At 58.4% G+C, this 135,350-nt stretch overlaps 6 protein-coding genes across 9 annotated transcripts; 2 read left to right on the top strand and 4 right to left on the bottom strand.

Moving 5' to 3' along the window:
- Positions 1 to 18,598: 18,598 nt before the first annotated feature.
- ITPR3 (inositol 1,4,5-trisphosphate receptor type 3) lies at positions 18,599 to 56,530 on the top strand. Of its 2 annotated transcripts, none has more exons than XM_040085450.2 (58): positions 18,599 to 19,027; positions 24,415 to 24,485; positions 27,895 to 28,016; positions 30,946 to 31,032; positions 31,135 to 31,293; positions 31,390 to 31,488; positions 31,605 to 31,688; positions 32,734 to 32,880; positions 32,970 to 33,065; positions 34,030 to 34,080; positions 34,487 to 34,629; positions 34,738 to 34,837; positions 35,094 to 35,254; positions 35,919 to 36,060; positions 36,225 to 36,386; positions 36,473 to 36,645; positions 36,732 to 36,851; positions 37,236 to 37,418; positions 37,503 to 37,754; positions 37,970 to 38,114; positions 38,257 to 38,404; positions 38,711 to 38,907; positions 39,037 to 39,166; positions 39,402 to 39,459; positions 39,620 to 39,785; positions 39,927 to 40,091; positions 40,267 to 40,335; positions 40,705 to 40,830; positions 40,963 to 41,085; positions 41,248 to 41,448; positions 41,850 to 42,101; positions 42,188 to 42,313; positions 42,568 to 42,693; positions 42,794 to 42,914; positions 43,549 to 43,733; positions 43,836 to 43,984; positions 44,149 to 44,257; positions 44,380 to 44,470; positions 44,674 to 44,843; positions 45,291 to 45,465; positions 45,552 to 45,736; positions 46,032 to 46,232; positions 46,559 to 46,669; positions 47,075 to 47,170; positions 47,348 to 47,449; positions 47,689 to 47,775; positions 48,336 to 48,446; positions 48,854 to 49,046; positions 50,277 to 50,402; positions 50,826 to 50,998; positions 51,092 to 51,256; positions 51,725 to 51,917; positions 52,263 to 52,358; positions 52,679 to 52,800; positions 52,991 to 53,156; positions 54,017 to 54,177; positions 54,620 to 54,781; positions 55,069 to 56,530. In XM_040085450.2, the coding sequence occupies exons 1-58, from the start codon at positions 18,939 to 18,941 to the stop codon at positions 55,135 to 55,137; spliced, it is 7,992 nt and encodes a 2,663-aa protein (XP_039941384.1). In that variant the 5' UTR covers positions 18,599 to 18,938; the 3' UTR covers positions 55,138 to 56,530. The 2 variants fall into 2 exon arrangements, with proteins under 2 accessions (XP_039941384.1, XP_039941383.1); XM_040085449.2 differs by having other exon boundaries at positions 52,676 to 52,800.
- Positions 56,531 to 56,920: 390 nt separating this feature from the next.
- Positions 56,921 to 60,589, bottom strand: LOC120762790 (ubiquinol-cytochrome-c reductase complex assembly factor 2). Its single transcript, XM_040085559.1, has 4 exons — positions 60,444 to 60,589; positions 58,151 to 58,225; positions 57,809 to 57,878; positions 56,921 to 57,108 (listed from the first exon to the last, which is right to left on the bottom strand). Exons 1-4 carry the CDS (start codon positions 60,579 to 60,581, stop codon positions 57,014 to 57,016), a joined length of 378 nt encoding a protein of 125 aa, XP_039941493.1. The 5' UTR covers positions 60,582 to 60,589; the 3' UTR covers positions 56,921 to 57,013.
- Positions 60,590 to 61,774: 1,185 nt separating this feature from the next.
- Positions 61,775 to 75,902, bottom strand: IP6K3 (inositol hexakisphosphate kinase 3). The gene is made up of 6 exons (XM_040085761.2): positions 75,491 to 75,902; positions 70,454 to 70,801; positions 66,376 to 66,538; positions 65,096 to 65,268; positions 64,306 to 64,481; positions 61,775 to 63,199 (listed from the first exon to the last, which is right to left on the bottom strand). The coding sequence occupies exons 1-6, from the start codon at positions 75,606 to 75,608 to the stop codon at positions 62,747 to 62,749; spliced, it is 1,431 nt and encodes a 476-aa protein (XP_039941695.1). The 5' UTR covers positions 75,609 to 75,902; the 3' UTR covers positions 61,775 to 62,746.
- Positions 75,903 to 79,152: 3,250 nt separating this feature from the next.
- LEMD2 (LEM domain nuclear envelope protein 2) lies at positions 79,153 to 92,271 on the bottom strand. Its single transcript, XM_040085717.2, has 9 exons — positions 90,850 to 92,271; positions 89,655 to 89,695; positions 88,504 to 88,579; positions 87,256 to 87,332; positions 86,532 to 86,611; positions 84,104 to 84,249; positions 83,059 to 83,160; positions 82,468 to 82,570; positions 79,153 to 81,134 (listed from the first exon to the last, which is right to left on the bottom strand). The coding sequence occupies exons 1-9, from the start codon at positions 92,261 to 92,263 to the stop codon at positions 80,984 to 80,986; spliced, it is 2,190 nt and encodes a 729-aa protein (XP_039941651.1). The 5' UTR covers positions 92,264 to 92,271; the 3' UTR covers positions 79,153 to 80,983.
- Positions 92,272 to 95,368: 3,097 nt separating this feature from the next.
- On the bottom strand, positions 95,369 to 102,550 carry LOC120762897 (promotilin-like). 3 transcript variants are annotated; one of them, XR_005703991.2, is made up of 5 exons: positions 100,586 to 100,716; positions 99,200 to 99,322; positions 97,959 to 98,061; positions 97,098 to 97,202; positions 95,369 to 95,413 (listed from the first exon to the last, which is right to left on the bottom strand). XR_005703991.2 is itself a non-coding variant. In XM_040085762.2 (5 exons), the coding sequence occupies exons 2-5, from the start codon at positions 100,700 to 100,702 to the stop codon at positions 97,195 to 97,197; spliced, it is 351 nt and encodes a 116-aa protein (XP_039941696.1). In that variant the 5' UTR covers positions 100,703 to 100,711; positions 102,511 to 102,550; the 3' UTR covers positions 97,064 to 97,194. The 3 variants fall into 3 exon arrangements, 2 of the variants coding, with proteins under 2 accessions (XP_039941696.1, XP_039941698.1); XM_040085762.2 differs by lacking the exon at positions 95,369 to 95,413 and adding an exon at positions 102,511 to 102,550 and having other exon boundaries at positions 97,064 to 97,202; positions 100,586 to 100,711; XM_040085764.1 differs by lacking the exon at positions 95,369 to 95,413 and having other exon boundaries at positions 97,064 to 97,202; positions 97,959 to 98,058.
- Positions 102,551 to 112,928: 10,378 nt separating this feature from the next.
- On the top strand, positions 112,929 to 116,183 carry LOC120762713 (green-sensitive opsin). Its single transcript, XM_040085409.2, has 5 exons — positions 112,929 to 113,289; positions 114,882 to 115,050; positions 115,312 to 115,477; positions 115,584 to 115,823; positions 115,979 to 116,183. The coding sequence occupies exons 1-5, from the start codon at positions 112,929 to 112,931 to the stop codon at positions 116,108 to 116,110; spliced, it is 1,068 nt and encodes a 355-aa protein (XP_039941343.1). The 3' UTR covers positions 116,111 to 116,183.
- Positions 116,184 to 135,350: the final 19,167 nt, after the last annotated feature.

Below are 135,350 nucleotides of genomic sequence, written 5' to 3'. Positions count from 1 at the left end.
CTTCAATTCGCCCTCTGCCTGATCCCCGGCCGAGAGCCCCGTTAAAGCGACCGTTGGAGAGTTTCTGGTTCCCGGGAGGGACCTTGTGTTGATACAGCAGGAAAAAAATAAATAAATGAAATAAAATCACCGGTGGCAGAGGCGGATGCCACCGAGCGCCTCAGGGAATTCGAAATCCGCTGAGATTTGGGGAAATCCCAGCAGCTCGAGGAGAGTTCGAGATAGATCCAGCCCTGGAGGGTTCAGCAATCTGAACCTCTCCAGCTGCTTTTCTTCTCCTCGCTCCTTGGGACGCTGCCAGGGGCCGGAAAATGCCAGATAAGCAGAGCTCTGGGGCTGGGCAGACGCCTGCCTGCTGATTATCGCATCACCTGCCTGCCCGATGGCAGGAGAGCTCTCCACGGCATCTCCTCTGCCCCGCAGCCAGGCATTCTGGAATTCTTGGCTGAGCTTTTCCAGGGAAAACCGGCCCCTGGCTGCAGAGGGTCCTGCGCTGGCTCCCTCGGAGGCGTTGGGGACACGGCCTTGGCACACCCTGCTGAGGGTGGGGCAGCACCAGCGGTGAAAAGCAGCTGCTGGAGGGCAAAAAAAAGGATTCGCAGAGTGGCTGTGAGGACTGGGACCGGGGAGAGGTGCCGCAGTCAGAGCTGGCCTTCAGGGCAGGGAGATGATCGTGGAGAAAGGAATCAGCTCCGGGGGGCTGTGCCCACCTGGCTGGCAGCAGTGGGGCTGTCTTCCTCCCAGGTGTGCCCTCAGAGAAGGTCCTGAGTGCGGGTCGAGGTCCCACCACCGATTTTAATCCTTGGGGTGAATTTTGGGGGTGAATGTGGCTGCTTGGGCCTGATGTCCCTGACTCTGGGGGACGCCACTGACCCCACTGCAGGTGGCTGCCCTTGTGCACAGCCAGGGTGAGCGGTGGCCAGGTTTAAGCTGTCCTGACTCCTCCTCCTGTGCCGTTGCCCACCCCCTCACATCACTCTGGGCTGCTCCTGGCTGTTTTTCCTCACCAGTTCAGATTTAGCATCCCCAGGGTCACCTGGGAGAACTTCTGCAATCACAAAACCCATTTCAACCCTTGCTCCCTCCAAACCCCTTCCCTTCCACCTCGAGTGTTTGGCACAGCACCTCTGTGCTCTGGCTGCAGAAAACCAGCCGGGAAAGTGGCACTGAGCAGCCGATTCCCAAACAATTCCTCGGAGTGAACCACCTCTGCCACAGGCAGCTCTTTCTGTGGTGCATCGATGCAGGAGTTTCCAGAAAGCAGAATTCCTCCAATAACGACTCCGACTGGGCTCCTGCCGCTCCCATTGAGCAGCAAAAGGTGTGGGAAATGAATTGTGTGGGATTTGTGGGGGCAGAGTTCGTGGGGTCTGTGGGTGGTGGGGACTGCCAAAAGCTGCTGGAGAGGGTTGGACGTCCCAGGGATGGTGGGAAACCGGTTGGAAAAGAGCAGCTCTGTATGGGAACGGCCAGCGTGGACACCAGGGAATGACGGTGGGAAGGAAGCGCGCAGGAGACGGCAGGAGGAGCGCTGTAAATCCTGCGTGCAGCTCCGCCGAGCAGCCAGCCCGTGCTGCTGCAGAGCCCCGGGGATGTGGAACCAACAATCCCCAGCTGGCTCTGCCGCCCCGGCTTGGTGGGAAACGTTCCCAGCTTCCAGCAGCTCCTCCGTGCCGCTGCTCCTTTGGCTGGTGGGCAAACAGGAGATCTGTTTGCCGCTGGAAATGTGCGGCAGCTGCGGGATTTGGGATCCTCGGGGCGCTTTAGAACGCACTTGGTGGTGTCTGAATCCACGCTGGGATGGGAAAAGGGTTGGGAAAAGGGTTGGGAAAAGGGCTGGGAAAAGGGCTGGGAAAAGGGCTGGGAAAAGGGAGCCGTGCTGAGCTGTGCATCCCCAGCCCTCCTGAGGTGCCAGGAGGTGAGAACGCCCTTCCGTGGGCAGGGTGATGTGGCACTTTGAGACGAGGGGTTTGAGGGTAAAGAAGCCGTTCTGCACCCGAGCAGCTCCCGAGTGAGGCTGAGCCAGGGGGAAGCCCCGGAGCAGAGCAGAGCTGAGCGCCAGCAGCGGGACCCCAGAGCGGCTTTGTGCCGCGTCACTGCGGCCACAGGGACACCGTGGGGACATCCTGCCCTGCCCAGGCTGCACTCCTGGGAAAACACCCCTGGGAACGTGCCTGAGGGGCCGAGGGAGGAGCAGCTCCCCGTGTTTGCCCTGGCAGGGTGACACGGTGGTGACACAAGTGGCAGGAACCCGCTGCTGGGACGGATGAGATTTTATCTCCTCCCTTGGCTGCCGGAGGAGTTTCCCTGGGCCTTCCCCTTGCTCCTACCTGGGGGGAATCTCAGGGCTCGGCCCTGGCAGAGATGAGAAGGTGACAAGCATTGAGCCGCTGTTGGTTTTGGGGAGGCTTCACCTCTGTTCTCCCCTGGCTCCCAGCTGTGCCTGTGTCCCGCTGTCCCAGCCCCTGTCACTGTCCCAGGGCCAAGGCTCGGGGCAGTTTGTGTCCCTTGTGTCTGTTTGAGCCGCACACTGGCACCAATGACCACCCCAATGGCCACCCCAATGGCCACCCCAATGACCACCCCAATGGCCACCCCAGTGGCCACCCCAATGGCCACCCCAGTGGCCACCCCAATGACCACCCCAATGGCCACCTCAATGACCACCCCAATGGCCACCTCAATGACCACCCCAATGGCCACCTCAATGACCACCCCAATGACCACCCCAATGACCCCCCAATGGCCACCCCAATGACCACCCCAATGGCCACCTCAATGACCACCCCAATGGCCACCTCAATGACCACCCCAATGGCCACCTCAATGACCACCCCAATGGCCACCCCAGTGACCACCCCAATGGCCACCCCAATGGCCACCCCAATGGCCAGCCCAATGACCACCTCAATGACCACCCCAATGACCACCCCAGTGACCACCCCAATGACCACCCCAATGACCACCCCAGTGACCACCCCAATGGCCACCCCAGTGACCACCCCAATGGCCACCCCAATGGCCACCCCAGTGACCACCCCAATGACCACCCCAATGGCCACCCCAATGACCACCTCAATGGCCACCCCAATGGCCACCCCAATGGCCAGCCCAATGACCACCTCAATGACCACCCCAATGGCCACCCCAATGGCCACCTCAATGACCACCCCAATGGCCACCTCAATGACCACCTCAATGACCCCCCCAATGGCCACCCAGGCTCCCAGCCAGCTCTCCCTGCTCCAGCTCCTCAGGGGGCTCTTGAGGGTCCCATGGTGGGCACAGAAGCCCCGAGAGGAGGAGCTGGGGGCAGCTGAGGGGTGCAGCAGCCCAGGGCAGCGCTGGGATGGTGCCAGCGAGGAGAGCGTGGAGGAGCTCAGCGCCAGAGGCTCCTGTGCTCAGCCCCAGTGACCCGCCGGGGACCAGGGACGTGCCAGGGGACGGTCACACAGCCCCGCGGGGAGCCGGGGGCACAGCCAGGAGGGCACGGCCGCGCCCGGGATGTTCCAGAGGAAAAGCTCCGCGGATGTAAGAGCTGGGGAGGGGTGACACGGGGCACGGCTGGCTGCAGCGTCCCCGTGCAGGAGCGGTGTCCCCTCCCCCGGCTCGGGAGGGACAGGGAGGAGCCTGCTGAGCTGCGGCGGATCCCAAGCCGTTGGGGTTTGCAGGAGGCTGCTCGGCTGGATGTTATAAAATCCGGTTTTCCCCTGGTTTCCTTAACACTTTGAGCTGAGCCCAGTGTTTCCATCCTGTCCCCACAGCTGCCAGCTGCACTCCCACCTCTGCCTGTGCAGTCCCCACCTCTCCAAAGGTGCCTGGGAGAGGTTCCTGGGGGCTGTGGAATCTTCCAGAGCCCCCATTCCTGGCCCTTGGCAGCCTGTGGCCTCTGCAGGCAGGGGGTGGCACGGTGCCCAGCAGTGCCAGCGCTGCTGGAGGGGCAGGATGGACGCCCGGGTGCTGTGCTCTCAGCCAGACCGCCCTGGCTGGGCTGTGCCCGCAGGATGAGCTCCCAGCACCTCCGGGTGCCCGTGGGGAAGGTGCTGCCAGCCCCGAGCCAACGCTCTCCGGGGACTCCGGTGCTGAAAGGGAGAAGCAGCAGCTCCTGGAGGGTGAGGGGAGGGCTCAGAGGGAAGGGAAGGAAAATCCTCCCTCACCCTTGAGGACTCTGACATGGAAAACACGCCGGGGCTGTGGGAGCCTGAGGCACCCTCCAAAGTCAGCGTGCCTGGAATGGGTCCTTTGGCTCTGCAATGGCATCAGCCACTGCTGAGAGCAGCTGAATTCCCACACGAGGGAGGGGAGGTGACAGCTCAGGGGGGATCCTGGGGGTTTTTTAGGGCTTGTTTTGCTGAGCAGGTGAAGGTGCAGGGCCCCCAAAAGCAGAGGTGCTCCCGGGGAAGAGGCTCTGGAACGCGAGCAGACAGCGAAGGGCTTCAGATGAGGTTGGTGAGAGGATGTGGAGAGCGGGGGATGCTGCTGGGGAGGGTTCCAGGGCCCCCAGGCCACGGAAAAAATGTGAGCACGGAGAACCACGAGCAAAACTGAGCCTGGCTCTGCCCTGGCAGAGGCTCCCAGGGGTGTCCTGGAGGTTCTTCCAGCGCTCCAGGGCACTCCCCAGCTGAGGAGGGACCCCCCCGTCTCAGGGGTCAGCACTGGGCAGCACTCGGCTTTTGGGGCTGCTTGCCCCAGTTTGCCACCGCCGCCAGGGGACATCTGCTCGGTGCCACGGAGCATTCCAGGAGCTCTGGGTGACAAAATGGCACAGCAGGGGCGGGGGCAGAGGGAAGGGATTTTTTTCCCAGCTCAGCTGCTGGTATCAGTTACATCAGAACCGAGCTGTTGTACAGACACACTTTGTCAGCACTGACATCATCTCTTCCCCATTTATTTATTTTTTCCCACTGCAGGCTCCTGCCCTGGGAAATGTGATGGGAAGAGGAGAGGAGTCACTTCTGAGAGGGGCTGCTGATGCCCTGGCATGTGCTGCCGCTCAGGAGGTGAGCCAGGAGAGGAATAAACTGGCTTTAGACAGGATTTTAGTAGAAATTCCTCCCTGTGAGGACGGGCAGGCCCTGGCACAGGGTGCCCAGAGCAGCTGCGGCTGCCCCTGGATCCCTGGCAGTGCCCAGGGCCAGGCTGGAGCAGCCCGGGCCGGTGGAAGGTGTCCCTGCCCATGGAGGGGTGGCGCTGGCTGAGCTTTGAGGTCCATTCCAAGCCACCCGAGGGTTCTGTGGCTCTGAATCTCCTCGGAGCACCAGGTGGCACTCTCCGACTTCCCACCGAGCCGAGCTGAGCCGGGCTAACCCGGCCGGGAGATGCAGACACCGCTGGCTCCGGGGACCAGGGGACAGCGGGGACAGCGCGATGGGACAGCGAGAGGCCGGCTCTGCACGGGTCAAAGCGATTCTCCAGGGGGTTTTTGGGTGGGTGGATTCATTTCCTGCACCTTCAGCAAATCCCAGAATCGTGAAAAACCCCACCCAGCAAAGCCCTGTTTTTCACCAGGTTTATCCCAGAGGTTCCTCCCGGTTTTCTCTGGGTGTTCCCAGGGGGACAGGGCACCTTTCCCCCGGTGCCACCTGTGTCCCCACCCTGTGCTGGCTCCGGGCTCTGCAGGAGCGCAGAACGTGAGGCTTTGGGCCAAGCAAAGCTCTTCTCACGCGCAGCAGATTTATCAAATTGATTAAAAACCCCCCAGCAGGTCCAGGCCTGGTTCCTCTAACAGCTCCTGGAGCGTGTTGGGCGTTAATCACGCTGTGTTTGGGAGTCCAGAGCAGCCAGCTCGCGTTTCCCAGGCGCTGGAAGAGCTGCCAGGCTGTTTAGGACAAAATTCCTTACAAATCCACCTTTGATAATCTGCTGCACAAACACGGCGAGGAGGGGGAGGGCTCAAAAATCCGCTCAGGTAGGAAATCCGAGGAGCCCTGAGGCTCGGCAGCCTGGGAACGCTCCCAGATCCTTGGGATCCAGCACGGGGAGCGCAGAGGAAGAGCCCTGGAAGGTCCTGCAGGTCTGTGGTGATGTGGCCGAGCAGCCCCTCCGTGCCTGGGTGGATTCCAGCTGGGAATGCCGCTCCAGGGCGCTTCTCCTCACCCTGCCTGCCTCTGATGGGTGTCCCTCTCTCTCCTGAGGTTTCCTGAGGGAGGATGGAGCAGCAGAAGCTTTTGGCTGCTTTGGGAGAAGCTTGGGAGCAGGTGGAGCCTCTGGAAAGGGCTGAGGTGAGGCTGGGAGGGGAAAACGCCCCTGGAGCTGTGACCTGGGACGTTCTCTGGGCGCTGTGTTGTCACCGTGGTGTGCCCTGCTCACAGCTGCGTTTCTGCCTCTTCCACCAACTCACTTCTGCCTCTTCCTCGTGGCACCACCCAGGTCCAGTGCGTTTAAAATCGCAGTGTCAGGCCCACGAATCCCTTTCAGAAAAGCTGGGGCCTCCTGCAGACAAACCCAGCACGTTTCAGTCGGGGTTTTTTTGTTGGTTTTTTTTTTATTAAATGAGCCCGGTTTGGAGTCTCCCCTGTGAGGAGGTGGGTTCGGCACTCCCTGCCTCAGTTTCCCCAGCAGATCCTCCCCTCCAAAGCACCTCATGGGTCAGCGCCGGACTTGTAAAGGACTCGAAATTTCGGGCTGACGGGGGTTTGGGGCAGGATCAGCTCGCTGGCTACGGAAACCCCCGGTGCCCGTGGGGAATTCCCGAGCCTGGCTGCCCTCAGCCACCAGCACGCTCCTCCCGCAGGCAGGGACAGCCCGGGAGAGAGGAAAAAAGCGATTTTCTTCCCTCCGAGCACAGCAAGAGCCCGCCTGGAGGTGCGGAGGGGGCTCCGTGCCCTGGCTGGGCGCCTCAGCTCCCGGCTTCTCCCTCCTGCACGCACCCGCCGCCTTCTCGTGTCCTCACTCGCTGCATCCAGGGCTGGGGAGCTCCCCAAAAAAACCATCGGAAGCGGAGCTCGGGGTCTCCGGGAGTTTCACCGAGTGATTTTTCCCCGCTCCGCAGCCTCCTGGCTCGGCAGCGCCTGGGCAGGGCAGGCTCGGAGAGCTCTGGAAATCGCCCGGAGTTCCGGAGCGGCTTCTGCTCGTGATGTCTCCATCCCCGAGCCGCACAGAGGCTCCTTTCAGCCGCGGGGGTGTCTGTGGGGAACGGATCCCCACTCACGGATGAAAGCGGGGACGCTCCTGGCGCGGCTCCCGGAGCCGCAGCGGCTGGGAATCGCCGGTGCCCGGCTGGTCCCGGGCACCCAAAGGGGCTGGAGGCCGGCGGGGTGCCAGCAGCTGGGCATCCCTGGCGTGCCCGGGGCGCTCCGTGCCCGCTGCGGCTCCGGTCTGGGGCGCAGGGGAACCCCGGGGTGTGGCAGCGGGTGGCAGGGCTGGGGACGCGGCGCCACTCGGTGCCACTCGGTGCCACTCGGTGTCATTGGAGCGTGTCCTTCCCTCCCTCCCTCCCTCCATCCAGCCCCGGGAGAGGCGGGGGGGCCGCTCCCGGCGTTTTCAGCCCCCCCGAGCCGGGATCGCCGCTGCTGCCTCGCTCCTCACCCCGGCACCGGCCGGACCTCGGCTCCGGCTCTGGCCTCTCCTTTTCCCTTGGCTTGAGGAAAATAGCAGCTTTTCCTTTTTTGCTCTCCCCTTTCCCGTTCCTGGGGAAGGATCCTTGAATCTCCTCCAGCCTTGACTGCCACAGCCTGGCTTTGGTTGGAATTTTTTATTTTATATATATATATATATATTATTTTTTTTTTAGATGAAGCATTTAGTGTGACTAAACCATCCTCACTTCTCCCTCTTGATTATTCCCTTTTCTTTATTAAACAGCTCTGTGTTGAATTATATTTCCTCCTTTCCCAACCCTTCCTCCCTGCAGCTTTTTTATTATTTATCCTCTGTGGCTTCTAAGGGTTTTATTCATTAATTTCGCGGTGAGAAGAGGCCTCTGTCCCTCCCACACTGCAGAAGGGATCGGTTTGGCTGGGGGTGATCTCCATCCCATGGGGTTAAAGCCTTACAGAGCTTTGTCAGAGGGCTCTGTTCCTGTCCCTGTGGGCTGCAGAAGCTGTGGCTGCCCCGTCCCAAGGCCAGGCTGGACTGAGTTTGGAGCAACCTGGGATAGTGGAAGGTGTCCCTGCCCATGGCAGAGGGCAGAACAAACCAGAAACTTTTGGTCTCCCTGCCAATCCAAACCTTTGTGAGACGCCCTTTCGCTTTCCCAGGGGTGCGGGAGGAGCGTCCCATCCCCACACCCCGACCCCAGCCGTGCCCTGCCCCGGCCGGGCAGCGCCGGGCGCTGGAAGCGGTGACCTCAGAGCATTCCCAGCCGCGCTCACGGGCCGGAGGAGCTGCTGGCAGCGCGGCTCCTGCTAATCTGGGAATTGTATGCCAGGAAGCGCACACCCAGCCGACCTGCCGGGACAAAGCCTGCGCTCAACGCTCCAGCGCTCCCCGGGCTTCCCCCGGAGCGCCCCAGGGCTGCTTCGGAGCCGTCCCTGCGCCTCGCCTGGTCACTCCCCGCACCTGCCCGGGGGTTGGGCACCTGCTCCAGGTGTGGGGACAGGGTTTGGTGACGCCGTGAGCTGCTGGATGCTTTCCCAGCCGCCTGGGGAACGTCACGGGAATGGGGGCGCAGCGCCCAAACCAGGGCTGTGAGAGAGATGCGCTCCCGGCTCACCCCCAGGGTGTTTAATCCGGGCTCTGACAGCGGCAAATCCACGCGGCCATCGTTGTTTTCCTGCCCGTGTGGTTCGGCAGAGCTGTCCTGGCAACAGCCCCTTCCCGTGATGCCTTCCCGGGTACCAAAACCGCCCGTCCTTGACACATCCCGAGGAGCCTTGAGCTCCAAATAGACTCCGGCTCTGGTGCAAAACCGCCCGAGATTTCCCGAAGCCGAGGGCTGGAGCAAATGTGGGGGTTATTATTAGCGCTCGGCCTCGGCCAGGGCGAGCGTCAAACGCCGCGGAGGTGTCGGGAGGAAGGGTTTGACCCGGCTGGGTCCCTGCAGGGCAGCTCCTGGCAGGGCTCTGGGCACCTCCGAGGGAAGTTGTCATCGGCTGAGAGGAGCCCGGCAGGGGCAGCCAAGCCTTTCCACGGTGTCACCGAGCTCCTTGTCCCGGGGGGGCTGTGCCCTCCGAGGTCACTTGTCACCGTGGCGCGGCTGCACGTGACGCTGCCACATCCTGCCGGCGGTATTTTGAGGCGGCTGTTTACAAACGGCGCCGCGGGAGCTGCTCACGGACCGTGCTCCGCGAAAAGCCTCCGCCAGCCTCGCCGGCTTCCCCTGGAAAAGCAGGATCCAGCCGCGGAGGTGGATGGGCTGGATCCTGCTTTCATCCATCACCCTGCTCCTCGCCTTGCCCTGAGCCACACACGGCCTTGTCCCGCTCCTGCTGCTCCTCCTCGAAGCCCCGCTCGTGGCCTGATCCGTGCAGGACGCTGCAGCAACGCGGAGGGAAGGGAAGGCCTGGGATAATGTCAGGGCTGAGATTCGCAGGGCTCGTGAAGCTGCTGTGAAGCTGCATTACAAACGTGAGCCGCTCAGATGTTCCAGTGATCCGAGCCGGCAGAGGAGAATATTTTAAATGAAATATTCATGGGGATCCTCAGCCTGTGAAAGCGATAGAGCTCTGCTGCCTTCTGTGGACTCACAGTAATTTATTTTTTATTATGACCCATTTGTAGGATGATGGGGCCGGCAGGCTCCAGGCGGTCGCCTCCAGCTTCAGATCCCGTTTTCTTTCTTCTTTTTTTTTTTTCAGGTGCTCTAAAAGCATGGAACAGCTCCACAATCCATGGCCCAAATTCCAAACCGCTAAGGATGTAGCCTGGTATTTCTGACACACCAAACCTGGGCTCTGACACAGGCAGCAGCTCCTCCCTGCCCTGGCAGCGCACACAGGCCACAGGGTCCCTTCTGTGCTGCTGGCACTGCCCTGGGGTCACACTGTCCCCTCTGTGCCACCAGCACTGACCTGGGGTCTCACTGTCCCCTCTGTGCCACCGGCACTGCCCTGGGGTCACACTGTCCCCTCTGTGCCACCAGCACTGCCCTGGGGTCACACTGTCCCCTCTGTGCCACCGGCACTGCCCTGGGGTCACACTGTCCCCTCTGTGCCACCGGCACTGCCCTGGGGTCACACTGTCCCCTCTGTGCCGCTGGCACTGCCCTGGGGTCACACTGTCCCCTCTGTGCCGCTGGCACTGCCCTGGGGTCACACTGTCCCCTCTGTGCCATTGGCACTGCCCTGGGGTCACACTGTCCCCTCTGTGCTGCCGGCACTGCCCTGGGGTCACACTGTCCCCTCTGTGCCATTGGCACTGCCCTGGGGTCACACTGTCCCCTCTGTGCCATTGGCACTGCCCTGGGGTCACACTGTCCCCTCTGTGCCACCGGCACTGCCCTGGCTGAGGAAGGCACCATCATCAAACCAACAAAGGGCGCTCACAGCCCCCGAGCAGATGGGAGAAATATTTGCCAAACAAAGGCTCTATTTTCAAGGAAATCCTCTGACTTTCTGCCTCGAAGACAGAAATGATTCAAGCTCTGGCGCAGGCGGCCGAGGAGCCGTGGGTAGGAAATTCTCCTGTCACGGGCTGAGCGGTTCTGCCGCGGCTGCAGTGGGAGCTGGGGCTGCTTTTCCAGGCAGATCCCATTCCTGCTTTAGATTTGGGAATAACCCGAATCCCTTTGTAGACTCCAGATGCGCCTATTTCATCCCGGGGAGTGTTCCAGGGGAGGCTGGACAGGGCTTGGAGCAAGCTGGGCTGGTGGAAGGTGTCCCTGCCCATGGGATCTTTAAGGTCTGTCCAACCTGTCCTGGAATATTTCCAGGGATGGGCCATCCCCAGCTGCTGCATCCACACGTGCAGCGCTGCTGGGCACAGCAAACAGCTCTGGGCTCTGCCGGTGGGGTGTGAAATACGCTGCAACACCACCTATAACTCCTAAAGCCCCGCAAAATAAAGCACTCCCTCTCTTCCCTTCTTTTTTTTTCCTTCTTTCCCGGCTGTAAATTCTGCCCAGCTCTGGCTCTTCCCCCTCCTCCTGCGCCCGTCCTGGTTTATGGCACGGTCACAAAGCGATTGATTTACATGAGAAGTCAATAAAGAGTCGCTCCCAGCCCGCGCTGTCCCTCGGTCCCTTGTCCGGGCTGCCGTGACTCAGATGAACATGACTAACTCTTCCCTCTCCAGCAAACAGCGACTCGGGGATTTGCTCAGCGCCTCGCTGGGAGCTGCCCAAGAGCCGCCCTGGCACTGACTCATCCCGAGGTGATGTCCGGCTGCTCCGGCGCTGCTTCCCCCGGCAGCGGGGCTGGAGCGGGGCACGGCCGAGCTCCTCCTGCGCTGCCCCATGATGGGGTCACGAAATCAGAGAGCCCAGGCTGGATGTTGTTCTTCCTCCCCGGGCTGCTGGCGTTGTTTCCTCCCCGGCGGGGTTTGGACACTCTGGGAGGGTTTATTCACCTCTGCTGGGGCCTGTCCTTGTCTTCCTGCACCGTGGGGTGAGCTTGGGAGTCAGGATTCCTCTCACCTGGGCATGGGAATCAGGATTCTCCTCATCTGGGTTTGGGAGTGAGGATTTCACTTACCCGGGTTTGGGAGTCAGGATTCCCCTCATCTGGGCTTGGGAGTGAGGATTTTCCTCTCCAGGGTTTAGGAGTGAGGATTTTCCTCACCTGGGTTTAGGAGTGAGAATTTTCCTCTCCAGGGTTTGGGAATGAAGGTTTTCCTCGCCTGGGTTTGGGAGTGAGGATTTTCCTCTCCAGGGTTTGGGAGTGAGGATTTCACTCACCTGGGTTTGGGAGTGAGTGTTTTCCTCCCCTGGTCGGGACAGCCACCCCCCTGAGGGTGGAAATGTATCTCATGAGGCTTTGTTACTCCACACCCAGTCCCGGTCTGAGGTGATGGGATATGTACACAGAAGGAATGATACGGAAGGAATTCCTCCCTGGAGCGTGGGCAGGCCCTGGCACAGGGTGCCCAGAGCAGCTGTGGCTGTCCCTGGATCCCTGGCAGTGCCCAAGGCCAGGCTGGAGCACCCTGGGGCAGTGGAAGTTGTCCCTGCCCATGGAGGGGTGGCACTGGATGGGCTCCGGTGACATCCAAGCAGGATGCTCCATCCTGCCACCCCCTTTCCTGGCGTTGTCACCTGGAGGAGCCCAGGCAGGGTGTGTGCACCCTGTGCCAACCCCTGCCTGTCCCCCACGCCTCGGGGACATGCCCAGTGTGGCAGGGAGGCAGCAGCCCCTGGGCCACTCGGTTCCCAGCCTGTCACTCAGCAGGAAGGAAGGCGTGTGGTTTGCTCAGCGAGGGCTGTAATTAGGTTGATTGGCACTAACTTGCCTCAAAACGCCGGGGAGGAGGGGAGAAAGCACAGCTCAGCCATTTTCAGTGGGATTTCACCGGGAGAAATGGAGCCAGGACAGGGCTGGCTCTGTCCCTTCTCTCTGTGACATCCCCGTGAGCCCTTTCAGAGCAGACCATCCCCAAGACGAGCTCAAGACGAGCTTCACTGCTGTGAAAAAAACCCCAAAATCCGGCTGGCACAGCATCCCCAAAGCCCAGCTCCGGCTGGGATGGAGCTGAGCCTGCCCTGGAGCTGGCAGGGCAGCGCAGGCTGCGTGCCCGGGCTGGAGCTGGAGCGCATTTCCTGCCAGGCTCTGATAAGCTGTGCCTTCATTCACGGCTGTGTGCTGACCACAGGCCACACGAGAGGGCCGGCGTGGCCCACTTGGGAGCAGAGGAAACGCGGCTTGGCCTGAAATCCATCTGCAGGGAGCTGCTGGAGGAGAGGCCGTGCCTGGCTGCTGGGAGCTGGGGCTGTGGTGGAGCCCTTTGGGTTTTTTCAGGGGCCAGGCATGCTGTGGGATCTGATTCCAGCACTGCTCGGAAAAATCTGCCCGTTTGTCACACGTTGAAACCCCAGAAACTTTGATTTTTAAGGGTATATAGTTATATATACGGGGCAAGATGGAGGATTTGGGGAGCTGTTTGAGTCCTTCGTGGTTTTGGGTGGTTTTTTTCTAATCGGGTGGAAAAGGTCCGCGTTGCAGACCTTGTGTGGTCGGTTATTGGGTTAAAAGTATAAATAATACAGGTGCCATCTCGTTATTGGAAAGTTTATGCTCAAAAAGACCTTGGGAAGAGTTAGAGGCACCTCCATTTCTACCTTGTTAGTTAGAGCTCACGACTCGTGAGGCTGCACTGTAGATAAGAGCTAATAAACACTGAGTCCGAACACAAAACTGTGACTCCTGAGCATTAATCCTGGCTCTAACATGAAGAAAAGGAGATAAGAACCCCACAATCATAGAATCCCGGACTGGTTTGGGTTGGGAGGGACCTCAAAGCTCATCCCATTCCCACCACAGGACACCTCCCGCTGGTCCAGGCTGCTCCCAGCCCTGTCCAGCGCTGATGGGACCAGTCTGGGCTGGGCGCTGCCCTGGCGTGCAGGAGAAGGCAGTGGGTGGATAAAGGAGGATTTTCCTGGGATGTAAATTGTGCAGGGTTGTGTCAATGAGGCCGGCAGCGCTGCTCCCACACGGGCACAGCTGTAAGGGGCGAAAAAGCAGCAGCTTTGGGGCACAGCTGCGGGGGATTTTGAAGGCGGCTGCACACGGGTGACGCCCGAGGCGCAGGGCAGGGCTGGCAGGAGGGCAGGGCAGCGCAGAACCTCTGGGGCAGCTCACGGAAGGGATGGGGAATGAGGAACAAAGCTCTCCCCTCACCCATCCCGACCCGGGGCCGAGGGTACAGCTGGCAACCCCATCCCCTGCTCCACCCCCCAATTAACCCGTGTTTGCTCATTAGGGAAGTTACAAGCCTGTGCAAACACTTCCATTCGCTTTCGATAAAGCCAAAAGAGAAAAAAAAAAACAAAACTAAACAACAAAAATCCCTGCCCGTGAGGTGTGGCCGGGCCCCGCAGGCTCCTCCCAGGGGTCTGGGGCGAGCGGGGGCTCCCGGGGGCCACCAGCCGAGGCCCGAGCATCCCTCCTGCCGCAGCCGAGCCCCGTGTCACCCGCTGGCTGTCCCCGACCCCGCTGCTCCCGCGGCGTTTGTCCCCAGCTTGGCCCGGTGTCGCTAACGGCAACTGCTAATTGTTCTCGCTCTCTGTACTATATTTAATCCCCCACTATTATTTTTTCCCCTTTTAATCATAAAAAGCCTAAATTTCCCTCGGGGAAGGTTATTGGCTCGAGCGTGGAAATATACCTGCGCCTTGCACGGCGCTGGGCCACCGGGGCTTTGGCTGTATTTTTAAATCCAAGTACAAAGTGTCTTCCACGCCGGCGTCGTTTAACCCTTCCCAGGAGGGAGAGTGGGAGGAAAGGAGCGTGTCGGGGGCGTGCTTCCCTTTTCCTCGGCTCCTGCTTGGCGCAGGATGGGTTTGGATGCATGGTGAGCGTGGGATTTGAGGAATTCGCCCTGTTTTCCTCCAGTTTTCCTTTCCCCCGGCGAGCTCGCCCCGGGCATCTCCTCCTCCCCAAACCTCCTCCTGGCCCCGCCGTGGGTGTGCGTGGGGAGGGCTGGGGTGCCCCGAGGTAACCCGGAGCCTCAACACCTTTGAGGATGTGGGCCAAAGTCATCCAGTCTGAGAGCTATTTCGGGGGAGCGCGGCTGCTCCCGCGGGAGCCCTGGCACAGCCGCCGCCGGAGCCGGCCGGGGCACAGATGGGACGGGCAGGAGGGAGCTGCTCCCGTCTCCTCCGTTAATGAAGTCACCCGAGGGGGCTCAGCCCTTCCCCCGCAGACCTTGGGGCGCCTTTCAAGCGGCTGCTGCAGGGGGAGGTTTGGGTTTTTGCAGCTCAGAGCAGGTTTGGGGTCTCGCCCTCATCCCTCTGCGCCAAAGGAGTGATTTCCATCAGTGGTGGCTGCTCTGGGCTCTGAAATCCTCACTCAGAAGGAGGAATGGGATGGAAACAAACCTTTTATTTTATTTTTTTTGTTTGTTTTTGGCCTGTGGTCAGTCCTGGTTTCATCCATCCCAGCCCCGACGCTGCTTCTCTCTGGGGCGGGAGGATGAGACAGCAGCGTGAACGGCTCCGCTCAGGCTTTGTGCCGGGTCTGGGGGCAGCGGCGGGGTCAGGGAGCACCCAGAGCCAGCGGGATGAGGGGACAAATTCCCCTCCTGGCCCCAGAACCCCCCTCCTCTGCGAGCAGCCCTCGCTCCCTGCTCTGCCCCGCACAAGGGACTGAGTGTCTCCCTCCCTGCTCCTCGAACAAAGGCAGCCACAGATATTTGTCTCCTTTTTCCAAGCGGTTTCACCCTTGAGTTGCCGGCCTCGATTTGGGATTCCCGAGGGGACCAGCAGCCAGAGGGGGCCCTGGCAGGATTCTGGGACGCTGCTTGGGCACCACCCGCCCTCCCCAGCACCACCTCCATCCCCTCCGTGATTTGCTCCCAAAGTGTCTGGACAAAACTCGAGCTCCGAGCGGGCTCCTGTGGAGCTTTTGGGGCGAGGATTCGACCCCGGGTGATCTGCTCCGGGAGCCCAACCCCGTCCCGCGGCAGGGAACGCTCCCTGCCGGGCTCCCCGCGCCAAGGGTGGGCAGGTGAGGAGGGGAGCTTTGCCAAGGGAGCATCCCGCGGGCAGGGCGGGGGCCTGGGGCAGGGAGGGGACCCTGCAGCTCTTTCGAAGGAGCAATTTCAGCATGAGAAAGGAATGCGGCTGCCGAGCCTGCCAGGGATGGGATGGAGGCCGTGCCTCAGGAGCAGGGATGATTTCTGCTGGCCTGACTCGCTGGCAGCCTCCTCGCAGCCGCTTCCTCTCCGGGAGGCAGAAACTCCCAGTTTTTATTTATCACACGGCTTAAAGTAGGGGCGAAGGAAGGAAATGTTCTTATTTTTAACTGCCCTCGTCTCCCCGGGGCCCGGGCCAGTGCTGGCACGGCGAGGTGGCCACAAGGAGCAACCCTGTGGCCACCAAGAGCATCCCCTGGCCAAGGCTCCTCCTCACCTGAGCACTGCAGGCTGTTGGCAGCTCCCCGCGGGCTCTGAGCCCATGCACGGAGTGTCCCCGAAGGGACAGCATCCGAGGGACCCTGCGCAGAGCGGGGACACGCAGGGTGGGCAGGGGGGCGGCTCGGTGTGGGCACAGCCACCCTGAGGGCAGCTGAGAGCCACTGAGCCCCAGGGAAAATTCAAAATTCAAAATTCACCCACCCCTGCAGCTGCTGGTGTGGGGGACAGACCTTGGTGACCTGCTGGGGGTCCCTGTTTGTGTCCCCACAAGGACAGAGCTGTCACCAATCCCATTGTGCTGGGGGTCCCTGTTTGTGTCCCCACAAGGACAGAGCTGTCACCAATCCCATTGTGCTGGGGGTCCCTGTTTGTGTCCCCACAAGGACAGAGCTGTCACCAATCCCATTGTGCTGGGGGTCTCTGTGTCCCCCAAAAAGACAGAGCTGTCACCAATCCCGTTGTGTTGGAGGTCCCTGTTTGTGCCCCCACAAGGACAGAGCTGTCACCAATCCCATTGTGCTGGGGGTCTTTGTGCCCCCACAAGGACAGAGCTGTCACCAATCCCATTGTGCTGGGGGTCCCTGTTTGTGCCCCCACAAGGACAGAGCTGTCACCAGTCCCATTGTGCTGGGGGTCCCTGTTTGTGCCCCCACAAGGACAGAGCTGTCACCAATCCCGTTGTGCTGGGGGTCCCTGTTTGTGCCCCCACAAGGACAGAGCTGTCACCAATCCCCTTGTGCTGGGGGTCTCTGTGTCCCCACAAGGACAGAGCTGTCACCAATCCCATTGTGCTGGGGGTCCCTGTTTGTGCCCCCACAAGGACAGAGCTGTCCTGTCCTGGGCTGGAGGCTGGGGAGGTTTTCATCCAGCCCAGCTCCATCCAGGCAGGATTTGTTGTGTCACCGTTTCCAGGGTTCAGAGTGGGCAGGGCGACACCCCTGGAATATTTTGGGTTCCCCACCCTCAGCTGGGTGCTGTCACCACCCCGCCGGTGCCAGGGGTGGGATGGAGGTCTCCAGGGGCTCCACCCCGCTGTTCCCAGTCCTCCTGAGTGGCAGGAACCAGGCCCGGTGCCCGTTTGTTTAGTGCCACGGGGTTTTGCACTTCCAGAGGGTTTTCCTTGCCCAGCCCTGCCCAGTGAGGCCGGTGGCCCTGGCTCGTGTCTGTGCTCAGAGCAGTTGATCCAGGCATGAAGTTTTGCTCTTTGGTTTTCCTTGGGGTTTTCCTTGAGCTCCTGTTGTGAAACCTTCATTTGCTTCTAAAAGCAGTGAGCTTCTTTCTCTTTTTTTTTTTTCTCATGATCTTCTCTTTCCCCCCTCTGTTGCCCTGAGATAAAGGCTTCTAAATTTGTCCTGTGCTGAAAATGCAGCTAATCCTGATGGACCTGAATTCGCATGTCCCCCCCAGAGGAATTGCACTAATTTATTTTTTTTTTTTCCCCTTTGTTCTGCCAGGGGACCTGTCCGTTTCCTAGTGGAAAGAAAAAAAAAAAATTTAAAAAATCACTATTTAGGGCAAGGTTTATATTCCCGAAACCTGTGTTTGTTTGCGAGAAAAGAGGACAGGAGGGAAATAAATGAGAAAAGCATCATGCTGCTTTTTTTTTTTTTTTTTTTCCGATATTGTTTTTACAGCAGGCAAGTTTTAATTAAAGTGAAGAACTGGGTCGCTTGTGCTGTCCAGAAGATGCTCTGAGGACGTGGTCCTTTCCCACCGGTGTTAATTTGGGAGCCCGGAGCAGCTGGCCCAGCCTGGAGGTGTCGGGAAGGAGTGCGGGGACAGGCTGGGCTCTGGAGGAGGGGATGCAGGGGGGGTCTCTCCATCCTGCCCGCGGCTCCTGGCGGCCATGGAGGGGTGGGATGCGGAATTTTGGCTGCCGGGTGAGCCCTGTGCCACCCATGCAGGGGCCGGGCAGGGTTTGGCAGCGCTGCGGGGACACGAGGGGACGGCGCCGGTGAGAGGCGAAGCAGGTGCGAGCTGGCCCTGCTGGGAGCGAGCCTGGCAGGAGCCGCCCGGGCTTCGGGAAGCCGCAAGTGCTCGCCCGGGGCAGAAAAACCCACCGAGAGCCGCCTCGGCCTCACCGGGGGCTCCCCGTGCTGCGGGCGGTGCGGGACCCGGGAATGCTCCGGCCGCGGGACAGGGACGGGGACAGGAACGGGGATGGGGACAGGGACGGGGACAGGGATGGGGACAGCGACAGCGGACCTGCGGCTCCCGCGGTGTCACCTGAGGAGGGGGCAGCAGCCAAGGAGGGACAGGGAAGGAGCTGCGGCAGTGACCGCTCTCTTTCCCCGATGGCTGCGGGCGGTGGGTGAGTGGGGGGGCTCCCCGCGACCCCCCGAGCGCTCCGAGCGGGGGAGCCGCGGGCAGGACCCCCGGGATGAGCGCTCCGTGCCGGGCTGCAGCGGCCGGGCGGCCCGAGGGGCGGCTGGGGGGGTTCGTGCCGGGGGTCTCGGAGCCGGGGCTGCCCCGGGGCTCGCAGCTCCCGCACCCCCGGCCCCCCCCGACGGGAGGCGGGTGCCGGGGGTGGGGCCTCTCGTCGCCCCCCCCGTCCCGGGCGGCCCCGGGTCCCCTCCCCGCACGCTGCTGCCGGCGGGACTTCCTGATCCCGCTGCATTGGCCGCAGGTAGCGCAGCTGTGCGGGACGGGGCACGGACAGACGGACGGAGCCCATGCGGACCTTTAGCTGAGCTTCATCCCCCGCCCCCTCCTCCTCCTCCTTCTCCTCCTCCTCCTCGTCTTCCTCCTCCCTCCCTGCCCGGCTCCCTTCCTGCCCGGCACATGTAAAACTTGTGCGTGGGGCTCCGCTCCCGTCCCGCTCCCGGTGCTGCTGGCGGCAGGAGCCGGGCTGGGATCGTCCCCCGGCGGAGCAGAGACCCCTCCGCACCCCCCCCGGAGCAGGGAGCCCCCGGCTCCGCTCGCCCATGCTGGATTTCGGCCCGGGAAGGTGACTGCGGGAGGAAGCGGCGCCGCGCCGGGTCAGAGTAACCATGAATGAGATGTCGAGTTTCCTGCACATCGGGGACATCGTCTCCCTGTACGCCGAGGGCTCCGTCAATGGCTTCATCAGCACCTTGGGGTGAGCCAGGGGCTCCCGGGGCCGCCCGACGGCGATTCCGGGATGGGACGGGGCTGCTGAGCCGGAGCGCGGTGGGAAAAGGGAGCGGGGAAACTCCGGGAGCTGCGGCGGGGCCGGGGGGCAGCGCCGGGCACGGGGACAGGGTGACCCCGGGCTCGTCCCCGGGCTGGTCCCCGGCTCCAGCCGCTGTCAGGGGTGGGATGTGACCCTGGAGGGACCCTCGGCCCCCCTTCCCCCGGCCAGAAGCTGCTTCCCCCCGCTCAGGGGCTGTGGGGATGAAATGGGTTTGAGCAGCGGGAGGGGTCGGTGGGGTGAGGACGGGGACATGTGAGGGTGACAGCTCGGGCAGGCGGGGCCCCTCCTGGGCACGGGGGCATTCTGCGCTCCCCGCCGCGTCCAGCGTGGCTGGAGGCTGCCAGGGGGACGGGCAGCGGCGGCTCCCAGTGTCCCCCTCAGTGTCCCACGCTGGTCAGCGGGGATCGCTGCAGGGTCACCGAGCCGGGCTGCCCGTGGCTACCGAGGGCTACCGAGGGCTACCAAGGGCTGGGGGGGACGGGGCAGTGCCAGCCCCGCGCTGAGGCGGCTCCCTGGCGGTGGCAGGACAGGCCAGGGGATCTCTGCCCCACCTGGGGACAGGAGTGGAGACCGTGGGGACCCGTCCCGTGTCACCCCCGTGTCCGTGCGGCTGCAGCGGCCCCCGGGCACTGCCAGGCCGGCGATGCCCCTGTGCGGACACCCGCCTGCTCCCACCGGGAATGTTTTCCCGGTGGCACCGGGACAGGGTGGGGGACAGGGAAAGCTCCGACAGGGCCGCGCCGGGGCACGGGTGGGGTTTTCCTTACCCTGAAAAGGTAAGAGGGAGCGGGGGAGATGTGGGGCCGTGCCAGCGCTCCTGCCCCGCGCTGCTGCGTGTAGGAGAGGCTGAGCTCAGGCAGGAATGCTGACTTGGATGGGATTCCTGGGGCAGGAGCTGCCCGGCTCTGTAATCTGCGCTGAATGCGCTTGCTGCCACACGCCTGTGCCGGAGCGGAGCTGCGCCCACACGCCTTCCCTCGCCCACCGCCGGCCACGCGCGGCCTCTGGGCTGCTGCCCAAAAATCGGGGGGCACCGGGGTGCAGAAGCGCCCAGGGTGCCCGTGTGTGCAGCAGGTCCTGCGGGTGCAGCCCGCCCGTGCCAGCCCCTCCTGCATCCCCACGGGCGGTTTTGGAGAGGTCTCCTCGGAGCTGGCCCCAGGCAGGGGATGCGGAGCACTCCTCCAGCCTCTCGGAAATGGGCTCTGCAGGGTCCCAGAACTGGCTGCTGTCCCCAGAACACGTCCCAGCGGCTCAGTTAGGAACGTGTAGATTTTTCAGAGCTCTGATCCCTTTGCAGCCCCGGCCCTCACATCCCCCTTTGTGCCAGGTGTTTCTCCAGACTTCCTCAGAAGCACCTGAAGAGCAGGGATTGCTTAGGGACCCTCTTCTCCCCGACCCCAGCACATCCTCCGTGGGCAGCGCCGCTTTCCCAGGCTTCTCCTTCCTGCAGGTTCTTTCCCTCCTCCCTCCTAAAATTGTTTTCCCTGGTGCCCTGAGACCTGGGAGACCCAACCACACCTTAAATCACTCCTGCGATAAGGGACCAGGTGACTCACCGAGAGTGCTCCTCCTGCCGCGGGGACCTCACACAGCTCATTTGCAAGGCAAACAGCTCTGCCAGCCCACGCGGGCGCCCTGCGGAAGCGTTCCTGACATCCTTCCTTGTGCAGGAGCTGGCTCTGGGATCGCCTGGCCTCTGCGGTGGGGTCACCTCTCTTTGTGGGGTGACACGGAGCGTCCCCAGCGATCAGCAGTGTCACGTTAAGGGTGGCTGCTGTGACATCCCTGTGGGGCAGCCCCGGGGGTCTCCGGGGTGTGGGGAGCCCTGCAGCCCCACCTGAGGCTCCTCTGCTCCCCGAATCTCTGTCGCGACCCCTGGGCACGAGCCCTCTCTTTCAGCCCCTCTCTGCAGCGGGCGTTTGCTCGTGAGCAGGAAAAACATCCCGGGCTGGGCTGGGTGGGAACGGAGAGCCAAGACACCCAAAGCAGCCGGAATGTTCCAGCCAGTGCCCTGGGAAGGGAGAACTGCGCTCAGGGCCCGGGAGTGACCCTTGGCGCTCTGGGCCACGGGATGGGCAGATTGGAGTGGCCACCAGTGGTTTTGGGGACACGGGAGGTTGCCCAGGAGGATTTTGTGCTGCCCCATCCCTGCCGGGCTCCCAGAGCCCTTCAGCGGCTCAGAACGGGCACCGGCAGAGGGGAATGGTCGGTGACAAACCCGGCCGGGTGCCCGGCGGCTGTTGCAGGTGAAATAACACCTGTACCTGCGCTTGCAGGTGGATTTTGGGGTGGAGCAGCTCGGGGAGATGCAGTTGGTTAAAGCGTAACTCCAGCTCCGCCGGGTCAGGATGAACCCGTCCCGGCCGGGGGGAGGAGGAGGAGGAGTCCGAGCCCTCCTGGCACCAGGACAGCACCAAAATCTGCATTTTTGTGGCCGCCCCGCTCACTTTACCCCCTCCTCCCTGAGGCAGCGCCCACCCTGCGGGTGCCAGAGGGGCTGACCTGGCTCCACGGCCAGCAACGAGCTCTCCTCACCCTCCTCTTCCTCACCTCGGGGACTGCTGGGCTTTGCATTGGGGTTCTCTTGGCTCTGTTGGGATTTCCCTTCTCCCCTGGACCCCGGTGTGCCCGAGCTCCCCTTGGCATGGTCCATGCCACTTCTGGGGAAGGTTTCAGCCCGGCCCAGGGGGCTCCAGCTCGGGCCATGCCCGGGGAGGGGTCGGGAGGATCTGACCGCCGTGGGTTTCGCAGCGCTGCTCGAGCTCCTTCTCCCCGACCTCGGGGAAGGCTCTGCCTCGCACGAGGCCAAGCGCGCCGGCCCCGGCCAGGGAATCACTTTGTGCTCGGGGTTTGGAAGCACCAGGAAGCCCCGACGGGAGCACCGAGAGGACTCCGGGGCTAGGAGCCAGCCAAGATGCTCGCCCGCGCCTTGAGCAGCTCATGGCTGCTGGATCCCGCCCCTCCCACTCCCGGGGGGGGATTTGGAACGGCAAAATGACATTCCCTGGGTGCATCTCGCCTCCTGCCTCGCTCAGGATCCTCCTCCCGCTGCTTGGACACCGCTCTCCCATGGAAAGGTGCCCTCGCACATCCCCGCTGCTCTCCAGGGAGCTTCCCCGGCCCATCCCACCGCGGGAATGCCGGTTATGAGCAGCCCCAGCAGCCTCCCAGGTGGCTCATGTCCACTCTGGCAGAATCCCCCCTTTTTTTTTTTTTTAAATTTTCAGCAATATTTTAACCGAGGAATGTTCGCCCAGAGCATCGGTTTAATAAAAAAGAACACTTCGCGTTCCTGCCGAGAGCGTAATCCTGGGATTAAAGGTGCTGAAAGTGCCCAGAGATCGTTAACTAATTAAGACTTCCAGGCTGGCAGGTCACTGTCTCTAATCCCGTCCCTTGGGTGCCGGGCACGGGGCAGCGCTGCAGCAGGGCCGAGCGGAGGGAGAGGCTCCCAGGCTCTTTTCTTCGGTGCTGAAAATAAACCCGGCAGGTCGGGCACATCCTCAGAGCCCTCCAGCGATGAGAGTGGAGGATTTGGGGGTTTAAAGTGCCCAGATGGATCGAACCTTTCTGCCTCCACGGGCACTGAGGGGCTGGGGATGTGCCGAGGGTCTGGGCTTCACTCCCTGAGCCCCCCACCGTGTCCTCAGCCCCGGGTGGGTTTTGCTCCCAGGCCCATCCCGAGGGTTTGTTCTGCCCTGTCCCCCACCAGAATAACAGAACAGAAACCAAAACTGCCCCCGAGTGACACCGGCGCTGGGCTGGGGCTTCGCACATCCCCCTGGTTTCCCCCTTTCCCTCTTTCCCTGCCCTCCCAAAGCTCTGTGCCCTGCAGGGATCCGGGAATGTCCCTGGCTGCTTCACCGCTGTCACCACCCGTGGAAAAGGTTTTTGGACAGCCCCAACCCCCCCGTGCTGCTGCCCACGGGTGTTTGCAGAGCCAGGGCAGCCCTGTCTGGCCGCGGCTCGTAGCAGGTCTGGGGTTTTTCCAACCCCTTCCAGGTCTTCGCTAATCGTTTTGAAGCGTCTGCTGCCACCAGGCAGATTGCTCTTGTCTCTTTCTGTGAAATCTGAGGCTGCTCTCCCCGGGGAGCACGGGGGTGTCAGAGCCCGGTGCCAGCCCACGCCTCCTCACCAAGGACACGGCAGCACCGGGGTCCCCGGGGTCCCCATCCATCAGCGCCGAGGCCAAATTCCTCTCTGCCGAGCGAAAGGAATCCTCCCCTCGTCCAGAGAGCGGCTGGGCTGAGGGGAGGAGGCCGGATCTGCCCAGGTTTTCACCCTTTGTGGAGCAGCGCGGCCATCTCCAGCCATTTTCGGATCGTTTGGATCGTTGGGGACACCGAGGGTCCCCCGAGGCGGGGTGGCGGGGACAGCGCAGGCTCCGCTTTGCCTCGCTGCTCCAGGCTGTGCCTGCCCTGCTATCCCACGACAGAGCTGTCCCGGCACGGGTTGTCCCTCCGGGAGAGCGCTGCAGGAACACTCCCGCATCCTCCCGCACGCTCCGCAGGTGGGGACGCGCTTCCCCTGGCTCCCCGGGGCAGGAGCGGCGCTTCTCCCGCTGCTCCGGCTTCCCGAGGCTGGGGAAAGCGGGCGAGCGGGTGCAGCCAGTCCTGCTGGAGCGCCCAGTTCCCGCGGGAGCCTCGCACGCACTGGGAGCCCCTCGGGCGGTGCTCGCCCCTCTGTGCTCTGGGCAGATCCTCCTGTTCCCGGTGACTCTGAAAAGCGACGTCCCGTCCATCCCCAAAACAGCCCCCGGCAGCCAAGGCCAAGGCCGTGGGATTTTGCTCAACGCTGGGAAAACAGAGGTGGGCAGGGAGGAGACACAGAGCCTTGATCTGATGGGCAGAGGCTGCAGCTGCGATCAGATAATAATTAATAACTGGGTTTGGGGGGGGGCCCGCACCCTCCATGTCCCAGTGGGAAGAGTTCCCAGGCAGGGAAAGAGAACCGGTGAACGGAATCCCGGTTTTGCTGGATGGAGGGTGCAATAACAGCTCTGTGTGCCGGGCAGGGCACGCGGGTCACCGAGCAAAGGGCCCGCAGTGGCTGCCACCAACCTTCCCTGGTCCCTCAGTGCCGTACCAGCCCCGTGGGCAGCATGGAAAACACCCAGGGAAGCAGTGGGAAGCCAGGGAAGGGGCGTTCAGCTCCTGAAAAACATTTACGGGCGGGAAACAGGCGGGAAACAGGAGGTGCAGCTCTGGGTTTGTCTCGTGGGGCCGGGTGACGGTGGCACAACGGCGGTGCACGCTCAGCCCCGCTGCCACCGCGCCGCTCCTGACCCCGCTGCCGCTTTTTGTCCCCCTCAGGCTGGTGGACGATCGGTGCGTGGTGGAGCCGGCGGCTGGGGACCTGGACAACCCCCCCAAGAAGTTCCGAGGTGAGGCTGGGGCAGCCCCGATCCTGGCCCTGAGCATCCACAGCTAATTGTCAACTGTTAATTGTCCCTGGGATGGGACGGGGGGGCGAAGCTGTGCCCTGTGCTGCGCCCACCTGGGAGGTGCTGGCGTGTCCCAGGTGCTCGGGATGCTCCACACTCAGGGAAGGGCCCTATCCCAGTAGGATTTGGGTGCCTGGATCACAACCAGCAGGGAGCAGAAAGCTGGGAAACCTCCCCAAATCTGTGGCTGTGCTGTTGGGTTTGGGGCTGGTTTAGGGCAGCTGCTCCTTTCTTCCCCTCTGCTGTCGTTTCACGTCTTCTTTTAAATATGATTTTTGTAAATACCGCTTCCCCACTCTGCCTTGTGCCTCCACCTTTTTTCTCGGGGTGGCTTTAACAGCACCCACACCCCCGGCCACCCTCCTTTCCCCCCACACCCCCAAAACATCTCAAAACACCCACTCTTCACTCTCTCCCATCCCACCAATCTGGCTCTCCATGGGAGTCACCACCAATAATTTACTCAGGAGTCTAATTAACGACCCATCCAGCATCTCCAGCATCCCCCAGCCCCTTCCAGCTCCATTCCCAGCCTGGGGCTGGATGCCCAGCAGCCTCCAGCTCCATTCCCAGCCTGGGGCTGGATGCTCAGCAGCCTCCAGCTCCATTCCCCGCCTGGGGCTGGATGCCCAGCAGCCTCCAGCTCCATTCCCCGCCTGGGGCTGGATGCTCAGCAGCCTCCAGCTCCATTCCCAGCCTGGGGCTGGATGCTCAGCAGCCTCCAGCTCCATTCCCAGCCTGGGGCTGGATGCTCAGCAGCCTCCAGCTCCATTCCCAGCCTGGGGCTGGATGCCCAGCAGCCTCCAGCTCCATTCCCAGCCTGGGGCTGGATGCACAGCAACCTCCAGCTCCATTCCCAGCCTGGGGCTGGATGCACAGCAGCCTCCAGCTCCATTCCCCGCCTGGGGCTGGATGCCCAGCAGCCTCCAGCTCCATTCCCCGCCTGGGGCTGGATGCCCAGCAGCCTCCAGCTCCATTCCCAGCCTGGGGCTGGATGCCCAGCAGCCTCCAGCTCCATTCCCAGCCTGGGGCTGGATGCCCAGCAGCCTCCAGCTCCATTCCCAGCCTGGGGCTGGATGCCCAGCAGCCTCCAGCTCCATTCCCAGCCTGGGGCTGGATGCTCAGCAGCCTCCAGCTCCATTCCCAGCCTGGGCCTGGATGCCCAGCAGCCTCCAGCTCCATTCCCAGCCTGGGGCTGGATGCTCAGCAGCCTCCAGCTCCATTCCCAGCCTGGGGCTGGATGCCCAGCAGCCTCCAGCTCCATTCCCAGCCTGGGGCTGGATGCTCAGCAGCCTCCCCGGCCGCATTCCCGGGTTGAATCTCTTTTCCAGGCTCAGGTTTTTCGGCCGGGCCCCGCACTCCCTATCAGGATATCCAGCTGTTTGTTTTAATGGCCGGAAAGGTAGAGCTCTCGCTGCTCGATAGCCATCGCCCGCAGCGAGGTGGAAACAACGGCCCGGGGCTGTTCCCTGCGGCCCCGGCCGGAGCCTGCGGGGGATTTTCATGCGCTGTCGCCGTCCCCACATCCTGTGGCCGGACCCTGCCCTATCCTGAGCCGCACACGGGTCGTGCCGGCGCTTCCCGCTGGGAAAACAGGACCCTCCTGCCGAGGTCAGCCCGGAGCGGCTCTTTGGAAACGCCAGCACCCACCTGGGAGCTGCTCCAGCCCGCGGCTCCTCGCAGAGACGCTGACACCTCTCAGTTATTTGCTTTTTTTAAAATTTTTGCGGTTTCTCCTCCCGCTCTTCCCAGCCCAGCTCAGGCACGTCGGGAAAAGCTTCCACCCTCCCAGGCAAGGGGGCAGCAGGACTCTCAGCTGTGCCACTGCTGTCCCTACTTCCCCCAAGGGGTCACCTGGAGATTTTGCCCCCCAGGCCTCTCTGGATGGGAGGTTTTGCCCCCAAAGCCACAATGGGTGGGAAAATTTGCCCCCAGAGCTACTCTGGCTCAGCCCCACATCACCTCCGGGCTGCTCACTCTTGGCAGCGCTGGTGCAGGAGCTTCCTTCACCTTCCCTCTTCTCCACCCCAACGCATCTTTCAGAGATCTGGCGGCGCTTTGGTGCCAAAATCTCCGGCTCCCAGCCGAGCCGTGCTGGAGATCTTCTGCGCGCACCCCCTGCCGTGCCTCAGTTTCCCTCCTTGCAAAACCGGGCTGAGCGCTGAGCCCAGGGGCAGGGCAGGCTCGGAGCCCGGCCCTGAATTCGCAGCCATTTCAGAGTCGCTCTGCTGGGTTGGTTTTTTTTGGTTTATTTTTTTTTCTTTACCTCCCCCTGGCCTCTCCTTCCCACCAGCGCCTTTCGCAGCAGCTCCCCCCCTAATTAACAATTTAATGGAGCTCGCTCCGGCCGCTCGGGGCGGGGGCTCGGGGCCGCTCCGCCGCTCGGGTTTGCTCCGGCACGGGATGTGCCATCGGCAAACAGGTAAAACGAAACGCGAAACCTGGCGCTGCCCCAGCGGCCCCGGCCGGTGAGAACCGCGCTCGGCGCTGCCCCGGCGGCACTCCCAGGTAAATAAACACGGGCTCGCCAGCGCCTCGGGCCCGCCGCCAGGCAGGGAAGGAACTTTATTATTTTCTTTTTTTAAATTTTTTTTTAAATTTTTTTTTTTTTTTTTTTTTTTTTAACGCCTGAACTTTCTGCGCTGCTATTTCAAGCGTAATTAGGCCGATTGAGGCTGCAGAGCCCTTCCTGCCCTCCTGCGCAGCTTCCAGCCCGGGGAGGAGGGGTGGGGAGGCTGTCTCCAGGACATCTGCTCCCCTGCCCCAGCTCCCGGAGCCCGGCCCTGCTCGTCCGCGCCTCCCGCCCACCGTCCCGGGGGGAGCAGGAGAATGGGGGCAACGAGCGGCGCGGGGAGAGCTCCGAGGAGCTGGGATGCATCCCGTGCATCCTTTAGGATCCTGAACCAGAGCCGCTGGCACAGGGATTTCGGGAGCCGGTGATGCGGGTCCCGATGGCGCAGCCGCTCCCAGGCTCAGGGTGTCCCGTGGGTGACAGGGGACGCGGAGGTGGCTCCCGGTGTCCCAGGCTCCCTCCTGCAGGGATCCTCTCCTCCTCTGGCGCAGCTGGGCTCCGTCAGAGCTCCTTCTCCCCCCTGAAGCTTTCCTTCCCGAGCGGCGCGGCCGTTTCCGATGGGAACGCTTGGGATCGCGAGTCCGAGGAGCGCAGTAATTCCCGGACTCATTATTTATCCTGATTTCAGGGCCGTGCGGCAGCCAGCGCGCCGTGACGTGACCTCCGCCGTGTCTCCCCGGTGCACGGGGGGACCAGGAGCGTCCCTGCCCCTCGGTGACACTGCTGGGGACGCCCTGGTGGCTGCTGCAGCCTCAGCAGGCTCTGCTCTGTCCCCAGATTGCCTCTTCAAGGTGTGTCCCATGAACCGCTACTCTGCCCAGAAGCAGTACTGGAAGGCCAAGCAGACCAAGCAGGACAAGGACAAGATCGCGGACGTGGTGCTGCTGCAGAAGCTCCAGGTGAGCAGGAGCCGGGGGCTCGGAGCTGGCAGCGCCCACGAGCCGGGCGGGCGATGCCACCCGCACCTCTGGCGGTGCTGGATTGGGGTGAGAAGGGATCTCCAGCTGTTTTCCCCCTTGTCCCTTGCCCAGCCATTGCTGTGTCACCCTCCTGATGCTTCTTGTGCCGAGGTGCTGTGGCAGAGGAGCTCTGTGAGCACAGCCCTGCACCCTGGGGCGCCCCAGGGCACCCCTCAGCACCCCAGGACACCCTACAGCATTCCAGGGCACCGCAGGGCACCCCAGGACACCTTTCATCTCCCCAGGACACAACACCCTTGAGCATTTCAGGACACCCCAGGACACCCCAGGACACCTTTCATCACCCCAGGACACAACACCCTTGAGCATTTCAGGACACCCCCGGGCACTCTTGAGCATTTCAGGACACCCCAGGACACCCCTCAGCACCCCAGGACACCCCTGCAGGAGGGAGCCCTGCTTCCAGGCTGTGCTCCAAAGGGCTGGGGAAGGGAAAGGCTCCCGTTGGCTTCCCCGAGCTTTGGCCAGGGCCCACATCAAACATTGCACAACGGCCTCAGGCAGCTGGCGAGGCCCCGCCGATGATTCATAAAACCAAAGCCGGGGAGAGATTTCACTAAATCATCTCATCGGGGCCTCCAGCCCGGCCCCGGCCCCGCCATCCCCGGCTCTGCCTGGGGCACGGGGGGCTGGGCAGTGCCAGGACAGCGTGTCCTGCCCTGGAGGTGCCCGTTGCCGTGGCCAGCCCTGGCACACACGGAGCCCCATCCTCCTGCTCCCGTTAGCCGGGCTTGGAACGTCACAGCTGTCCTGGCCACGAGCTGTCCTGGCCCACGAGAGGCTCATTTCTGAGCCTGATTGATTGCACCTTGGTCAGGGCTGCTCTTAAAGAGGTTCTGCCGTTTCCTCGCTCCTTCCTGCCGCTCCCGGTGTCCCTGCGGCCGGAGCCACCCTGCCAAGCTCTGCGGGCGCCGGGCTCCAGCCTGCCCCTGGTCAGGGAGGTGATAAACAGGCTGAGAACATCTCCCAGCCCACGGAGGTGATTTCCTGAGGCAGCAGCAGCCGGGTGTGGAGTGGAGAAGCCTCTCCTGCTGTGCCCATGGGTGCCTTTCCGAGCTCGTGCCCCTCGCTGCTGTGTTTCCCTGGGTTTAAGCGCCGTGTTCATGGCCCAAAGCAGCTCAGGCTCTCTGCTGATGTCCCCCAGAGCTCCCCGATCCCCTGCGGGCAGCCCTGGCCTTGGGGACAGTCCCCAGCCCATCCAAGGGACAGCGTGGGAACGCCAGCTCCGGGAACTGGCTCGGGGCGGGCAGCTCCCAGTGCCAGCCCCGCTGGCTGGGGGCGAGGGAGGTGCTCAGATCCCGAGGGAGATTGAGGTGCTGGATCTCCCATCAGGGCCGTGCTGGCTGCTCCCTGGGGTTGTTGTTAAACTCCCAGAGCGGCGTCAGTGCGGGATTTCTTGGCAGAGGGTTTGTCCTGATGGCAGCAGCCACCTCTGCAGGGTGGTGAGGGCGGCTCCTGGTGACACCCAGAGCTCTGTGGGGATGGAAGGATCACCCCAAGGGGCACCCGGAGCTCTGTGGGGATGGAAATATCACCCCAGGTGACACTCAGAGCTCTGTGGGGATGGAGGGCAGCTCCTGGTGACACTCAGAGCTCTGTGGGGATGGAGGGCAGCTCCTGGTGACACCCAGAGCTCTGTGGGGATGGAAGAATCACTCCAAGGGGCACCCAGAGCTCTGTGGGGATGGAAGGATCACCCCAAGGGGCACCAGGAGCTCTGTGGGGATGGAAATATCACCCCAGGTGACACCCAGAGCTCTGTGGGGATGGAAATATCACCCCAGGTGACACTCAGAGCTCTGTGGGGATGGAAGGGTGACCCCAGGTGACACCCAGAGCTCTGTGGGGATGGAGGGTCACCCCAAGGGGCACCCAGAGCTCTGTGGGGATGGAAATATCACCCCAGGTGACACTCAGAGCTCTGTGGGGATGGAGGGTGGCTCCTGGTGACACCCAGAGCTCTGTGAGGATGGAAATATCACCCCAGGTGACACCCAGAGCTCTGTGGGGACAGGCACCAGGCACATCCAGAGCCCTCACCTGCTCGGGCGCTCAGGACCCGCTGCCCCATCCTCCCTCTCAGTGCCAAGCCGTGATTCCAGATGTTCCCAATTCCTCTGCCCTCAGGTGAAAGGGCTGAGAGCAGGGTGGGAAGGGGCAGAGGCTCTCCCAGCTCCATCCCTCGCTGTTTCCCATCACTGTTTTGGGGGAGCCCTGTGCTGGAGCTGCCCGGGCTGTGCCCAGCCTGGCGCCGCTGCTGTCGGCGCTCCTCTGCCATTGCCAGATTTGCCGTGGGAGCAAATTCCTGCCTCGCTCCACGTGTGTCAACATCCCATCGCTGCTCCGAGCGCCTGAGCCCATGGAAAATCTCTGTGGTTTTGGAGAGGGGCTGCTGAGCCTCCACTCGCGGGGACCCAGCAGGTCCAGGCCTGCTCCATCTCTGGGCACGGCGCCGCTGGCACAGAGCCTTTGGCTCCTTGGTTTTGGTGCTGCCCACAGCTCTGATTTGGGGTGTTTTACCCCATCCCGAGCTCAGCATCCTCGTTGGGTGTTACCCCAAAACCCGCTGTCCTGGGGGAATTTTGGCGCCCTTTTGTCCCTGTCCTAATCTGTAAAGTCCTCAGTTTAAAGCCCTGGTGGACTCCCAAGGGCTGGTCAGAGCCACGCCGTGGCCCTGGGCTGAGCTCTCGGGTGCTCCAGGCTGTGGCCCTGGGGGACAGAGGAACGCTGACCCTGACCCCAGCCCGATCCTTCCCAAAGCCAAGGCTGTGAGTGACCCTGCTGGGATTTGCTCCTGGGGAGGGAGGAGGGTGCTGCTCCTCACTCAGCTCTTCTCCTTTGGGAGCAGCACGCCGCCCAGATGGAGCAGAAGCAGAACGAGACGGAGAACAAGAAGGTGCACGGGGACGTGGTGAAGTACGGGAGCGTCATCCAGGTACGGATCCATCATGGATCCAGTGTGTCTGGGAAGGTGCTGGTGGTGTCTGGGGAGCCTTGGGAGCTGCACTTCTCATCCCTCCTCCCTCGGCTCCTCCAGCTGCTGCACATGAAGAGCAACAAGTACCTGACGGTGAACAAGCGGCTGCCGGCGCTGCTGGAGAAAAACGCCATGCGCGTCACCCTGGACGCCACCGGCAACGAGGGCTCCTGGCTCTTCATCCAGCCCTTCTGGAAGCTCCGGAGCAACGGGGATAACGTGAGCACGGGGCCCAGCAGCCCCTGAAGGGGCGTGCAGGGGGCTCCGTGCCCCCGGTCTCATCCTCGCCCCCCTTGTCCCCGTTTTGCTCCCCAGGTAGTCGTGGGAGACAAAGTCATCCTGAACCCCGTGAACGCCGGGCAGCCGCTGCACGCCAGCAACTACGAGCTGGCAGACAACGCTGGCTGCAAGGAGGTACAAAAAAAAAAAAAAACCAACCTGGAGGGGTTTTTTTCCTTCTTTTTCCTTTTTTTTTTTTTTTTTTTTTCCCCTTTGTCCTGAGGTGGTGACGGCGCTCTCTTGCTCTGCAGGTGAACTCGGTCAATTGTAACACCAGCTGGAAAATCAACCTGTTCATGCAGTTCTGCGACCACATGGAGGAAGTGCTGAAGGGGGTAAGGAAGGAGGTTTGGGGGGGACAGGACGTGTGAGCGGCCACCTGGCTCCGTGACAAGGGCAGAGGAGAGGTCCTGCCTTGAGGGCCGTAATTCCTGGGAGAATTCATCACCCGGAGAGCGGCGCAGCCAGGCGGAGTGGGGTATTTTAGGATCTGCTGGCAGCAGGGAGCTGAGGGCACGAATTACCGACCTCAGGGTGTTAAAATGACTTTTGGGGACAACCCCAGGCCCACGCAGTGCCAGCAGTGGCTTCTTGTGCGGGGACATTTCCAGCCCAGCCCTGCAGCAGGGTGGTTGCTGCCTGGGAAAGGAACTTTCCCTGCCGAGCTATTGTTCGAGGTCCTCCAGGAAGCAGCTGGGTGGATGTGGATTGTTAGGATCTTACAGCCCTTCATCCCCAGGTGCTCTGCTTACCCCAGCTCCCCACACCCTCCTTCCCGGGGTGTTAATGCCTTAAACACGTGAGCCTCTGCCTGCTCTGGGGGTGGAAAGGGATGGATTCACATCCGTCCATCCCCTGGGGGTGGAAGCAGAGGGGGGATGGATTCACATCCGTCCAGCCCCTGGGGGTGGAAGCAGAGGGGTCACTGCAGGGATAGTGGGAGTGATGGCAGTGCAGGGTGTCCGCCCCTGGGCTCAGAGGAGCGTTTGTGCTGCCTGGGGCAGGTTTTAGCAGAGCTCAGGGAGGTTGGATGGGAAGAGGTGACAGTGCCCAGAGGTCCCCAGGGTCCCACAGTCCTGCCTTGCAGTTGGGAGCTGTGTCCAGGAGGAATCCCGTCCCCTTTGCAGCATACACAAGAGGAGGTGCATTGCAGGAGAGCCATGGAGAAATTTCTCCACTGACTGAGTGGTTAAACACGAGAGCAGGCTCCCCAGGACAGTCACCATCCCTGGAAGTGTCCAAAACCGAGGACACGCTCCAGGATGTGGTTTAGTGGGCACGGTGGTGAAAGATTGGACTTAACGACCTTGGAGCTCTTTTCCAACCTGAAAGACTCCAGGATTCTTTGACCCTGACCCTCGCCCCCGTGTCCCGGCGCAGGGGGACGTGGTGAGGCTGTTCCACGCCGAGCAGGAGAAGTTCCTCACCTGTGACGAGTACAAGGGCAAGCTGCACGTCTTCCTCCGCACCACCCTGCGCCAGTCGGCCACCTCGGCCACCAGCTCCAACGCCCTGTGGGAGGTGGAGGTGAGCGGGGAGGGAGGGGAGGGGGTGTCTGGGGACCTCCCCAGCCCTCCTGTGCCGTGGCTGAGCTCTCCGCTGCCTCCCTCTCCCAGGTGGTTCACCACGACCCGTGCCGAGGGGGAGCCGGCCACTGGAACGGCTTGTACCGCTTCAAGCACCTCGCCACGGGCAACTACCTGGCAGCGGAGGTGAGGGGGTGGCAGAGGGGTTCAGGGGTGCCCTGGGGCTGTGGCACCCCTTGCAAAGGCAGTGCCCACCTCGGGCAGGGAGCGACGCCCAGCGTTTCCTCTCCGGTTTGCTCCCTGCGACTCCTCCTCGCTGGCAGATGTCGACCTGACCGCCGTCATCATTTCCCCGGTTTAGGGCCAAACCTTCCCCCCTGAAATCCCCCAGGGAAGGGGTTCACCTGCTCAGATTCTGGGTTCGGCTCCTTTTCAGGCCCAGGGGGACAGGAGGGGGTGGCTGGGGCGTTTCTGTGCTCACCCCACGCCAGGGGACCGAGTGGAGCGTTGGAAGTGGGACGTGCCCCACCCTGCTGTCCTCGCCTGGCAGAGGGTGGGGGCAAAACCCGGGTCTGGAAGCGTCATCTGCCGGGTTCTTCTGCCCCCATTAAAGGCGACCTCAAGGCCTCCTGATAGAGGCACAAAGGAGTTGCTGCCCTTGGGCTCTGGGGTGTGATTGGCACTGCCAGGGCAGCAGGGACGTCCTGGGGATGCTCCCCAGCTGGAGAAGACACCCAAGGGCAGCCCCCAGTGCCCTTCCACCACCGCAGGGTGGAAAACAGCAAACGCTGGGGCTCTGAGACGGGTGCTTTGAGCCCAAAAACACTCTGTTAACACCCGAAGAGGAAAGATCTCAGACTGAGCCCATCCTGGGCTGGTGCTGCTCACTGGGAGCTCAGCCTGGAGCCTCCAGGGAGTTCTTGCTGCCACACAGAGCCCAGCTCTGCTCCCCTGGGCTCCGCCACCCCAGGGCTGGGACACCGTGCACTGGGCACAGGTCACATCCTCCAGCCCCACCCGGGCAGGTTTCCCCTCCGTGCTGTGTTCAGGGAAGGCAGGAATAGGGATCGCACACCGTCCCCAGGGGTTTGGAGGGACCGAGCGGGAGCACTGACAGAGCTGCTTTTCATCTCCCTCTTTAACTTTTCAGGAAAACCCAAGTTATAAAGGAGACGTGGCTGAGCCCAAAGCAGCGCCCACGGTGAGCAGAACCGCTGCTGCCGCTGCCCCAAGCACGCCAGCTCCCAGGCAGGGCCCGAAAGCAGGGAAACGCCCCAAAACAGAGCCTCCGAGGGGGCTGCAGCCGAGTTTGTCCCGCTTAGAGCAGCGTCCCTGTGTCCCAGCCGTGAGAGGCCCCTGCCAAAACCTCTCAGAGGTGTCCCAGTGCATGTTGGCTCTCCAGGCCACGGGGAAATGAGAGAGTTCAGGGGGGTTTTTCTGTGCCGTTGGTGAGGTTTGCATCGCGGGGGTAGCTCAGGTGCATCCACGCCGCTTGCGCTCCGCTCGTGCCAGGCTCGGCCCCGGCAAAGCTCGTGCTGCGTCCCCCCCGATGCCGTGGGCGCCGGGGACCCCCGAGCCGGGCTCAGAGACCCCTCCCCACTGTGCAGGGGGGCAGCAGCCGCGCCAGCCGCCGGAACACCGGGGAGAAGATCAAGTACCGGCTGGTGGCCGTGCCCCACGGCAACGACATCGCCTCACTCTTCGAGCTGGACCCCACCACGCTGCAGAAGACGGATTCCTTCGTCCCGCGGTAGGGCGGCGGGGCGGGGAGGAGGAGGGGGGGCTGAGCGCTGGGGAAGGGCAGCGCTGTGTCCCCGGGCGGGGGTCACTCAGCAGGACGCTGTGCTGCTGTCGGCAGGAACTCCTACGTGAGGCTGCGCCACCTCTGCACCAACACCTGGATCCAGAGCACCAACGTGCCCATCGACATCGACGAGGAGAGGCCCATCCGCCTCATGGTACGGCCCCGCTCCCTCCTCTCTCCCAGGGCTTATTCCCTGTTCCCTGGGAGATCTTAGGGTGCTCCTTCCCTCCCAACACCCTGGATGATCCAAAGGGGTGGGTGAACACCAGCTTGGAGCCCGCCCCAGTCACCCAGAGCCCCTCTGATGGGGACAAACCGCATCACTGATGCCACCAGGGGTGGTGGCACCTGGTGGGGACATGCCTGGCATGGCCCTGTCTGTGTGACGCTGCTTCTCCGCTGCTTCCCAGCTGGGCACGTGCCCCACCAAAGAGGACAAAGAAGCTTTTGCCATCGTCTCCGTGCCCGTGTCCGAAATCCGGGACCTGGACTTTGCCAATGACGCCAGCTCCATGCTGGCCAACGTGGTGGAGAAGATGAACGAGGGTTTCCTCAGCCAGAACGACCGGAGGTAAAAGACCCTGGTGGAAGGGAGCTGGGGCCATTCCGGGCTCCTCCACGGGCCCCCCAGCAGGATGAGGCCCCTGCCTGGTGCTGGTGCCAGCACTGCCCTTGCTTCCCTGCCCACAACCCCAATCCGCGCCTGCTTCTCCCAGGAGCCTGGCGAGGAAACCAGATAACGGCACAGCCCTGCTGTGGCCCCTCCTAGAAAAATATCCTAGAAAAATATCCCAGAAAAATATCCCAGGAAAATATCTGAGGGGCTGGGAGATGGCCCCACGATAGGGGCAGCCGCCTTAGTCACTGTATTATTTCTAGGTGGGTGGGTTCTTGGTGCTTCCTGAGCAAACACAGATCCCTGTGGGACAGAGCGAGCGGCTTCCGCCCTGCCAGCCTGGCCCGCGGGGGTGACCACGGGGGCAGAGGCGTTAAATGCAGAATCCCTGGTGTAAGCCACAAGCAAAGCCCCCCAGACATTCGCCCTGGCACGTACAGGAACCACAGGGCTGCAGGTCCAGCCGTTGACCTCCAGCAAGGAGTGCAGCATCGGCCAGCTGCTCCCCTGGCAGGTTTCTGCGGCTCTTTGGTCCCCAAAACCCACCAGCACCACTGCAGGGACCTGAGTCTGGGCAGGTGAGCAGCCCCCAGCCCGCTCACGCCGTGTCCCTTGGCAGGTTCGTGATCCAGCTGCTGGAGGATTTGGTGTTTTTCGTCAGTGATGTGCCCAACAATGGCCAGAACGTGCTGGACATCGTGGTGACCAAGCCCAACCGGGAGCGGCAGAAGCTGATGCGGGAGCAGAACATCCTGAAGCAGGTGGGCGGCCCTGGGGCGCTGCATCCCAGCAAGGCTGGGACATGTCCTCTGGAGATGTCCTGTCCTGGGGGCCCGAGGGATGGAAAACCCCACGGAGGAGGGTCTGGCCTCCAGCCACGGCTGGTGCGGAGCAGGACGCAGCCCTGATCTCTGCTTTTGGGCAGATCTTTGGGATCCTGAAGGCGCCTTTCAAGGACAAGGGCGGGGAAGGGCCGCTGGTGAGGCTGGAAGAGCTGTCGGACCAGAAGAACGCTCCCTACCAATACATGTTCCGCCTGTGCTACCGCGTGCTCCGGCATTCCCAGGAGGATTACCGCAAGAACCAGGTGCCGGGGCAGGGAGGTGACACCGTGGAGCCTCGGAGAGGGGGGACAGGGGGACATCTCTCACGGCCCCTCCGTGCCCTCTGCAGGAGCACATCGCCAAGCAGTTCGGGATGATGCAGTCCCAGATCGGCTACGACATCCTGGCCGAGGACACCATCACGGCCCTGCTGCACAACAACCGCAAGCTGCTGGAGAAGCACATCACCAAGACCGAGGTGGAGACCTTCGTCAGCCTGGTGCGCAAGAACCGCGAGCCACGGTGCGTGCGGGGTCCCGGCGGGGCGTGAGGGGAAGGGGAGCAGCGGGGAGCCCCCCTCTCATGGCAGAGCTGCCTGTGCCCGGCAGGTTCCTGGATTATCTCTCGGATCTCTGCGTGTCCAACCACATCGCCATCCCCGTCACCCAGGAGCTGATCTGCAAGTGCGTGCTGGACTCGAAGAACAGCGACATCCTCATCAAAACCGAGTGAGTGGCTGAGGGAGAGGATTTCCATGTGGGTTGTCGTGGGTTGGATGTCAGGCGCCCACCGAAGCCGCTCACTCTGCAGCTGGGCAGAGGGAGGAGAGGAAATTTATCGAAGGGTTCGTGGGTTGGGATAAGAACCAGCAGAAATTGCTCATCAAATACTGTCATAGGCAAAACGGACTCTAGTTAGGGATATGAATTAAGTTCATTCTTAATTAAATCAGAGCAGGATAATGAGAAGTTAAACCCTTAAAAACACCTTCTCCCCACCCTACGCGGAGCCCACTACAGGGTGGGCCTGGTCTCGCTGAAGCTCCCTCACCCCTTGAGGTGCAGCCCCTCCACCCATGGGGGCACCTCCGGATTTCCCCTTTCCTGTCCCAGGCTGAGGCCAGTGAAGGAGATGTCCCAGACCCACGAGTACCTGAGCATCGAGTACTCGGAGGAGGAGGTCTGGCTCACCTGGACGGACAAGAACAACGACCACCACGAGAAAAGCATCCGGCAGCTGGCGCAGGAGGCCCGGGCTGGCAACGCCCATGACGAGAACGTCCTCAGCTACTACAGGTGACGCTCCTGTGGCCCCTCCTCTCCGGGCCAGGCTGTGAGTGTTGCACGGCCTCACTCCCTCTCGCCCTCACCCCTGGGCAGGTACCAGCTGAAGCTCTTTGCCCGCATGTGCCTGGACCGCCAGTACCTGGCCATCAAGGAGATCTCCCAGCAGCTGGGGGTGGACCTGATCTTCCTGTGCATGGCAGATGAGATGCTGCCCTTCGACCTGCGCGCCTCCTTCTGCCACCTCATGCTGCACGTGCACGTGGACAGGGACCCCCAGGAGCTGGTGATGCCCGTGAAGTTTGCACGGCTCTGGACGGAGATCCCCACAGCCATCACCATCAAAGAGTGAGACGCGCCGGGGCTCGGGGCGGCTCTGAGGGACAGGGCAGGACAGGGGGTGGCAGGGGAGCGTCTGTGGAGTGACCTGGGTAGGTCTGAGCCCTCAGAAGGAAGCGGGGTGCATCTGTCACAGCATCGCTGCCGCCTGGGGACAGCGCTCCTGCCAGCTGGGTGTGAGGACACCCGCTGCCCCCAGCTCACCCCGACGTGTCCCCCTGCAGCTACGACTCCAACCTCAACGTCTCGCGTGATGACAAGAAGAACAAGTTTGCCAGCACCATGGAGTTCGTGGAGGACTATCTCAACAACGTGGTGAGCGAGGCCGTGCCCTTCGCCAACGAGGAGAAGAACAAGCTCACCTTCGAGGTGCGGGCGCTGCCGGCGTCACTGGTGGGGCGCGACGCGGTCTGGCTGCCGCTGCCCCTGCCACGTCCCTGTCCCCCCACCGCGGATTCTCCTGCTCAGCCCCCGCCACGGCGAGGTCTGGAGCTGCCTTGTCCTTCCCCAGGTCGTCAGCCTTGCCCACAACCTCATCTACTTCGGCTTCTACAGCTTCAGCGAGCTGCTGCGCCTGACGCGGACCCTGCTGGGCATCATCGACTGCGTCCAGAACCCTCAGCTGATGATGCAGGCGGTCTACAATGATGAGGTGACAGGTGAGTCCCTCTTCATGGCCAGGGAGGTGTTTTCCATGCCCTGCCCAGTGTTTTCCATGCCCTGCCCAGTGTTTTCCATGCCCTGCCCAGTGCTCTCCCGTTTTGGAGGCAAGAAAACCAGACACCGGCTCGCTGGGTGTGCGGCAGGGCATGGGGTGGTGAGCCCTTGCCCGCGCCAAAATAAATATTCGGTTCCTTCTGCTCGTTCTCTGATTAAGTCTAGAGCATTTTCCAGTCGGAGTGGGTCCTTCCTTGGTCCTCTGCCACCTCCCTCTCCTCCCACGCTAACTGTGGCTGCCTCCGCAGGGAAGAACGTGCGCAGGTCGATCCAGGGCGTGGGGCAGATGATGTCCACCATGGTGCTGAGCAGGAAGCAGTCCATCTTCAGCACCCCCAGCCTCAGCGCCGGCGCTGCCCCGGAGCAAGTGGACAGAGGGAGGAGCATTGAGAACGAGAACATCGTGGTGATGGAGACCAAGCTGAAGATCCTGGAGATCTTGCAGGTTGGAGCCGATGAGGTGGTGGGACCTGTGGGATGGGGGGGTGCAATGCGATTTTTCTCAAGCAGGGGCACAGCTGGCATGAAGAGGGCACTCAGTCACTTCTGGTTTCTCCTTCCCTGCTGCTTGCAGTTCATCCTGAACGTGCGGCTGGACTACAGGATCTCCTACCTGCTCTCCGTCTTCAAGAAGGAGTTTGTGGAGGTTTACCCCATGCAGGACAGCGCGGCCGACGGGACAGCTCCAGCCTTTGACTCCTCAAGTAATTCTCCCACCTTGCTCCTGGCACACCCCCAGCTCAGCAGAGCCCAGGGGCTGGGAGGACACGGGTGGCAGAGGTGACACCTCCAGCAGCTGCTGCTGGCAGGGGACAGGGAGGGATGGAGTTTGTGTTTTGGTGGGAAGAGGATCAAGGAGCTGGGCTGGTTCCTGTGGGTCCCTGCCAAGGCACAGGGCTGGCGTCGTGCACCCTCGTCACTCCTTTCCTCTCCCTGCAGCCGCGGCCATGAACCTGGACCGGATCGGGGAACACGCCGAGGCCATGTTCGGTGTGGGGTGAGTCCCTGCTCATTGCTCCCCCGGCCGTGGGGCCCTTCCCCTTCTGTCCACCCCACCTGGGCTGGGAGCTGCGGGGGATGAGGAGGATGAGGCTCTAAAGGCTCTAAAGCTGCCCCTGAGCTCCGCGTTAACGCCCAGCGCCTCCATCCCGCTCCAGGAAGTCGAGCAGCATGTTGGAGGTGGATGACGAGGGAGGGAGGATGTTCCTGCGGGTGCTGATCCACCTGACCATGCACGACTACCCCCCGCTCATCTCGGGCTCCCTGCAGCTCCTCTTCAAGCACTTCAGCCAGAGGCAGGAGGTCCTGCACACCTTCAAACAGGTGACGCTGAGGGGACCTGGAGCGCCCCACGCCTGGCCGTGGGTGGGGGACGTGGGGTGGATCCCGGCCCTTTCCTTGGGAGGGAAATCTGGGAGTGGGATCTGTGCCCCGAACTGGAAACCCCTGGGAATGTCGCTGCAGGTCCAGCTCCTGATCTCGGCCCAGGATGTGGAGAACTACAAGGTGATCAAGTCGGAGCTGGACAAACTCCGCACCATGGTGGAGAAATCGGAGCTCTGGGTGGACAAGAAGGGCAGCACCAAAGGGGACAGCGCAGGGGAGGGGAACAAGAAGGAGAAGAAGGAGGTGAGAGCCCTGAGCAAGACGCTGGGATCCAGGGTGGGAAAGGCGTGGGAGGCAGGGGGGCAGCTCACCTTGATCCAACGCCTGATGCCTCTGGTGGGCTCGATGGGGAGGCTCAGGAGGGTCCTGTGGGCTGGAGGGGCACGCTGTGACCCCAGCGCTGCTGTGTCCCCTGCAGCACGGCGCCGACGAGGAGGTCATTGCTCCAGGAGAGAAGAGCAGCGAGAACTACCAGATAGTGAAGGGGGTGAGTGAGACCGAACCCCGGTGCACCGGCAGGGAGGAGAGCGGTGAAATCCTGGGGGATTTCCAAGCTCTCCTGTGCTTCAGTGGAAACAAGTCCGAGCCTGGCTTGCTCCTGCCAGCTCGGCACAGGGAAAAGCTGTCCCATCCCTGCGCTGGGGGGACTGCAGGGCGCTGGGTGGGTGACAGCTACGAGGGCTCTGCGTGGCACCGCAGGGAGGATCCCTGAGGGGCTGCCGAGGTTTGTGAGCAGAGCAGGGAACACCCGGGGTCATGGAGGGGACATCTGGAATGCAAACCAGCCCCAGGGCTGGTGCCCATCCCGGGTGGCTCCATGCTCAGCCCCTGCCCTCCGTGGTCCCTCTGCCCCCAGATCCTGGAGCGGCTCAACAAGATGTGCGGGGTGGGGGAGCAGGTGCGCAAGAAGCAGCAGCGCCTGCTGAAGAACATGGACGCCCACAAGGTGATGCTGGACCTGCTGCAGATCCCCTATGAGAAGGTGGGTGGACAGAAACCGACTGGTCCTGAGGCCTTGCCCAGGGCCAAGGGGGCACACGGGGACCCCCTGAGTGGCCTCCTGCCGCTCCCGTCGCTCTCAGCTCGGCGTGTTTCTCCTCTGTCCCCTCCTCAGGGGGATGCCAAGATGATGGAGATCCTCAAGTTCACCCACCAGTTCCTGCAGAAGTTTTGTGCTGGCAACCAGGAGAACCAGGCCCTGCTGCACAAACACCTCAACCTGTTCCTGACGCCGGGGGTAAGGAGCGGACACAGAGGGGCAGCAGCGCAGGGAGGGGATTCGGCACCGCTCCTGGGGCTGAGAGCACGGGATGGAAAAGCCAGGAGGGGACGCCAGGCAGGGCAGGAGTTGGGGACAGTTCCTGCAGCTCCCTGAGCTCACTCTGCCCCTTGTCCCCAGCTGCTGGAGGCAGAGACGATGCAGCACATCTTCCTCAACAACTACCAGCTGTGCTCGGAGATCAACGAGACGGTGCCGCAGCACTTCATCCACTGCGTGGCCACCCACGGCCGCCACGTCCAGTACCTCGACTTCCTGCACACCATCATCAAGGCCGAGGGAAAGTACGTCAAGAAGTGCCAGGACATGATCATGACTGAGGTGAGGACCTCTCCTGTGGGGCAGGAGTTGGGGGGAAGCAGGGCAGGGCTCTTGGAACCTGAACTGTTGAGCTTCTTCCTTGAGAAGAGCCCTCCAGCCATGCTGGATCCTCCCTGGAACCAGCCAGCCCCAGGGCTGGTGACCATCTTGAGTGGCCATCAGACATCCCCAGGGGCTCAGTGCAAGGTCCAAGAGCCAGTTTGGGTGTCCCACAACCTTTGATTGTGCTGCAAATGCTTGGTTTTCCCTGCAAACACAAATCCCTGTCCCCATTCCTGCCCACTGCTGCTCACCCCCACCACTGCAGAGGGGACACCATTGGCCTTGGAGGTTCCTGGCCTTCCTTTTTCAGAGTGGTGACCTCTGAGCACTGAGCACTGAGCACCGACCCTTCCCTGCAGCTCACCAACGCCGGGGACGACGTGGTGGTTTTCTACAACGACAAGGCTTCTCTGGCCACCCTGCTGGAGATGATGACGGCGGCCAGGGACGGGGTGGAGGAGAACAGCCCCCTGATGTACCACATCTCCCTGGTGGACCTGCTGGCTGCCTGCGCCGAGGGCAAGAACGTCTACACCGAGATCAAGTGCACGTCCCTGCTGCCCCTGGAGGACGTGGTGCGGGTGGTGACACACGAGGACTGCATCACGGAGGTACGGGGCGGCGGCCGGGAGGACGCTGGGGCTCTGTGCGGGTGGTCCCCTGACCGTGTCCCTGCTCCTTTCCCCCTCGCTGGCAGGTGAAGATGGCCTACGTGAACTTTGTCAACCACTGCTACGTGGACACGGAGGTGGAGATGAAGGAGATCTACACCAGCAACCACATCTGGACCCTCTTCGAGAACTTCACCCTGGACATGGCCCAGGTGCGTGGGGAGGGACACGGCAGTGGTGGCTGGGATGGGGACGGGGTGGTGTCGCCAGGGCTCCCGTGCGGCCTCCTGCAGGGCGTGGATACGCGTGTGGGACCGCGTACGGCTGCCGCACCTGGGGCTGGGGAGCGGCCAGGGCTCTCTGGTGTGAGCACAGGAGCTGTGTCACCGGCCGCGTCCCTCCCCGAGTGCCTCTGGGCGGACGCGGGCTCGCCCCGGTGCCATCAGCGCCCTCGCTGTCCTCACAGATGTGCAAGAAGCGGGAGAAGCGCCTGCCGGACGCCACGCTGGAGAAGTACGTGCTGACGGTGGTGCTGGACACCATCAACGCCTTCTTCAGCTCGCCCTTCTCCGAGAACAGCACCTCGCTGCAGGTGACAGGGGCTGGGCAGGGTGGCAGGGGGAGGACAGCGCCTCAGCCAGCCCCACAGGACACGGTTTGGACGCGTGTGCTGACGCTCCCGTGTCCTCCAGACCCACCAGACCATCGTGGTGCAGCTTCTCCAGTCCACCACGAGGCTGCTGGAGTGTCCGTGGCTGCAGCAGCAGCACAAGAGCTCGGTGGAGTCCTGCATCCGCACGCTGGCCATGGTCGGTAAGGAGCCGCTGCCGCGCCCAGGGGACAGGGGACAGGGGACAGAGGCTGGCTGAGCAGCTCACCCTGTCCCTCCTGTGGGGGTGGCAGCACACCACGGTGAGGGGCTGCCAGCTGGGGATGGGGACATTCAGCTCCGGGATGTGCTCTTTTTCTTTTGATGTGGGGATAACCGCAGGCTGGGCTTGGCTGGGAGCTCCCTGGTGTGTCCGTGCCCGGACACAAAGCCAACATTGACCGTGGTTTTCCCTGGCCAGGACTTTGCCCTCCATGTGCAGCTGCCTGACTCAGGCTGAGGGCTGCTAGCACTGAGTCACCGTGGAAAGGATTGCTGGTGGCTGGGCTCTGGGTGGGGATTTCCCTCTGGAATTCCAGGCAGGGTGCTTGCAGCCTCCCGACATTGGGCTTTCCCAACCGAAAACTGGGGCCGGGGCCTTTTTCCACGCTGTGTGGGCCTGTGGGTGTTGGGATGCGTGGGAACGCTCCAGCCCATACTCTCCTGGAGGAGTTTCTTTGTGCTTTTACCCCAAATCTCTGCTGCAAATGAGGCGAGCGCTGGTGCCAGGGTGCGCAGACGGGGCGGCGGGACCCAGCCGGGTGGTGGCTGTCCCAACGCCGTCCCCGTGTCCCGCAGCCAAGAGCCGCTCCATCGCGCTGCCCATGGACCTGGACGCGCACGTGAGCTCCCTGCTCAACAGCAGCTCCACCAGCACGGTGCCGAGGAACACCTCCAGCTACAAGGCGGCCACACGCACCTTCCCCCGCGTGTCCGCCACCCCCAACCAGTGGGACTACAAGAACATCATCGAGAAGCTGCAGGTACGGGGCAGGGCCTGGCGGGGCTCAGGTGGCGGGAGGGCGCTGGCATTGCGGGGTCCCCCGCGTCCCCCCGGCTCTGAAGGGCGGCGCTGCGGCTTGCAGGACATCATCAACGCCCTGGAGGATCGCCTGAAGCCGCTGGTGGAGGCCGAGCTGTCCGTGCTGGTGGACGTCCTGCACCGGCCAGAGCTGCTCTTCATGGAGGGGACGGAGGCGTTCCAGCGATGCGAGAGCGGGGGGTTCCTGTCCAAGTGAGGCTGGTTTGGGGCTGGGGGTGCTGGGGAGGGTTTGGGACCCTCGTGCTGGCTGGGCTGTGCGCCCCTGTGCTCCCACAGCCTGCAGGGGTGGTGGGGCTGGCTCCCGCAGGGACCCCCGGGCCCCTCCCGGCTGTGTGACAGTGGCTTTGCCGCGCCAGGCTGGTGCAGCACACCAAGGACCTCATGGAGACGGAGGAGAAGCTCTGCATCAAGGTGCTGAGGACGCTGCAGCAGATGCTGGTGAAGAGGAACAAGTACGGAGAGAGGGTGAGCACCGTGATCCGTGTCCGTGCCAGGCCGGCAGAGGGGCACCCAGGGGTGCTCAGCTGGTTCTGCCCTGGCCCCAGCCTTGGCAAGGGGACGCCGGTGACGTTTGTTTGCCTTGGCAGGGCAACCTGCTGCGGAAAATGCTCATGAACAACTACCTGCAGAACAAGAGGTCCAGCTCCAAGGGGGAGATGGGGGATGCTGCTGGGGGAGGTGAGTGCCCCTCTCCTGCCCCTTCCCCTCAAATTCCCGGCTCCCACGCAGTGATGGGACCAGGTCTGTGGCTGGTTTGCCCTGTCCCCACCTCCACGGGAGCAGGGGATTTGGGGAGGTGACGGGATGGCCCTGAGCTGCCCCGGCAGTGGTGGAGCTGTGCTGGCTCTGAGCTATCACAGCCCTCGCGTTCTCCCGCTCAGGCCAGGACCAGGACTGGTCGGCCATCGCCGCTGTCCAGTGCCGGCTGGACCGCGAAGGGGCCACCAAGCTGGTGGCTGACCTCATCATGAACACCAAGAACGAGAAGATCTTCCAGGAGAGCATCCTGCTGGCCATCCGCCTGCTGGACGGCGGCAACACCGAGATCCAGGTGCGGAGGGGGATCCAGCAGCCAGGGGTTGGTGTGGGTAGTGTGAGGGGCCAGTGCTCAGCCCTGGGCAGTGGGTTTGGCCAAAATAGCTCTTGTTTGTGCTGAGATGTGGTGATTTGAGTTTGCCAGCTCCATGGCTGGGTGAAGGGCAGGAGGCTGCGGGAGGGGCAGGTGGTTCCAGGTTGTTTCTGGAGTTCTGCTGATGCCCTCTGCCGGGAATTCCTAAAATGACTCAGGGCTGCAGCTCCTGTGGGGGACCTCCAGGGTCATCCCAAACCCTTTGTCACAGGGAAGCTGAAAAATGCTGTGTGCAAAACCCAGCGGGGCTCCAGGCAAAGGCCAGGTTATCCCGGGCAGTGTCCGGAGCGCTGAGGCTGCCGCTCAGAGGGACAGGCAGGGACACTCTGGACCCCGTGGCGGGAACCTGAACGAGTGTCCTTTCGCCAGAAATCCTTTTACAACCTCATGACGAGCGACAAGAAGTCCGAGAAGTTCTTCAAGGTTCTGCACGACCGGATGAAGAAGGCGCAGCAGGAGACCAAGTCCACGGTGTCGGTGAACATGAGCGACATCGGGAACAAGCCCCGCGAGGACAAGGACGAGCCAGACCCCGGCACCAAAGGTGCGGGGCAGCGTCCCCTCGTCCCCTCGGGAAGGCAGCACTGGCTGGGTGACAGCCTGAGCTGACGAGGGGACAATTCCCTCCAGGACGAGGAGACACCTTCCTGATGCCCGGCACCCCCACGCGGTACCCGATGGCCGTGGGCTTCCGGAAGGGCCACGAGCCCGGGGAGCAGGGCCAGAACAACGAGATGGGGGTGACGGTGCTGATCATGGAACCCATCCTGCGCTTCCTGCAGCTGCTCTGCGAGAACCACAACCGCGACCTGCAGGTTGGTGCTGGGGCTCCGGGGCTCAGCTGAGGGGTTGGGATGGGGGAAGGCTGGGATCTGCCCCGGTTTGGCCCCAAAATGCTGCGGCACCGGCAGCTCTGTGCCTCAGTTTCCCCGTGTGCAGCGCACCTTGTGGCTACCTTGGGGCTGTGGGAGGAGTTCATGGCAGGACTGGCTGTGGGGCCGATGTCTGTAGGTTACAGGGGCAGTCCCAGCCCGAATGTCCCTCAAACTGCAGCTGGAGGGGTGTGGGGAGAGCGGGATCGGGATTTCATTCCTGGGCTGTGCTCCGCAGAACTTCCTGCGGTGCCAGAACAACAAAACCAACTACAACCTGGTGTGTGAGACGCTGCAGTTCCTGGACATCATGTGCGGCAGCACCACGGGCGGGCTGGGGCTGCTCGGCCTCTACATCAACGAGTACAACGTGGCCCTCATCACCCAGACCCTGGAGACGCTGACCGAGTACTGCCAGGGGCCCTGCCACGAGAACCAGGTCCGGGCTCATTCCCCAAACCTCAGCGCAGACCAGGGGAGGTTTTGGGGGAAGCAGGGACAGGTTTTGGGTTCGGAGCATGAACAGGAGCAGAGGGTGGGCAGCAGAGGTCACGGGGCTCCTGCACAGGTCACCAGCTGCTGCGTGGCTGCCAAACGTGGTGACGCAGGTGGGGGTCAATAATTCAGCGGTGTGAACGGGGCCCTTGGCAGGGAGAGCAGAGGTCTGGGGCCCGGGGCTGGAGGCAGGGCAGCGTTCCGGAGCGGGAGGGTGGAGCTGGGAGGACTGGCAGGATCTGTGGGGTAACGCGCTGCCGACTCCCCCAGAGCTGCATCGTGACCCACGAGTCCAACGGGATCGACATCATCACAGCCCTGATCCTAAACGACATCAGCCCCCTCTGCAAGTACCGCATGGACCTGGTCCTGCAGCTGAAGGTGCACAGAGGCCTGGGCTGGGGTGGTGGGGACGTGTCCGTGTGTCACTGCGAGTGTCACTGAGTGTGTCACTGCGTGTGTCACTGCGCGTGTCACTGCGCGTGTCACTGTGAGTGTCACTGTGAGTGTCACTGAGTGTGTCACTGCGAGTGTCACTGCGCTTGTCACTGCAAGGACTCCCTGGCAGGCTCACGGGTGTGCTCTGGGGTGAGGTGGTCACTGGAGAGGACCCTGCCTGTGTCAGGGAGCAGATGGGCTCGGTGGGGCAGGGCTGGGGCGGCACCACCACGCTCTGATGCCTCTGGCACCGGGGATTTGGCGGGAGCACAGGATAATTCTGCCCGCCCCAAAGCCCTGGGCGGTGGCGGGGCACAGCTCCCCTCACCAAGGGCTGCTCCTCACCAGGACAACGCCTCCAAGCTCCTCCTGGCCCTCATGGAGAGCAGGCACGACAGCGAAAACGCCGAGCGGATCCTCATCAGCCTCCGTCCCCAGGAGCTGGTGAGGGAACTGGGAATGTCCCACCGAGCCCCCAGCCCGTGGCTGCACGTCCTCTGCCCTGCTGCGCTTTCTGCTTTGCACCTCCCCTGCCCCACCGCTGCTCCTCCTGCCCAAATCCTGGCTGGAGGAGGAAACGCGGGGTGCGGAGGAGCTCAGTGCCCCTGTGCTGCCTTGCAGGTGGATGTGATCAAGAAGGCCTATCTGCAGGAGGAGGAGTGTGAGAACGCCGAGGTTTCCCCCCGGGAAGTTGGACACAACATTTACATCCTGGCGCTGCAGGTAGGGAGCTGTGAAAGCGTCCCGCCGGGCTGTGCTCGCAAGGTTGCGCATTTTCCCCCCCGTGTTTACGCGCGTTTTCCTCCGTAATTGTGCACGTTTCCTCCAGCCGGATTCGCCTCCCCGGGGAGCCAAACGTGCTTTTGGCTGTGGGGAGCAGCCCTGGCTTTCTGGCCGCCCTGCAGCCCCTGTGCCCCTGTCCCCCTCCCGTGCCCACTGTCACCAATCCTGTCCCCTCCCAGCTCTCCCGACACAACAAGTCCCTGCAGCAGCTCCTGAAGCCGGTGAAGCGGATCCAGGAGGAGGAGGAGGAGGGAATCTCATCCATGGTATGGAGAGGCCTTGGGGATGGGGGCACAGCCCTGACCCAAGGCTGCAACAACCCCTGTTGTTCGGGGTTTGATGGATTTTGGTGTTCCCGGGGGATTAAAGAGGGAGAGACGCCTAAAACACCCTTTTGGCCAGAGGTAGAAGCCCAAAAGGGGTGCGTGCCCCATTGTGGGGTGACACAGGCTGGTGGCCTTGGGGGGTCCTGCCCTTACCCACTTCCCCCTTTCCCTTCAGAAAGGAAGGGCCGAGTCCTTTGCTGCTGTTCCTTGCCAGGGTTCCTCAGATCCCGACAAGATTCAGCAGGAATGTGATTTCCCTGGGGGTTTTGTGAGCGCCGGTTTGTAATTTGTGGATTAGCAGCACTTGGATGTAATTATTGCAGGGAATCGATTGTCTGTCACCGCGGGGAGCACTCGCACCCCTTTATGGAAGCTTTAATTCATTTGCTTTTCCCTGAAAACCTCATCAGCTGTGGGAGATGTTGAGGCACGTTGTGGGAGCAGTCGGATCCAGCTTCTGGCTGGATCCTCATCCTCTCCCTTTCCCTCTCCCCATCCAGCTCAGCCTTAACAACAAGCAGCTGTCGCAGATGCTGAAGTCCACGGCCCCGGTGCAGGAGGAAGAGGAGGATCCGCTGGCTTATTACGAGAAGCACACGTCCCAAATCGAGGCAAGACCTCTTGGCTGTTTGCTCTCCAGCCTGCCCACGGTCCAGGAATCCCACCTGGCTCCGGATGCCTCATGTCCGGTTATTTTGCACCAGGAGCTGCGCCCCCTGCCCACCCCCAAGCTGGCAGCTCCAGGAACTGAGGCATGAGCAGCCCCCCGGACCCTTCCCTTCTCTCCCAGCAGCAGTGGGATGCAGCTGATCCAGCAGTGGATCCCCCATTCCCACACTCCCACTCACCACAGCCAGGCTGCCTCTGCTCACTCGGGGCACTTTGGAAGCTTTAAAATGAGCGGCTGACAACATTTGGATCCTGCGGGGCGGGAGGGAGGAGGGGAAGGCGCAGCTGGATCTGGGAAGGAGGAAAAAACCCACAGCAGGGCAGGGTGCGAGGGCTCCGCTTCCCGCAGATCGTGCGGCTGGACCGGAGCATGGAGCAGATCATCTTCCCCGTGCCCGGGATCTGCGAGTTCCTCACCAAGGAGACCAAGTACCGGCTCTTCACCACCACGGAGCAGGACGAGCAGGGCAGCAAAGTCAGCGACTTCTTCGACCAGTCCTCCTTCCTGCACAACGAGATGGAGTGGCAGAAGAAGCTGCGCAGTAAGAGCGAGGCAGAGCCTCCGCCGGGGTGCTGGGGCACATTCCTGCTGGGAAAGGGCTGCACACCTGGGAATGGCAGGGCTGAGCCGCCCCTGCCCCGCAGAGCACCGCGCCCCTGGCAGAGTGCAGGGAGTGGGGGTTGGAATCCCAGATCCTCTGTGCCGTCGGGGCGGCTTCTCCACGCTCCGAGGTGCGCCTTGCTCACGTTCCCTGGGATTCCAGCCGAGCTGTTTTCCATGGAAAGCCCTTTCAGCTGCCTTTTCCTTAGCCAAGGCCTTGTAGCTGCACATGGGAAATCAAACCTGTTTCTCTGCCCCCTGCAGACATGCTCGGAGGCTTCCAGGGTGGAAATCCTGGCTGGAAATCCTGGGAACTGAGTAGAGGATCACACTGGGGATACTGGGATGCAGCTGAGCTGTAGTGGAGGGGCTGTGAGGGAGGACAGAGCCAACCCAATTCCAGCGTGTCAGGGTGGGTTTCCAGAGGGCTGAGAAACCAAGGAATGTGAGCAGAGCCACTTAGAAGGTGCGCTCTTGTAGTGGTTTCACGTTCACTAAATTTTGGTCTTGGTACTTACTCCTTTTGTGAGAGAGAGACTAGGAGAAAAACAAAGCAGGCTCAACCTTAAAATTAACAAATAGTTTATTAACATACACTAAAAGAATAGAAAAACAGAAAGTTGGAAAAAACCTAAAATGGAATGAAACTTCAAAAAACACTTTTCCCTCCCCTTACAAACTGTTCACTTCCTTACAAAACAACGTAAAGAGACAAAACTTGTAATTTTCAGTCAGTTTCACTACCTTCCAGCAGATGAGCAGGAAATGTTTGCAAAACACTTCATGAGTGGTTCGAAGGAGGTGGGAGGCTGGGTCAGTCTGGGGCCAGCAGCTGCAGAGCCCACGGGGGTCTGGGAGGTGACACAGCAGATCCAGGGGGACAGGGGGGACGCAGGGATCACACAGAGGGTCTGGGATGACACAGGGGGTCAGGGGGGACTCAGGGATGACACAGGGGGTCAGGGGGGACACAGGGATCACACAGAGGGTCTGGGATGACACAGGGGGTCAGGAAGGACTCAGGGATCACACAGAGGGTCTGGGATGACACAGGGGGGTCAGGAAGGACTCAGGGATGACACAGGAGCTCCAGGAGGGCACAAGGGGCTCCAGGAGGACCCGGTTGGCACGAGGCTGGCTGAGGTTTGTGTGTTGCCTCCTCTCCCCCCAGGCATGCCGCTGATGTACTGGTTCTCCCGCAGAATGACGCTCTGGGGAAGCATTTCCTTCAACCTGGCCGTCTTCATCAACATCATCATTGCTTTCTTCTACCCCTACGTGGAAGCCACTTCCATGGGTGAGTGCCCTGGCACCTGCTGCTCCTCGGGGTGGAAGGGAAAGGGATTTTCACATGCAGGAAAACTGGCACTGCTCTCATCCTTGGGCTCCTATAACCCCAGGTCCTTTCTGCTGGATAAAGGATTAGTCAGGGTTTCAGTTTCCAGCCCTTCCTTCTCTTTTCTCCTGGGCTGCCCTTGCCCTGTTTGTACGACGTGGGAAGCAGTGGTGGGATGCATTCCTGCTGTCAGGCACAGCCTCCATCACCTACAGTGGCTCTGAGCTCTCGGATAAAAGCGTTAGAAAATGTATCAGTAAAAACCTCCCGAACCAACACAAACCTCGGCAGCGCAGCATCGCCGTTTCTGATAAATCAGGGTGTCTGGAGAGCCTGGCAGCAGCAGTGCCCCTGCCTTTGACATCCGTGTGTTCCTCTTGCCAGGAGTGCTGGATTCCCCGCTGATCTCCCTGCTCTTCTGGATCCTGATCTGCTTCTCCATCATGGCCCTGTTCACCAAGCGCTACGGGGTGAGGCCGCTGCTGGTGGCCCTCATCCTGCGCTCCATCTACTACCTGGGCATCGGGCTCACCCTCAACATCCTGGGAGCTCTCAATGTGAGTTTTTCCACGTGCTGGGGGATCAGGAAGCTGCCCTGTGTTCCCAGAGGGCAGCAAACCCCACTCCCTCCCGTTTCTGGCCGTCCCCAGCTGACCAACAAGATCGTGTTCGTGGTGAGCTTCGTGGGCAACCGAGGCACCTTCATCCGTGGCTACAAGGCCATGATCATGGACGTGGAATTCCTCTACCACGTCGGCTACATCGTGACCAGCGTCCTGGGGCTCTTCGTGCACGAGCTCTTCTACAGCATCCTGGTATGATGAATTCAGCTGGCTGGGGGGGCACAGGCGGCCTGGCTGCTGCTTTAGGGGCTGGAAGGTTCCTGTGACACTGATTGATGGCGGAGAGAACAATTCCCCGTGCTCTAATCTTTGCTTTCTGCCTCCCGACAGTATCTATTGCTGTCTCTCTCCTGGTCCTGGGCTCTATCTCTGCTTCTAATCTGCTGTGTGCTTTATCTGGGTCAGCTGGGAGGCAACGTGAGCTGGCGAGGGCAGAGCCAAGGGTGCATGTGGCCTATTCTTGGCTCTCCTGCTGTGCATAAGTCACCCCATTCTTCTCTGCTTCCCTTCAGTTAGCTGGGAAACTTAGAGGCTTTGTGAGAAAAGTTAGTCAAGGTCTGCTGAGCGATCCAAGATCTCAGGATAAAAGGGGATATAGATAGGCCAGGCATTATCAAGAGAAGCACCCCGCAGCATTTCTTTGCTCCTGGGTCCTTTCAGCTGTTTGACTTGATCTACCGTGAGGAGACCTTGTTTAATGTCATCAAAAGCGTGACGCGGAACGGGCGCTCCATCCTGCTGACAGCGCTGCTGGCCCTCATCCTCGTCTACCTCTTCTCCATCGTGGGCTTCCTCTTCCTGAAGGATGACTTCATCCTCGAGGTGGACCGGCTGCCGGACAGCAAAGCCAAAGGTTGGGCGGCGCTCAGGGCGCTGCGGGACCCTCCAGACACGTCTCAGGGGGTGCTGTGTGGGGTTTTACCCTGGGAGCGCTGGTTTTGGGGCCACAGAGAGGACAGCTTCGTGCTCGTGCTGCAGCGTTCGGGGTTAGTGGTGGCAGAGAAGGGGGCACAGAGCTACAAATGATGGGTCAGCACTGCGAGGTCTCAACTCCGAGAAAAAGCTTCAGGGCCTGGAGAAAGTAGGAGAATGTGTGGCAGGTTTTTCCCAAGAAGGTTGGCATCTTCCTGGGAGCCCGCGGCAGGGGTTTGCTGGGGAGAGGTGCTGCTCTCACGGGGCTGGGGTCTCTTCCTTGCAGATGATCCCTTGGGGATGCAAAGGAACGTGGAGACCTTCGTGGAGTCGTGCAGCAGCGATAAAATCAGCTGCTCTGCTGCACCCACTGCCTTGGAAGGTAAGAGAGCCCTGTGGAAACGCCAGCTCTGGATTTGCCAGCCAGCTGAGGAAAATCCCAGCTTTCCCAAGGTGGAAACTCAATCCGCTTCCTGGGACATACTGAGCAAGAGGCCTGTGAATTTTGCACTGACCCTGGCACAAAAAATATTGTGGTGGATCCAGAAGGGAGGTGGGAGCTGCAGGAGCGTTTGGCTGCTGGAGGAGCTGCTGGGATGGTGCTGGCTGGGACATCACAAGAGGCAGCTGCTCCTGTGTCACTGCCAGGGTCTGGTGCTCTGGCTGTGCTCTGAGCCCTCGCCCTGCTCTCCTCCCCAGCAGCCGACCCGGAGCAGTGGGAACGTGCCTGTGACACGCTGCTCATGTGCATTGTCACCGTCCTCAACCACGGCCTGCGCAACGGCGGCGGCGTGGGGGACATCCTGAGGAAACCCTCCAAGGATGTGAGTGGGGACGGCCCCTGGGACCTCTTTCTCCTGCTAAACCCTGCCGCAGCCACTGCTGGCCGCCCTTGCTGGGAGCTGCGACACCTCCAGCTCCATCCCTCATGTTCTCCTCCTCCCCTGGTGCCCCAGCTGTGTCACAGGGGCAGAGCTGTGCAAGGCACCCAATTCTCCCTCTCACCCATTACAGGAGTCCCTGTTCCCTGCTCGAGTCGTCTACGACCTCCTCTTCTTCTTCATTGTCATTATCATCGTCCTCAACCTCATCTTCGGGGTCATTATCGACACCTTTGCTGATCTGAGGAGCGAGAAACAGAAGAAGGAGGAGATCCTGAAGACCACCTGTTTTATTTGTGGTGAGCGCTGGGAATACGGGAATTGCCCCAAAGCCCTTCCTCTCCTCCCAGGCTGGGGGAAGGAAGAGAATTTCAGCTGGATTCTGGTTTTTGTTTATCACTGCAAAACTCGAATCTGTTCAGCCAGGAGTCACTGCGCTAGGAGAGGTTTTAACAAGGACACAACTGGAGGGAAATTCTCCGTGTTGGTGCTCGCCCTGCTAATGAGGTGTTAAACCACATTGTGGGGCTCTTGTCGCTGTGCCTCTCACTGCTGAGACCTTCCCTTGGCCAGTGGTGAAAAATAGCAGCATATTACTGGAGAAATATAATAGAGAAAACGCTCTGGAATCCTTTCAGCCAGCAGTAGGCATAAAAAAAGAAAAAAAAAAAAAAAAGAAAAGCCCAGTAAATCTCCCTGCTTTTTTCCTTTAAAAATCCTCTGGGTTTATTTTACTGGGCAGAGGCAGAGCCAGCAGGACATGGGAAGAAATTGTTCCCTGTGAGGGTGGGGAGGCCCTGGCACAGAGCAGCTGTGGCTGCCCCATCCCTGGAAGGGTCCAGGGCCAGGTTGGATGGGGCTTGGAGAAACCTGGACTAGTGGAAGGTGTCCCTGCCCATGGCAGCGGGTGGAAGATCCCTTCCAACCCAAACCATTCCATGATTCTCTGAGTCTGTGATTTCAAAGAGAAGACTCTGAACCCCCAGCTGGCTTGTTGCCCCCTGGTTTGGCTGTTTATGTGTTAAATGCCAAAACTAATTATTAAAAGCACTTGAATGTGGCATTTGGGAGGGGATGCACTGGGCTGAATTCCCTTCCACGTGTTTGCTGCTCACTCACCTCCTCCCTGTCCTCCTCCACCCTTCCCTGCCTTTCCCAGGGCTGGAAAGGGACAAGTTTGACAACAAGACCGTGTCCTTTGAGGAGCACATCAAATACGAGCACAACATGTGGAACTACCTGTACTTCATCGTGCTGGTGCGGGTGAAGAACAAGACCGACTACACCGGCCCCGAGAGCTACGTGGCACAGATGATCAAGGTACAGGTGCCCTCGGGGCAGCTCCTCGGCTATCCCAGCCTGCCTGCCCCGGGGATATCGGGAACGAGGGGCTGGCCAAGGAAAAACAGCTCTGGGAAGTCCTTTTGGAAAATACTGGCTAACGGCGCAGTGCCTGGCTTTGTCCTTTGCTGGTTTTTTCCACGAGGTCTGTTTGAGGGTTTGTCCCATGAGTTGAAGGGTTGAAACAAGCAGGGAGCAGGGCTTCAAGGGGGTCTTGAGGCAAGGGAGGGAAAGGAAAGCAAGGAAAGAGAAACTTCTGCGTTTTGGCCCATGAACAACCTGGAAATGGAAAGATTGCAGGTTTTTGCAAAGAGAATTTCTTTAATCCCTAAGCACAGGGAGGCTGCCTGTTAAACCTTATCTTCCCTCCTCCTGTCTGACCCCTCACCCCATCTCCCCTCGTGTGTGGTCACGTTCCCAGAACAAGAACCTGGACTGGTTCCCCCGGATGCGAGCCATGTCTCTGGTCAGCAATGAAGGGGAAGGGGAGCAGAACGAGATCCGCAACCTGCAGGACAAACTCAACACCACCATGAAGCTCGTGTCCCACCTCACCTCCCAGCTGAACGAGCTGAAGGAACAGGTATGGGAGATGGGAAATCCCCCGGAGGAACTCTCTGTCCTTCCCCAAAATAGCCACTGAGGGCAGGGAGTGGGAGGCAGGACCTGCCCAAGGCAGCACCACAGCACAAGCACAGGGCTCCTGCAGCTCTTTTTTGGGGGGAACTGGGGACACGTGGCTTTGGGTAGTGCCTCATCAGCTCAGAGTTTGCTGGCAGAGGCTCAAAGCAGGCAATCAGGCACTTGGGAAGCACACCCAAGAGCGGGAGGGCCGGGAATCGCCTGAGCGTGTCCTCGTTGGAATTGCAGATGACGGAGCAGCGGAAGCGCAGGCAGAGGATGGGGTTTGTGGATGTCCAGAACACCATGAACCACTGAGACAGCTCCAGCCAGCGAGGGACTGCGCCCGTGTCAGAGGAGGAGGCTGCTCCTCCCTGGGCTCCAGGCATGGATTGTCACTGTCTGGGGACAATGGACCATGTGGAATCCCAGGCAGCATCTCCCCTAGAGCGCTTGTAAGCAATCCCAGGAGCAGGGACGGGCCGGGGTCCTCCCCACACCTGGGCCCAGGTGTTTTTCTAACACCCTCGTAGGAAGATAAACCATACAGGACTTTCATTCCTCATTGCAATAACTTTATTTTGCATCTGTGGAGGGTTGTATCTTTATCTCCATGTGCTCCAGCCCCTCGGCTGTGGGGTAAGTAGCTGTAGGGCCGCACTATTTAACTTATTCCAAGTGCCACTTGTCCCTGTGGATATTTGCCAGGCAGCCCTCGTTATCTGCTGTGCCTGCTCCACGCTGACCCCTCTCCATTTACAGAATTCCCTTCATGCCGTGGTGCAGTAAAGAGAAGCTGAACTCAAGGAGGTGGATTTAATTTAATTAACTCTCCTAATGAGGAGCTGAGCTTGTCCTAGTGGGAGCTAAGTCTTTTGCCTTCTGTGGACCGAGGATCTTTGGGTAGCAGTAGTAGGAGCCTGCAGGTTTACAGGAGTTCACTGTGAAGGGGTGTCCTGTGTTTTAGTTTCATAGTTTCATCTCTGGTGTCAAGTTTTCCCTTTTTTTTTTTTCCTTTTTTTTTTTTTTTTTTTTGAGTTGTTATCGTTGTTACTTAAGAACTGAAGTGTAAATTGCCTTAACTAAATTAAATACAGAATCGTGTTATAATAAAAACTCCAACGTGGTGAAGAAAGTCCCCTTCCTGTGCCCTCTGGTGTGTGATGGGGCTGTCGAACAGAAGCACAGAAAAGCCCAGGAGCAGAACCCAAAGCAGGGCTGGCACCAAGGCGCTCCCAGCTCCAGGTGTTGCACATCCCCTGCCAAACGCTGCCATGAAGAGCCACCACCAGTACCAGCCTTGGTTCCTGGAGCTCTGGACCAGAGCCTGCTGCAGTTTCAAATTTTTTCACTGCCTGCCAGGAAATCACTGCTGAAACCCGTAAAAAGGAGCAGCTGTTGGTGCTGTGGAGCCCTGGCACAGCTCTGCTCCAGACACTCATCCTTCCCAAGCCAGCCCCAGCTCCAAGCCCAAGAACAGACACTGATGAAAGCAGTAAAGCTCTAAAAAGGAATAAAAAAGCCCATAACAGTGAAGTTGCAGAGCACTTGAAATGTGTTTATGGCCCCATCTAGCAGCATGTCATTTAATCCTGCCTTCACCCTCAGCTCGGCACTAACCCACACATCCCTCTCCTCGGGCTGGGGGGGCTCTGCACGGAGCTGGCTCCTCCAGCAGCAGCAGCTCTGCAGCAGCTGATTAAAATCTCAATTAAACTCGTGCCGTGCTCCACTGTCACCATGGCAAAGTCACCCTCCGTCCTCTCTGTCTTCTCGGAAGGGAAATAAATGTGATGATTAAAGTCCTCCCTCCCTCCACTGCCCTGGTCCCTGGGCTCACAGACAAACACAAGCACAGAGAGGTTTGCACATCCTCTCTGTTCTCTTCACAAGAACATTTAAAGCTGCACCTCCTCCCTCTGGACAGCTCCTGCTTGTTCCATTTTTTTGAGATACAAAAAGGCCAGGTTTGACACCACAAAGTTCCCTTCCCTACATTGCTCCAGCACAGATGTGTTAAGCTCTGCCCCAGATTCTCAGCAGACAAAAAAAAAATGAGGCACTAAATATGAAGAATGTACAGAGTAGAGCTGAACAAAAATGCTGTTGCTAAGAGGAATAAGTGGTTTTATTCATCGTGGCAACACACAGAGCTTCAGGGATATGTACAGTGGAGAAGCTGAGAGCTGGGCCCTCAGTTCGAGTCCTCCTCGTGTTTCCTGGCAGAGAACTTTTCCCGCAGTCTTTTCCACGTCCCCATTTTCATGTCTTCCATCTGTTTCAGAATGTCTGCAAAAGGAGAAAGGAGACAGAGATGAGGCCTGAGGAAGATAAGCAGGAAAGCAGGGGAATGAAACCCTCTTAAAACAGCTTCGCCTTCCATCTAATTTCCCTTCCCTGACTCTTCATCTTAATGAATTTTCATTCCAGGCCCGAGGCGAGGTTGGTTTCTCTTCCAATCAATGCAGGGAGTCTCTTATCACTAACAACTGACACTCAGTTTCCACGCACTGCAATCAAAGTTAGGAACTGGAGCAGAACAAAACTGTTCTGGCTCCCAGCTCTGTCCCTCATAAAGGATGTGCTGAGAGCATTTCTGCGTGGGGCACCCAGCTCCTCCCCAGGGTCTGGCACAGAAGGAACACGAAGGGAATTGGAAGATGGTGAAAGAGAAGCTGAGCTCGGGGTGACGTAGCAAATGTGTTCCTTCCACACAGATCCTGCTGTCTGACCCCACAGAGCCTTTGCAAACCCTCTGCTGTTCTTGACAGTGCAAATTCCAACTGATTCTCCAGCCCAGTGTACTGAGTTACACTTCAACTGAATTATTCCTGAATGTACTCCTCATCCAACACCTTCACAGAACTGCAGGCAGCCCCTCGGTGCCCTCCAGCCCCAGGGGCTGAGGAGGGATGCAAGCGAGCACCCCAAAGACCAGAATGTCCCTTTGCCCTGCCCTGCCCCCTCAGACCAAGCCCAGCAGCAGTACCTGTGGCCAGGATCATCCTGCAATCCTCCAGTGTCACCCCGGTGAAGGTGGTGTCTTTCAGCCGCGGGTACTTCCCAGGAGAGCAGGAAAAGGAGGGAGAGAGACAAAGAAGTCACTTGTAGTGCATGGAAAAGGTACAAGTGTCACCAGCTGGCACAGTCTGAGTGCGTTTTCAGCCGGGATTCTGCTCATCCACACCGAGAACCAGGCCTGCCCTGCTCCCCCAGCAGCTGCTCTGGGTGAGCACAGGCACTGCTGCATTCCCAGGAACGCTGCCATTCCCAGGAACGCTGCAGCAGGTGGGGGCTCCTCTCCAAAGAGAGGGGCAGCCACAGCTCTCACCTTGTTTTTGTAGAAGTTGGTGTGGATCCTGACTAAGCTCTCGTACATTTGGTCACAGGCCTTGGGGTCAGAGATCTGCAGGGGACACAAGTGGCACACAAGTCTGGTTTTACATCTCCACAGCAAAACCCCTCCTGGTTCCAAGGGGGCTGTGAAGGAGCAGCTCAGAATTCCCAGTGCACTGCTGGACATTGCCCATCTGCTGCCCTGCTCCAGGTTTTTCCCCTTCATCTCCCACCAGCTTGGCCTGCAGGAATAACAACAGTTGGGATTTGCAGAATGGATCTGAAACTCTGCCTCAGCAAGATCTGACAGTGAATACACGGCCACAGAGAGCATTATTGGCTGGTGCTGTGAGATCTGTGGCCCTTCCTGCTGCGAGGCCACTTCTGTCACCTGCCTCATTGTGGGGAATCACACAGGACGAGGTGCCAAGTCTGGGCCTTAGAAACTCCCTGTAGGGGGCTAAAAATAGCCTGTAATTGATTAGGGAAATCAGCACAAATGACAGGGAACAGCTTGAAGGGTAACTGGATTTCTATTTCAGTTGGAAGATCCAGCTCATCCCCAACCTGTGCCAGGTGTCTGTGCCTGGCACAGCCCCTGCTCAGCTGCTTTTTCAGTCTACAATGTTTTTCCTGGGTTTTTTTTGTGGTACAATGAGCCCAGCTCACCGGAGAACTCAATGCTGCTGCTCCATGAATAGTTAGAACGGGTCAAAAGTAAAAATAACACCAACAGAAAGGTGTCAGGATGAAGCAGGAAGAGCAAGGAAAAGCTCTCCTCGTTCAGCGGGGCTGCAGGGGAGAGGATACAGGGACAGCCCTGCAGGTGATCCCCACCTGTGCCCCACAGCCCCATCCCAAACACCCCCGGCCAAGGCTCCAGCAGATCCATCAAAAGGATGGCACAAACAGCATCCCAGCCCTGGAAACCCACCAAATCTCCTTCTATTAGATGGCTAAAGAGGCCTTGTGGCTCTAGCTCCGCTCTCAGAAGCTCCTCCTGCCAGCACATTCAGCTTCTCTACACACAAATCACCACCACTGCTGCAGGCATCAATTCAGATTTCCAGTTTCAGTGGCAGCTCTGGGATCTTGGAACCAACTGGTGCAACACATTAAGCTGTCCTGAGCATATGGAAAAGCAATAAAACCCTTCCCAAAATGCCTGCTGCAGACTATTCTGGTCACCAGAATAAAAAAGGAGGCCCCTTGAGGTGGAAAACGCATCTCTGGAACAATGTTTTTATGCTAAGAAAGGGCACATTTGCATTCTGCAGCAACACCTCCGCGCCTGGGAAGGTCTGCAGCCAAGTCAGGCATCAGATTCCCTAATTTATTTCAGCAGCAAAGCCTAAACTCCAGCGGAATTACATCTGGAGGCGGAATTCAATTGTACAACCACTGCATTCCATCAGTGTCAGGCAGTGCAGCAGCATCCCATCATCCCACCCCCGAGGTAAGGAGATCACAGGAATTAACCGGATTCCAGCACGGCTGACAGATTCCCAAAGCTCCGTACCCCACTCCCATAACACAGGAACGGGGTTCTCCAAAGTACACAGTGTAAAGAGTGCAAGAACTGGGTATAAACCAGTTGTCCTGAGGGTAAAACAGCTGTCCTGGGTACAGACCAGGTGTCCTGGGTACAAACTGTCCTGGGCACAAACCCCATTGTCCTGGCCATAAAACATTTATCCTGGGTACAAAACCCGGTGTCCTGGGCACAAATCCCATTTTCCTGGGCACAAAACCATTTATCCTGGGTACAAACCATTCATCCTGGTCACAAGCCCGGTGTCCTGGGCACAATCCAGGTGGTGCTGGGTACCAATCCTTTGTCCCAGGTACAGCCCAGGTGTCCCGGGCACAAACCACTGACATGGGCACAACCTGCAGTTTTGCCCCGTGGAGATACAAGCCCGTGGCCGGTATTCCAAAAGCTTCCCGGGATGTGGGATGTGTGTTCCAAAGGCTGCCGAGTGCTCACACTCCTGCCCTACCCGGGAGAAGCCGGGAGCAGCAGGACTCCATCACCCCTGGTGTTCCCGCTCCCTCCCAGCTCAGCATGCCCTAATATTCCATGAAGCCCCAGGGAGCCCCGAGCACAGCCTCCTGCGGGCATACAGCCCAGCGAGCCCCGAGGCGGAGCCGCGTGTGAGCCCCAAACCCCGCGCTCCGCCCGCGACCCCTCAGAGCCCCCCTCAGAGCCACGGCCGGGCCGCTCCCCGCGCCCTCCCGGGCCGGCGCCGCGGGCGCGCCGCCCTCCCAGCCGCCCTCCCGCCCCTCACCGGCGTGTTCTCGCCCTCGCGGAAGGCCTGTGCCACCCGCTGCCGCAGGAACGCGCCCAGGTCCCGCTGCCGCTTGCTGTCCTCCGCCGGCCACTCCTCGCAGAGCCGCAGGAAGCGCCGGTACCGGCTGGCGGCCATGGCGCCGCCTCACGTGCGCCGCGTCACGTGGCGCCGCCGCCGCGTCACGTGCGCGGGCGGCAGGGCGGGAACGCCTGAGGGGGAGATGCCGTGAGGGGCGGCGGGCGCCGAGCTGCCCCCGATCCCCGCGCCGTCCCCAGCCCGGAGCGCCGAGTGCCGCGCCCCCAGGGATGGGCACTCCAGCACCGCCCTGGGCAGCCCCTTCCAAAGCCTGGCCGCCCTTTCCGTGAGGAAGTTCCAATCTGAACCTCCTCTGGCTCAGCTTGAGGTCGTTTTCTCTTGTTCTGTCCCTTGGGAGCAGAGCCCGACCCCCTGCTCGGCTGTCCCCTCCTGTCAGGGAGTTGTACAGAGCCAGAAATTCCCCCCGAGCCTCCTTTTCTCCCAGGCTGAGCCCCTTTCCCAGCTCACTCAGCCACTCCTGGTGCTCCAGACCCTTCCCAGCTCCCTCAGCCGCTCCTCACGGGACTTAGGATGGTTTGAGTTGAAGGAACCTTAAATCCCATCTCATCCCATCCCCTGCCATGGGCAGGGACACCTCTCACTATCCCAGGTTGCTCCAAGCCCCGTCCAACCTGGCTTTGGACACTTCCAGGGATGGGGCAGCCACACTGCGCAGGTGTATGAGGGGTAAAAAGGGAGGGCACATCGAGCTTTTTCTAATTATTCAGCCAGCAGGTTGTTTTCTGTGCAGCAATGAAGAGTGAGGTGCTGCCCAACGAGGCGCTGTGGCTGTGGTGTCACATCCAGACCCTTCTCATCCATCCCTCGTCCCACCCGTGTCCTGCTGTGCGCCCTGAGAACGCTCCGTTTGCTCTGTACAAACTCATCCACAAAGCCACAAAGTCACATCACAGACTTCCAGGACAATCCGTGGCTCGATCCCTGCTGAATTTGGGTGTTTGTGGCTTTTTTTTTTTTTTTTTTTTTTTTACAGTTTGTGGTCAAGCACTGAACAAGGGGCCAAGCCAAATACACAACTGGGCCAGATGTCTTAAGTTTTCCAGCTATAAATTGTAGCAGCTCCCCAGCTTTCTGCTGTAAATCCAAGTGCAGCGTCTCCCTTGGGATCTGGTGTTTAAACCTGTGGTGATAACAACTCTCTTAAAAAATGATGGGCTTAAACAAAGGATAATGTACCCCAAGGATGCTGCGGGAGGGAAAAAGACACGGACAACGGTGGGAGTTACTTCCACAATTTTATTTATATCCCCACTCTCCGATAGTGGAGTTCTGTAGCACTGTTCCTTGTGCAAGGACTTCTTCAGATTTCCCACACCATGCAGGAAGGAATTATATTTGTTCCGTCATAATAATAAAATCTGTCCACAAAAGCTGTAAACATTATTTTTAGAGTCTTTTGTTACTGTCTCCTTCAAACACACGCACATGCGCGCACACACACAAACACACGCAGTTTTTGGATCAAAGAATTTCTGGGTGACCTTTGACATCCAGTCTCTGACTCAATCTCACGCCTTTTTTTTTGCTTTTTTTTTTTCCTTGTTTTTTGGGGTTTTTTTTTTAAGCAAAAATCCCTTGATGTGAATGTTTTTTTGTGACTGATACCTGACAGAGTCGTCGCATTCCCACGCTTCCAGCCCCAATGGAGCCTCTTTCCTAGAAAATCCATGGAAAACTCCCTGTTATAACCCCACAGGGATGTTGAATCTCGGTGAGGTGCAGCTCTTGGTCTGAACAGGTGCACAGAGAATCCCGACCAGGGGCACTGGGAATGTTGGAGGGTGTTTTTCTCTCCCACCTGAGCAGGAAGAGGAAGGGAAGCTCCAAAAATAAAAAGCTCAAACTGTTCATTCCTGCCCCAAACCCCCTCCTCCCGCTCAGCTGCGGGGCGAGCAGCTCCGGCTTTATCATTAAGACTCTTCCCAAGCAATGCTTTCTTTGGCTCACAAATAAATCAAGGACAGCAGTAAAACCAGAAAGGAAAATAAATCTTCTGACGGAGGGCAGAGAGAGCAGATTCTTCCAGCTCTCTGCTTTCCACGCCTCAGTTCAGTGACGGCGCACGGAGAGTTTTCAGCACTTCCCGATTCATCCGTGCTCGTTCCACGCCACATCCAGCGGCCGCAGGGTCCCACACGGCCGAGCCCAGGCGGGATTTTCAGGGCTGTCAGTCACTAGGAAATCCAGGAAATTCACAGGATTTCTCACTTCCCTTCTGACAGGCTCTGAAGGATCTTGATTAGGTTCTCCAGGCCGAAAATGTAGCCGTGGTCCGGCCCGTCGTGCGGGGTGGGGTTGGGGTTGCTCTTGGAGCCTTTGAAGGTGGTGTGGGCAAAGTCTATCATCCTCACGTCCACCCTGGAGGGGTTCGTGCCGTGCGTTTTCGGGAAGGGCGGGTGACGATCCGCACTCTCCTTGTGCTCCTGCCCTTCGTAGATGATGAGGAGGGAGCTGGAGTAGAACCTGTAGGAGCTTTGCTTCCTGATCACGGCCAGCAGGGCCTTGAGGCGCAGGATGATGGGCTCCAGCAGGTCCGTCCGCAGCTGGTTCCCGTTGGACAGGAACTGCCGCAGGGTCTGCTGGAATCCCTCCGGAGACAGCTTCCTCCCGTAGTATTTGTCCTTGCACAGGAAATGGCCGCTGTCTGCCTGGTAAACCTGGAAGGGAAGAGAGGAATAATCCATTAAATCATAGAATTGCGAGGGATTCGTGAATGATGCCTTAAGGGTTTTAGCCTTTATTATTTTTCAAATCCTGCGCTGCATTAACGCATTATCTCTAAACTTCATATAAAATGTTGGCTGCTTTGGTAGTTAACACTTGACACTGGACACTGACACGCTTTAATCAGGAAAAACAATTGCTCTGGGCCTGGAACCCAAGAACACCCTACAGGCTCAGGCCCTTGAAAAGTATAAACAAAAGTAAATTGGGGAGGGGCAAACTGGGGGCAAATTACTTCATTACCTGAAGCTGTAATTGGAGAATTAACCCCTGATATGCAATTAGACCAAACTTATTTTTGTCTGAAGAACTTGTGACTGTTGCCCAACTTGGGTGTAGCCTCTGGGAGGCTTTTGACTGCCCAAGGTGTATCTGTTGAAGTCCTTTAATAAATACCCAGTTTATTTTCTGTCTAATCTCTGTTCCAGGTAGTCACTCCAAGACATCACTATGACCACTGAAGTTCAACTCTGCCCACAGGAAGATGCCAGAGATCAGAAAAGGACATGAGTTTTGACTTTATATATTTTGCTTTATATTCTATTCTCATTACTCTCAAATTATCCTTCAGGCAGGGTTTTGAAACCTGTTTGAGAGTAGTGAGCGAGGGAAACGCGTGGTTTGGGATTCCAGGAGGAAGGATGGGGATTTCCAGCAGGAGAAATTCAGTCCAAAATGAACCCCTGGCTCTCACAGCTCCAAGATGGGGCAGCTCAGTGAAAGCACAGGTGGGGCAATGTGGTGCCTTGGGGTGTTTTTCATGCAGCAGCCGAGAGCAGGAATCTGTGTGTAAAAGCAGCTTCTCAGATGTGGTGAAGGGTTCCAGCTGCTCACACTGGTGGCAGTGGCACAGAGGAAGCGTCACTCTAAATGTGCCATATTTGGCACCCACTCTGACAGCACGCAGAGCCGAGTGGCCACCTTTTACAGCCCGTGTCTTCTGGGGGGAAAAGAGAATAAAACCGCTCCAATTCACACCAGCCAAGAGCCCCTGGAGATTCCAGCTAGGGGGGAAACACCGAGGGGATGGAGGCTTTACCTGCATCCCACAGACGCGCACGCCCAGCGATGCCGAGGTGCTCTGCTCACACTTCTTGATGTGCCGGGCTTTCTTCTCCTCCGAGGCGTCATCCCCGTGCTGCCGAGTGCCCATCTTCAGGTCCAGGATGCAGGGATAGCTGTACTTGGACACCACGTTTTCCAGCAGGAGGAACTCTGAGCGTGACTTAAGGGAAACCCAACACTTTTAAATTCTAATTGAAAGAGGCCTTAAATCAAAGCAACCGCTGACACCCTCCATAACAGCTCACAACTGTAATGAGACTTTCTGAGCCAATTTCTCCGACGTGTCATTGCTATGGGCCTCTCGCTGCCAATTCCAGTTAATTTACTGTACTACAGCCCTACCAATTAAAGCCCCAACAGCTCCATTCTCCAGTGACACCGTAGCCCTGGGCTGTCACTCCGACACCTTCCCTCGGTGCCGAGCTCGCTCCGGTGGGTGGGGGAAGTTGTTAAACTCTATTACTCACATGACTGGTGGGTAATGAAGTGTAATAGGAAAATAAAAGGCGAGGCAGCTGCTAATTCCTGAAGAGTTGTGTTTTTAAATGTGTGCCAAGGGGATCTTTGATTTCCGCTGAGAATTCTTTATGGGAAATGGCATTATTTTTCCCTTTTTTTTTTTTTTTTTTAACAGTGACAGAAGGTAACAGAGAATATTCCTGTGCAGAGGAGGGGATGCGTCCCCCTGCAATAAACCCTACACTGATTTCCAGCCGTTATCTGTAGCCAGGACCGTGCTGGAGTGGAGAGAGGAGAAAGGATACGATGAAGTTTGTTCTCGTTGTGCTTGGAGGATATGCGGTTCAGGTGCTGCCGGTGACAGTGCAGTCCCCAGGGGTTGTAGCTCCTCTTTTCTGGCTGCTTTCCGTTTGCATCTTCCAAAAGGGAATCTGTGTGGTACTGAAGGTCTGTCCTCAAAAGCATCTTCCCAGGGCAGCTAGACAAAGCACACAAAAGGGACATGTCAGGTTTATAAGCTCCAGAGGAGAATATTCCCTTCATTCTTCTTCTTTTTTTTTTTTTTTTTTTTTTTTCCTGTAGAGCCTCAAACTTGATAAGGTGGATTTTCAGGGACTCTCAAAGGAACCATATTGATCATGTCCAACCTGCAGAGATCCTTTGTTACTCCATTGCAGTAGTTTTCAGAAAGCCAGCTATTGCTGCCTGCCAATATTTTTTTTTTTCATTATAATTTAAAGTGTGCTGGCTCCCTTGAAAAGCCATTCACAGCCCCAGCTGCCAGGAATCTCTATTTATCCACCTAATGGGCACAGCACAGGCAAAAAGTCCAACAATGGGAATGCTTCCCAATTTGGAGGGGCAGCTCCAAGGAGGGGAGGAAGGGAAGGAAAGAGATCTGTTCTCCTTGGGGGGTCATTCCTTGGTCTCATTCATCCCAACTCCACCACTGCCATCACTCCAAAGGCAGCAGTTCCACAGCAGGGACATTCCAGCTTCAGTCCCACGTGGGCCAGGGCTGCTCTGAACCAGTTCAGGATGAAGAATTTCCTGCAGAAAACCTCTGGGAACCAGAAAACCTCTGGGAGCACCGGGTGTCTTCCTGGGAGAGCTCTTCCCTGGGATGGGATGGGATGGGATGGGATGGGATGGGATGGGATGGGATGGGATGGGATGGGATGGGATGGGATGGGATGGGATGGAAGCCCCTCTGTTGTCACCAAAGGGACATTCCATGCTTGGTGGCTGTTCTCCCGTGGCCTCTCCTCTCTTGGAGCACGCTGTGCTCCAAGGAATGGGGTTTAGAGCAGAATTAGAAGCACATTTTTAAGAACAACATCCCAGATCCATCCCACTCCATCCCCACGCCAGGGAAGAGCAGAACCACACACACAGGGCTTGGCTTTGCTGTTCTTCACCTTGGCTGGGCCCTGCTTTTGCCCTAAACCCACAGCTGGGCCACCAAACCCACCCCAAACCCATCCCAAACCCATCCCAAACCATCCCAAACCATCCCAAACCATCCCAACCCCACCCAAGCAGCAGATGCCAGCCAGGCTGACTGCAGGGAGTGACAGCCCCTCACCTGTCTTTGAAGGTCTTGGTGACCTGGGTGTGGCTCCACTTGCATTTGTGCCACAAGCTGGCCGCGGGGTCACCGCCGGCGCCGTCCGGCTGGCCCAGGCTGGGGCTCGCAATCAGGGTCAGGTTGCCCAGGCTGTCCTTCTTGAGGTGCACGGACACGGTACCTGGACAGAGGGGAAAACAAACCGGACAGAGATGAGCCCGTGGGGCATCACAGAGGCCTGGCCACCTCATCACCACCTCGTGGTTTGGTGGCCTTCTACTGATGCCACTCTGATTTCAAGCCTAATAAAACATCACTGGGTTGAGACCCTGGAAAATAGTCAGGAATTTCAAGTGTTTCCCCTCCCAAGGCTCACTTTGAAACCTGACTCCTCTGAACCCCACGTTCCTTTGTCCCCCACCCCTCCGAGCTCTGCTGTGACCCAGAAAAGCCCCCCGCTCCAGATCAGCTTCCACATTCTTTACCACAAGGGATTCAAGTGCTTTTTAAAGACAGCACAAGGCTGGAAACACTTTTCATTGGCAGGAAGCAAAGGGAGGGTTGGGGACGGGGCATTTTCCAAGGACACCCAGCGTGCCAACTTCTTCTTTTAATTGGAGAGCTCCAGGAGCAGGGCAGGGACGTGGCCATGGGCTGGCAGCGCTGCCCACACATTGTCACGGTCGTGTCCTTCCCCCAGCGCCAAGGACCAGCACCCAGACAGCCCACGGGGGGCCGGAGTGTCACACGTCCGGTGCGTGCGCCCGACAAGGACCGGGACCGTGACCGGAGGTTATTTTTTTCCCCACCCCGAGTGCTTAAAACGCCATTCTGCATTTGAACATCGCAATTTTCCCTGACTCTGACAGGAATCACAGGGCTCAAATGCCAGCCAGTCCACCACGGATTTAGCCCAGCGCGAGCCCATCGGCGGCACGGGGCCGGCTGTCTGCGCGTCTCAGGTGACAGCGCAGGAATGGCCACGGATCACACTGCCGCCGGCTCTGACCTTTCTGGGAAAGGCTGATAACGCCATCCCGCTCCCCAAGCTCCGGGGGCCTTCTCAGAGCACAGCCTGCAGCTGCGCCGGGGGAAGTTTAGGTTAAACATCGGGAAAAAAACCCAAAATCTTCACTGAAACAGTGATTGGGTGCTGGAATCGTGTGCCCGGGGAGGTGGTGGAGTCACCGTGTTTGAGAAAAGCCTGGACGAGGCACTCGGCGCCAAGGTTTAGTTGGTGAGGAGGTGTTAGGTCAGAGGTTGGATTTGGTGATCTCAAAAGTGTTTTCCAACCTGGTTCATTCTGTGATTTGGAGCTCGGGGGGCTGCCAGCTCCCAGAAAGGACAGGAACCAGGGACAGGGCAGTGGCACCAGCAAAAGCAGCACTGGGAAGAGCAGACGGGGAGCTGGGATGGATCCAGCTGTGCCCAGGAGGTCTGTAGGACATTTGGGGAGCTGGGATGGATCCAGCTGTGCCCAGGAGGTCTGTAGGACATTTGGGGAGCTGGGATGGATCCAGCTGTGCCCAGGGTCTATAGGACATTTGGGGAGCTGGGATGGATCCAGCTGTGCCCAGGAGGTCTGTAGGACATTTGGGGAGCTGGGATGGATCCAGCTGTGCCCAGGGTGTCCTCACCAGCTCTGCTGGGCGTGTGGGGAGATGATCTCAGCAGCTTGACAAACAGTTTTGCTCTCCCAAGCAAAGGTGCCAAGGCAAATAAACGTGCAAAGCCCCTTCTCCATTTCAAGTGCGATTCCAGTGAGCAAACACCGACCAGAGGCTTTGCCTCCTGTGCCTGCCAGGCTCTGCTGCCTCGAGGGGGTTTCCCCACCTGAATTATCCCTGCAGCCACCCCTGTTGGACTGGGTGCCCGTCTCTCTCCGGGTCCTGCACCCCAAAACCTTGCGTTTGGATGCTTTTCCTTCACCACATTTTCTGGTCCCCTCTGCTGTTCAATCAGCATTATTGTGAGCAGTTAAACCGGCTGACTTTGCACAGAAATGGGGGGGAAATCTACCCAGATTCTCTGCCGAGAGAGCTGAGGGGCTGCAAACCTTCATTAGGGGGAGAAGGAATATTTTTAGCCCTCCCAGCCCTCTGTGGTGAGCTCAGGGAGCTCCATCTTCCTCTGGTTCCAGCATTACCTTTTCCCTGAGTCCCATTCTTAAAAAATCCATATTTCTGAGAGCAAACAAATCTCCTCTCAGCCTGCATGAGTGTTTCACATTTTCAAGGGATGTAGGCATGGGGAAAAAAAAAAAAAGAAAAAAAAAAAGAAAAAGGCCAGCATGTCTTTTGCCTAAATCAAAGCCTTTTTCATTTTAAAAAGTCACTGGGAGGCAACTGGAGCCCTCGACTGCAAACACCATAACCTTAAAAACTGTCCCAGTTCCTGCCTGCAGTCAGCAGGGCTGTGCTCATTTGCATAGTGCTGACGGGCTGGCCCCAAAAAAAACTTAGATATAGCGTGAAAGTAAGAGTTGTTAAATATCAGCCATTAATATGAAAATTAATGGGGAGATTTTCAAAGGCGAGAACCGAGCGTTAAATTGGAAGGGAATGTGATCCTCTCCCTCCTCCCAGCTGGAAATTCAGTCTTCACAAAACCTCCAGCTCAGCCTGAAGAGTGTTTTTTGTTTCCTGGAGGGGGGATTCCACGGGGGTTTGCAGGTGTCCTGCCGTGACCTGTGTGTGACAGACAACCCCCAGAGCTCCTCCTGTGCTGCGGGGGGCAAACATCTCCCCAAAGCCTTTGGGTGCCCGCCTGTGCTGGCCTTTGGTGTCACTGACACCCCAGACCCCCTCCTGCCGCCACCAGCGAGGAGCCAGAGGGTATTTCTGGGTGCTGTCACCACGCTGGTGGCATCCCAGAGGCTCTCAGGTGGTTTCACTCTGTAACTCTGCCCTCGTGGGTTTATTTCTGTGTTTACAAGAGCATTCATCTACTGCCGAGGGCGCTGGGAACCCGAGCAGAGCTGGGCTGGAAAACAAGCCCAGCATCCCCCTGCGAGCTCAACTGGGACAAGGCAGGGCCTTCAAAGGGGACAAAAGTCGGTCCCAAGGTCACCAAACTGCCTGATATGCGTGAGGTGAGCAGGAAAAGCCACGGGCTGGGGGTGAGGCTCGCATGATATTTGATCCCCATTGTAGAGAATGTCAGCGTTACACAGAATGTCACCGCTGCGCAGAATGTCACCATTGCACAGAATGTCACCATTACATAATGGTCTCAGGGCTGTTCCCACAGCCCAGAAATAGAGATGAGGCACACGGATACGTGTGAATGGGGGATGGAGCCCCCAGGATCATCCCCCTGGACGCTCATCCCCCTCATCCTGCTCACAGGAAAGCGATTCACCTCTTTAATTGCCTGGCAGCAGGGCTGGCATAGCCAGGAGAGGAATAAACCTGTGAACCCGATGCCAGACCGGAGGATTGCTTTTTAATTACCCCTCATCTTAAAACTCTCTGGGATTGGAAACAGGAGAGGGAAGGACAAAAAGGTTTGAATAACCAGAGCAGCCCTGGACTGGTTAAACTGGGACTGTTTAACAGCTTTATCAGCGAGGGCCCGGTGCTGCAGCACCAAACGCCAGCTCCTGCCAGAGGAAACCGCTCAGAGGAAACTTTTCTCCCTTAAGCATCTTTTTAATATTGTCCCATAAATCTGCAGAGGCCCCTGACTTTCTGGGAAAGGGAGAGATTGGGGCTGGAAGCGCATTGGAGCCGTGGCTGACTGAGCTCTTTGCTGTAACGCCGAAGGACCAAGAGATATTTTAAGTTTTTACGTGACAACCGAGCTTCTCGCCTCCCCCAAAAGCCAGGGTCAGGAGCTTTATGAGCAGCACAAGCCTGGCAGTAAAAGCAGAAAATACTGAAGGAATAAGAAAGAGAAGGGAGGGAGGATGTCTTAAAAAAATACCACTGCTGCTGCTCTCCCGGTGCTGCTTTCCAGGGGCTGGGCTGAGAAATTCAGCTGGGAACGGGGGTCAGGGATGGGGCAGCAAGCAGAGGGACGGGCAGGAGAGCCCTCTGTGCCTGGAATGGCTCACCGGCGCCAGCTGGGGACGCTTTTTGGGAAGGTGACAACTCACCTTTGTACTGAGGCGTGAACTGCCTCATGGCCAGGGGCAGGGACTCGTAGAAGCTCAGCTCCTGCGACACCAGGGGCTTGCAGACGGTGTGCTCGTCGTAGGTCAGCATGCTGGTGTGGCCGCCCACCTGGTGCACGAAGGGCTGCAGGAGCACGGCCGCCCTGCCCTCGGCAGGGCTCTGACCCACCATGGCGCCAGGCACGGCCCGGGGGGCTGGAACCCCTTCGGCGGCAGCGCACGGAGCTGGGAAACACGGCCTGGGGTGGGCAGTGCCCGGCCTGAGCGCACCCGCTCTGCTGTGCCCCCCGCGCTGGGGTGTCCTCCACGCCGCCTTTTCACCGATGAAGCCTGCAAAACAGAGGGAATTAAGGAATTAGAGGAGAAGGGTCACCCAGCAGCCAGGTGGGATGGGATCTGTCAGTGCCCAGGCGGGGAGCCCCAGCCTGACAGCCAGAGTCCAGGAAAGCCCAGTTTCAGTGTGCTGGGGACAAGAGACAGCGATCGGAAGAGCTGTGAATTAAAGCGGTGACATCAAGGCAGCAGGATCAGGGAATCCTTGGACAGATTATTAACACACTGCGTTGATGATGTGAATTAGCCCCAGTTTGTCCCACAGGCTGTGTTAGGATGGTCCCAGGCCTTCCCTCGGACATTCCCTGCACAGCAGCATTGTTATCAAGCCTCTGCAAGCCCCCAGGCATTCCCTTGCCCCACAGCACCTGGGGTGGGGTGAGCAACAATTTCTGCACCTTCCAAAGAAACCTCACTTTGGGATTTTCCCTGTCATTTAACACCGGAGCAGCAGCAGGAACATTTCCCTCCCACACTGACAGACACACACGGGGGGCTGTGGATGTGTCACTGGGGTCACACCCAGCTTCCCACCCTGCACCCAGCAGTGGATCCATGCCTCATTCCAGAAATTCCTCCTCGATCCTGACAGCAGCAAGTCTCGTCTCTAGAGCAGCAATGTGGAAAAATCACGGAGCTCATCCGTGCTGCAGCACGCACCAACACCCGCTCCTTCCCCCATCCCTCACGGGAAACCCACGGGTGGCTCTTGGACATCAGGAATCGAATCCCACAGGCACCAAGGATGACAAAAAGGAGCTGACGTTGGTGCTGGAACAGCCTGGCCTCACACCACAGATGGACATTCCCCATCCCAGACTCACAGGGATGAGAAAAAATTACTAAAATCATCATCTGAGGATGGGTCCGTGGCTGAACAGACCCGTTCTCCTGATTGCTCCAGGTTCAGCACAACCCTCGATGATCCTTCTGGGTCCAACTCAGGATATTCTGTGATGCTCAGATCTCCCCTGCCCCTCCTGCTGGGATGAACCCCCAAGGGAAAAGCGCCTGGCGCGGGTGCCTGTTTTGTTTCCCACCTGGAGCAGTGGGATGGAGTGGGCTGAAGGCAGGAAAAAGCCACTCCCACCTCCGAACGCACCGGCAGCTCCTTTTTCTCCCCCAGGGTGGGGTTTTTCCCTTCCCGTTATTCCTCTTTGGAGAGGAATTCCTGCTCTACAATTACCTTCCCCGCAGGAACAAAGCCAGGCCCCCGAGCCCTGCGCGTTTTCCAGCCGGGAACAAAGCTGCTCCTTGGAGCTTTCCTGGGCGTTAATAAAAGCATTCGGCATTTTGTTAAGTCCTGGCAATTTTTAAAGAGGATTTTCTGCCTCGGGAGCCGCAGGTTGTTGTGGTTTGTTTTGTGTGGCTTCCCCCCCCGCCCTTTCCTCCCATCCTTAAAAAGAAGGAGAAAAGCCAAAAGCAAGCGGATTTGTCATAACACCTCTTTGGAGCAGGGAACAACACGACTTAAATCCTTTCTTGCTTCTGAGACCGTCCAAGGCTGAGACTCAGCCGACACAACCCCCCGACAGCTCTGGCAACCTTAGCATTGCGGAAAGGATTGGGGAAAAACATCCACAATTTGATAAAGCTCCCGAATATTTTCTCCCAAGCAAAACTCGGAGCAGGATTTGCAGCAGGGGAAGGAGGTTCTTTTCTAGGAGTTTCTGCTGGGAAGCAGCTCATCCATTCGGAGCAGATAAATGTTCCCGCAAACACTGAGCTCCCCTGAAACAAGACACTGGAAATAAATCACTTCCACTGGCTCAAGGTATCGCAAATGCCAGGAGATATTTACATCACTAAAAATACACGGAATTACAGATAAATCCAGACCCTCCAAGCAAAACCAGAATCCGTCAGTGTTTTTCCCCCAGCTAAAGGAAAAGCAGCTCAGGTGCTGCAGGTGGAGGCGAGCCAGGAAATGTCGGGGAAGGAGAATATGGAGAATATTCCTCTGCATACAAGAGAAATATTCCATTCTCCAGGGAAGGGATGGGGCTTTGGAGAAACCGTGGAAGGTGTTGGGGACAGCGCTGCTGCCCTGGCACTGTCACCTCCCACCCTGCTCCCAGGCAGCGACAAATGTCAAAGGAGTCTCAGCTCAACAGGTTATTTATCCCCAACTCCAAACCGAGCCAAAAGGAACCGGGCAGATTGAATTCTCTCATCATTGAGTGGCACCCACTCAATCCCATCCCATCCATCCCATCCCATCCCATCCCATCCCATCCCATCCCATCCCATCCCATCCCATCCCATCCCATCCCATCCATCCCATCCCATCCCATCCCATCCCATCCCATCCCATCCCATCCCATCCCATCCCATCCCATCCCATCCCATCCCATCCCAAACAGGACTCGTGTGGCCCGGAGGGAAATGCACAGCCAGGCTGAGCTGGGTCCTTGCAGCAGAAACACCCGGGAACATTAAAATGCAAAATCCCTCTAAAAACAAGAGCTCTGTGCACGGGCCTGTGCTCTCAGTGTCACCCCTCCTGGCCACCTCCCTGCTCCCGGAGCATCCCAGAGCTCCACAGCGGGGTTCCAAGCACTGCAGCAGCTGCGGATTCTTCGCTTCATTAAAAGGCAAGAAAAGAGCGTGGCTGAGATTTGAGTGTGCAGGTCTGGGTGTACAAATCTGAGTGTGCAGATCTGAGTGTGCAGATCTGGGTGTGCAGATCTGAGTGTGCAGATCTGAGGGTGCAGATCTGGGTGTGCAGATCTGAGTGTGCAGATCTGGGTGTGCAAATCTGAGTGTGCAGATCTGAGTGTGCAGATCTGAGTGTGCAGATCAGAGTGTGCAGATCTGGGTGTGCAGATCTGAGTGCAGATCTGAGTGTGCAGATCTGTGTGTGCAGATCTGTGTGTGCAGATCAGGGTGTGCAGATCTGAGTGTGCAGATCTGAGGGTGCAGATCTGGGTGTGCAGATCTGAGTGTGCAGATCTGGGTGTGCAAATCTGAGTGTGCAGATCTGAGTGTGCAGATCAGAGTGTGCAGATCTGAGTGTGCAGATCTGAGTGTGCAGATCTGAGTGTGCAGATCAGAGTGTGCAGATCTGGGTGTGCAGATCTGAGTGCAGATCTGAGTGTGCAGATCTGTGTGTGCAGATCTGTGTGTGCAGATCAGGGTGTGCAGATCTGAGTGTGCAGGTCTGAGTGTGCAGGTCTGAGTGTGCAGATCTGGGTGTGCAGATCTGAGTGTGCAGATCTGGGTGTGCAAATCTGGGTGTGCAGATCTGAGTGTGCAGATCTGGGTGTGCAGATCTGAGTGTGCAGATCTGGGTGTGCAAATCTGGGTGTGCAGATCTGGGTGTGCAGATCTGGGTGTACAAATCTGAGTGTGCAGATCTGAGTGTGCAGGTCTGAGTGTGCAGATCTGGGTGTGCAGATCTGGGTGTGCAGATCTGTGTGCAGATCTGAGTGTGCAGATCTGAGTGTGCAGATCTGGGTGTGCAGATCAGGGTGTGCAGATCAGGGTGTGCAGATCTGGGTGTGCAGGTCTGAGTGTACAAATCTGAGTGTGCAGATCTGGGTGTGCAGATCTGTGTGCACGGCTCCCGGTGCTGGAGCTCACCTGGACCCCCAGTCAGCCCTGCCTGGAACCCCAGAGCTGGGACCTGGTGCCACCATGGACTCAGTCCCACCACGGACATGGTGCCACCCCAGGCATGGTACCACCACAGAACCCACTGCCACCATGACACGGTGTCACCATGAACCCCGTGCCATGAAAGACCCAGTGCCACCACAGACCCTGTGCCACGACAGACCCAGTGCCACCACGAACATGGTACCACCATGGACACGGTGCCACCACAGAACCCAGTGCCACCATGGACACAGTGCCACCACAGAACCCAGCGCCACCATGGACACAGTGCCACCATGGACACAGTGCCACCACGGACACGGTGCCACCACGGACACGGTGCCACCACGGACACAGTGCCACCACGGACACAGTGCCACCACAGAACCCAGCACCACCATGGACACAGTGCCACCATGGACACAGTGCCACCATGGACACGGTGCCACCACGGACACAGTGCCACCATGGACACGGTGCCACCATGGATCCAGTGCCACCATGGATCCAGTGCCACCACTGACCCAATGCCACCACAGAACCCAGCACCACCACGGACACAGTGCCACCATGGACATGGTGCCGTCACGGACATGGTGCCACCACGGACACAGTGCCACCATGGACCCAGTGCCACCACAGACCCAGTGCCACCACAGAACCCAGCACCACCAAGGACACAGTGCCACCACGGACACAGTGCCACCAGAGAACCCAGCACCACCATGGACACAGTGCCACCAAGGACTTGGTGCCACCACAGAACCCAGCGCCACCATGGACACAGTGCCACCATGGACTCGGTGCCACCACAGGACCCAGTGCCACCACACTGCAGAAAAGGGCACAGGTTCCCTCACCCCCCTGCCCACCCTCTGCCCCCCACAGCACCCCCCTCCCCTCCACGTCCCAGCCCAACGCTTTCCGGCCGTTCCACGAGCACGATGGAGATCCGAGAGCCGCCAGCTCCAGGGTCGCTCCAGAACTTCCCAGCAGCCCCAAGCGCTGTCCCTGCTGCTCCCACCCAGCTCCAGAGCCGTGTCCATCCCTCCCCATCCATCCCGGCCTGGAATCCAGCCCAGCCCTCACCTGTGGGTGCGGGTGCGCGCCGGCGGCTGCGGCTGAGCCTCGGGGCGCTGCCTGTGCCGCGCTTCTCGCTGCTTCTCGCTGCGGCTGCGGAGGGAGGAATGAGGGAACGCTTGGGCATGGCCCGACTGCGTCGGCGTTGGCAGGAGCCCGGAATGTCCAGCTGACATTCCAGCGGGGCTGTGCCAGGGAGAACCACCCTGGGTGGGACAGGCGAAGGGCCGCGTGCGAGGGCTCGGAACAGGACGAGAGGAGCCGGCCGTGCGCTCCGGCTCTCTTGGGAAATCGGCTCTCCAGGAAAACAACCGCGGATTTGTCCATCTGCTTTTCACGGAACTCCCCCTCAGCTCGGCCCCCGCCGGGTTTGTCACCTCCCTGCAGAGTGGGCTGACACCGGGAGAGGGACGGAGCTTCCCGGAGCTCCCAAACCACCGGGAAATGCGGGAGAGGGACACAGGGTGGGGACGGGGGCTGAGGGACGCCAAATTCCACTTTGTGGCAAAGAAAAACCGTGGGCAAAGCGGGGAAAGGCCGGGGTTTGCCCAAAGCTGGGCAGGAGATGGGTGGATCCAGAGCTCCGGCCCTGGCAACGGGAAAAGAGACGTCAGAGCTCGTGTAGGGAATGGAAAAGTCCCAGGGAGCTTCCTGCCAGGGCCACAGTGTCCCCTGCAGCCACTCAAGGACAGCGTGTGACCCCCAGGCCTGACTGTCCTGTCCAGCGTGTGCCAAGGGCTCCTGACAGCCCCTGCACCCCCAAAAAATGGGATCCATGTGTTTTTCAGGGAATCACAAGGAGCACCCAGCCCGGGCAGTGCCCAGCACAGGGAGGGGATGGTGCCCACCCTCACCCCCTGTCCCCAGCAGGAGCTTGAGGACATCAGCACAGCCATGGCCAGGCCTGGAGCCCCCCAGGGATGCCATGGGGGAAATCCTGGGGAAGAAACCAGGTTAGGGACGAGCAGAGGGATCAAACTGATGGTGGGGGTAGAGGCTGAGATTAAAAACAAGGATGAAAGAACGACACAGATTCCCAAGGCCTGGCCTCACGCTGCTTCATGCTGGAATCTGAGCTCAAGAAAGCACTTTTTAAAATTTGTTTCTTTTTTTTTAATAAGTTTGTTTCCTGAAAGGGAAATGCTGATGTGAGTACTCTGCACAGCCAGACATGGCGTTTCTGCTTCCCTCTTCTCCTGAGCCTGAGTCCAGCTGGGTCTTCTCCTCCTTCTCCAGGGCAGGGCTCCAGACCAGCTGCTCTCCCCGTGCCCAGCAGGTCCTGACATCTCTGCTCTTGCTCTGTCCCTCAACAGCCCCCGAAGAGCAGCCAGGCCAGGCTGCAAACCTCAGACGTGCCAGGCTTCAAATCCAACCCAGAGCTGGTAGGAAGGGACCAGGCCCGTGCTGGGAGTCCCTGGGGCTCAGTGAGAGACAGGACTGAGCGCCCAGGTGGGCACTGGGGAGCCCAGCACAGCCCCTCTGGCAGAGCCCGCCCGGCAGTGCCCACCTTTCCCCATGGCAGAGCTCAATTTCCATCCTGGCAAAGCCCACCTTCCATCCCGGGAGTGCCCAATTTCCATCCTGGCAGTGCCCACCTGGCCGTGCCCACCTTTCCCCCTGGCACTGCCATCCTCGGGGAGTCTCCCATGTTTCATTCCCGTGCCGGGAACGCCGGGCTGGCACTCGGAGCATTCCCGGTTGGAGCGGGAGCACCGCGGGGTCCCGGGGCTGGGCAGAGGTAATTGTGGAGCTCTGAGGGAAGGGAGCGTTGCCTCGGATTAACGCTCTGCTAATTAGGAGCTAATTACGGGCACAGCGATGTTCCCACCTTGGCCACCCCCGCTCCAAGGCTGTCCCAGCCCGGCTCGGGTTGGGGACAGCGGCAGTGCAGGGAGCCAGGGCTGCCCCTGAGTGACCTCGGCACGCCGGGACCCATCCCGATATTCCCTGTGCGGGGCCTCGGGCGTTCTCCTCTGTCACTGGAGGCTCCGGTGTCCTCCTGCCCCCAAGAACACATTCCAGGGGGCAGGGGAATGTGGGGTCACAGAGCCCACACCCTGCCCTGGGCGAGACGAGCTCAAATCTTTCAGGGGGTGGGGTCTCCTTGGGTTTCCATGGGCTCTCCTTGCGTTGGAGAGCCTCTTCAGATCCCCGTGGGCTTTGCATCCGATCCCAGCGACCCCACAGAGGTGTTCCTCAAAAGGTGCCGCTGGACAGGCCTGGGAGCCTGGAGGTGGGGACAGGGCTGGCCTCGGGGTGGTGACACAGCGAGGGTCAGTCACTGACACCCACAAACCCTCCTGCAACGCCTCCCGATCCTTAAAGCTGGGGGGAATCCCGGATAAATCATGGATGGATGGATCCATGGATCCATGGATGGATGGAGGGATGGATGGATCCATGGACAGATGGAAGGATGGAGGGATGGATGGATGGATAGATGCATGGATGATGGATGGACAGATGGATGGATGGATGATGGATGGATAGATGGATCCATGGAGGGATGGAGCGATGGATAGATGCATGGATGATGGATGGATGGATGATGGATGGATGGATGGATGGATGGATGATGGGTGGATGGATGGATGGATGATGGGTGGATGGATGGATGGATGGATGGATGATGGATGGAGGGATGGATGCATGATAGATGGACGGATCCATGGAGGGATGGAGGGAAGGATAGATGCATGGATGATGGATGGATGGAGGGATCCATGGATGGGGCAGTGCTGGGGGGAGCAGCGCCGGGCAGGAATCGCTCCCTGGCTGTTCCCATCCCTCCCCAGCTCCCCTGGATCTTTCCAAGAGAACTGGCCCCATGCCCTGACTCTGTTCCCATCAATAAGGTGCAGCATCAGCTGTCGTGTCAGCAGCAGGAAAAACATTCCATGGGAAGGGCTTCAAATGGAAGCAGGAAAGGAAAAGATAAAGAGCTGGTTTTGTTTCAGAGCCCTCGCTGGGCCACGTTGGGCCTGACAGGGAGGGGATGCAGCAGCTCCCTCAGAGAGGTTATTTATAGAAATGTGGCTAATTATAGAAATTTACTACGCAGTAAGTGGGAAAGGGCCCTCAGCAGCTGTGGCTGGCAGTGGGGGCTGGGAGGGGAGCAGAAAACTGCTGGCACTGCCAGAATTCCCAGTCCGGACTGGCACGGAATGGGCCCTGGAGAGAGGAGATGGAACAGGGGACAGGGTGGGGTGACAAATCACAGCCACCACCAGACAGCAGCACCCCCTGGCACATGGAATGGCTCCACACAGCACCATGCCCTAACCAGGACCGGATTCCAGCCGTGATGTAGCAACCTCACCCAGGTAAAAGCATCCCAGCAGGAATGTGGGGCCTGAGGAGAATCTGCCTTGCACCGACTCCCCCGCTTTTGTTCCCAAATCTCAGCAACAACTGCAGCCAGAGAGGAGGCAGCTCCTGCTGCCCACGGAGCCCCTCCCTTCCTGCGCCACTGGAAATCCCCTTTGTCACCCAGAGGCACAGGATGAGATGAATTCATCCCAACCTGAGTCACCCCTTCCCACAGAAGTCACACAGTGCAGGGGAAACAGCTCCTGCCACACCCCAGAGCTCGGGAGAGGCTGGAACTCGACCTGATCCAAGCAAAAAAGCACTTGGGACCGTCTGTGATATCTCAGCACAAATCAAAGTAGTAAGTTATTGGTAATAAATTTATTTTTGATATTGATTTTTTTACAGAGCTAAATGGAACATAGAAACAGCACCAAGCCATTGAAGTTTGTTCTACAAAACCAGGTTTAATACAAAAGGATGACAGCAATGCCTGACTCTGAGCTTCTGGACAGTTAAAAAAAAGCTCACCCAAACCCCACAAAGAATTTAAAAAGGTTTAAGAACAGAGGCACCGGTGTTTGAGAGAATTTCTCTGGCAGCAGTGATGATCTCGATACATTTTGGAAGAATCAAGGTTGCCGTTATTCCCTGTTCATTACAGTGCAAGGGGCTGGTCCTTGCCTGAGGAGCTGTTGAGTCTCCTGCCCAAACACCCACACCCAAAAATCTGGGGTCAGAGCCACCCCCACGCAGGACATTCCCCATTTAATGGGAAAGATCTCCTGGTTTTGCTCCTGGGGAGCTCTGCTCCATCCACAGGAGCCCCAGGGGTGCCAGGGGAATTCCCCACGTGGGGAGAGGGGCAGACTCAGCCAGGGGAGCAGGCACAAGGAGCACACCGGGAGTGGCATCACCTGCCTGGGGCTGTGCCCTCAGCCAGCCCAGAGCCCGGGACAGGAGCAACCCGAGCATCCAGCCCCAGGATGTCCTCGAGGAGAGCAACACCCAGGGGTTACAGGGCCCAAATCACTGCTGGCTCCACTCTGCAACTTCTCCAGCCCGAGGCCAGCAGAGGATTTGGGTCCTGCAGCCCCAGGAGCTGCTGCAGAGCCCTGGGAAGAGCAGAGCAGCAGCTCCTCTGCCGAGCTCAACTGCCACACACTGGTGCCATTTCCTGGGAAACAAAGGTTCCTTCGCTGGACAGAAACAGAAGCTGAAGTGATTACAGACACGAGATACGATGCAGCAGGGCTGGGACAGACCCAGGCTGCTCCTGGGACCCGCAGGGAGCTGCAGAACAGCGACAGCCCCAGAGCTGCCACATCCCTGCTCTGACACCAACACAGACACTGCAGCTGCCCAGCTCAAACACGAGCACTGAGCCCTCAGAGCCCTCCCCAAGCCGCTCTGTAACAGCCACGGAGCAATCCTGGGCTGCAGCCACAGGAAAACGCCTTTAGAAGCTCCCTACATCCTTTATTTTCCACCCAAATTCCACCCCCCCCCCCGCGCCCCCGAAGAAATAATAAAGCACACAGACTGCAGACTTAGTGTAACAGGGTCACAAACTCTCCTCCACCACCCCCAGCCCAGCCCAAACCACCAAGGCACGTCAGGCTCCCCCCTCTCTCCGGGCCCACCTTCACCCAACTCCCCCCTCTCCCCAATTTTGGATGGATGAAGCCAACACAAAACATTTTCCTCGCTGGGAAGCAGCAGAGCGCTTCCTCGCTGTCTTTGCACTGATGAAAACAAACGCAAACAAAGACACGCCTGCACTGCCACCCTAATGTTTCCATGGGAAATGTCACCTGTCAGCACATTCCCTGACGGACTCTGCCACCAGTTGGCCTTTGCAGAACTGAGGTGAAATTTTGCACCCCCAGGCTCTGGCAGAGCCCTCGAGAGGAGTGTTTGATTTTTCTTTCTGGGTTGTTGTTTGCTTGCCACGGGAGCCGGGTCTCTGTGGAAGGCTCGCTTTGGTACAATTCCAGCTTCCAAACCAGCTCAAGCCCATCTTCTTTTCCAAGCCAGTATCGCCCCGGACGTGCGTGTTTGGAGAGTTTTCAGCAGTGAGAGCGAACAGAGCCGTGGGGCCAGGCCCTGCTCCTCCCACCGCCTGCGAGGGGCCTGAGCCCTGCACAGGGGCCACGTCCCCAGCCAGAGCCACGGCTGCTCCCCCTGCTGCCCTCAGTGCTCCGAGTCCGACAGGTACGAGGGCTGAGTCCATCTCCACACCAGCATGTCCTCCCCTGCCACCCGGTGCGATTCCGTCTGGATCCGGGACTCGTTGGAGGCCAGGAAATCCACGGCTCTCTCCCACACCCGCTTCATCTTTTTTCTGCAAGCAACAGCGAGAAAAGAAATGAGAATCCCAAGCTGGTTGTGCTTCCCTGCTCGCAGCGATTGTGCCCGTGGGTCTGGCTGCCTCCTGTCGCCTGTGCGGGCAGAAAAAGGCATCAAACAAAGGCTGGTTTAGAGATTTCAGACCGGGGCACGGCCACACAAATCCTGCCTGGGGGGAAGATGAGAGGCTCTGTCAGTGCCCTGGATTTCTGCCTCAATTTGTGCTGCGAAGGGGCTCGATGAGCAAATCGCCCTCCTCCATCCTGCACGCAGAGATCTCAGCCAGGGGGACGCCCTGACGTTCACCCCGGCTTTGGATCCAGCAGTTCTGAGCATCTCACACCCAGGGATGGCTCCAACAGCTGCAGCCGCCCCTCGAAGGAAAAGGAACGGTGTGTCTGATACAGAGGGAGGACGTTTAACACCTCACAGGAGGACAAGGCAGCTCCATTTAACCAAGGCATAAGAAATAAACCTGCAGAAATGGAGCAGAGCCCCAGGATCCAGCCCTGCAGCCCCAGCACCCACAGAACAACGACCTCAGCCACAATTCCTGTCTGAGAAAGCCCCAAACCCAACCTGAGAAAGCCCCAAACCAAATCATCTCACTCCAGCTCCCTTCCCAGCTGCACAACTCCACCTGGCCCCTTTCCAGGCACACAATCACTGCAGAAGAGCCCCAAAATCCTGTTCAGCTCATGGGAATGGTTCAGTTCTGGTCTGGAGAGCCAGGGATGGCTGGGAAAGGGAACAGCACCAGACACCCAGACGAAGCAGAGGACACCTGGTACTCCAGGCCCAGGCAAACCAAACCCAGGGACTGCTGGACAGAACAAGTGACAACAACACAACACCTGTGACACTGCACTAGTGACACCTGTGACACTGCACCAGTGACAATGCAGCAGTGACAACACCTGTGACATGGCAGCAGTGACAACAACACCTGTGACACTGCACCTGACAATGCAGCAGTGACAACAACACCTGTGACACGGCAGCAGTGACAACACCTGTGACATGGCAGCAGTGACAACAACACCTGTGACACGGCAACAGTGACAACACCTGTGGCACTGCAGCAGTGACAACACCACCTGTGGCACTGCAGCAGTGACAACAACACCTGTGGCACTGCAGCAGTGACAACACCTGTAGCACTGCACCAAGTTCCAGCCCCAGGGCTGCACGCTGATGTGCACCAGGTGCAGGCACAGCCTGAGCTGTGTCCAAGCCCTTCCCAAGCCAAAGCCTGTCCCATTCTGGAGCTGTGCTGAACCCCATCCTGCTGCTCCCAGCCCTCCTGAGTGCCCAGAGCCAGCTCTCACCTGCTCTGAGGAGGGATCAGGCTGTCCCGGACGTGGAAGATGCCAACGTAGGGGTAACGCTCCAAATTCCTCTCCCATTCCTTGTAGTGGTCCTGGACAACAGCTGGAGGACAGGAGGACACAGGAGTGAGGGCTCAGCCCTGCAGGGAGCAGAGCAGGGCTCCCTGAGCCCCCATATGTCACCCTGGTTTTTTTGAGTTTTTTAAAGCCTTTTGATTGTTCATAAAATGGAGTCAGACCTTTTAGCTACTGTACAATATTAGGAGCAGTTTTCACTTTTTCTCACACATGTAACATAAACAAATCCTTTGTTTTTCATTCTCTGTCCTTTGTTTGCATATTTCTAACCTGAAAACAATTGTAACTGACGGTTGGTCTGGCCATTGGGCTAAGGGGTGAAAACTCCAGAAGCCAATCTTCAGCCAGACCCACAAATGTATAAAAAGTAAGAAATAAACAGGCAGAGGGCTCTCTGCCTTGTTCTCCGCCTTGGCTCAGCCCTGAGCTCTCTCAGAGGAACTCTCTGCCCTGTGACATTTCTCGTCTACGTGTGATTGCTTTGCGTATCCCAATCACACCCACAGCTCCTACCTATGATCTTCTTCACCATTTCATACATGGCTTGTTCCTCCTCCTCCATCTTCCGCCAGCGATACCGGAGGTAGATCAGGAACCCCCACAGGGTGATCAGACCTAGGAGAGTAAAACCAGAGGGAATTCAGGAACTGACAGCTGGGTACTTGCTGGATGAAGCTTTAGTTCTGACACTGAGCCAGGCCTGCTTGGAACTGAATGCCAGGGATTCCTTTTGCTCCCCAAAGCAGCTGAACCCCAAAACCCCTCGGTGCTGCGCCCCGTGCAGCACAGGAGCAGCTGTGGATGTGGGATGAGGTGGTGGGAATGGCCCAGCACGGAGCTGCCCTCACAGAAGAACCCTCAGCACAAGCACAGGGCCCCAGTTCTGCAAATCCCAGAGGAGGCTTTGCCAGAGGCTTCCCCAACAAGGATCACTCTGGAAAACTGTCAGGTTTCACTGCTCCACGGAGAGCTGCTGGACAGGGAAATAAAGCCCAAAATGCAGGAGGTGCGTATGGAAGGTTTAGCACCGACAGTGCCCCCAGAAGAACTTCAGTGCCTGCAATAAACAGGACTGTCCCTTGTCACCCCCTCCCTGTCAGGCTGGATTAGAAACTCCTGCAGTCACACTGCTCTCGTTATCACCTCTCTGGGTAAAACCCCTGTCTCAGCTGAGGCGTGACAGACTATTCCAATAAAACCTCCAATCCTGAAGTGCTACAAGTCATTATTAAAGAGGCTGGAGGACTTGGGAGCTTAGAACAAGAAAAAAAAAGAAAAACTGACTCCTTAAGGTAAGTTAACACACTTATTCTGCAGCCCATAATAATGGGCACTTGAGGAATACCCAGAGAGCTCATCAGCTGCCTGATTTAAAGCAACTTTTAAGCACTCACAGCACAAGAGGAGGGCTGTGGGTCTCCTGTGCTGCCAGAACAAAGGTTAATTAGACATTAACTCATCAGCAGATTTATTTCACCTCTGCTAGGCGTTTCCTATGGCTGAGCAATGTGTGATCACAGGGCTCCATCCCTGCAGCTGAGCCCCGAGAGCCACTTACTCCAGAAGAACAGGAACAGGTTCGTGATGGCCGTGACCACGGCCCGGCGGAAGCGGCAGCCCAGCCCCATCTGGGGGTGGGCAGACTCCAGGCAGAACACTTCCTCCACGCTGGAAACCGGCTCCAACAGGTCCCTGCCTTTCAACCTGATGGGAAGAGGCAGAAAAATCTCACTGAAGAGCGGAGGCTGCGACTGCAGTCTTTAATCAAGGCGGGGAGAACAAGCAGACTGCGGATGCAGCAGCGCGCAGGAAATGCCCCCACAGCCAGGCAGAGCCTCCTGCCAGAACATTTTGGGGCCTGGCTGCTTAGCCAGGGATGGATGTGGCTTTGGGAAGGCAGCGGGGCTGCAGCTCCCACGGGCACGCTGAGAATCCCTGCACCGCCTCTCTGACAGCCCCTCTCAGCGTGCACAAGATTAAACTCGGGATTGGATTCCCACCTCCCAGCACGGAGATGGAAAGGTTCCCCGAGTCAGTCGGTGGGAGCTGGGGGAGCCAGGCTGGGAGCAGGAGCAGCTCAGGGAGTGACAGAGCAGCAGCACAGAGCCCTCAGCCCCCTCTGCAGCACTGCTGCTCCCAGGCTCACTCCACACTGAGCTCACAGGCATCGAGGGCTCCGAGGGACAGCCAGCAGAGCCAGGGGAGCTGGACCAAAGGGGATTGTATTTTTTAAGCTCCTAATTATGAACAGCACATCAAACAAAGGAGTTTGCTCAATTTGCTCAGCTCACAAACTGCAGAGAGCCCGGCCGGTTCTGGGTTCTGCAGGAGCTGCAAACACACAGTTGTTTCCAACCCCCTTGTCTTATTTACAACCCAAATTCCACAGAAATATTTCAAACACGCAGCAGAATCACCCAGTGCAAAGCTCATTGTCAGTCCTGCCTCTCAGACTAGCAACTAGAAAATAATCTCATGTAGCTAAAAATGCCAGGGGCAGGGTTTTGGGGATGCTGCCACGCCGGCTCCGGGGAAGCGGAGCTGTTTGGGGACCAGCCAGCAGAGCTGCTAATTAACAAAATAAAAAGTGGGAGGATGTTGTATCCCACGGCTTCTGACTGGAAATGTGCTGGAGTATAAAAATACAAAATTTGAAAACTCTACATCCCAGCCCACCTACAAATCCAGCCCTGCCCCTCAGGAAGCCGTGCCCCGTCCTGGGAATTTGCACACCCCAGGAATCAAAGCAGCAGATGCTGTCTGATCCGTGGATCACAGCAGCAGCTGCAGGAATATTTAAGAGCAAATGGAGCAGTGGGAATTCCAACAAGCCTTGCCCACCAACCCCAGCACCACGACTGCTGCAATTCACATAATCAGAGACACATTTAGCAATGTGAAAATGCAAACAACTGTTAAGGCTTCAGAGTCAGAGCAGACTGGAGGCAGCCCACGCTTCCCAGAGGAAGGTGAGGATGGCTGCTCACTCTGGATAACACTTTTTCCGTAGGTTATGGACTGGATATCGTGGTTTTTCCCTGAAAACTCAGTATTCCTGTTCTTTCTCATGGATGGAGCCTGTTGGTTGAGAAATGCCCCCTCAGTGACCCAGCAGCACCGAGTCAGTCAGACCATCCATCCAGGAGGAATTTCTCCATGGAAGGGGGGTCAGGCACTGGCAGGGGCTGCCCAGGGAAGTGCTGGAATTCCCATCCCTGGAAGTGTTCACTGGATGTGACACTCAGTGCTCTGGTTGGGTTGTCCAGGAGGGGATCAGTCACAGGCTGGACTTGGTGATCCCAGAAGGATTTTCCAGCCTCAGTAATTCTGGGATTCACTGTGCACTGGGTGCTCCGCCAGAGACACAACTGACACTGAGGGTATCATCCAACATCCCTTTCCCTCTGCTGATCCCAAAGTGTGGGTGACACCACCCACTGAACAGAGGGCTCTGCTGGCCAATGAATCCTCTGATCCAAGGATGCAGCTCCACAAATGCACAAATGTTCTGGAGAGAGGTTATCCTGGGAAAAGTGAGCACGTGGGCAAGTTAAGGAAGAGCTGTAGGCACAGGACCGTGGGCAGGACACCAGGACCCCTCCACAGGAGGCACAACACAACCACTGATGGCCACAAGCAGCCCGGACCTCCCACTTCCATCCCACCTGCAACACATCCCTGGACACGGTGTCCCACAGCCTGGGCTGGGAATGAGACTCCTGGAGGGAGCTCGGCTCCCATCCTGCTGCAGGGCTGTACTTTTCCTTTGGAGGTTTGCCCAGCAAGCTGTGCCACAGCCAATCCCAGCCTGTCTGCTGAAGCCTAACGAGCTCTGAGGGCACCACTGACCCTGTCAAATTCCACCCCAGCCAACACCCAGATCCCCAACTTTGACACAGTGGGCTCCTGCCCACCCAATTCCCAAATCCCCGCCGCTGTTCAGTATCAGCTGATCCTTAATTTTGACACAGGGGGTTTCTGCTCACCGAATTCCCAAATCCTTGTTGCTGTTCAGTATCCAGTGCAGGGCAGCTTCAAACTTCTGTGAGGAACTGCCAGTTACATTCTGTGCAAAGGAAGCCATAAGAAGATCAGCCCTCCGTTCTTTTAAAACACTGACCAACGTGATTTCATTACAGCAGCGGGAGAATTCATTCCACAGGGGCTGTCCCCAGGTTAATTCTTATCGGGATTCTGCAAACTGGAGGGAGGAGAACTAAGCCTGAAGGTCTGCCTGCCCTAAAGTCTTCTGACTGGGGAGATGATGCATGAAGCACTCTGTGAAATAACACCATCCCAGACCGTTAGGGCTAACCACGAAATACAACATAATCTTACTGACAGGTTACCAGGAAAGAAATGGAATGCTGGATCAGAGCAGTCTGTCTCCTGACACGCTGCAGTAGAGAAAAATCCTTCTTCTGCCCAGCCCTCAATCCAGGGAAATTTCTGGTTTCACAAGACTGATGGCTCCAGTGAAACAACAAACCATTAAGATTTACAGGGGGTGAATCAGAGATGGAGGAGAAAATTATTTTCGAAAGAACTGCTGAGAACAGGACTGGCCAAAGGGGAAGTGAAAGATATGGGAGAGAATCAAAGCAGGATGAGGAAGCAAAATGGATGGTGAATTGTTTTAGTGTCTATTATTTATTGCTTTATAAGAGACTAAGCACTGAGTTGTAACAAAGCTGCTTAAAGCCCACTCACCAGCACGTGATCCTTCACCTCACTAACCCAAATGCATTTGCTTTTCAGGTTCTCAGGGTTTCCACATTCAAAATTACCTGGTAAGAAAAGTCAAACAGAAAAATCATGTTTGTAAAAAAGCTCTTGAACAGCTCAGAACCAGGCTCTGAGTGTACACCAAGAAATGCTCTCCTTTCCAATCAGCCCCAGCCCCTGAGCAAAATGATTCCAGGGTGAGATTTATATTGCAGGCAGATCAGATTATGACTATTAATAAAATGCTCAGCCACCGCACGGAGGTTGGATAAGGGCAATCAAACCTCTCACTTCAGAGCTGCTGCTGGATAAGGGCAATCAAAGCTGACACTTCAGAGCTGCTGAACACACAATGAGGGGGAAAAGTATTGCTCCTGCCCCTTGCAGAGCACAGAACCACTGCTGCCACCAGGTATCAGGTGTGCAGCTAATGATCAGTGTTCAAAATGCCTCCGAGGAGCTGAAATCACAGCTCTGCCTCTAACCCAGGCAGAGGAATGCTGCCAAGGCACTAAATTCTCTAAATCTTGCCTCACCAAGTTGACTAAACAAACGTGCTAAGTAAATCTGGTGGAAATCCGAAGTCAGATTTGAAAAGATTTAGGAATTCTGTGCAGCTTCAGTATCCAAAGGCTTCATCCTTGAGGTCTGAAATGCAGAAAATGGAACTGAAACCCTTTTACTGATAACCACTGCTGCGAATCTTGCTGAACAAGTCCCTGCTCATACAGTGGATTTCCAGCAGCCTACTCCATCCCAAAATACCAGTGATGGGCTGGATTTACTCCTGGAGCAGGGACTGTGCTGGGTCAGCTCCTCATCTCAGAGAGCCTGTCCCACTCTGTGGTGAGGAAAAGGAGAGGCACTCACGCATTTCAGCAGAAATGACAATTTCTTAGGTCACTTCATGTGTAAGAACACATCAGTTTACACTCCTGGCTCTATCTCGAAGACAATTTCAAGCTGTTGCTAGAAAAGAATAACAAACCCAACCAATCCTACCTGAAAGTCCCAACACTCCAAGTACAAACAAGGCTCACTCACCCCAGCAGGGTGACGGGAGTGCATCAGCCAAGCATCACTCAGAATAAAAATAAACACACCTTCCCCTGTTTTCCTATTCCCTGCCTGCCTCAGAACTCCTCGAGGGAACTGCCTGTTCCACAAACCCCTCCAGAGTGGGAGAGGCAGCTCCTGCAGGCTCAGCAGGGGTGGGGATGCGCTGGCACTCACCTGCCTGCACCGACAGGTAACCGTAGAGCTCGTGCAGCACGGCCATGGTCACGTCCTTGTGCTTGGCCTGGCAGAACTGCAGGGCACAGACAGGGACAGGGACACACATCAGCAGTGGCATAGGGACAGCGGGAGTGCAGCTGCAGGCACCAGACAGAACCACAGCACTGGGGCCTGGCTCAGTCCCGCACCACCAGCTCCAACCAAATCCCCCGAGCAGAGGAACAATCCAGGCACAAGTGACCCTGAGCGTCTTCTGGAAGACCCTGCTCAGAGGAACTGGAACTGGCTGAGTTTAAAGGTCCCTTCCAGCCCAAACCAGTCTGGGATTCTGTAAAGCGCCACCAACCCGCAGCCCAGCCTGCAGCACCAGCCTCAGAGCCACCAGAGATGGATGCATCACCTCCAGAACGTCCCAGCACACCAGAACTCAGAATCCAACACAAAACCTTCTCCCTCCTAATCGTGGAATAGAGTTGGAAGGGATCTTTAAAGCTCACCCAGTTCCACCTTCCCCTATCCCAGGTTGCTCCAAATCCTGTCCAACATGGCCTTGGGCACTTCCAGGGATAGGGCAGCCAAAGCTTCTCTGAGAATTCCAGCCCTTCCCCACACGCAAAGGGAAGGATTTATTCTCATTATCCCATCCAAACCAGCACATGGAATCCTGGAATGGTTTGAGTTGGAAGGGATCATCCAATGCCACCTCTCACTGTCCCAGGCTGCCATTTTATCCACTATCCAACCTGGCCTTGGGCACTTCCAGGGATAGGGCAGCCTCAGCTTTTCCAAAAATCCATCCTGACAGAGGGAGCAGGGCTCCGTGGCAGAGCTCAGGGAATTAGCTGGATTAAATCTTGTACTGTTAAAGCTGAAAACAGCTTCATTGTAAACCAATACCACTGCCGGTACAACTGTTAAAAAGAAATTGATTCACGTAATTGGGAATTTAAATTTTTATCTTTCAGAGTCTCATATACACTCCTAACTTAATCTGACTCATTAATTCCAACTCATCAAGTCCCAATTTTTCTGTAAAACGATAGAACTAATCATTTACAGTGATACTGTTATGGGTGGAATAGAATACCTGGAATAATCACTGTTCTGTGAGAGCTCACAAGACTGAGGATAAATAAATAAATGCTTACATCATCCGTTCTTTTGTCACAATCCACAGGCAAAAGATTAACTAGGAGAGAGAAGAGGGTGAGTTAGCTGGCTGCAAACAAGAGCTTTTGATCAAGAAAATAATTATCTTTGTAAAAGCAGGCTCAACTTAAAGCATGGTTCTGCAATTATTCATCCCCACTGGCAGCACCTCGAGATGCAAACAGCCCCTCCAGGAGCTGCTTTGGGAGCAGCCCTGAGGAAAAACACACCAGTGATGGAGCTGCTGAATGTGTTCAGCCGGGGAGTGAAAACCAGGCTGGATGTTTTAACAGCTCCTGTTGGAGGAGAAGCTTCACACCGATCTTTACACTCCAGTGCTGCCTCTTGCCGCCCACCAGGGTCACCTGAAATATCCCAGCACAGGCAGGGAGGGAATGAACCCTCCTGGAGGGCTGATTGCAGCTCTGGGCTCTGCAGGGCTCGAACAGCTCCCGGCACCTGCGGCACAATTCAAACCTGGGCAGCGTTCCTGCCCCCAGAACGCCTGTCACAGCTGAAACAGGACAACCCAGTGACAATGGGCAGCTTGATCCCAGCTTTGGGAATGCAGCAGCTTTCCCAGCCCACACAGTGTGCCCAGGTTCAGAACCAGCACCTCCCCAAAACAGCCCCCAAACCCATCTTTGTTCAGCTCAAAGCTCGAAATATCCGCATTTACAACTGTTCCGGCTGGGAGCTCAGCTTTAAAAACCAGCTGCTGGGGAAGCCCATTTTTCATTTCTCACACTCTGCCACACCTGAAGTGCTGAATTGATCTGCTGCACTTCCCCCTTGGACAGAATAAGGGCTGGGAAGGGCCGTGCTGGCAGAAGGAACATCAAAAACACACCCCAGGTACTACACAGACATCGTGTCACACCGTAAAATCCATCCTTGGCCCAGCAGGCATCCATAAAACCCATCCTTGGCCCAGCAGGAATGGCACTCCACATAAACCCCACGGTTCTGAGGGACTGAAGGCCAAACTCGTTTGGAAAATGCAAACTTCTGATTTGCTTCCCATGACTAACAAGGTTTCCCACAGGAAGGGGGAGATGGGAAGAGGGACAGAAACAGAGATGTCAGGTTATGGCAATGAGGATGACAAATGTGATGGGGATGGAAGCAATAAAGGGAAAGCAGGAAGACAGGTGAGGAATAAAGTTTAAATGAGAATTAAACCAGTGCACGTACAGCTGTCCTCTCTCCCGTCCAGCCAGCCTGACCCGACCATCTTCACCACGAGGATGCCCAGAAATATCAGGAGCAGCACCAAGCTGGCGAGGCAGAGGAACTGGGACAGGTAATACTCCAGGCCTTTCCCCTTTCCCTCCGGCTGCTGCCTCGGCGCTGAGCGCAGCAGGGCCGTGCGCGGGGTCACTCCGTGCCCCCCATCGCTGGCTGCTCGCCACGGGAAGCGCCGGATCAGACCCCCAGCCCGGCTGCCCGCATCCCGCTCCGCCTCCTTGCCTACGCTGGAAGCCGGGTCCTCCTTCCCTCTCCTGAACAGGCTGCTGAACCTCCCGGGGGCCGCCGAGGAGCCCCACTGGGTGCTGGGGGTCACCTCGCTCTCCCGTCTCCACCAGATGTTGGAGGAGAGCCCCTTCCTCTCCCCCGCCGTGTCCCAGGCGGCCCGGGAGCTCTGCGCCCCAATTCCCCCTGCCGATGTCCCCCAGTGGCTCCTGGACTTCTCCTCGCTGGGAAGGGGTTTGGAGCCTGCCGAGGAGCCCCAGTAGGGTGTGGAGCTCAGCCCCCCAACCCCATCCAACCCCGAGCCAGCGCGGCTGCCGAGCCCCCCGCTCCTCTCTGCTGAGGGGCTCCAGTGGGATGCGGAGTTTGACCCCCGAAACCTGTCCAGGGTCGGTCTCAGGCCGCTGCTGAGCCCCCCGCTCCTCTCTGAGGCGCCCCACTGCAGTGAGGAGCCCCGAAACCCATCCAGGGTCGCCCCCAGCCCCTGGCCGAGCCCCCGGCCATGCTCTGTGACATCTCTGGATGTTTCCCAATGGGACACAGAGCTCAGCTCCCCGGCCCTGTCCACCCCAAGGCCCCCAAGGCCCCCGCTCCTCTCTATGGACGTGTCCCACTGCGAGGGGGAACTGAACCCCCCGTGCCCAGCCAGGGATGCCCCCAGCCCACCGCCACCTCTCTCCACAGTCGTCCCCCACTGCTCCGAAGGGCTCAGCCTGCCGAGGCTGTCCCGGGACAGGCCGCCCTCAGCCCCGAATCCTCCGCCCCGACCCGGCGGGGACCCCCGAGGGTCCCCCCAGGCCTGCCCGCCGCTCTCCCCCGACGTCCCCCAGCGGGACGCGGGCGCCCGCCCCACTTCCTCCTCCTCTTCCTCCTCCTCGTCCTCCTCCTCACTCTCACGGGCGGCCCCGCTGGTGAAGCCGGAGCGCTGCCGCGAAGGCGAGGCCTGCGGCGGCCCTGCGGAGGAGCGGCCCGGGCTGGGCGGCGCGGTGCGGCCGCTGCGCCGGGCCGCTGCCACCTCGGCCCGTAGGCAGCCCAGCTTCTTGATGTAGACCTTGCGGGTGGTGGCGGTGATGGGCCCCGGGCGGTAGCCGAGAGCCAGCAGCTCCTTGCGGAGCTCCGCGTCCGTCAGCTCCGCCATGGCCGCGCCAGGCCCCGCCGGAAGCGCCCCGCGGGCGGGAAGCGACGCCGCCATCTTGGGAGGGGCCCCGCGCCCCCCTGGCGCCGCCATGTTGGGAAGGGCACAGGGCGTGTGGGGAAAGGGCGCTGGGGCGGGCGCCATGTTGAGAAGGTCACGGGAGGTGCGGGCTCCCCGTCCCGCCGAGTCCTGAGGGAGCAGCAGCCCCCGCTCCGCCCCGCTCCCTCAGGGCCGGGGGAAAGGGAGAGAAATGGGGAAAGCAAAAGGCGAAAGCTGCCTCGTCTGCGGGACGAGCCGGGTTGTCCCCCATCGCTCTGTGGGGCTGCTGCTGGAGCAGCTCCCACCTCACTCACCCCCATGTTTTGACATTTTTAGGGCCATTCTCCCAAAAAAAGTCCCTTTCCCAGCCACCTGCCACCCCCACACGCATTTCCATCACTGCTGTCCGGTTGCTGAGCTCTGCCAGAACCTCAGGCAGGACCAGGATCCAGATCCATGAAATATTTCCCGGGAAGGGGGGGGTCCTTCCACACCCCACACCTAAAACAGCAAACCCAAGCGTTGACTTGTAAATTTATTTTGGCACAGCTGTGATGAACAGTAATTGCTTTTTTCCTGCCGCCGCCGCTAAAGAAAGCAATGAAAGCGGCTGAAATACGGTGGCGTAATGTCGGAATTTAATTAAAGGTAATGGAACAGCGGTGCTGGAGGTGCTGGGGGCTGGCTGCGTGCCACGGGTTTGGTGATGGATGTGTGACACTGGGGTGGGGGACACGCCGTGGTCCCTCGGGAATGGCACCTGTGGGGAGAGGGAGGCTCTGGAGGAGCACAAGGCTGAAAGAGCTGAGCTGTGCCTTCCCCGCAAAAATCACAGAATCCCGGAGTCAGTGAGGCTGGAAAATCCCTGCAGCACCATTGAGTCCAATCTGTCACTGGTCCCCACCTGAGTGCCATGTCCAGTCTCCCTTGGACACCTCAGGGGTGGGGACTCCAAACTTCTCTGAGCAGCCCCTTGCAATGTTTAACAACCGTTTTCATGGAGAAATTCCTGCTGATGCCCAACCTGACCCTCCCCTGGCACAGCCTGAGGATATATCCTTGTCCTGTCACTAATCCTTCTTTCAAGAACTTTCTTCCTTAGCAGGTCCCCAAAGCTCACCTCACTCTTCCCAATTTACCCAAGAAAGCAGCAACAAGATGATGAGATTTGTTTGTCAGGTTGGCAACAGCAAATGCATCCTCAGCAGAGGCCAGGGAGCCCATTAAAAGAGCAAACTCAGCTGTGCTGGGAAGTGTGAACGTGCTAAGCTGAGCCTCCTCTCTGCTCCACTGCCAGCTCATGATGTGGAGAGGGGTCTAATGTAAATAAAAAATTCCAATTTGCTCCTATCACACGGATCCTGTGAGCTCACAGCTCTCACTGCAGAAGCTCTGCCTGGACAAGCAGATGCGTGCTGGCTGAGCTGATGCAAACCTGAGAATTACATGAGCTCACCTTGTTCTGGAGAAAAGAGAAAAATCTGCCCAAACCCATCCTTTCAACTTGTGATTCGGTCCATCAGGGGAATTACACCAGGCCCAGCAGCCTCATTGCACAATCTTTGGAGGGGGAGACGTGGGATTGGTGTTGGACAACTGGAGAATGGGAGAAAAACTGTGATTCCTCCTCAGAAGGAGGTTGGCAGCATCAAAGCTCAGCAGGATCAGGAGCCTATTCTTTGTGGAGAAAAATCCACGACCCCTTTCCCTTCCTCCCCGTGGGAGAATCCCTGCCTTCCCTGGAAGGCATTTGGACCCCACGGGGAAAGCAGCAGGAGCAGACGTGTCAGACCCTGTGTCGCCATGGGCAATCTTTGTTCCCATCCCCTGCCCACAGTGCCAATGCTGAATTTGACAGTGGATTTTCTATTTTTGCGGCCCTTTCGTCATCCCCGTGGCTCTGGGAGCACCAAGCGGTGCCGAGGCTGCAGATGGGCTCGGCAAAAAGCGTTTCTTGGCTGGAAACAGCCGGAGCTGGCTGTGGGAAGCTGGGACAGCACGGAGGGCCAGCCTCCACCTTCCCTGCGAGCCCAGAAGCTGCCTCAGAGCTGCTGGCAGCGGCTCCGATGCCAGAGGAGCAGACGCGACGCGCCGGCTGCTCTGCTTCTGGCAGCCCGGGGACAGGGCTGGTGTGAGCAGAGCCCTGGGAATGGATCCGTGCCGGAGCAGGGAATGGCTGCACCCCAAACCCCGCAGCTGAACCCTTCCACCGCTGACTGATGGGCTGCTGAAACCCCACGTCCCCACCCGCCTCCTCGTCCGTGGCTTTGGGTGACAGCCCTGCACATGGCACCCGAGAAGTGTCAGGGCTTTCTTGGGAGCCGACTGTGCCCATTTGTCACCCTGTCACTCACAGCCACGGCACAGGTGTGACCCAAGAGCCCTCACCCGCCTGCCCATCCTGGGCCTGCTCAGTACCTTAGGAAGTCAGAGGTGACTCCATTCCCTTCCCTTCTCTTTCCCTGCCTCTTTCCCTCAGCTGTTGGGCTGCTCATCCCACCATGAGATTTTTCTTTGGTTTCTGGAGCAGCAGATTCTTCCTGCCTGCCTGCAGGTGTGGCCTGGGTGCTGCTGGCTGCTAAAGCACCTTCCAGGGCAGGAGAAGCTGTCCTGAAACCTAGAGACCGCTTCTTTCTTACCCAGAGCCAGAGCTCTGCCAGCCTGGAGGGGGCTGATTGGGGTCCCTCCATCTCTTTCCAGTGGAAACATTTCTGCTTCTCCTGCTCAGGCCCCTGAGAATGGAAGGAATTTACTCCCAAAAGTTGAAGGTGTACTTTGGTGCCTGTTTTGACACCACAGTTGCTGCTGCAGGACAGGACAGGGGTTTCTGTGGTCTCTGTCACAACCAACCATTTCATCCTGAGCTCATTTTTAATGGGGACAACTGGGAAGAGCCGCTGGCAGAATCCATGGCCGGGGTCAAAGCTGGCCCTTGCTGATGCAGCTTGTCTGGGTCCAAGGCTGAGAGCAGGGTCCCACTGGTGGATCTCCCTCTGGAATTTTCCACAACGTCAGCCCCACCATCACCCCAGTGGGAAAGGGTCCAGGAAGCAAATCCAAGAGGCTCATCTTCACTTTTCTTTCTCTCTTTCCATCACTGGAAAACTTTCCTTCCTACATGGCAGAGGGGAGGTGTTAGCCTGGAAAACGATGGGAGTGGAGGAGCTGGGAAAAGGGCACAGTAGAGGGACAGCTCTGACCCGCAGTGGAGCTTATGGAGGGGGTTTGGGAGCAATTTGCCCCTCGAGGGGAATTCTCCTTGGTTTTCATGCAGCAAAATCAAACCTGGAGTAAAGGTTTGTGTGTCTGTGATGTAAAAGACAAGAGGTGCCCTCTGAAGCGAACAAGGCTCTGACCTTGCTGCACACTGGTGTAAATGTGGCACAGCTCCTCCTGTGATTCCCATGCCAGCTCTTCCATGGATATCACCCCTCTGCAGATGGAGCTCCTGCAGCCCAGACTGCTCTCACTCCCAGCCTAATGGAATGTGTTATTTCCCATCTCTCTCCCACTCAGAGTCATTACAGAGCTTCCACAGCTCACACTGCCTCAGCAATACTGGGAGCTTCCTGGAGCTGATCAGTCCCTGGACAAGGAGTGTGCCTTTGGATCAAACATTAGAGCTGTAATCCACTGCACGCTGCCTGTTCCATTATCCCTTGGGAGCTTTCTCCTCTCCCGAAGGCTGCTTACGGCAGAGTGCTCTGAGGGGTGTTGTTCCAGCACAAACAGAGCTCTTGGAATGAGCTCAGTGAGAACAGAACTCCTGTTAGGTTGGGAGGATAAAATTGGATTGAAATTGGATATATTCACGTACATGCCATTGATCTCATCCATCCGTACTTTACATATGTTGGATTTCCTGCTGCCAGCAGAGAGGAGTAGCTCTCAGATAAGCCAAAGGTATGGAAATGGAAAGCAGGATGTTCAAGTGGAATTAGGATTTCACCTTGGGGTGTGTTTGAGAGGCAGGAGAAAGGGCAGAGCTCGGTGCCGTTCCCTCACACCGTGCCTGGCACAGCTGTTCCTCACCAGGCTGATAGGAGGGGTTTGGGCACAGGGGCTGCCCATCAGTGCTCCTGTGCTCTCCAGCAGCATGGGAATGTGCCAGAGCACCCTCCTGGAGCAGGGACATGGGTTAGGGACACCCAGGTCCCCCCTCATGTCACCAATTTGCCTCAGTTTCCCTCATTGCCAAAAGGGAGGGCTAAGACTCAATACTCCTCAAAGATTGATTCTTCGGACTTTGCCACGCACTTTCACAGAATGCCAGAATCCTTGAGGTTGGAAAACCCCTCTGGGATCATCAAGTCCAACCTGTGCCCAATCCCCACCTTGCCAGCAGCCCGGAGCACCGAGTGCCACATCCAGGCCTTCCCTGGACACTTCCAGGCTTGGACACTCCAAATCTCCCTGGGCTCTTCCAAGGCCTGAGCGCCCTTTTCATGAGGAAATTCCTGCTGATGCACAGCCTGAGGCCGTTCCCTCTCCTCCTGTCCCTGTTCCCTGGGAGGAGATCCCAAATCCCACCCCCAGCTGTCCCCTCCTGTCAGGAGTTGTAAAGAGCCAGAAATTCCCCCTGAGCCTCCTTTTCTCCAGGCTGAGCCCCTTCCCAGCTCCCTCAGCTCCTCACAGGACTCTCCAGAGCAGTGCTCAGGGAAACAGGGATGTTCTCCAGAATCTGGAGCCTTCCCTCTCTCTTCTTTCCCACATTGTGCACCCCCCATCTGTTTGAGAAGCTCACAGGACAGAAGACAAAAATCCTCCTTTTAATTGTGCTGCACATTTATTATCTCACCTCAGATTTTGTTAATCTCTCTCACAGATTTCATTTACATAAGTGGAGTCTTTCAGCTTGAGCAGCTCCAACGCTTTCTCTTCTGATCCCGCAGATATCAGTCAGCTAAACAGAAAAGAGAGAAAACCACAACTGTCCTTAAATCTGGCATTCAGTCTTTCCAGAGCTTTGTGTGTTGTTTCCTCCTCCTCAGCTCCCCAGCTGAAAGCTCAGAGGCAAACTGGGATCAGCCCAGGCGGATCAGAGCAATCCCACAGGGAGAGGGACGCCCTTTCCTGGGCTTAAACATCCCAGAAAAAGCAAAGGCACAGGGACAGCTCCACCCCGCCATCCCTCAACCTGCAGGCAGGAAGAGCTGCACAACAGCCTGCCCCTGGATATCTGCTGCTGCAATTCCCCCACACGATTTCCCAAAGGAAAAGGGGGATTTGCAGCAAATTGGAGTGTAATTAAGTGTCAGTGTTAAGCCCCCGTGCAGGCAGCGAGGTGTTCCAAGCTGGCTGCACGTGCTGAGCTGCCTCGAAGGTACAGCTGCTGTTACAAGCTCTGCTGGAAATTGTTCCCTGGAGACTGAGGACTTTTTGGGAGGAGGAGGAGCAGGGAAGTGGCAAACAGAGCTGCTGGGAAGGGTTTTGCTGCTGCTGCCAGTCAATATCAGCTCTGGGGCGCAGGCAGCACCTTATGAAGGAATAACGTTCCCAGAAGGTGCACATGGGAGTGGTTGGGACCTGAGGGCTCCACAAAGTGAGCAAACATGACACAAAAACCCTTCTGGGGAGTATAAATATATCTGTGCTGATGAGCTAGTGAGAAGAAGGAAAGGCAGAATTCCCAAGGCAGAAATCAACCCTCTGACAGTACCGTCTGGGGTGTCCTGTAACAGCTCTGCCAGCAGTTTCTCCAGGACATCTTGGTATTTTTCCAGCTGCCTTGGGGTGAGCCAAGCTCTGACAGGAAGGGCCTGCTGTGAAGGAAGCCAGAGAGATCAGAACAAAAAGCTGAGGGGAGCACAGGGAGGGAGGCTGGGGTGCTTTGACCCCACTTTGGTTGAGTTGGAGGGTTTATGTCAGTTTTGGAGAGAAGAGGGAGATCCTCATATAGGGAAAAGCAACATTTTGAAGGCAACACACTCTCGAGTTGTTCAGAGTGCTGTTGCATAACCCATGGGCTGAAAATCCAGATAAAGGCATCTCCTGGCAGCAGGGACTACAAAGAAAATAATTTCCAAACCTTCTAATCCTCCACTGTGTGGCACATCGACCCTTCCAGCCTGAGCCTGCAGAGCTCCTGCCCAGCAACAGCTGAGGACGAGCTGTGGTCCTGCTCCAGCCTGCTGGACTTGGAGCCAGCTGTGCCCGAAGCAAAGAGCTCTGTTCTGGTGCTGGCCAGCCGTGGGGATGTGCTGGGCATTTCACACTTTGAACTGCGCCTTTTTGCTGTTTAAATCCTGTTACCGAATGTTGGTGCATCACCGGTGCGGGAGGAGTTGCACATTAAGCTGCGCCTTGGTCAAATTCCAGCCTGGCTGGTCCTGCTGCCTGTCCCATTGGGTCTGTCCCTGTTTGGGGGGACCTGAACCCTCCTTTTGCTGGCAGAGAACAGCTGAGCTCCCTGCAGGAGCAGCTGCCCACACAGGGAAAAAATTCCATGTGCTCAAGTGGAAAAGCACAATTTTCAGACTTGTCTCGCCAGGTAAATCTGCCTTTGAGGGCTTAGCCTGGCACTTCAATCCCTAAAATTGCCCATTTTCCGCTCTGTATACAGAGTTTGGGCCCAAGTTTTTAAATAGGGCCTCGCCAGTGCAGAAAACTGTGGGGTCAGAGGTGACACCGAGCAGGAGCTGGAGCAGAACTGGGAGTTCCTGCCTTGCACCTGGCTGGGCTTCACCGCCTGGCAAAGAGACCTGGAGCTGTCCCCATCTTCCTCAGGGAGAAGCAGTTGGGTCTCAGAGTGACCTGGCTGCTGAACGACCAAGCTCATTTGTGGGGTGGAGCTAAAAGTTCTCTCTGATGTAAGCAGGCAGGCTGGCAGAGGACATCCCTTGGACTCCTTGTCCCCTGCACGTCCTTGTGGGCTTCTCAGAGTCAAATGGCTCCACATACCTGGAGGGTCTTGGCTGTGCTGACATCCACACCGGATTGCTCAGAGAAACCTTCCTCCTCCAGCTGCTGCAGCGAGCTCAGGGATTTCTTCTGCCCTGCCTTGTTCCTCTCCTTTTCCTGCAGCTTCGGGGCAGAGAGCAGAGGGAGCAGTTGGTGATGCTGAGATCAGCAGCGAACCCACTCTGCGCTGTCCCGACAGCCAGGAATCCTCAGTGCTGGGCACAGAACCAGCGGGATGGGGGAATCCTCCTGGGAAGGGCCCTTCAGCTGTGGCCTGAGTGGCCTTTGGGGACTGGGGGCAAGGTCAGGTTACTACGGGGTAGGGTGTGAAGGTCTGCAGTAAACAAGACCCACGTGTGGTGGAGGAACCCTGTCAGCAGGACATGGGAGCTGACAGCTCTGGGACCTCACCCAGCTGTCCCGGAGAGCCTGGCCTGGGTCTGTTCTGGGTCACTGCAAGGAAATTGAACCGAGCCCTGCGCCTGCAGAGCCCTCTGCAAAGCCCCGTGCGGAGCTCACGTTTTCCCAGCCTTTCTGCAGCTCTGCCATGTCAGCCCCCTCCCATTTATGGAGCTGAAGTTGCCTTCAGGACCCTCTGGGAAAAGCCAGAGGTGCTTTGGAATATGACAGACACAGAGAACACGTCAAACGTGGCACGGGCTGTGCTCAGTGTCCAGCGTGTGAGCACAGGAGGAGCAGGGACAGCCCTTGGGGGACAGATTTCCCCTTTGTTCATCCAGAAAACCCCCAGTCCCTGACAGACACGGAGCTACGAGGGCTGGGGGGTACAAACACAGCCCATGTGGGTCCCCATCCTCCTCTAGGACACTGAAGGATGCCTGTGCTCCCCACAAAAAACAATTGCTATCCAGGGATAGGTGTTGGAAATGGGATTTCTCCCGGTATCCAGGGGCTCGGCAGTGCGGGGGAAGCTCACTGGGGCTGTGTTTCAGAAGCTGCCGTCTCTGAGCCTGCCTGACACCTTTCAACGGTATTTGTTTCACTTCAAAAGGAAAAACGTTCTCTCGGCACGTCCCAGAGGTGACAACCAGCCGGGGGATGGTTAATTATTTGTTACAACAAAAGAGCCATCACTGAGCTGATGGGGGGCTGCAGCTGCTCTGGAAGAATTCCAGCACCGAGGGAAGGGAAAGGACCCGCAGGGGCTGCAGGTGACACCCCCAGAGGTGTGGCAGAGCTTTGGCAGAGGGGTCCAGGCCCTTCCTTTCTATCCCACACCTTAAAAATTCCCTCTGCTTTCCCCCCAAAGCCGTGGATTTTGGGAGAAGGGTATCACGGTGTCTCCTGTTGATGGTGTGCACTGACAGTTTGGGGGATGAGGGTTGGAGAAACCTTTTAAAGGTTTATTCATTCCGGAGGGGTTACCTGCATTTTCTGGAAGTCGCTCTGGGTGAAAAAGGGCATGAAGGCTTGGGTCTGCTCAGCCAGCACGGACAGCAGGGACACCAGCAGCAAACCGGCCACCACCTTCCTCGAAACCATCCTGAGAGCCTGGACAACACGGGAAAGGAGACACCAGGGGCAGGAGTGGAGAGGGGTGTTTGTCAAGAAACACCTTTGGCTCTGCACCAGCTGCAGCCCAGCTCAGCCTCAGCCCATCCGAGGGATATTTACTCTCCCAGTTGCTCCTGAGCTGAGAATAGAAGTGCCTTGACTGACAATTCTCTTCTCAAAGCTGTTTGTGTAAACAGATTTGTTTTTGAGCAACACCTCCAGAGATTTCAAGCCCAGCCCTTCAGGATTGCTCAAGCCTCCCTGAGTTCCCGAGCCTCAGCCCTGCAGCTGTGTTGGTTTAATACCTGAACACATCCAGAGCAAACCCATCAATCCCAGTGCCAACACAGGCGACAGAGATGCTGCAAAGAGAGAAACCTTCACACAGCTGTTCTGTTAATTTTTGTTTTGATTTTCCTCACCACTGGAAACCTTCCTGGGTGGACTGGATCTTTTAAGAAGCCTCGTTGAGTCCAAGGGAGATGGGAAAGGCATTTTCCAGCCTGGCTTTGTCTGAGCCTGGATAAAGGGCTTTAAAAACCACCTCTGAAGTGATCTAACTGTGACTTCACGTCAGGAAAGGACTTATGTAAACATTGAATGTTCTCTTTAAATATTAAAATATTCTCTCTGGACAGACTTAATGAAGTCAGGTCCTACAGCTTAACTTCACTACCTGATTGGAGCCTGATCCTTAATTAGTTTCAGCAACCTCTTGGTTTGGACTTTATTGAGAAGACATTGTTAGGTCAGATTTGACTCCTGAATTAGATTTCCCATAAATATCAGCTGGTATTGAACGGAGGGCCGGTGGAAGTTAATAAATATTCCCTTTCCATAGCACCTGTCAGTCACATCCTCTCCTCTCCTCTCCCTCTCCTGGGCACCGCTCGGGGCAGCACCGGTGCCACCCCCCCTGCCCACCCAGACTGGGCCACCAGAGCCACCTCCAGCCCTGGGACATCCCAGGGTGTCCCTGCCCTGTTTCCTGCAGTGTTCCAGGCAGGAATTCGCAGCCTCTCTCCTTGCAATGCAACCTCAGCAGCATCAATCTTTGGCGCTTTTTCATTTGTTCTATCACTGCAGTAAATATATAAATAAAGGAAATACTGCTGAATACAAAGAAAATAAACCCAGTTGCCTCCTTCGTCTCTTCTTGGCTAATCCCTTTGGGAATTGATTCTCTCCCTCTTCTCCCAGAATAACACCCACACGAACTTCGCTCAGAAATATCCCTGCTGAAAGCCCTCCCCTGCTTGGCAGGCAGGGCCCGTATGCCAGCCCTGAGATCTCCAGCTCAGCACCTGTCCAGGCAGACAGGACTTGGATTTGCTCCTTTGGGAAAAGAAAAAAGCAGGAGAGTCCCGAGTTCCGCATCGGCACTGCGGGCACACGGGGCTGGGACAGCGGTGCCAGCTCTGCTCAACCCCAAAACCAGCCAGGGGCCAGTGTGGGGACAGCAGGGGTGGGCAGCTGGCACAGGGACAGGACAGCACGTTCACCTGCCGAGCTGTCTCCTGAAAAATCCAAGCATTCCTGTCACTAGGACCTGTCTGAGGGTCCTTTCCTGCCTGCTCAGAGCAGCTCCCCGAGCACAGAGGGCACCAGGGCTCCCCACAGCTCTGCGGCAGTGCCCGGTGTCTGCCGGGTGCCCACGGGAGGCAGGAGCTGCTGGGATCAGTGTTCCCGAGATGGGGATGAAGGAAAAGCACCTTCCTCCTTGCTTCAGCATCGATTTTGTTCCCTCCTCCTCCTCTGAGCTGGCTCCGCTGTGGCCAAGAGGTGCCAGGACCTACCTGGGAGTGCAGCCACGGGACCCTGGAGATCGGAGCTCTTCTCCCTGCTGTCCCACCTGGATGCTCCTGCTGGTTCCTCTCCCTTTATAAACCCATCCAGGCACTGCAGTCACTCACCTGTGACCCTGTCCAGCTGCCTGGCCTGCATGGAAACAGCTTTCCCAGGCAGGGAATGTTGATATTTGCGCTGGAGTTTTCCGAGTTTCTCGTTTCCAGGCAGATCTGCTTTGCTCCCTCCCCAGGCTCTTTGGCTGTTCCCAACTGCTGCTGCCTCAGTTTCCCCATCTCTGAGACAGAAAATTCCCCTCCCTCCCCTAAAATAGAGAAATTCCTCTCTCTTGGCTTGTGTTTTTACATCCTGAGCCTGCCGGACAAGGTTTTTATGATGTGAATGTCCCAGCACTGAAATGACACCTGTGTCAATTCCATTTCTACGGTAATTGCAGATCACAATAATATCAAAATTGCCACTCTGAGTCTTCAGGTGGCCTCTTCTCCCATCCTCAGTGAGCCTGGCACGCTGATCCCACTTGGGAACACAAACCCTGCACTGTCATCCCTCTCCAGACAAACGAGGTGCTGAGAGAGGGAGGGAATTGTGCAAGAACTCATCCGTGCTCTCCCGGGACCATCAGCCGGGAGCTGATGCCAGAGGGTTTGGGATCAGGCCAGGCACATCCCGGTGCTGCTCCTGAGGGAGTCTGGGAGCAGCCAGGCGAGGGGCAGGAGGGAAAAACGAGTTGGGAAGCCAAGAAATCCTCCTGCATCCAACGGGATCCACGGGCTGGGAGAGCAGGGAGCAGCAGCATTCCTGCCTGGCTGGGGTGGGATATCGGGAACAGCGATTGCCCAGCCCAGGAATGCCATTTGTCACCTGGGAATGCCATTTGTCACCTGGCCCCATCGCAGCCAGTCAATAGGACACGGGCACACCAGGTGTCAGCAGGGACCTGCTGCTGTCACAGCCGTCAATAACGCTCGATTTGGGACAGAGCCTGAAAAACCTCGGGTGCTTCCCGGATCCCTGGGCATTCGCTCCAGCTTATCACCCCCTGGGCAGTGGGAAGCTCCCAGAAGCTCCAGCACGGCTTTGCTCCCTGGAAACCTCCCTGGGAGTGTGGCTGGGGGTGATGGAAAGGATGTCACTCACACGGTGTGGGGTTCTCCCCTCCCTTCCTTAAACAATTTGCACAAACCCCATCCGATTCCCATTTTAATTGACTTTTCCAGTCCTTTTCGTCACATGGTTGTGATGGATGCAGCTGACGAGTCAGCAGATGGTGCTGGGAAGTGACAAATGAGTTACTAAGAAAGGTCACTTTTCCAAAGCACAAAACTTTCCCGTGTCTTGTCCCGCTGTCCCTCCAAGACGTGTCTGGCTGGCAGCTTTCCATCCATTTGGGATGGAGCCTTCTGCCTCGGAAGGACAACCTTCCAAATCAAACAGGGGGATGAAAATTAATCAGATCTGTATTAGCTGCCTGCAGCCTGCCAGCTTCACCTCTTAATTATGCAAGAGTGCTTCGACAGGAAGGAATCGTGGAGATGAAAATAAAGGATCTGACTCCAGGTCTGGAAGCGCCAGGGCAGGTGGGAGCAACAGGCTCCTCCTGGCTCTGCCTTGGCCCAGTCCATAAACGCAGCTTTTGGCACATCCTGGCTGCAAAGCAAGGATAAATGAAAATAAAAAACCCCAGCTGGAGGTCTCCCTGCCAGCCCTGTAATTCCAAAATTCCATCCTGCTGCATCCCTGGCACGGTTTGCAACCTGCAGCCCCCGAAACTCCCCTTTGGGCTCCGGTGCCAAATGGCAGCAGAGGCTCAACAAAAACATGATGTGCAGGATGGGCTTGGGTGCAGTTCTGCTTGTTCCAAAAGTTAAACGTTTGGCATAACTGGGAGTCGTTTTCCCAGGGAACTGGCAGTGGAAGTGCAGTCCATTGGGCCTGGTAGCAGTGTCAAGGAACAAGGGGCAGAACGAGCTGCCCGTGCCAGCAGCACGGAGCTTTCCTCTGCGTGTCTGTGCTCCCCCCTCCACGCTGCTCCAGGCTCGGGGTGTTTGGCAAAGGGATGCAGGAGGGCGGGAGAGCAGAGCCTGATGTGGAATTTGAGCCTGGGGAAAGCGCGTGGGGCAGTGGGGAGGACGGAAATCCCAGCAGGGCAGGCACTGGAGGCTCCCAGCAAAGCTTCCAGTTCAGGGCTGAGCATCAGAGCTCCAAGAGCCGCCAAGAGCCACATCCCCTTTCCCCCATATCCAACAATTGCTTGGATGGAGCTGGGAATGGGGGACAGGACTTTGTGCAGGACCTGTCACTTCCACAGCCCTGCCACCATTAGCCTTGGAAAAATCCCATCCCCTACCCCCAGTTCCCTTCCTGGAGCCCACAGGAATCCATTCTCACCCCACTCCCACGGAATTCTTTTTGCTTGGGATTGAAGGGCTGCAGTCACACAGCGAGGTCAGCGGGGGAAGGAGCTCGTTTTGTGCTCCCTGCTCGGGAAGCAGGAGCTGAAATCTCCTTTTCCCAGCCCAGGCAGATCCTCCAGCTGCTGCCCCTGCATGGATGTGCCACGGATTTCGGGGGCTCCTGAGGAATAAAGCACCAGTGGCAGATTTTAATGCAGTCTCCCAAATATTAATGCCAGATACAGGTTTGCAGAATCACAGGCTTAAAGCGCCTGTTCATTTGCAGCGTGAATATTTTAAGGGTCTGGATTTCCCCCTTCCTGTTCCCATCCCACTCAGATTCCTCCCAGCTCTGGTGTAATTCCAGATAATTCCTGGCAATTCCTGGCTGGGCAAGGACCAGTAGGAAGGATTCACCTCCTGCTGACTCCTGGTTCTGACAGCGAAGGGCGGTCTCAGATTAACGGGGAATTTGTCACAGGGAGTTTCTCCCTCTCCCATTCCAGAGGCTCCAGGGGCTGCGGGCACAGGGCAGGGCGGGTGTGGGGAAGGAGGGGAAGGTTTGGGGGAGCAGCAGAGGCTCAGGAGCCTGTCAGGGGCAGTGATCTCCCTTTGACCTCCTCTTGTGGCCCCTCTGCACCTGCAGCTCCCTGAGGAGCAGCTCCATGCAGCAGCTGCAGGATTGGGATTTACAGCCCGAAATTCACACCAAAGCCTCTCTGGAAACCAGCCCCGAGGTGACCTGGGCACCCCAAAACTGAGGAAACTCTGCCTGCTGCCTCAGTTTCTCCTTGAAAGTATAAAAGAGAGGGGAAATGGTTTTCTGGACAGAGCCTGGGTGGATTTGGCTTCTCTGCAAGGGCTGGAGGGGAGAGGCACTGACCAAAACATCCTATCCTATAACAATCCTCTTTCACTGGGATTAAAAAAGAACCAAAACTTTTTTTTAAAAAAAGAAATCCCATTTTCTAATAAAATAAATGTCTGTGCTCATAAAAACGTTATCTTCTCTCAAATAAGGAAAGAAATAAACAGGAGAAAAAAAAATGTTTCCTTGCCTCGTTTCTCTACATTTTTGGTCACTCCTTTGCCACCCTCTCCCCGATCTGGAAGAAGTGAAGAGAGAACGGAGAGGAGGTGAGAAAACACGATGGGATGCAGCTCAGCTGTTCCCATTTTGGTTTTCAAATCTGAGCCACCCAGTTTTCACTTGAGGGATGAGGAATATTTTTAGGAATGGTACAAAATGCAGGCTCACACCCAGGGAGGGGCTGTGACTGGTTTGTGCCATGGGGCTGGGTGATGTCCCTGGGCACCCCACTGTCCTTTTGGGGTGCCGTGACCCCGGGCAGGTGATGGGAGAGCCCAAGCACGGCCTGGGCTGAGCTCAGAGGTGGGGAAATCGCTCAGATTTCAGCCAAAGAGAGGGACAGAATGAAGAGAGGGAAAGGACATCAGGAAAAACAACTGGGGGGAAGAAAAGGAGGGAAAGAAAGAAAGAAAGGGAGTGGGGAAAGGAGAACAGGGAAAACAGCTGGGGGGAAGGAGAGGTGGGGGAAAAAAAGGGAAAGAAGGGCAGGAAAAATGGTTGGGGGAAAGAAGAAGAAGGAGGGAAAGAAGGGCAGGAAAAATTGTTGGGGGAAAGAAGAGGAAGGAAAGAAACAAGACAGGGAAAGAAGGGCTGGGAAAACAATTGGGGGAAGAAGAGAAGGGGAAAAAAAGAGGGAAAGAAGGGCAGGGAGAACAAGCAAGGGGAGGATAAAAGGAGGGAAAGAAACAAAGAAGAGGGGGGAGAAGAGTGGGGAAAACAAGGAGAAGGGAGAAGAGGAGGAAAAGAAAGAAAAGAGGAGGGAAAGAAGGGCAGGGAGAATAAAGAGAAAGGAGGGAAAAAAGAAGAAAGGGAAAAGAAGGGCAGGGAGCACAAGCATGGGGAGAATAAAAGGAGGGAAAGAAAGAAGAGAGGGGACAGAAGGGGCCCAGGCATCCTTGCGCCAGCATTTCCCAAGACTGGATGCTGCCAGATTCCCAGGATTTATTGGTGCTCTCACTGGAATCTCCCTGTTCATCCCAGCACCCTCAGCAATCAGGGGCCATTTATCTGCCACAGAGGAGAAGGGCTCTGCCTCTCAAGGCACCAGCTCATCCTGGGAGGAACAAGGAGGCAGAGCTGGATGGCTTCGGGGCGACAAAAAGAGACTCACGCGTGGCAGGTCAGTGAGCTCCCAGGTGAGGGATCCCAGGAGAGACGGGGGAGAAGGAACAGCAGCACATCCATCCCAGCTGGGATGTGGGAAAAATGAAGTGGGGAATTGTGACAGCGGATCTGCAGAGCCTTGGGGCCTGTGCAGCCAGGCCTGATCCCAGCACAGGGCTCACTTTTGATAAAATGCCCATTTAATCCGTGGATATTTTGCTTAGGGTGGAATAGCAACTTCAGCAAAAGCCTCTCAACCATAAAGGCTTTAGAGGGCTAAACAGTAAAGATTGGGAATTAAGGAGAATAAATATTAATGAAAGGGGTGGGAAGATCCATCATTTTTCCAGACAATCCTGCCCATGCTCCTCTGCACGGGGCTGTTGCGTTTACGGCTCTCTGGAGCAGGAGCTCCACAGGCTCAGAGGGATCGTGCTGGGATGGAACTGCAGCCGGAGCCACACAGAGCCTGGAGAGAGCCCACATCCCATGGGAAAAGAGAGCAGGGACTGCCCCAAAAAAGGGCAAATATGGGATTCAAGGTGCAGCAAACGCTGCACTGGTGTCAGTGGCTGCGGGTCCAGCCCAGAGCGGCGCAGCCAGAGCCAGCACTGTTACATAAAGGGATGGGGAACAGCCCGGCCTGGGCTGGATGGAGGAAATGAATCCAATTACAGGATGAAGGGCACAGGGAGAGGATGGACATATTTGGTCTGGAGCAAATCCCTAAAAGGCTTTAAAGCAGGGACGGCAAGAAGGGGATGTGAATGAATCGCGGCGCAGGACACACGGCCACCACCGAGAGGAGTTGGGGCCTTGGAATTGGGCAGGAGGCAGGAATGGGGTTCTGCACCTGGCTGAGGGACAAACACTGCCAGGATGTGATCTTCTGGGAGTTGGGACAGCAGTTTGGCTGCTCCTGGGAATGTTGGAGCAAGGAGCCAGCCCAGCCGGGCAGCAGGGAACAGCCCTGCTGGAAAGAGGAAACAAGCAGGCAACCCCTAAATTTCCTCCTTGCTGATTCCCGTAAGATTATAACCCAGCTGCCCATGCCACAGCAGGCTCCAGACTTCCACTGAGAAAACCAAGGGCTTGTATTAGAAAGAGGGAAAAAAAAATAAAAATAAATTGACCCAGTTATGACAAAACGAAGCAGCATGTTCATGGCATTGCTGTGGAAGCCCATGAGCAGCCAAAAGGCCCTCGGGAGTTCCAGGATTCCACTTCAAATGAGATTTACAAATTAAAAATAAAAGAGCTGGATTATTTCTGTGGGCCTGAACTCCCCTTTCCTGGCTGCTCAGGTGGGCTCAAATGGACGGGGCAGGGTGGAGTGCACATGCAACCCTCGGGAATTCGGGAAAAGCCTTTCCTTTGCTTCTCTGGCTTTGCAGTCAAGCACCTGCCCCTGGTGAGGCCAAGGAGAAGACACAGATCCCTGACCCCCATCTCCCCCTGGAACCTCCTTCCCAACACCTCAGAGAGCCCAGAAACCAGACCAAACCCCAGACTGACTCCAGGGTGCAAGACAGGAAGATCAGAGCGGCATTTTCGCCGTCGCCTCAGCGGAGCGCGGCTCGCTCCAGGCGCGGCCCCGCGAGCGGAGCCGGAGCCGCCGGGATTTGCCGTCTGTGCCGGCTGCTCCTCGCCGCGGGGCCGCGGGGAATGTCTTGCACACCTGCCCACTCTGCCACAGCCCCGGGTTGTCACCGAGGGAGAAGTGTTGACAGCACCACGCGGAGCGGAGCGGGCTCGCAGCTGAGCCGGGATTGCTCAGCTCCTTGGCAGGGAAATGACAGGGCCCGAAGAGTGCCTGCCTCTCCGAGGAAATCCTGCGGCGCTTGGAGAGACATTACCTGGAAAAGGCTGGGAGCTGACGGAGCGTGCAAATACCAGGAGAAGACGTTGGCGTGGGGGAGCTCTCCCCACATCCCAGCTGCTTTATGGCTTCTGGGGAGAGCCTGGAGCAGGATGGAGATGGAAAACCTGCATGGAAAACGGGAGCTGCTGTCCCTCCTGCTCAAATTTTATGCATGAAAGACAGAAGACAGCCTGCTGTGCACTCTTATTTTTTGGGACAGAAGCAAGGGCAGCTCTCCATGCACCTCCATCCCCTGCCCTGGCTCCTGCACAGACACGGAGCCACGGAGCCCCCAGCCATGGCCATGTAATCCCTGCAGGGGAAGGGCCGGCCCAGCGAACCCAATTGTAAATACATCAGTGTCCTCCTTCTCCCTGCCACACGTTTAAATCTATTTGATCCACTCTAATGGATTGATCTACAAGTTTGTGCACACACATCCTGCTTTGGACGGGCGGCTGGCAGCGCCTCGCCCATCACGGCCTGTCAGCTCCACTCAGCCTCATCTCCAGCGCAGAGCGAATCCAATTACAGGATAAAGGGTTTTCTTCCCCTCCATATGGTCTCTATAACGCTCTGGTTTTATCTTGCCTTAACCCCTTTCCTGCCGAGGGAGCTCACAAGCCCGGCCTAAGCGGCTCAGCGCCCCGGCCCTGGGTGGCTGCTATGCGATACGGGAAGCGGGGTCTTCCCAGGGCACCCAGAGGCACATTCCTCCCTCTTTTCCTGCCCACTGGGGAGCAATGAGCCCCCACGGGAGGGAGATTCAGGGCAGCACTTGGTTGCAAAACCGGCCAGAAGCGCAGGAGTGAGCTCAGCCGTGCAGGCAGCATCGTGCTCACGGCCGGGGTTCACGGGGCTGTGCGTCAGGAGCTCGGCACAGATGTTCCCTTCATGACTGATTTGTTGTGCTTTCGCGTTTCCCTCCACCTTGCTCTGCCAGGTGTTCCCTGGCTGCCCCTGGACAAGTGGCTCCTGTGTCCCCCAGCAGGGCTGGGAACGGGCACCACAAAGGGCTCCAGGAGCCCTCCTCCCCCGTGTGAGCTCTGCCTGCCGCTGTGAACCAGGTGTGTCGGCTCCGTGCAAGCCGGTTATTTGTTTATAATTATCATCCCTTGCTTTACACGGGACATGAAAGCCCAGAGCAGCTCAGGGCCCCGTCACGCCGGGCGCGAACAAACAACGAGCGAGAGACGATCGCAGCTCAGAGCGCTTGGCAAAGCAGGAAAACCTGCAAGGAGCAAGAAAAGCCTTTTCTTGAGGACAAACACAGAGCAGCAAAGCTCTCCTCCCGCACCAGGCAGGGCCTGGAATTCGCTGTTGTGGTAGAGTCAGCGCAGAAAACAGCCGGGAGCTCTCCAGGAGAGAGAGCAGCTCATAAACTTTCCCCGCTAAGAGACACCAAATGAAAGCCGTGTCTGTGGCAGGGCTGCAGCAGGAGCTGAGGTTGCATTCAGGACATGTCCTGGAGGGACCAGCCACCCTCACCGGTGTCATTTCCCTGCTCCGGGTTGACTTGAGGCCTTGGCCATTGCTCCGGCTGCCCAGAGCTCTAAATCCACCGGCCTTGGGGCAGTGACCCAAGGGGACACGTCCGTGAGGACAGCTGGGAGGGGACAGCCCTCTTACAGAGCACAGGTGGCTCAGGCTTACCTGCTCCACAGCAGCTCCTAAAAAAGGAGAAATTCCTGATCCAGGCCTTGTTGATGGTCAGTTGAAACCCTCTCAGTCCAGCTGTCCCTTTGAAAGGTGTCTGGGGATCACCCATGAAGACAAATCTCCCCCACACTCAGCTGCCAGGGGCAGTGGAGAGGATCTGCTGAGCCAGGAAAGGTCCCTCTCCCAGAAAGTTTTCCCCAGCACTCAGACTGGGTGTTCCTCTTCTCCCCACAGCTTCCTTTGCAACACCTGACTTTAGAAGAGGGCAGGACAGCCAAAGGGTGCCAGGAAGGGATGGGCAGTGACAATTGACTTCCCCATGGAATACTCATGTCCGCATGGAAAACCTTGGAGAAGCACCAGAGCTTTGGGATGCTGCTGGTGCCGGCAGAAACGCCCAAGTGTTTTTGAAGTGAAATATTGGAGCTGAAGACTCATTTTCTCTTTTGAAGGTGGGCCACCACAGTGAAATATTTGAGCTGGAGAGTGTTGCTTTCTCCCACAGGAATTGGGTGGAGCACACTGGAACTGAGATGGACGCACAGCTGGTTTCGTGGATTGGAATTTCTGGGTTCTCCTTTGATTTTCAACTCATTCTGCAAGAGTGTGCCAAATTTTTGTACATCTGGAGCCTGACCATGGCCAGGAGAGGCAGGAAATTCCTCCAGGGGAAGCTCTGTGAGAAGGCAAGGCCAAGGGACTCCTCCATTTTCCACTCACCCCCTCAAGGAAGACCTGGACCAGGAATTTGGTGCCTGGTGGTTCCATGACGTGATGATTCCAAGAGGCACATCCATCACATGAGGAGCCCTGGTCCCGGGGCACCTGAGGCTGGCCTGACCCACTTCCCTGCACCACCTCCTGCTTCTGCTCCCGCTGGATCTGCGCAGGCGGATCAGGGATTAGGGCACCATCCATCCCAACACCCCCTTAGCCTTCCGCTCCCAGCTCGGAGACGCTCCAGGCGTGCAGGACACCTCATCCATCCCACGGGACAATGGTGAATTTTCCACGGGCCGTGCCTTGGGGAGGGCAGCGAGGAGGAGGAGGCCCAGCTTACCTCGTTATCCGATCAGCTCCCTTAACGCCCCGCATCCCCAGGATTAATGGAAGAGCTTCCCTAAGGCGCCTTAGGCAGGTCCCCTGGAGAAGGAGTCCCCATGACCCAGAAGGAAGAAATGGGGAAGAGGAACTTGGATGAGCATTGGCACTGGCGCTGCTGGGAAGGGTTTATCAGGCTCGGAAGGGGAGCTGGGATAGGGATCCCACACTCTGTGCCGAGAGCCTGGGAAAAGCTCCCTTCCATCCCTCCGGCTCTCCCAGAGTCTCTCCACACTCTCTGCGGGGAGTTCAGGACATCTTTGCTGTTCTTTGCCCCACAGCTCAACCAGGGGTGTGATCAGGGTCACACAACCAAGAGCCCTGCCCCAAAATGCTACATTTACCAAAAAATCACCAACTGCGTTACCTTTGGGATGGGAAATGGCTTCCCCTCGTTCCTTTGCCCAGCTCCAGGCCCTCGGCTGTGTCAACAGAGCCTGGATTTGCTGTGGGATGTGGACCCCAGCAGCCCCCACGCTGCACCAGGCACCCGAAACAGAGCCCAGCCAACAGCTCAGACCCACAGAGCTCGGTCCAGTCTTGCCCCAGTGACCTCCCCAAGGTCAGTGGGGCAGAGCCGGCCACTCCCCAGTCCCCAAGTGGTCTCACAGGGTCCTTCAGCCACCCAGGGACACCCCAAACTCGTGACACACCGTGGACCCCAGCACAGCCCCATTTCCACCTCGGCCACTCCCAAACTCCCCACTGCTCCTCCCACCTTTGCCCCTCTTCCCAAGCGCTCCCCACCCCATCCCTTCCTGCCCCCAACACCTTAAACAACATTAAACACTTAATGGCAATTAATACTCTTTAATGCAGGTTTTGGGGCCAACTGGCTGCTTAGAGGGTGCTTAAACCATCAACCCCTCTCAATCCCGTTGCCCTTGTCATACAAAGTTAGCCGAGCCCCTCGTCAGCCTCCCCCCTCCCTGGAGGAGGCCGGAGGGTATAAAACCACCCCGGGGCGCGGCACCGCCAGCCCCCGGCGCGGCACAGGGCAGGGCACCACCGCCATCCCCTCCACTTGTGCTGCTCCCTGTAATTCACCCCTTTCTTAGATTTGGAGGGGAATCCTCTCGCTGCGCGTTTTCCGCGTTGGGAGGGGGGTGGGGCTTCCTTTTTTTAATTAATCGGGGCCGGAACGCCGTTCATTGCTGAAAACCCCTCCGGCAGAGCAGCTCCCGTAGCGAGGGCAGGATGAACGGGACGGAGGGGATCAATTTTTACGTGCCAATGTCCAACAAGACGGGGGTGGTGCGGAGCCCCTTCGAGTACCCGCAGTACTACCTGGCCGAGCCCTGGAAATACCGCCTCGTGTGCTGCTACGTTTTCTTCCTCATCTCCACCGGCTTCCCCATCAACTTCCTCACCCTCCTGGTCACCTTCAAGCACAAGAAGCTCCGGCAGCCCCTCAACTACATCCTGGTCAACCTGGCGGTGGCTGACCTGTTCATGGCCTGCTTTGGCTTCACCGTCACCTTCTACGCCGCCTGGAACGGCTACTTTGTGTTCGGCCCCATCGGCTGCGCCATGGAGGGATTCTTCGCCACGCTGGGAGGTAAGGGCTGGGAATGGGGGCTTGGGGATTCCTTCTGCAGGGCTTTGGGAGCCCGGCTCCATCCCTTCATGGCGCTGTTGGGGTGCGCGGCGTCGTTCCCCCTCGTGTGGGGCTCGCCCTGCGCTTAAAACCGAGCAAGAAAAGAGATTTCTGCGTGTTTGACCTCGATAGCAGGAAGCCTCCATGGCGTCGTGGCAGGGAAAGGAAGCCTGGGAAGGGATCCTCGTTTGCAGGATCCAGCCTGGGGTCACCTGGCCCTGCTGGTCACTGGGGGTGTCACACCAAGGTGGTCACCGGAGACCTGCCAGGGATGACCGCAGCGTGTTCCGGAATCAACGCCAAGCGGCTCGGACCAAGCACAGGCTTGGACTTGATCGCCTTAGAGGTGATTCCATGAATATTCCTTTGCCCAAAGGCTTCCCTTTTTGGGGATATGGAGGGTTTAGAAGGGGAAGAGAAATCCCCCAGGAAGGGAACCCCATGGAATAGCTACAGGCATGGAGAGATGAGAGAGCTCAGGGGCAGAAGGAAAGGGAGGAGGATCCAGGGCGGTTCCCAGACTCCACAGGGATGGCTCAGCACCAGATCTGGGCGCCCTTGGGGTTTTCCTTGAGGCATTTCTCAGGGACACAAGTGCAGTCAACACTGCCCTGCGGAAAAACAGGGAGAAGTCACCCAGCAGCCAGCCCTGCCCACGCCACACCTCGTGATGGATCTGACAGCCAACAGTCCTCGCTGGAGAGACCCAGAGCCACCAGAGGGACTTTGCTTTCCTTCCCCTAAACGGGGCCATTTCCCACAATGATGCTGCTCTGCAAATACGCATTTTAAAAACACGGATATTCTGCCAAAGGCGCAGCTGAATGTCCTGTTCCAAGCCGAGAGGCAAGGAAGGAAAGGCTTGGTTTTGGGATGAGAAGATCCCAAATTCTGCCCCGTCCTTGCTCAGTGAGCCTCGGGCAGCTTTATTTTGCTTTCCCAATGTTTGTTCCTCTCAGAGGAGGATCCTGTTCCCAGGGCAGGAAGTTGGCTGGGAAGCAGCGGCTGTGCGAGCAGCAGGGCCCCAGCGAATCCCAGCACAGGGTGTCGTTATCAGCAGCTTATCACAGCTGGGGGCATTAGCAGGCTTACAGCACCGACTAAACGCTCCCAAATCCCCCGAAGTTTAATTATCCCTCATAAATACATGTGCACGTTTGCCCACCCACACAGCCCCCGCTCCCCGCACCTCCCCCGATCCAGCGCCGGCGGAAGGAAGGCTCGTGAAATGCACATTTAATGGAATCAACAGGTTTGGACGCATCTGGCAGCGTTGCCGGGAATTGTGCTTCCCCACGCCCGGGTGGGATTCACCCCCTTGATCCTTAATTTATTAAAAAACCCCCACGGTGATTCCTCCTCCGCCCCCAGCATCCTCTCAGCGCCCAGAGCTCCTGCACCTTACTGGGTGGAGGATTCCCAGTTTTTTAGCAGGATGCTGCTTATCCGCAGCTGCTCCGCAGCTCCCTCTGCTCTCCTCTGGGAGCATCAAGGCAAGGTGGAGCCCGGAGGAGCTCTGAGCACTCTGTGGGTTCTCCCTCTCCTCCCCGCAGGCCAGGTCGCCCTGTGGTCCCTGGTTGTCCTGGCCATCGAGCGCTACATCGTCATCTGCAAGCCCATGGGCAACTTCCGCTTCTCCGCCAGCCACGCCATGATGGGCATCGCCTTCACCTGGGTCATGGCCATTTCCTGCGCCGCCCCGCCGCTCTTCGGCTGGTCCAGGTGAGCCCCAGGACCCCCAGCAGCAGCTCCCGGATCCCTCCATCCACGCAGGGAGAGCAGGTGGCTCCCGGCAGGGAAGTGCTCGTCCTGGGAGGAGGGAAATGGCTGTCCTGTTCCCATGGGAGGGAGGCAGTGTCACAGCACGCTGACACCGCGTGCTCGAGCGCACCCCAACCACGTGTGCCACCCTCCCGGCACCCCCCATCCTCAGGGAATTCCATCCTGGGTCCTGGAGCAGATCCCGGCCTTTCTCCCTGCCAGGTACATCCCAGAGGGGATGCAGTGCTCCTGCGGGCCCGACTACTACACCCACAACCCCGACTTCCACAACGAGTCCTACGTGCTCTACATGTTCGTCATCCACTTCATCATCCCCGTCGTCATCATCTTCTTCTCCTACGGGCGCCTCGTTTGCAAAGTCCGGGAGGTAACGGCCGGAGGGGACAGACGGGGACAGGGCAGGGGGCTCGGGCAGGAGGGGGGATGTGGGTTGGGGGTGGCAGGCTGCCCCACACCGCCCTGTCTGTCCACAGGCAGCTGCCCAGCAGCAGGAATCGGCCACGACCCAGAAGGCGGAGAAGGAGGTGACGCGGATGGTGATCCTCATGGTGCTGGGCTTCATGCTGGCCTGGACGCCCTACGCCGTGGTGGCGTTCTGGATCTTCACCAACAAGGGCGCCGACTTCACGGCCACACTGATGGCAGTGCCGGCCTTCTTCTCCAAGAGCTCCTCCCTCTACAACCCCATCATCTACGTGCTCATGAACAAACAGGTGAGGCGCCCCGGGGCTGGGCAGCGCGTCTGGGGGCTCCACATTGCTGCTTCCCAGCAGGGCTTGGATCTCGGTCCATCCAGGGACTCCCGGTCCTGTAGCACATCCCTTCTGGCCCCCCAGTGCCACTGTTCTCCTTTCTGTCCCCTCCCCAGTTCCGTAACTGCATGATCACCACGATCTGCTGCGGCAAGAACCCCTTTGGGGATGAAGACACCTCCTCCGCCATATCCCAGAGCAAGACCGAGGTCTCCTCCATCTCCTCCAGCCAAGTATCACCTGCATAGAGCATGGACAGTTTGAACTGGGGTGACCTGCCAGCTCGGGGACCCAGGCAGACGCCCCACAGCCACTCCCTCGCGCCCCAGGCCCCCTCCCCTGCAGGAGAATTTAGCCGTGCCCGTCCTGCCCTAGCGACCCCTGCGCAGACCCTACCCCAGCATCCACGGGGACCCACAGGTGGCACTCCGAGCTCTGCCACGCCGAGCCCGGGGAGCCCAGGGCCCTGCCCCGGCTCCCAGGAGCGCGTCACCCCTGGGGGACTGTCCCTGCCTGTCCCCGTCGTGTTCAAACAGCAGCGGTCGGTGCGGACCCCGAACCTTCTCCTGCCTGAATCCTGCTCCCCGCCAGCATCGCCCTTCCGCGGGCTCCAGGCGGTGTCACAGGAGCATCCGCGCCTCACTTGCAAAAACCTGAATATTCTGGCAAAGCCCCGGGAGCAGGACTCCGTGGCCGGGGTGGCCCCTCCTGCCCCTCGCCAGGGCCTGAGCCCGGGGCTCTCCGGAGCCGCGCTCCCCCGGGATTCCCACCAGGAATCGATTCCCGCAGTCTCTATAAATCAATATAACAAACGGAGCCACGAGCGGGCTCCGCTTCCAGCTCGACTCCCTCCAGCCCCAAGACAACACTGTAGATATATTTTTTTTTGTCTTGGAACCTGTAAATATTTGCTCACGTCCTTTGAAGTCTCCATCCCTCTCAACCCTTTCCTTTCTCCTCCTCTTCCCGACTCCGAAGCAGAGAAATTCCCCTTCCACCTCTGCTCCGGCTGGACAGGCACGGCCAACCTTGGAGGGTGGGGCGGGGACCCGATCGCTTTCCTGTACATATTTTATAAATAAATAATCTCATGTCAGCACAAGGACGTCTGCAGTCAAGGAGTAGGGATTTAAAAAAAAAAAAAATAATAAAATAAGAAATAAACAGAAGCAGCGCAGTGAAAAACACAGATGCTCAGTCCTTGTCCTTTCTCTTGGGCTGTGGGGACGAGATGCTGGGGGAACACTGCTCTTGGAGCCACGAGGCTGCAGCTGTCCCAAAAGCCGTGGGAAGGGGGATCTGTGGGTGACACCGGCCCCACAAGGTGACAGCCCCATTAGCTGGAGCACCAAAGCTGTTTAGAGGCAAAAAGAGACAGGCAGGACGCAGCCCTCGCTGCCCAGCCGCCGGGTTTTGTGCTTTAATATTTCAGATTTCCCCATGCAGCCTTAAATAAAGCTTCAGCTGAGAGCTTCGCGCAGAGTTCAAGTTCCCCTTCCTGCGGGGCCATTCCAGGCAGCACCGTGATGGAATTGGCAGAGTCAGGGGAAAATTGTTCCTTGTGTCAGTGAATTCCTCACGGAGCCGCTGGAGATCGATCCCGGTGCCACCGCTGCCAGAACGCCGCCCTGCTCCCCTCCCTGCTCAGCTCACACCTGTCCTCTCCGCTGTTTCTCCTCCTTTTTGGGTCCAAAGCCACCAAAACCAGCGGGAAGCCCCAGGCTCATCCCTGGGATGGGAAGGCAGGGATGGGAAGCACTTTTTGCCCCCAAACACCAGGCCCTGGGAGGGGGAAGGATTCAGCCCCAGCCCCGGCTCTCCAGGCACCCTCCTGTCTCTGCACCCAACCAAATTCAGGGCTCTTCCCAAGATTGCCTTGGAGCAGCTCCCGCTCCTCTCTTGCTCTGCTGAATAATTCATGGCCACTCTGCCCATCCCAGGAGCCTTTTTTCCTCCCCTACAAAGCCCGGAGCCCATTTCCTTTAGTTCCTTTAGAGGCACCGGAGCTGTTTTATAGCGAGCAACTGAACGTGTGGAGGAGCCCTCAGCATCTGTCATCTCCCTCCCAGACTCCAGAGTGAAAACCATGCCAGGAACAGAGCCCTGGACCCCCAGAACGGGCCTGGCCGTGTATCCCCCATGTTTGTGAGTATTTTTAAATGCTGCAGCTTGGGCTGCTGCCTTTTGCTGCGGCGCAGCGATGCTGGGAGAATCCAGAAGGAATCCACCAGGAATCCAGAAGGCTCTGAGTGAGGATAAGAGCCGTCTGTGAACCCTGACAGAGAGTTCTGGGGAGCCCGGGGGTGGGCTGAGGCTTTGAGGACAAATTCCTGTGGGTGGGAGAGGCAGGGAGCAGACTCCAGCCCCGTGGTGCTGCTGCAGATTCCGGCAGTGATTCAAGCAGTGATTCCAGCAGTGATTCCTCCTGGCTGTTCCCACCTGCACTGCCCATCCAGCTGCTCTCCAGATGTGCCACTGCCCACAACACCATGGAAAATTAACCCCAGCAGAAGAGTTTTACCTCCATGGTGCTTCTGTCCCACGGCGAGGGACATTCCCAGGGTGGATCCTGCCCAGGGATGGAGGTGTCCAAGGATGTGGCACTCGCTGCTGTGGGCTGGGTGACAAGGTGGGGATCAGTCACAGCTTGGACTCGGTGATCCTGGAGGCTTTTCCAGCCTCAGGAGTTCTGGGATTCTCCCGCTCTCAGCCGTGGTGCAAAGGAGCTGCTTTGTCTGGAAGCTGTGGGTGGGGATGGAAAGATAAACCTGTCCTAAAAGGGCGACCCCTCTGCTCTGCCTTCAGCCCCTCTGCAGCAGCCGCTGAGGATGATGATGGAACTCCTTCTCCTCAACCAAATCCCTAAAAAAACCCCAAAATATCCAAGCTCAGAACTGATTTCTTCAAACCGTGGGGGCAGGGGAGGAACAGCCACCAGACATCCAAAAACCCAAACCTCACCCAGCCCAGCAGACCCAACCCTTCCACGGCAGAAAGCATCTCGCTCAAAGGTTCCCCTTGAAAAATCACCCAGGAGTTCTTTCCTTCCACTTTTCCATAAATTCATGGATATATCCAGGCACTGCCACCAGCAGGGACCATCCTGGCATCACCCACTCTGAGCAGGCACCACCACCTGCTCCAGCGCCGCTGGCCTGGCACTGCTGCCACCTAAATTCAGATGCAAACGGAGGGAAGCAGCCAGACTCATCCAGGGAACGGAGACAGCTGGAATCTCGGGCCCAAAGGCCATTGCAGCGTCTGACTCCCATCCTTGTGCAGCTGGGACTGTTCCTCCTCATCCCAGCACTGCCGTCAGCCGGTTTAGGAAAACTGCAGTAATTGGCTCAATTCATTTTAAATCAGTTCTCGTTTGTGCAAGCAGCACTCGGGGAAAAGCGGCTTGGAGTTAATAACATCCTGCTTTGGAGCATCCGCAGGGATGAGGGGGGAGGCCTCAGTGGGGAGATGTTCTTGGTCTTTGCCCCACAGCCCTGGGCACAGACAGAACCCCCAAAAAAGGGACAAAGCGGGGTCCTGGTGCAGTGCTGCTCCCCACAGTCCTGCCTGGGGCTGATCCCTCCACTGGCACTGCCTGGATTTCTCCCAGGACATTTTTATCCCATCAGTGTAGAAGGAGCAGCTCCATGCCAGAGGGTCTGACTCTGCCCATTTGTCTCTGCCAAAGGAAAGAAATCTCCTTGTCCAGCCGCTCCAGCAGCTCTGGGAACAAGATTAAAACCCTCAAACCCTCCCCCCTTCCCTCTGTGCCATCACACACAGGGCTGGGGGGTCCAAATCCCGCTCTGCCATGCCCAGACCCTGATACCAGGAGGAAAAGCTGCTCCTTAAGGGAAAAACTGCTGGGATTACACCTTGGGAGAAGGCAGGATTGCCCCTGACCGTGCCAGGGGTTCTTGCACAGCCCCAGCAGCCCCAGGCAGTGTTTGTTCAGGAGTCCCCACATTCGTGTCCCCTCCCTGCACGGCCGCGTTTGTGTCACGTCCCCAGCCCCAATCCATCACGGCTGCCTGTGTCACGTTAGCAGCAATAAAAGGATTCAAACAGCAATTCCTTACTTTTATGAACAAATGGCCCTGGCTGGATGATTCAGGCAGCGCTCAATTCCCAGCCAGAAAGTGTCAGCAAAATCCCGGCCTCTCGCGTGTAGGTGGATAACTGCAAATGAGAGGAGGGAATCATCAGCACTTAATACTGGGTGGGTTTGCACTGCCCAGTGCTCCAGCAGCTGGGAGGGCCCTGCCAAGGGGGGCTGCAGGGATCCATTGGGGTGATGGCTTTGGGCACTGGGATCGACCTCACCCCACTGCCAGGGCCCTGCTCCTGCTAGAAGCCCTTGTCTCCTCCAGCCTGTCCTTTCCACAGCCCCTTTTCTCCTCCAGTCCATCCTCTCTGGAATCCCTTTTATCTTCCAGACTTCCCCTTCCTGACTCCTTTTCTCTTCCATCCCACCCCATCCAATCCCGAGCCCCTTTCCTCCTCCAGCCCATCCCCTCCAGAATCCCTTTTCTCCTCCAGACTTTCCCCTCCAGAGCCCCTTTTCTCCTCCAGATTTTCCTCTCCAGAGCCCCTTTTCTCCTCCATCCCATCCTCTCCAGAGCCCCTTTTCTCCTCCAGACTTTGCTCTCCAGAGCCCCTTTTCTCCTCCAGACTTTCCTCTCCAGAGCCCCTTTTCTCCTCCAGACTTTCCTCTCCAGAATCCCTTTTCTCCTCCAGACTTTCCTCTCCAGAATCCCTTTTCTCCTCCAGACTTTCCTCTCCAGAATCCCTTTTCTCCTCCAGCTTGTTCTGTCCTTTTCTCCCTCCATCCCATCCTCTCCAGAGCCCTTTTCTCCTCCCCACACCCTCTCTCCCACATCCCCTCCCCATCCATTCCCCTCCCCACCCTGCCATTCTCAGCTCGCTGCCAACCCCAGGGGAGCCTCAGTGTCCCCAGTCCCTTGGTGGGATCCATGGAGGTTTCCCCGTGCCCCCGGGGCCGCTCCTGGCCGTGGAGAAGCGCGCTCCAGCCTCCTCCAGCCCCTCCATTTCTCCTTCACCCAGCCTGCCCGTATTTTTCTTGTTCATCAGACTGACAAATGGGCAGAAAACAGACTCCTGGCGATTTCCTGCACAGGCTGCCCACTCCTCCTCTCCCCCCCCGATGATGACTGAGAGCTAAAAAAGCAGGAATAGCATATAAATTTCCTCCCTGCTTTAATAAATACCTCTATTACCTTGTGCTTTCCCCCAGCTCGCTGTGCAGCTCCTGCTGCCCGCCAGGCAGACGTGATAAACCAAAATTCGCATTTCTGTGGGGAATCAGCAGCAGGGCTCAAGGCAGCAGCACGGGAGGGGTGAACCTCCCAGCTCGGGGCTCTGGCTGCAGCTTCACATCATCCCACGGGGAGATAAATTAATTCATTTATCACCAAAGGGGAGCTGGAGTTTGTTTTCCAACAGCCTGTCCTGGTCCCAGGGGCAGGAGGGGTCCCACCATTCCCGGGGGTTTGTCCCAGACCCCTCGGGGCGAGCCTGGGGTTTCCTGAAGGGTGGGAACAAGGACAAACCCTGCGGAAAGCTCACCCAGAGGGTGCAGGGGGAGCAGAAGGGTTCGGCGGTGGAGGGAAAGCTGTCACAGCTGTGCTGTGGGCAAAGCCCCGCGCTGGATTTCCCCTCCCTCGGCCTCCTCCTGATCCAAACCCTTTCCTGGGGCTCTCGGGACGCCCAGGACGGGACGTGTCACTGTCCCTTGTCCAGGACACAGCTGAGCAGCGCAAGGACCGGCCCGAGCATCCCAGGAGATGCAGAGATGCTCCATCCCCACCCGAAGGACGACAGGCAAAAGCCACCGGCCTTTTACACCCCCAGCGCCGCCGGGAGCCCCTGGGGCACCGCTGTGCCCTCTGTCCCCCCGGCACAGCCCCATCCAGCCCTGCCACCGTCCCCATCCCGCGGGCACAGCGCCGCAGCCTCGGCTCCTGCTCCGCCGGAGCTGGGTTGTGGCGGTGCCTTGCAAAGCAAGGGGGGGAAAAAAAGAGAAAACACCTTCAAAAGGAGCATTAGGAGGTGGCAGCCGCCCAAGCCCCCCCTTAGCCAGCGACTGCCGTGACTCGTCCGCTTCCTGGAGTCTATTTAACTTCGAAATTTAACAAGCTCCTGAACAAGCAGCGGCAGCGAGGGGCAGCGCCCGGCTCCCACCCTGCGAGCGGCATTTGGGGGCCCAGGCCGGGAATGGGAAAATTTCTCCGACGTCTCTTTGATTTATGGCTCTCGTTAATTCTCCAGGAGGGCCCCGAGCTGCCCCGAGAGCAGCGAACCTCCGAGGGATAAATAATTTACCAGGTGGTTAAATATCCTTTAAGGTCCAGAGAACATCGGCGGCGGCGGGGATTTCGGAGCGGGCAGTGACACAGAAATACAAATCGAGCACGGAATGCGGGAGGGGATGGCCTGGAGCAGGGAAAGGAAGGATGGGGATATCCCAGGAAGGGAAGGACCGGGACAACCCAGCGGGATCAGCACAGCCAAGGGGGTTTTGGGGGGAATATTCCATCCAGATGTGTGCTGCCAGATGTGCAGAGCTGGCTGTCCCTCCAAAGGAAAGGATGGACCGGGGAGCAGGGAGGGGAGGGAGGAAGGTGCCAGCCTGGCCCTGCAGGGCTCCAGCACGGCCACGGGTGGTGTCAGGGGATGCTGATGCCCCGAACTGGCACTGCCTGGTGCCCTCGGGGAGAGACGCGAGGATCTGGCAGCAGAACCTGGATAAAATGTGGTGCCGAGGGGATGTTTCCACCCCCTTTCCTCCTCCTCCTCCTCCCCAGGGATCGGGGCAGCAATCCCAGCCAGGAATCCCTGGAGGGAAATCACGGCGCAAGAGCGGAGGTTGGAGATTAGAATCCAAGCTCTCCTGCTGCGAGCTCCCAGCACCTCTCAGCCTCGGCTCGGGATGTTTCGGGCTCGGCGGAGCCGGGGGCAGCCCCGAGCCGGGCCCCGCAGCCCCCCGGCCCCGCAGTCCCCGGCCCCGCAGCCCCCCGGCCCCGCAGCCCCCCGGCCCCGCAGCCCCCGGCCCCGCAGCCCCCCGGCCCCGCAGCCCCCCGGCCCCGCGGCCCCCCGGCCCCGCAGCCCCCGGCCCCGCAGCCCCCCGGCCCCGCAGCCCCCCGGCCCCGCAGCCCCCCGGCCCCGCAGTCCCCGGCCCCGCATCCCCCCGGCCCCGCAGCCCCCCGGCCCCGCGGCTCCGGAGGTAGATGGCAGCAGAGCCTGCTCCTTGCGAGCCGCGATGGGGGATGGCAGCTCCGGGCACGGCTCTGGGAGCACCCAGCCAAACCCAGCCCTGGGGGCTCCTGCACGGCTCCTGCCGGCCCGGGGAGCAGCTCGGTGATCCCACAGTCCCCACAGACGTGGCCCAGCCCCGGGTGTCCTCTCCCTGCTGCTCATCCCTGCCTCAGCCCCTTCCCACCTCCATTTCCCCCTGGGGTGCCTGGGAAACTTCTTCCTCGCTTTTTGGAGGCAAGCGGTGCTGCCGGGCCGTTCATCCCTGCTGCTGGAGCTGCACATTCCCGGGATCAGCCCTTGCCCTTTCCTGGCTCTCCCGGTGCCTCCCCTGTACAGCCGTGACCCCGCTCGTTCCTCCTCATCTCTCCTTCCTCCTCATCTCTCCTTCCTCCTCACCTCTCCTTCCTCCTCACCTCTCCTTCCTCCTCATCTCTCCTTCCTCCTCACCTCTCCCTCCTCCTCACCTCTCCTTCCTCCTCACCTCGTTGGGTGCTCAGTTAAATCCCTGCCCTGGTCCCACCAGCTCTGCCTAGCAAAGCCTGTCCTCTGGAATTCCCAGTTTCCCATGGGGCCGCCATCCCAGTGATCCCAGAGCTGGAATCTCACCTGGGATGGGTGGGCGATGACACCTCAAGCACAAGGTGACACCTCAATCATGAGGTGACACCTCAAGCACGGGGACAAGGCTCGTGCTGGTGGCTCCTGCAAAGGGGCTGAGATCCGGTCTGACACAACTGATGGCGACAGGAATGGATATCCCTGATATCCATTTGTTTTATCTGGAACTACCAGAGCAGCTCCAGGGATGGATTCAGGAGAATCCATCAGGAGAATCAGCAGCTGCAGCTCAGCCCCTTCCCACCAGCACAGGAATTGGGCTGTCCCCAGGGAGCCACGGCCAGCGCAGGGAATATCCCCGAGGGGCAGCACCTGGGATACACCCAGAGCCGGGGATGCCGGCCCCTGGCTCGGCTGGAATTCCCTTCCTGACCCCAGGGACACGTCCTGGCTGCTGGAACTGTGTTAAGGGATAAATGTAAGAAATGTAAGAAATGTAATAAAACTGCTGCATGGCAGAGGAACAGTGAGGCTGCTGGGGGGTTCTGCCAAGGGACAGCTGCACGTCCCAGCGGGAATGTGGGATGGAATTGTGCTGCTGGAGCCAGGATGGGTCCCGCAGGCTCTTGGACACCCATCCCCAGTGGGTCTGGGGACAGCCCAGGTGTCCCATCCTGTGGCCACGTGTCCTGCTGGTGCCACAGTCCTGGGACAGTCTCCAGATGCTGGAATTTGCTCCAGCACAGGACACAGTTTCCATGGGATGACACCAACGCTTGGCTCCAGCGCTGGCGATGTCACCCCTCATCATTTCCCAGAGGTCTCGAGGGCTGTGGGGATGAATCAATATAAAAACTGTGTTTATAATCTCCACATCCCGTTCCCAACAGCATCGGGGCTTTAACTGGGATCTCAGGAAGGAGGAGCCCAGGTCAGGGCCCCCCACCCCTTTTCCTCTGGTTCGTCAATCCCCACTCGTTGTCCCAATCCACGCACCACAGTGATGGGTGCTGGGGGTGAAGCAGGGAGAGGAGCGGAGCTGGGATGGATCCCTGCTGTCCAGCCTCGAAAAGGTGCAGGGAAGAGCATCAAATAATGTCCTGAAAGGCAGGGGGAGAGGAGCTGGGACTGCAGCCAGGAGGGATCCCTGGACCCAGGGACTGAAGCCCCTCTGCCCTCGCTGAGGGCTGTGGTAGGGAGGGGCTGGCACACGGATTTAGGGCCTGTGCTGCTCCCGAGGGTTTGTTTGGATCTGTACCCAAGTGTCAGAGAGGAGAGAGACCCTTGAGGCCGAGCTGGGACAAAACTCCTGAGCTTTACCAAGTCCTGTTTGTCTAAAGGAACAAAAAAAGAGGGTTTTTCCTGATTCCCATCCCAAGAACCCACAGATAAGTTAGGGAGGGGTCTCACTCTGAATTCTGGGGAGTCCTGGGGCTCCTGAAGCCTGAAGGTCCTGAGCAGGGGCAGCTCCCAGCATCGGGCAGTGGGGGCTGGATAGATCCATGCCACGGGCACAGGGATGGATCCATGCCACGGGCACAGGGATAGATCCATGCCATGGGACAGGCTGGATAGATCCATGCCATGGGCACAAGGATGGATCCATGCCACGGGCACAGGGATAGATCCATGCCACCGGCACAGGGATGGATCCATGCCACGGGCACAGGGGTGGATCCATGCCATGGGCACAGGGATGGATCCATGCCACGGGCACAGAGGTGGATCCATGCCACGGGCACAGGGATGGATCCATGCCATGGGCACAGGGATAGATCCATGCCACGGGCACAAGGATGGATCCATGCCATGGGCACAGGGATAGATCCATGCCACGGGCACAAGGATGGATCCATGCCACGGGCACAGGGATAGATCCATGCCACGGGCACAAGGATGGATCCATGCCATGGGACAGGCTGGATAGATCCATGCCATGGGCACAAGGTTGGATCCATGCCATGGGCACAAGGTTGGATCCATGCCACCGGCACAGGGATAGATCCATGTCAAGGGACAGGCTGGATAGATCCAAGCCATGGGCACAGGGATGGATCCATGCCACGGGCACAAGGATAGATCCATGCCACAGGCACAGGGATGGATCCATGCCACAGGCACAGGGATGGATCCATGCTATGGGCACAGGGATGGATCCATGCTATGGGCACAGGGATGGATCCATGCCACGAGCACAAGGATGGATCCATGCCATGGGACAGGCTGGATAGATCCATGCCATGGGCACAAGGATGGATCCATGCCATGGGCACAAGGTTGGATCCATGCCACGGGCACAGGGATGGATCCATGTCAAGGGACGGGCTGGATAGATCCAAGCCATGGGCACAAGGATGGATCCATGCCACGGCACAGGGATGGATCCATGCCACGGGCACAGGGATAGATCCATGCCACAGGCACAAGGATGGATCCATGCCACGGGCACAAGGAGGAACCAAGTCACAGCCACTGGCACACAACCAGAGCAAGCCTGCGATGCTCTTTTTTTTTTTTGAGGGCAGCAGCCACCGCCTCCTTTTCCTCTTTTTTTTCCCCTGTTTTTCCTCCTTTTCCTGCTTCTCCTCCTCCTCCCTCTCTGGGCTGCAGCGCCGGGGCTGCTGCCTCCCGCCTGCGGTGCAGATGGCCCAGCATATGGGCAGCCTCCCCTCGTGCTCGCACCTTGTAAGCAGACTCTGTCAGGTTTAAAGAGGAAAAGCTTAATTAAGCAGTTGTGTGTGTGTACAATTATGTCCTTAATTATCTCCGCGTTTCACTTCTTTGTTGTTCCCTGTTTGCGAGAAGTTTGGAAACAACCACGGGCACCGGTGCCCTGCAGCAGGAGCTTTTTCCTTCCCTGTTTTCTCTTTTCTCTCTCCTCCTGCCTCATTTTAGGGCTTTTCCGGCTGAAGGGAGCTCCCAGGTCACTGGGATTCATCGGTTCCCAAACCAGAGCACGTTGCCAGCAGCGCCGCCCACACAGAGTGCGAGTTTAGCTGCTCCGAAGCTGCTCCAGCCCAGTTTTATCATCTCCCACATTTGTGCTCCAGCGGCCCCAGTGCCCCAGCCCTGCCCCAACACCTTCGGGAATAAACAGACCCCATGAGAGCCCTCATCAGGGTGATGCTTAATTGCTCCCATACCCCAGGAATGCCAGCCAAGGGGCCTCCTGCTTAATTAATTCTTCTAATTACTCCATTTCCCAGCTTGGGCAGCAAGCCTGACACATCTCCAGGGACATCCCGGGGTGCTCTGGTCCCCTCCTCACCCTCAGTCAGGGTCTGGAGCCACGGCAGAGATCGGGGACGAGAGGTGGCACAAAAAACCCCGCTAATTTGTGGTGGTGCTTTTATTTTATGCTCAGAGCACTAAACAGCCACAAACATCCCGAGCTGGGTGTCGGAGCTGGGGGTGTTTGTATTGTTTTTACGCCCTTGAAATTTTGCCACGAAGCTTTTATTCAAAGCAACCCCCAAACTCTCGTTTCTCTAATTGAGCGTATTTCAAAACCCACGTGCCTGCGTTTGTGCCCAGGTATGTTTATATCACCACCAGTTAATTTTTATTTACCTTCTAGTGAAACTCATCTTCCTCCTCAATTCCCAGGCCTGCACTTGCTTTTCAAATCAGAGTTGGACCCAACAATCAGCCGTATATTTCAGGTGCACATTAAATCCTCGGCTCTGCTCTCCCGGCTTCCAAACCAGCCGGCTCGAAGCACGGCAGTGACCTCCCTCTCCTTTTCCAGGCATCCCAGCGGGGAAAATGAATCTTCATCCAGCTGACAGGTGTCAAGTGCCGGGAATGAGCCCGGGGAGAGCTGTGGGAATGATGGGGGGCTGCGAAGGGAGGGGGTAGGAGGAGATTGGAGGGAAGGAGGAGAGGAACAATCTGTCCCCTGGGCTCAGGGATGGAGGGACTGCGCTGGCTGGGGAGGGAAGCTCCGTGGAGGGTTCAGCAGCGGAGGGAGCAGGCAGTGGAGCTTCAGGAGCTCAACCGCATTGCATCCCTCTCCCCTCCCATTCCTGCTCGCTCCCGTTCCCAGGAAAGGCTCCGTGTCCCCGTCCCACCCTGCCAATAGCCTGGGGAGTTGATCAACCCCTTCCCACCGGCCTGGGGAAGCTGTTCCCTACTCCCGAATTCCCACAAAAACCTGCCCGTCTGGAGGGGCAGCAGGGAGCTCCCTCCCCCGCCGTGGTGTGTCCATCTGTCTGTCCATTTGTCTGCCTGTCCCTGAGCTGGCCCCGGGGCAGAGCACAACGTCTCCAAGTGGGGCTGGGGCAGCTCTTCTCCCCAGTTCCCTTCTCCACTCCCCCATTGCCTGTTCTGCTCCCCAGTTCCCTTCTCTGCTCCCCAGTTCCCTGCCCCATTCCCCAGTTCCCTGTTGTTCTCCCCGGTTCCCTGCCCCATTCCCTGCCCCATTCCCCCGTTCCCTGTTGTTCTCCCCAGTTCCCTGCCCCATTCCCCAGTTCCCTGCCCCATTCCCTGCCCCATTCCCCCGTTCCCTGTTGTTCTCCCCGGTTCCCTGCCCCATTCCCTGGTTCCCTGCCCCATTCCCCGGTTCCCTGTTGTTCTCCCCCGGTTCCCTGCCCCATTCCCTGCCCCATTCCCCCGTTCCCTGTTGTTCTCCCCGGTTCCCTGCCCCATTCCCCCGTTCCCTGTTGTTCTCCCCGGTTCCCTGCCCCATTCCCCGGTTCCCTGCCCCATTCCCTGCCCCATTCCCTGCCCCATTCCCCGGTTCCCTGCCCCATTCCCCGGTTCCCTGTTGTTCTCCCCGGTTCCCTGCCCCATTCCCTGCCCCATTCCCCGGTTCCCTGTTGTTCTCCCCGGTTCCCTGCCCCATTCCCCAGTTCCCTGCCCCATTCCCTGCCCCATTCCCCGGTTCCCTGTTGTTCTCCCCGGTTCCCTGCCGCGCAGGGAGGACCGCGGATCCCCGAGCCGGCAGCCCCGGGGCAGAGCCGCGCAGCAGCGCGGGCAGGAGCGGCTCGCAGGCGGTGATTTAAACCCCGGCGGAGGAGGGAGAGCTCTGATGCCGGAGGAGGGAGAGCTCTGATGCCGGAGGAACCTTTTTTCATCCTCTGCCACAGCCCAGGGGTGCGGGAAGGCGCCAGAGCCTGGCTGCTTCGGAGATGTCTCGCCCCGGCCTGGCGCCGCTTTTGGGGCGTAGCGGGGAGAGGATTTGGCAGCACCAGCCCCAGGATCAACGCAGCCGAGTCCCCGCTGCTTCCATCCAGCCCCAACATCCCCATCGAGGCAGTTTGGGATGCGGGACGCGGCTGGAACACTGCGCAGGGAAATCCCCTGCACCCCAAACGCAGAGGATGCTGAGGAGGCAGACTGGGGGAGCCCGGGGCTCTGCTGGCCCCGCTGCCTCGTGGTTATTCCCACTTCTCGCGCTGTCCAGCAGGAATTACACCCTGCAGGAATTACACCGGCAGCCCAAAGCAAACACAATATTTTAAAGTCCTTCCCAGCCTAACCATCCCCGGCGCTATTAATAACACTTGTAAGGAGTTTGTTCTCGAATAGATATGATTTTTATCTTGACAGCGTCTCCCTAAATCATTTTTATCCCCGCGAAGTTTGCGAGCAGCAGATTTTCTGAGGGCCGTTTATCTCGGCAAATATCCCCGCCCCTGTGTATGGCTCGCTCCCTCTTTCGCTGTGGATGGGGCTGTTCCCCACCCTCAGCCCCGGCCCCAAATCCCTCTGTCCCCTCCCTCCGCGCGTGTTTGACCGGTGGCAGCAAAACGAAATCAAATCCTCAAATCTCTGCGGCTGAGGAGCTGCCGGGAGGTGGGAAGGGGGTGCGAGCTGCTGCCGAACATCCTCCTGTCCTCCCTCCCTCCCACCCCCCGCGTCTCCAGCCACAATTCCGGTTGGTAAAAAGGCGCAGAACTGCCCCGAATTATCAGCTTTTCCCGGCAGAAAAGCGGCCGCAGCCCCCTCGTTGTGGCAGATGGACAAAGGCGCAGGAAAAGCTGGAGGCAGGGAAGGCAGTGGGGGACAATTCCGGCTGTCACATCCATCACTCGCTCGGGAATAAAGACTTTTTAAAGAGGAGAACTGCGGGGAAAGGAGCAGATTCTCCGAGACAGCTCGGGAAACACCGATTCTGCTGGCAGATGGCCCGGGCTGCTCCTGCTGGAGGAGGGGGGAACCCATCCCGGGGGTGCTGAGCTCAGCCCAAAGGTGCTGAAATCACTCTGGGAATGCTGAAATCAACCCCAAAAGGTGCTGAAATCACCCCAAAGGTGCTGAACTAACTCTGGGATTGCTGAACTCACTCTGGGAATGCTGAAGTCACTTTGGGAATGCTGAAATCACCCCAAAAGGTGCTGAACTGACTGTGGGAATGCTGAACTCGCTCTGGGAATGCTGAACTCGCTCTGGGAATGCTGAAATCACCCCAAAGGTGCTGAACTCACTGTGGGAATGCTGAACTCACTCTGGGAATGCTGAACTCACTCTGGGAATGCTGAACTCACTTTGGGAATGCTGAAATCACCCCAAAGGTGCTGAACTAACTATGGGATTGCTGGAATCACTCTGGGAATGCTGAAATCACCCCTAAAGGTGCTGAATTCACTGTGGGAATGCTGAACTCACTCTGGGAATGTTGAACTCACTCTGGGAATGCCTGAACTCAGCCCAAACGTGCTGAAATCACCCCAAACGCGCTGAACTCACTCTGGGAATACTGAACTCACTCTGAGAATGCTGAACTCACCCCAAAAGGTGCTGAATTCACCTCAAACGTGCTGAACACACTCTGGGAGTATTGAACGCACCCCAAAGGTGCTGAATTCACCCCAAAAGGTGCTGAACTCACTCTGGGAATACTGAACTCACCCCAAAAGGTGCTGAATTCACCCCAAAAGGTGCTGAACTCACTCTGGGAGTATTGAACGCACCCCAAAGGTGCTGAATTCACCCCAAAAGGTGCTGAACTCACTCTGGGAGTGCTGAACTCAGCCCAAGGGTGCTGAGCTCACCCTAAAAATGCCCAACTCACCCCGTGCTCTGGCTGGCACAGGGACCCCTCAGGTGGGTGCCGGCGCCCGTTGGAGCGGGGTTTGGGCTGCAGGAGGTGCAGGGACAGCACCAGGACCCTCCTGGATTTGAATCCCTGGGGGCAGAGCATCCCCTGGCCTGGAGAGTCCCGCCCAGCCCCTTCCTGGGCAGGTGGAGCAGCCCTGGGCGAGAGCAGCACAAAACTGACTCGGAGAGAGAGAGAGAGGGAAGGGGGAGGAAGGAGCAGCTCGAGCCAGGAGTAATAAAATATTGCAGAACTCGATTAAGAAATGACAGGCAGGGCCAGCGGAGCGGGCTGGGCGCGCGGTCCCGCTGCAGCTGGGCCCGGAGCAGGCTGCTCCTGTGGGACTGGGGGGGTTTATGGGATGTGGCACTTGGCCATCCCGCTCTGCAAATCAACCTGTGCACGGCTGCAGCCGAGCAATCCCACTCCTGCAGCTCCCAGAGGCTTCCCAAGGCCTTGTAAAGGAACACCTGTTACCATCCCCTTAACGGCGCCGCTGGGAACGCTGGAGCTGCTTCCATGATTCAAACCCCGATGAAGAGGTTTTGCAGGAGCAGGGGAGGGGAGCCTGGAGAGCCCTGGGGGCTGCAGAGCTCGGTCCCCACGAGGATTCGGTGGCTGAAGTGAAGCCCTGACCCAGCCCCGCGGGACAGAGACCCTCACACAGCTGGAGCCTCGGGAAGCTGCTCCCGGCCCGCTGCTGGGCTGGGAAAGGCTGGAAATTTCCAGGTGTGAGGAAGCCCGGCCTCCAGCCAGCCCGAGGGGGCAGCAATGACCTTTGCAGCTCAACTGGAGCCACGGGATCCTCTCACCCCCTCTCTTTCCCTAGCACGGGTGTTTGGTGGAAGTCAGGAGAGCCCTGAGCATCCCCACGGCCAGGCAGGGCTGACCCGGCATTCCCGGGGCTGGACAGCTCGGGGTGACACAGCCGCAGGGTTCAGGCTCCATCTCACCCCAATTCTGCCAAAAAAAACCCTCCCAGGAGTGCCACGAGAGCCAGAGGCTTGGCTGCAAGTGCCACGCAGCCGGAGCAGTCCCGAGGCTGTCACTGCGCCGAGGACACCGGGGCTGGGCGAGCAGAGGGAGCAGCCAGCGGGGGCCCTGCTGGAATGGGAATTTGGGAATGGCTCTGGCTGGGGGAAGTTTCTCCTCCCCAGGTGTGGGCAGGAGGCCCCTCCCGGCTGTCAGCAGCGCTGCGGTGCTGGCAGCGGGTAATTAAAGCTTTTATTCGGCGCCTGGAGGCGCCAAGGCATCGAGGGCTCTTATCAAAGCAGGAACAGCAGCTCTGCGCAGAGGGGAGGGAGAGGTGCCAAAGCTGCCTGGAAGAAAGTTTGGGCTTCATTCTCCTCTCACAGCTCTTTCAATCCACCCTGTGAGCAGCTAATCCACGTTCAACCATGTGTCTGCAGGGCTGAGCTGGGCAGTGCCGAACCCTCCTGCCCCATCCCTGGCACTGCTCCTCACCCTCAGCCCTGCCCTGGCTCAGGATCCCGGCTCAGAGATCCCATGGATCCACGTGATGAAGGGGATTTCTCTCCCTGGCTCAGCCCAAACACCGCCCTGTGCACGAGATGTGACCCAGGGGTCCCTGCACCGGCTCTGCTGCGACGTCTGGGGACAGCAGCAGCCACCCACAACGGGCAGGAGGGGCTGTGCCTGGGGATGGGGGGACAAAACACACCCCAAAAATGCTGGCAGAGGTGCTGGCTGCAGCCCTGACCCACAGACAGCTCAGGGCATGGAGAGGGGACAGGCCCTGGCGCCGCTGTGCCCAGCCCAGGACTGGGGACCCTCCTGTCCCCCCAGGAGCACCAGGACAGAGCTCAGCCCCCCTCGTGTTTTGGGGAGCAGGAGCAGCACGGAGGGGATGTGACAAGAGCTGCCAGGAGGAGTGGATTTTCCAGCTCTCGGATACAGGGAAGAATCATAACGTCGTTTATCATCTTTAAAGATACGCAGAGCTGGCGAGAGAATGAATTCTTCTTCATAACCCAGTTCCCAGGATATTTTTACTGTGCATCATAAATTATAATACCTTTTTATTTTTGCTTTATGGCCTGTCCCCCGCCAATTCTGGTGATCTACATCCTCATCCCCCCCAGTGCTTTAGGAACAATCCCTGCCCGTCTCTCTCCTCCTCCCATCAGCTCCCCGATCTCTCTCCTTCCACCAGCATCTCTTTTTCCCCTCATGCACCCTCAGAGATGGAGCTGGGGGGCCGTGAGGGTCACCAGGAGTGGACAGTGACCCCTCTGAGCTCCTCGGGCAGGAGCAGCCACGGCCACAGCTCTGCCCCACAGCCCTGGCAGCAGCAGGGAGGTCACCTGCAGCTCCTGGCAGAGCTGAACCAGCCCAGCAGCTCTCTCACACCCCCCTGGGTGGTTCCCTGAACACCTCCTGTCCCTCACACCTGGGCACAGCCCGGCTCCAGGCCTTGATGGGGACAGCTCTGGGTTTAGCCTGGCCCTGCCCTGTCTGGGGTGATTTTGGGGTCCTGCTTGGTTTCTCCACCAGCACAGCTCAGATGTGGCCCAGGGTGGGGATTTCAGCTCCATCTACACCTGAAATTCAAAAGGCGCAGCCCAGCGCGGGCGGGGTGACACCCAAGGGTGCAGCCCTGCCTGAGGCAGCTCCAGACATCCCGGGGATGACCCTCGAGCAGATCCCACCTGCCCAGGGCAGCCCTGGCACCACCCACGATGGTTTTAACCCCACAGCGATGCCAGGAGCCCAGGGAGCTCCCGCTGCCCTGCTCAGCATTCCCGTGTCCATGGCATGGGATCCTCCGTTCCCAGCAGCACCAACCCGGCTGGAAAGTGCTCGGGGCGCTTTCCACAGCTCCTTTCTTTACAAAACCTCCTCCCTTGAAGGAAAAATCAGTTTACAAAGCTGACAGTGCGGAGAACCCCCCATGAGAGAGGGGCCAGGACTTCTCCCATGGCCTCACTCCCCTCCGGGAGGAATCCAGCCCTACAGCAGGAGCCGGGGGAAGGAGAGGTGAGTGTTTATCCCTGGAAAAAATGGAGATTTGCCGCGATGAGGCTGCCTAAGAACATCACACTTGCCGCGCTAAGCCGCGGCAGAGCCTCGGGGCTTTGCGCCGGGCTCCCGTCCGGGAGAGGCTTTTGGCACGTGGGGATTTACGGGAAAACAGGGATTTACGGGAAAACAGGCGTCTCCTGGGAAGAGCCAGCGCTGCTGACGGTGCAGACAGCATCGTGTTTCCTCGTGCTGGGCGGTGATTCCGGGGCACGGACCTGGATTTTCCCTTTTCATTCCCATTTTCCGGCGTTTTCGCGGTAAATCTGCAGCCTGTGCTCGGCGCCTGGATGTGGGGTGCGTCTCTTGCACGCCGATAAAGGAACCTCCTGTGCCCCCAAATCCAGCCCGGGGGGGGGGCGGGCAGGGAGGAGCAGGAGCCGCTGGATGTGGCCAGGCTTGGAGCTGCGCTTGGCTGATCCCTCCCCACCGCATCTCGGGGAAAAACGAGAGCAGGGGAGCAGCTTAAGAGGCAGGAAAATGATTGCTGACAACGCTGCCGGGGGCTTGTTCCGGCCCGTTTTATTGGAGCCTGAGCGATTACTCGCAGGTAGTTAAAAGGCAGGGCCGTGTGTTATTGCCGGGATGCTGGGCAGGGACGGGAGGTTCATTAACCAGCGTTCCCTGGAGCATTCCCGGGCCGTGCTGGACGCTGGAGCAGAGCAGGATTCAGAGAGAGAGTGGAGGCAGCGGCACGGGGGATGGAGGAGCTGGGAATGGATTTTCTGCTCGGCCAGCACCGGGGTTGAGGTGACCGGGGCAGGGAGGGGACGCGGGGATGGGCTTGGGGAACAGCTCAGGACAAACAGCCGCAAAAATCCTGGGAAAAGGAGGATGGAAGGGGCTTGGGGCTTGAGAAGGAGGATGGAAAAGGCTTGGAAAGGAGGATGGAAGGGGCTTGGGGCTTGGAAAGGAGGATGGAAGGGGTCTGCCAGCAGGGTTTGGTGGAATGAAGGGGTCACCTCAGCCTTGTTCAGCCCTGGCACATCAACATCCGGGGCTGCCTCTGGGCACAAACAGGTCTGGGGTCCCAAACTGAGATGGGACATAGAGAAAACAGCTCTGTGCAGGCCCTGGGGCATTTCTGAGCAGGTGGAGGCAGAGCAAGGCCCGTGGTGCCCGAGGATGTGGGGACACATCAGCCCCGGAGCCCTGCCGGGGCGGCTGGGGACAGGGCAGCAGTGACAAATGAGTTTAATTCCTGGGCAGACACCGATGGGAGGGGGTGATTAATGAGCCCAGCACCTGATGGTGGCCTCAGGAGCTCAGGGACGTATTTTGGCAGAGGGTGGAGCAGCAGGGACTGGAGGCTGGAGGCGGCAGGCTGGGAACTGAGAGCAGACAGGAGCTGACAACCACTGGCAAAGTCCCTCTCCCTCCTGCCCACACGGTGCCTCTGACAATCTCGGGTCTGGGTCCTTCCCAGGAGTTCATGGGGAGATTAAAATCCTTCCATCGTTTGTCCCCTTCTGTCCCTCTCATCCCACCAGACACAGAGGATGGCACGCCCGGTGCTCCAGGGACATCGCGGGGCTCCTTCCCCGAGCTGATGCGCCAGCTCTGCCCTCCAGCCCTTC

The sequence above is a fragment of the Hirundo rustica genome, chromosome 24, assembly GCF_015227805.2.
Source record: "Hirundo rustica isolate bHirRus1 chromosome 24, bHirRus1.pri.v3, whole genome shotgun sequence".
Taxonomy (NCBI): Eukaryota; Metazoa; Chordata; class Aves; order Passeriformes; family Hirundinidae; genus Hirundo; species Hirundo rustica.
The sequence above is the reverse complement of the archived record's forward strand: the minus strand, read 5'-3'. Positions and strand labels throughout refer to the sequence as shown.

Coding starts and splice junctions, on each gene's coding strand:
- ITPR3 (XM_040085449.2), top strand. CDS start 18,939: ATGAATGAGATGTCGAGTTTCCTGCACATCGGGGACATCGTCTCCCTG. Junction 34,081..34,486: donor AGCCCAAAGCAGCGCCCACG/GTGAGCAGAACC, acceptor CCCACTGTGCAG/GGGGGCAGCAGCCGCGCCAG. Junction 38,405..38,710: donor CTACAATGATGAGGTGACAG/GTGAGTCCCTCT, acceptor CTGCCTCCGCAG/GGAAGAACGTGCGCAGGTCG.
- LOC120762790 (XM_040085559.1), bottom strand. CDS start 60,581: ATGGCCGCCAGCCGGTACCGGCGCTTCCTGCGGCTCTGCGAGGAGTGG. Junction 58,226..60,443: donor GCGAGGGCGAGAACACGCCG/GTGAGGGGCGGG, acceptor TGTCCCCTGCAG/ATCTCTGACCCCAAGGCCTG. Junction 57,879..58,150: donor CCAACTTCTACAAAAACAAG/GTGAGAGCTGTG, acceptor TCTCCTGGGAAG/TACCCGCGGCTGAAAGACAC.
- IP6K3 (XM_040085761.2), bottom strand. CDS start 75,608: ATGCCCAAGCGTTCCCTCATTCCTCCCTCCGCAGCCGCAGCGAGAAGC. Junction 66,539..70,453: donor GTTCACGCCTCAGTACAAAG/GTGAGTTGTCAC, acceptor CCCTCTGTCCAG/GTACCGTGTCCGTGCACCTC. Junction 63,200..64,305: donor TGCGCGTCTGTGGGATGCAG/GTAAAGCCTCCA, acceptor CTTCCCTTCCAG/GTTTACCAGGCAGACAGCGG.
- LEMD2 (XM_040085717.2), bottom strand. CDS start 92,263: ATGGCGGAGCTGACGGACGCGGAGCTCCGCAAGGAGCTGCTGGCTCTC. Junction 88,580..89,654: donor GTGACAAAAGAACGGATGAT/GTAAGCATTTAT, acceptor TGTGCCCTGCAG/TTCTGCCAGGCCAAGCACAA. Junction 84,250..86,531: donor AACAAGGATTTGGGAATTCG/GTGAGCAGAAAC, acceptor TCTTCCCATCAG/GTTGAAAGGCAGGGACCTGT.
- LOC120762897 (XM_040085762.2), bottom strand. CDS start 100,702: ATGGTTTCGAGGAAGGTGGTGGCCGGTTTGCTGCTGGTGTCCCTGCTG. Junction 99,323..100,585: donor GCGACTTCCAGAAAATGCAG/GTAACCCCTCCG, acceptor TCTGCCCCGAAG/CTGCAGGAAAAGGAGAGGAA. Junction 98,062..99,199: donor GCACAGCCAAGACCCTCCAG/GTATGTGGAGCC, acceptor CTTCCTTCACAG/CAGGCCCTTCCTGTCAGAGC.
- LOC120762713 (XM_040085409.2), top strand. CDS start 112,929: ATGAACGGGACGGAGGGGATCAATTTTTACGTGCCAATGTCCAACAAG. Junction 113,290..114,881: donor ATTCTTCGCCACGCTGGGAG/GTAAGGGCTGGG, acceptor TCCTCCCCGCAG/GCCAGGTCGCCCTGTGGTCC. Junction 115,478..115,583: donor TCGTTTGCAAAGTCCGGGAG/GTAACGGCCGGA, acceptor GTCTGTCCACAG/GCAGCTGCCCAGCAGCAGGA.